The sequence below is a fragment of the Oncorhynchus kisutch genome, linkage group LG24 (assembly GCF_002021735.2).
Source record: "Oncorhynchus kisutch isolate 150728-3 linkage group LG24, Okis_V2, whole genome shotgun sequence".
Taxonomy (NCBI): domain Eukaryota; kingdom Metazoa; phylum Chordata; class Actinopteri; order Salmoniformes; family Salmonidae; genus Oncorhynchus; species Oncorhynchus kisutch.
In genome coordinates, this window is record NC_034197.2 from 25029452 (window position 1) to 25173630 (window position 144179).

At 41.7% G+C, this 144179-nt stretch overlaps 4 protein-coding genes across 12 annotated transcripts in view; 2 read left to right on the top strand and 2 right to left on the bottom strand.

Annotated features, from left to right (window-relative positions):
- Positions 1-8165, bottom strand: part of LOC109869436 (nuclear receptor coactivator 3) — a 114157-nt gene extending 105992 nt beyond the window's left edge. For both annotated transcript variants that reach the window (XM_020459599.2, XM_031804447.1), the window contains exon 1: positions 8037-8165. The gene's annotated coding sequence lies outside the window, so the exon portion shown is untranslated. The remainder of the gene's footprint in view (positions 1-8036) is intronic.
- Positions 8166-35900: 27735 nt separating this feature from the next.
- Positions 35901-55167, bottom strand: LOC109869118 (translocating chain-associated membrane protein 1-like 1). 6 transcript variants are annotated; one of them, XM_020458996.2, is made up of 12 exons: positions 54816-55161; positions 53640-53700; positions 52930-53048; positions 52477-52593; positions 52310-52368; positions 51588-51711; positions 51281-51351; positions 42140-42244; positions 41739-41882; positions 41423-41583; positions 41211-41323; positions 39250-39299 (listed from the first exon to the last, which is right to left on the bottom strand). In XM_020458996.2, the coding sequence occupies exons 1-11, from the start codon at positions 54933-54935 to the stop codon at positions 41250-41252; spliced, it is 1155 nt and encodes a 384-aa protein (XP_020314585.1). In that variant the 5' UTR covers positions 54936-55161; the 3' UTR covers positions 39250-39299; positions 41211-41249. The 6 variants fall into 6 exon arrangements, with proteins under 6 accessions (XP_031660308.1, XP_020314588.1, XP_020314587.1 ...); XM_031804448.1 differs by having other exon boundaries at positions 35901-41323; positions 55112-55167; XM_020458999.2 differs by having other exon boundaries at positions 35901-41320; positions 51588-51672.
- Positions 55168-55577: 410 nt separating this feature from the next.
- Positions 55578-93302, top strand: LOC109868987 (protein kinase C-binding protein 1). Of its 2 annotated transcripts, none has more exons than XM_020458785.2 (21): positions 55578-55708; positions 58935-59162; positions 66048-66118; positions 66756-66916; positions 69315-69536; positions 70031-70144; positions 70261-70353; positions 74799-74886; positions 74977-75032; positions 75134-75211; positions 75455-75570; positions 75734-76212; positions 76355-76483; positions 78246-78395; positions 78735-79262; positions 79420-79887; positions 80018-80178; positions 80341-80421; positions 80521-80599; positions 81662-81901; positions 91681-93302. In XM_020458785.2, exons 2-21 carry the CDS (start codon positions 59149-59151, stop codon positions 91860-91862), a joined length of 3510 nt encoding a protein of 1169 aa, XP_020314374.1. In that variant the 5' UTR covers positions 55578-55708; positions 58935-59148; the 3' UTR covers positions 91863-93302. The 2 variants fall into 2 exon arrangements, with proteins under 2 accessions (XP_020314374.1, XP_020314377.1); XM_020458788.2 differs by having other exon boundaries at positions 69393-69536; positions 91681-92890.
- A 23366-nt stretch (positions 93303-116668) lies between these two features.
- Positions 116669-144179, top strand: part of LOC109869757 (death-inducer obliterator 1) — a 40932-nt gene continuing 13421 nt past the window's right edge. Inside the window, exons 1-6 of one of the 2 annotated variants that reach the window (XM_031804098.1) lie at positions 116669-116795; positions 126668-126729; positions 126872-127892; positions 128086-128311; positions 128485-128724; positions 128952-129138. In XM_031804098.1, the coding sequence (XP_031659958.1) occupies positions 126675-126729; positions 126872-127892; positions 128086-128311; positions 128485-128724; positions 128952-129138 (1729 nt within the window). In that variant the 5' untranslated portion in view covers positions 116669-116795; positions 126668-126674. Of the gene's footprint in view, positions 116801-126667; positions 126730-126871; positions 127893-128085; positions 128312-128484; positions 128725-128951; positions 129139-144179 lie in introns of both variants that reach the window. The other variant, XM_020460019.2, reaches the window with a different exon arrangement.

Genomic DNA, 144179 nt, shown 5'->3' on the forward strand with positions numbered 1-144179 from the left:
AATAAAGTTCAGAATCGTCCCTTTCTCTTCCTTTTTTAAGCTGTGAAATACATTTTTTAAATCCATTTAGCTCATAAAATTACTTCACCAATCAGTGTGGATAGAGCAGGCAAGGTAGTTGTTTACATGCGTGATGGACAGACAAGTGTAGGCTAAGGCACAAGATGCAACTGAAATTTTGCAGGTGGGGAGAGAGCAAGACAGGGTTGAAGAGGAGGCTTGAAGCGCAGGGCAACTTGTTATGACATGCATTATATGAATTAGGTCCACAGAATTATACCAAGGAGGAGCGGCTTCTATGGAGGAACTTTGAATGTCCTTTGAGCTTGCAAGCTAATAGGAAAGGGAAACGGGGGATAGCTAGTCAATTGTATAACTGAATGCATTCAACTGAAATGTGTCTTCCGTATTTAACCCAACCCCTCCGAATCCGAGGTGCGGGGGCTGCCATAATAGACATCCATACCCGGGGAACAGTGGGTTAACTGCCTTGGTCAAGCTTGTGTGTGCTGAGTGGCACCAGAATTACAAACACATCTTACCTTCTTGCAGTTAATAAATCCAAAGTGAAAAGTGATAACTTGGCCTATAGTATCCTTAACTAGCATTGAAAAAGTTAATCCATTCTTCTCTAGCTACTTAAAAATCTATCTCCCTTTCTTCTGAATCAAGCTTGTAACATCAGTAGAGTAGCCTATTATTTGGAGGGGGAGGTAGCCTAAACACGCACAGGCAAAGACACTGGAATACCTTTCTGAGTGACAGAATGAGGGCTTTGCATATGCACTTTGTTGTGGGACTACAACATTTCACATGGAATGTAAAATAACGTTATTAAACGGTTCCAATGCTTTTAAAATAATGTTTCTGTTCCAGAACACTATGGATCACTTTCATTCCAGGTTCTGTTTCTGTTCCTTGAAATATGTATTTATTTTCCAGTTTTCGGTTCTGCACACTGAACTGGTTCCAACGCCTGATTAGAAAAACAATAGAAATACAATCATGTTAAAGGCCCCTGCCAACTATTATATTTAGTTTCGCAAAAATGATTTGCCTTCTGTAAGTCCATTTTTTTTGCCTATTTTCGTTATTCTGTTAGCAAAAACCCACATACAGTTGAAGTCGGAAGTTTACATACACTTGGTTGGAGTTGGAGTCATTAAAGCTCGTTTTTCAACCACACCACAAATGTCTTGTTTACAAACTATAGTTTTGGCAAGTCGGTTAGAACATCTACTTTGTGCATGACACAAGTAATTTTTCCAAAAAATGTTTACAGACAGATTATTTAACTTGTAATTCACTGTATCACAATTCCAGTGGGTCAGAAGTTTACATACACTAAGTTGACTGTGCCTTCAAATAGCTTGGAAAATTCCAGAAAATGATGTCATGGCTTCAGACGCTTCTGATAGACTAATTTACACAATTTGAGTCAATTAGTCAATGTATTTCAAGGCCTACCTTCAAACTCTGTGCCTCTTTGCTTGACATCATGGGAAAATCAAAAGAAATCAGCCAAGACCTCAGAAAAAATGTGTAGACCTCCACAAGTCTGGTTCATCCTTGGGAGCAAACAAGTATAAACAAGTATAAACACCATGGGACCACGCAGCCTTCATATCGCTCAGGAAGGAGACGCATTCTGTCAACTGGAGATGAACGTACTTTGGTGTGAAAAATGCAAATCAATCCCAGAACAACAGCAAAGGACCTTGTGAAGATGCTGGAGGAAACAGGTACAAAAGTATCTATATCCACAGTAAAACGAGTCCTATATCGAGATAACCTGAAAGGCCGCTCAGCAAGGAAGAAGCCACTGCTCCAAAACCGCCATAAAAAAGCCAGACTACGGTTTGCAACTGCACATGGGTACAAAGATCGTACTTTTTGGAGAAATGTCCTCTGGTCTGATGAAACAAAAATAGAACTGTTTGGCCATAATGACCATCGTTGTGTTTGGAGGAAAAAGGGGAGGCTTGCAAGCCGAAGAACACCATCCCAACAGTGAAGCACGGGGGTGGCAGCATCATGTTGTGGGGGTGCTTTGCTGCAGGAAGGACTGGTGCACTTCACAAAATAAATGGCATCATGAGGAAGTAAAATTATGTGGATATATTGAAGCAACATCTCAATACATCAGTCAGGAAGTTAAAGCTTGGTTGCAAATGGATCTTTCAAATGGACAATGACCCCAAGCATACTTCCAAAGTTGTGGCAACATGGCTTAAGGACAACAAAGTCACGGTGTTGGAGTGGCCATCACAAAGCCCTGACCTCAATCCTATCGAAAATGTTTGGGCAGAACTGAAAAAGCATGTGCGAGCAAGGAGGCCTACAAACCTGACTCAGTTACTCCAGCTCTGTCAGGAGGAATGGGCCAAAATTCACCTTACTTATTGTGGGAAGCTTGTGGAAGGCTACCTGAAACGTTTTACCAAAGTTAAACAATTTAAAGGCAATGTTACCAAATACTAATTGAGTGTATGTAAACTTCCGACCCACTGGGAATGTGATGAAAGAAATAAAAGCTGAAATAAATAATTCTCTCTACTATTATTCTGATTTCCCATTCTTAAAATAAAGTGGTGATCCTAACTGACCTAAGACAGGGGATTTTTACTCTGATTAAATGTCAGGAATTGTGAAAAACTGAGTTTAAATGTTTTTGGCTAAGGTGTATGTAAACTTCCGATTTCAACTTTAAGGGAGAATTATGAAAGTTCACAGAAGTAACACGTACAGGTAGCCCTGTCAATTAGTGAGTGTTTTTACTGCTAACAATTTTGTTTATTAATTATTAAGTGATTATAATGTGTCACTCTGTTAACAATGACACAATGGGAAATCATTGTAGTCACATAACAGAGTTGCAGTAGAGCACAGCACAGTAACTCAGTACAGTAGAGCACACTATAATATGCAGTGCCTTAGGAAAGTATTCAGACCTCTTGACTTTTTCCATGTTTGGTTACGATACAGCCTTATTCTAAAATTCATTAAATAGTTTTCCCCCCTCATCAATCTACACACAGTACCCCACAAAGCAAAAACAGCTTTATGTCATTTATAAAAAAATTAAAACAGAAATTTTAAATGTACATAAGTATTAACACCCTTTACTCAGTACTTTGTTGAAGCACCTTTGGCAGCGATTACAGCGTCAAGTCTTCTTGGGTATGACAATACAAGCTTGGGACACCTGTATTTGGAGAGTATCTCCGATTCTTCTTTACAGATCCTCTAAAGTTCTGTCAGGTTGGAGGGGGAGCATTGTTGCAGAGCTATTTTCAGGACCCTCCAGAGATGTTCCATCAAGTTTAAGTCTAAGCTCTGGCTGGGCCACTCAAGGACATTCAGAGACTTGTCCCGAAGACACTCCTGTGTTGTCTTGGCTGTGTCCTTAGGGTCGTTGTCCTGTTGGAAGGTGGACCTTTGCCCCAGTCTGAGGTCCTGAGAGCGCTGGTTTTCATCAAGGATCTCTCAGTTCTTTGATCCATTCAGCTTTCCCTCGAACCTAACAAGTCTCCCAGTCTTTGGTGCTGAAAAACATCCCCACACCATGATGCTGCCACCACCATGCTTCCCCGTAAGGATGGTGGCACGTTTCCTCCAGACGTTCCCCCAGGCCAAAGAGTTCAATCTTGGTTTCATCAGAACAGTGAATGTTTTGGCAAACTCCAAGCGGGCTGTCATATGCCTTTTACTGAGGAGTGGCTTCTGTCTGGCCACTCTACCATAAAGGCCTGATTGGTGGAGTGCTGCAGAGATGGTTGTCCTGGAAGGTTCTCCCATCTCCACAGAGGAACTCTAGAGCTCTGTTAGAGTGACCATCTGGTTCATGGTCCCCTCCCTGACCAAGGCCCTTCTTTCCCGATTGCTCAGTTTGGCCGGGTGGCCAGCTCTAGGAAGAGTCTTGGTGGTTCCAAACTTCTTCCATTTAAGAATGATGGAGGCCACTGTGTTCTTGGGGACCTTCAGTGCTGCATAAATGTTTTGGTACCCTTCCCCAAATCTGTGTTGACACAATCCTGTCTCGGAGCTCTACAGACATTTCCTTCTACCTCATGCCTTGGTTTTTGATCTGACATGCACTGTCAACTGTGGTACCTTATATAGACAGGTGTGTGCCTTTCCAAATCATGTCCAATCAATTGAATTTACCACAGGTGGACTCAAATCAAGTTGTACAAACATCTCAAGGATGATCAATGGAAACACGAAGAGTCTGAATACTTATTTAAGTAAGGTATATCTGTTTATAATTGCTTAGGATAAAACATTTTTTAAATCTATTTTAGAATAAGGCTGTAACGTAACAAAATGTGGAAAAAGTCTAGCGGTCTGAATACTTTCTGAAGGCACTGTACTCTACTGTACTGTACCCTTCTATACATTAGTTTACTGTAAATGTCTTTACTGTACTGTCCTCTACTGTACTGTACTAAACTCTACTAAACTGTACTGTCCTGTGCAATGTTCTACTTTGCTGTACTGTCCAAACTTGTGAAACATAGACGTCTATGATTGGGTCAGATTTGGTCGGGTCTGGACAAACCAAATTTGGTCTTGTTTGGGGGCAGAGCTCATTAGAATAATTGCTAGTCTATAATAACACCCAAACATGCACCTAGCTACCTTTGTGTACATATTTAGGATACATCACCATGAAGGGAATGACACTCATAATTATGCATTTCTGTATAGTACAGATGAAGGACCCAAGATGTCATTTTATTACCGGGTGTTGATCCACTTCAAAATCTAGGTGTCATATCATAGCTGACACCCCATTCTTTCTGCAAACATCTTTGAACCTTAATGTTTTTGGAAAACATGGTCACAAAAAAAGATTTTTACTGTCATTCCAAACTTTGCATCTGCACTGTTCCTAAAGTAAATATGTTTTAGTAAAATGTTCTGTGGCAATTGTTAAAGGTAGACTTCTAAACATGGTTTGTTGAACTTTGCAATCAATGGTTTTTGCTTAGCATACATTTTAATGTGAAAAAGTGAGTCTCAGCGTTACTATTTTTAGGTGGTGGCCTAGCAAACTATCTGCTTCAGTTTTCGAAATGATCGATCTCTGTCAAAGGAGGAGCTGATTTTTACATAGTGTACATTTATTTCTTCTGAACACATTTCCGTTTCTTGGGAATGTTAATTTTTGCTAATATTTTCTAAATACTTACTTTTATGTTTGCTAACTGAACAGGCAACACCGCCGAGTTCTAAACTGTAAACCAATCAAAAGTGTCACGCCCTGACCTTGGATATCTCTGTTTTCTATATATTTTGGTTAGGTCAGGGTGTGTCTAGGGTGGGTACTCTAGGTTTTTGTATGTCTAGGGTTTTTTGTATGTCTAGGGTTTTTGTATGTCTATGTTGGTCTGATATGGTTCCCAATCAGAGACAGCTGTTTATCGTTGTCTCTGATTGGGGATCATATTTAGGCAGCCCTTTTTCCCATTTTCTGGTGTGGGATCTTGTCTAGAGTTAGGTGCCTGTGTGCACACTAGTAGCTTCACGTTGCGTTTGGTTGTTTTGTTTTGCTGAGTTTCAGTTCATAAAAAACTTGTGGAACTCTATTCACGCTGCGCCTTGGTCTCACTCATGCGACGATGGTGACAAAAAGTTGGGTACTATCCATGGTACTATCTCTGATGATCACGTCCGCCAATCCCGTTATCTGTATCTAAGGTAGTAGACAGCTGGCGACAAACTGTTATCGGGTGATGCATTGTTTGTATATTTGTAATGAACTATTCAGTTATAAAAACATCATACCATCAACGCAAGCTGTAAAATGACTCCCAACTTAAAACACAGCAACCTTAGTAATGTAGCTAGCTTGCTAGTTAGCTAGTTGCAACAAGAAGATCTGTTGCTACTGTAGCTAGCAGGAGCAGATAACTTTATCACTAGCTAGCATGTCATTCCGGGACAAGGAGCATTTTAACTATCAGTTTTTTCCAAGTAATAATTGAAGACTACAAAAATCAATAGGACAAGTAGTGTAAATCTAATACAGTCATCAACGGCAAGACCCACTAATTCAATTCTGACAAATAACAAATGCTACATTATCCCTGTCAATAGTAGGATGAGTGCAGAGCAGCCAGCCTCAGACTGTCAGGATGTTCATTTTCTAGCTCACAAACTACATTCCTTTGTTGTGATGATTTATTTGATTAATCCTTGTCTCTTTTGTCTTACATCTATTCAATTATCCTGTGTCCTGCTCCCAGAGATCAACCAAGTGCTATTCACCAAGCATGGGCTGATTCACTCACCTGTGAGGAGAACCTTCCTACCGCAGTTTGAACAAACCCTGCTGTCACTATTTAAATATTGGACCCACATATACATGTGCCTTTGTCTTTTCTTTGTGGGTTTTGTCTTTTCTTTGTGGGTTTTGTCAGTGTTGTGCATTTTAGAATTGAAGAACAACTACAGATACACATGCTTGTTTGAGCATATCAAAGATTACATTAGTAGAATTAGTATAACGGGACAAACAGATTGTTTTATTATTGTAACCTGCAGTTGGGGAAATTCTACAGGCCCCATCAGGAACCCAGGCTTTTACCATAGATGGTGGAGTCCTCGTCTCTGGACCACACAAGCTTTAGATTACATTCTACTAAGGTCCTTGTCTCTCTCTCTACATCGGTCAGCTACTTTGGTGACTAGGGTGGGATCCTATGGGGCCTGGGCCCACAAATGTCGCTTGAAGGAAAGGGGAAATACTGAAGCATGTGTTGATGACAGTTCTACAGTCTCTTGGCATAGATGGTTAGCTCTCATTTCTGGACTGCAACATTGTAAGATTGTGCCCTCCACGGCACTTGATATACGTTGATTGGTAGGCTACACTATATTTAAATACTTAAAATACTGTGAGACACCTTTGCTATTTGTCTCTGTACTCAATAAATGGTGAAACATTATTTGTGAGTGTTCTTTGATCGAATGTATATGCATGAAACCTACATTATGGAAAACATGTATCACACTCAGTCATAGTTAGTAGAATAATGATTTTGGCACGTCAACATTTAGAAGGTTAGTAGGAAAGTTAATAACGTAAACCACCTAAATATACTTACATTCACTGAACATTTAGTAGTTAAAACTCACCAACATTCATTTCCCAACTGATTTTTCTATAATCCTACAGGCTCTTTATCATTCGCCATAACTTATATTCCAATGCAACTATGGTATTATTGGGTAGCTGGTATATGAGAAGTCATCTGGTTTAAAAATCAAGAATTGAAGATGCCAACATATTTTATAGTCATCATACGTTTTACTGTCATATACATCAAAAATCTGCTCCTCCCTCGGCGGGGATCAGTCAACTTCACTCTTTTGAGCTTCGGCCCACCACCTATTTATTGTGGAATTGTCCCTATATCATTCAGTGATAGGACAATATTAAAATTTGAGCTGGTCATTTATATTTACATTTGGGCTGGTTAGACTTTACCCCTTCACTGCCGGGCGACATGAACTTACAGAATGAAAGCAACATGTCCTAAAGCAGGCTAGCCTAAGAATCCGAAATATATAGAATGTATTATGTGCTGTCTGCGCAATGGTTACCAACACACGTTTTAAAACATTGTCTTAGTAAGTAAAAAAAAAAAAACCTTCCCTCAAAGTTCTAGGTCCAAACGAATGGGCACTTTATTTTAAATTCCTCAGCTATGACAAATACATTCAACCCCACTAACATGTCAGAAACCATTTATATAGCGCGCTATATCTACACCAAAATCCATGACCTTGGCTTGGAGCGTCCCTATAAAACAACAAACACTTTTGCTGTCAAAGTAAACGGGCATGCACGGTGCCCGTACACCGTAGCGTATATTATTGTGTTACGACGAGTATATAGAGTCCTACTACACATCAGTGGAAAACGATGTCGGGGCACTTCCGTCCAACCAAACGAGGAACAATGCCGTCGTGCGTAAAACCGAGCTTTATTAAAAGGAACAAGTAAAGGGAAAATGTAGTAAACTCACCAAATAGATATATCTCTGTGAGCGCACCAATTGCTTCTTCCTTTCCCTATTAACTCTCCGCCATCTTCAGCACTGTGTTTGTTTAAATGGGAAACACTCTCGAAGAGAATGAAGCCAGCTTGTGCTGAGCGTTGGGGTTGCTGGGGAAAGTAGTTATTCACGTCGAACGTTGTTATTTTAGGTAGGGCAGACCTCCCGGATACGGACTACAACTACATGTATGCCCCAAGAGGAGCTATTGGGTTCTAGTGTAGACGGCTGAACAGCGACGATATTAGAACAGAATAATGCCACGGTGTTTATTTTTAGTTATAAACTCGGTGATTAGCAGACAGCCGTGGTATATCAGACCGTATACCACTGGTATGACACATTCATTATTTGTACTGCTCTAATTACGTTGGTAACTAGTTTATAATAGCAATAAAGCACCTCAGGGGTTTGTAGTATATGGCCAAAACACCACGGCTTAGGGCTGTGTCCAGGCACTCCGCGATGCGTCGTGCTTATGAACAGCCCTTAGCGGTGGTATATTAGACATACCCCCCTGCCTTATTGCTTAATTAACCTGAGGAACATTGAATTGTGTGCAAATGCCTGTAATACTTAATAGGCTGATCAGCTATCATCTGATTTAACATGGTAATGATGGTTTACAGAAGGTGTGTGGCTTGGACAACTTAACATTTACAGTATTCTAGTGTAGGCAGGCTATTTGGTATTCAAATATTATCTCAGTATGTGTATATTAGCCAGATATAGATGGTGATAAGAAATACATTTATACAAATTGTATTTTTTGCATTTTCATGAAATTCTAGATTTAATCAACTGAATTAACAAGGTCCCATATTCAAACAAACCCCTTTATCCGGGACTGCGAGTTTGATTGAACTGCGTATAAATTAGATAATGTTTTGCTTTGTTATAAATAATGTATAGTCCTAAGCCTTATTGTGACATAACTCTAAAATGCTAGCCCTAATGATATGTTCTGTACCTGGAGAGGGCTGTGTGGTTTGGTTCTGTATCTGTAGAACAGTGGGACCTCCAGAACTGTATATCTTATAGATGAGGCCCATATGTGGGCTCCATTTGGTGGAGCTGGCAGGTTCAGTGTGGACCGTTGGCGTCACAGCCTAATGGCCTGGGGACTAGGGCAGATTCGTCCCAGAACCAGTACCCTTGCCAAGAAGAGACGAGGTAAGATAGCACCAATCCGTCACCATGGTGATACCAGGCAGGCAGGGAAGTAGGCACACACACACACTCTGGCAGAGCAGACAGTAGGGTTTCAGCTGTGTCAGGGAGGGGTAGAGGTGGAGGGAGGGAGAGAGAGAGAGGAAGAAAGTGAGAATCAGATAGAGAGTGTAAAGACAGATCGAGCGACAGAAAGGCTGGAAGACACAGGTAAAGAGGGACAACAGATGTATATATATAATGATTGTGAGAGCAGCGGTAGAAACATAGCTGAAATACAGTTGACAGGGAAAAGAGAAGATGAGGAAAAAAGAGAGCGAGGGCAAGAGAAAGAGAGGAAGCGATGGTGAGTAATGTGAATCTGCAGAGTAAGTGAAGATGAGGAGGGAGAGAGTGATAGAAAACATTAGGTAGAGCCAGTCAGAGAATTACCCAGAGAGAGAAAGAGAGAGCGAGTGCTGAAGGAAAGAGAGAGGCGACAGAGGGGGGAAGGGGAAGGAATGAGGAGGAGGAGAACAGGACATTGCAATTAGCCTGGCCTGAGCAAAATCCACCCAAGTCAAGGAACACAACCAGAGGAAAAGAAAGAAGGATATGACTTGAGTTACAACTGTGCTTGGATTATGTGTCCTTTCAAAACGTTTTTTGGGGGGGGGGGCGGGGGCATGTGACACTGCAGAAGTTATATAAAGTTAGGGTGAGAAAATGTGTAAAATTGTAGCTCTAGTAGGAGCAACAGGCTGGCAGGCAGCACATTTCTGAACATGTCTCAAACAGCCTTGACAAACAAGACACACACTATTTATACCGCTGGAGAAAAGCCTTCTGATATGACATTAGTTTTTGAAAGCAGTGTCAGCACAAACAGACTGGAACTTGACAGCATTGATGATTATGATTTGCTGCAAAAGTGCTGCAAGAATATCCTGAATCTTAAGTTGTTTTTCTTTTGATTTAACTTTTTCTTTAGATTTAAACTGTATATGTGATTGTATCAATACTGGTGCGAAGTTATTTGATGACCCATCAAGCCTAATAGTGTCTTTGATAGGATTTGCATTGATAGTTGTCTGTTTATGTATGTAACTGTGTATGTGTCCTTAAATTCTTCTCTTCCCCCTCCCCCATCACCACACAATGCATAGAGCCAAACCACTATCACTGCTTTTGTCCATACTCCCCATTAAAGAAGGAGGGGGAAAGGAGAGAGAGGAGGAGGGTGAAAAGAAACGAGAGGTGAAAAATGAGTAATCTGTCATGAAGAACATAATGTGTGAGAGAGGTTGAAAAATATCTCCTTTCTCCAAACACACACCCACACACACACACACACACACACACACATGGTTCTGTATCACACAGATGTAGAGCAGAATAAGCCAAAGAGCAGTAATTGGCTAGAGATTGATGATGTGATGTCTAACGAATGTGACTGAGACAGAATCTAAAAAAGTTTTCACTACTGCGGTGACAGTAAGAGTGAGGGAGGGAGAGTGAGACGGAAAGGAGCTGTTTAACATTCCAAACGGGTAGAGAGAATTCAGGAGCAGCAGAGCAGCCATCGGCACACAGGTATAATGCAAAGGCCTCAGAGGGAGAGAGAGAGGGGGAGGCAGAGAGAGAGAAAGAGAATGAGAGGGGGAGTGCAGAGGAGAGGGATGGGTTTGGAAATGTCCACTTGCACATAGGTGTAGTGCAGGGAAAAGACGGGGAGGGGGTAGAGAGTAATGGGAGATTGGTAGAGAGAGGGACAGGTAGAGGCAGAGAGAGAGAGCATGGGGGTGAATAGAGAAGCTCGCCGGCACTCAGGTGTATCAAACAGCATTTTGAAGGAGGGAGTGAGATAAGGGGAGAGAGGGGAGATGAGTAAAGACACAAAAGGGAGATGAAAAGAGATACACGAAAAGGGGATAGGATAGATAGGTGGAAAAAAGCACAGACGCCTTAAATGAAAAAAAGAGAGAGACTGACAGCAGAGACAAAAAGATGGCTGGAAGCATAGATAATATAAGGAATGCTGACCACCTCTATGCTTAATAATGGCCATCTCTTTATAGCCTCAGCTACCATCTCACTCCTGCAGCCACCTCTTACTACAGCCACCTCTCACTGCAGCCTGTGGAGTTCCTGTCAGCACAACCACCCAATGCCAAATCAATAGGACATGATAATATACTGTAGGTTAGAGGAGATAAACCAGCTGAATGTTGCTCTCAGACCATCCTCAGAAAAAGCTTCTAGAGACTCTTATGTGGTTGTCCTCTGTGAAAACATACTTAACTAAGGTATGTGAGCAATGTTCCCTCTAAGTTGTGCGCGGGCGCGCTGCTCCCCAGGGACTGCAATGCAGAAAAAATATCAGCCAGTGCAGAGAAGCACGAGATTGAACTTCACTCAACTTTCTAGTTTTCCCCTTTAGTTAACACTACCAACGTTTCCCTCTACTGTGGGATATGCCACTATTAGCCACTTTCAATTCAACATACTGTCGTGTCTTTGGCTATGCCGGATTAAGTGATATGACATTCTCTGTAATTAATATTATCTGATTGAGCTAATCATGTAAATGCAATTAACTAGAGAGTCGGGGCACCACGAAATAATATTTATAGAGCTGTTATCTTCCGAATAAACTCTTAAAGACCTAGTAATATTTTACATCAATAGCAGTCAATATTAATCGTCACCTTAATTCAGTCTCATCTGAAAGTTGTAAATTCTTGGTTATCTTCACGGACCCTGGCTAACAAGTTGAATCAGCAATACAAAATTGGGTTTAATTATTTATTTACTAAATACCTAACTAATCACACAGAATTACATATTCACAGAATGACTCATACCTTGGTTACAAATTACGTCATAAAGGAGAACGTCCCTAGCGGGCGGAACAGATATGACAGCTGGTTACACAAAAGAAAAGGGTCTGGGTTTGAGTGAAAGAGCGGGAAGACTGAGGAACAAAGGGAGAAGCTGTGCGCCCATTTGGAAAAGGAAAATGCAATAAATATTTACTCTGAGCTGCGCTTCGGTAGGTTGGTGGTAGATGGTAGGTCTTGTTGCCCAACCGAGTCCTTTGAAGAATGTCTCTGGTGGTAAATTGTATACGTTGTAGTAACGTCGTTGTGTGGTAGACGGGATACTCTGTCTGTTTTTTCCTAGCCCACGTTTGGAGCTGCTGTTGCTAACTCAACGGCTAGGAGGTATCACTTCTGTAGTGAATAAGAGTTCAAAGTTCATACCATTCGCAACCTAAATTCACACTGAGGTTGGCTTAGTTCTGTAGTTGACATGTTAGTCCTTTTAACACAGAGGCTGCAGACCTCACGTACATGGAACAGGTTACATTTTCATCAAGGCTTTATAGAGTGGAGCGAGAAGGGTGTGTTTGAAAAGTTTTATAACCCATGTCTCTTCACAGGGACGGGCCACTGACTGAGCAGAGCCCTAACCTTATGAAAACCCAAAGCTCTCATTTGGAAGCTAAAGTTACATTTAGTCTCTTCACCAATCATTTTATATTCAAACATTTAAATTGAACAACAATTCCATGTTAGTCTGATAACTCTGATGTGTAGACTTTCCACTGTAGAGTTAATGTCATCCTATCATTGATGAGAATGTCTCAGATGACAACCGAACTGACATCATATTCATTAAGTACCACCGCATATGTTCAATTGGTCGGATTACCAGAATATAGTTAATTTCCCCCCACCTTCTGATGTTCCCAGAATCTCTATGTTAACCAAGGTGTTTTCAAATGTCACATCAGTAGGGTAGAGAGGGAAAAAAGGGGGGAAGAGGTATTTAGGACTGTCATAAACCTACCCCCAGGCCAACGTCATGACAATACCGAAACAAAACAAACTATGCAAAATAATTTATTTTAGGCAGAATGCACCTGTCACGACTCCGACCGAAGGTGGCTCCCCTTCCCGTCCGGGTGGCGCTCGGCGGTCGTCGTCGTCAGCCTACTAGCTGCCACTGATTCTTTTCTCCCCCTCCTTATGTGTTTATTGAGCACACCTGTTTTGAGTTGGTTATAATTAGTGAGGCTTTATTAGTCAGCCGGCCCGCCTGGTTCTTTGTGCGGGATTGATTGTTGTAACCCTGGTGTTTGCATTAGATGTACATGTTCGTGTATTTAGTGCTAGACTGTTTTTGTTTCCCTGTGTCTGGGGCATTTGGTATACGTTGTATTTGGTTTAAGCACCCGTAAGTGGGGTGACCATAGTTCACCGTGTGTGCATTCAAAAAAATCACTTTATTGAACTCTGCTTTCCTGCGCCTGATTTCACCCTCATGACACCCAGGACCTTACAGCACCGGACTCGGTTTACAGCATGAGTGATTAGAGTAGATGTGCTTGTTTTGAGATCAAAGCCAGTGTTTCATGTAGCCATGTGTTCAAATTTGTTCATATTCTTTGCTATTAACAGAGTTATTAGCCAAGTTATAGCTCATTTCTAGTCACCAATATGGAGTGGTTGCTTCCTACAAGAGCACAAAACATGTGCATTTCTAGCCATCATTGAAAAGTGAGTCAGGTAAGGAGCATTTTTTCTGTCTTAACGTGGCAGTGTGGTATTTTGAGACAGCTTTAAATAAGCTAAGTAGCCAATAGGCAGAGCGTAGCATCCTTTTTCTGATTCTCTATAATAATGGTATGGGAATAATAATGAACTTTCTTTTGTGAAGTTGCATAAAACAACACATTTTCAGTCACCTTGTCTGAAGGAAGTGGATGAACAGGTTAATGTCAAGCCCTCATGGAAGGTACAGTACCAGTCAAAAGTTGGGGACACCTAATCATTCAAGGGTTTTTCTTTATTTTACTATTGTACTATTTTCTACGTTGTAGAATAATAGTGAAGACATCAAAACTATGAAATAAGGAGTAATGTATCAATATGGAACAATGTATCAACCAAAAAAAGTGTTAAACAAATCAAAATATATTCTACATTTGAGATTCTTCAAAGTAGCCGTCATTTGTCTTGATGATAGCTTTACCTTGATGATAGCTTTGCATTATCTCAACCAGCTTCACCTGGGATGCTTTTCCAAGAGTCTTAAAGGAGTTTCCATATATGCTGAGCACTTGTTGGCTGCTTTTCCTTCACTCTGCAGTCCAACTCATCTCAAACCATCTCAATTGGTTTGAGGTTGGGTGATTGTTGAGGCCAGCTCATCTGATGCAGCACTCCATGACTCTCCTTCTTGGTCAAATAGCCCTTACACATCCTGGAGGTGTGTTTTGGATCATTGTCCTGTTAAGCACAAACCAGATTGGATGGCGTATTTTTATTTTATTTGATTTCACCTTTATTTAGCCAGGTAGTTGAGAACAAGTTCTCATTTGCAACTGCGACCTGGACAAGATAAAGCAAAGCAGTTCGACATACACCAAAACAGAGTTACACATGGAATAACAAACATACAATCAATAATACAGTAGAAAAATCTATATAAAATCTGTATCACTCCTTCATTCATTGAATCAGATGGCTCATTCATTACAAAGCCCACTGATATTGCAAACTACTTTAATTACTTTTTCATTGGCAATATAAGCAAACTTAGGGATGACATGCCAGCAACAAATGCTGCCACTACACATCCAAGTATATCGGACCAAATTATGAAAGACAAGAATTGTACTTTTGAATTCCGTAAACTCAGTGTGGAAGAGGTGAATATATATATTGTTGTCTATCAGCAATGACAAGCCACCAGGGTCTGACAATCTGGATGGAAAATGACTGAGGATAATAGCAGACGATATTGCCACATCTTCTATTTAAGCCTACTAGAGAGCGTGTGCCCTCGGGCCTGGACGGAAGCTAAAGTCATTCCACTACCCAAGAATAGTAAAGCCCCCTTTACTGGCTCAAATAGCCGACCAATCAGCCTGTTACCAACCTTTAGTAAACTTCTGGAAAAAATTGTGTTTGACCAGATACAAGTAAACAGATTGACAACAGCATTTCAGCATGCTTATAGGGAAGGACACTCAACAAGCACAGCACTTACACAAATGACTGATGATTGGCTGAGAGAAATTGATGATAAAATTATTGTGGGGCTGTCTTGTTAGACTTCAGTAATGCTTTAGACAATATCGATCATAGTCTGCTGCTGGAAAAACATATGTGTTATGGCTTTACAGCCCCTGCTATAATGTGGATAAGGAGTTACTTGTCTAACAGAACATTGAGGGTTTTCTTTAATGGAAGCCTCTCAAATATAATCCAGTTAGAATCAGGAATTCCCCAGGGTAGCTGTTTAGGGCCCTTGTATTTTTCAATTTTTATTAATGACATGCCACTGACTTTGAGTAAAGCCAGAGTGTCTATGTCTGCGGATGACTCAACACTATACACATCAGCTACTACAGTGACTGAAATGACTGCAACACTCAACAAAGAGCTGCAGTTAGTTTCAGAGTGGGTGGCAAGGAATAAGTTAGCCCTAAATATTTCTAAAACTTAAAGCATTGTACTTAGAATAAAACACTCACTAAACCCTAAACCTCAACTAAAGCTTGTAATAAATAATGTGGAAATTGAGATGACTAGACTGCTTGGAGTAACTGTCATGGTCAAAACATATTGATGCAGTAGTAGCTAAAATGGGGAGAAGTCTGTCTATAAAAAAGTGATGTTCTACCTATCAACAAGACAGGTCCTACAGGCCCTAGTTTTGTCGCAACTTGACTACTGTTCAGTCGTGTGGTCAGGTGCCACAAAAAAGGACTTAGGAAAATTGCAATTGGCTCAGAACAGGGCAGCACTGCTGACCATTGGATGTACACAGAGAGCTAATATTAATAATATGCATGTCAATCTCTCCTGGCTGAAAATGGAGAAGAGATTGACTTCATCACTAGTTTTATTTATGAGAGGTTGAATGCACCGAGCTGTTTGTCTAAACGACTGGAACACAGCTCAGACACCCATGCATACCCCACTAGACATGCCACAAGAGGTCTCTTCACAGTCCCCAAGTCTAGAACAGACTATGGGAAGCACACAGTACTAAATAGAGCCCTGACTACGTGGAACTCTATTCCATATCAAGTAACTGATGCAAGCAGTAAAATGACATTTAAAAACAGATTAAAAAAGCACCTTATGAAGCAGCGGGGACTGTGAAGCAGCACAAACATTGGCACAGACAGAAATAATGTCACAGACAGAAATCTGTGAATGTATTGTAATATTTTAAAAATTGTATAAACTGCCTTAATTATGCTGGACCCCAGGAAGAGTAGCTGCTGCTTTGGCAATGTCTTACAAAGACACAGTGGTTCAAACCAAAATTCTCAAATTTGGACTCATCAGACCAAAGGACAGATTTCCATTGTCCGTGTTTCTTGGCCCAAGCAAGTCTCTTCTTCTTATTGATGTCCTTTAGTAGTGGTTTCTTTGCAGCAATTCAACCATGAAGGCTTGATTCACACAGTCTCCTCTGAACAGTTGATGTTGACATGTGTCTGTTACTTGAACTCTGTGAAGCATTTATTTGGCCTGCAATTTCTGAGGCTGGTAACTCTAATGAACCGATCCTTGGGGATCTTCAATGCTGCAGACATTTTTTGCCTCCCTTCCCCAGATCTGTGCCTCGACACAATCCTGTCTCAGACCTCTACGGACAATTCGTTCGACCTCATAGCTTGGTTTTTGCTCTGACATGCACTGTCAACTTTGGGACCTTATGTGTGCCTTTCCAAATCATGTCCAATTAATTGAATTTACCACAGGTGGACTCCAATCAAGTTGTAGAAACATCTCAAGAATGATCTTGGTTTTTGTTCTGACATGCACTGTAGACTGTGAGACCTTGTAGAAACATCTCAAGGATGATCAATGGAAACAGGATTCACTTGAGCTCAATTTTGAGTCTCATAGCAAAGGGTCTGAATACTTGCAGTGGGGAGAACAAGTATTTGAAACACTTCCGATTTTGCAGGTTTTCCTACTTACAAAGTATGTAGAGGTTTGTAATATTTATCATAGGTACACTTCAACTGTGAGAGACGGAATCTAAAACAAAAATCCAGAGAATCACATTATATGAATTTTAAGTAATTAATTTGCATTTTATTGCATGACATAAGTATTTGATCACCGACCAACCAGTAAGAATTCTGGCTCTCACAGACCTGTTAGTTTTTCTTTAAGAAGCCCTCCTGTTCTCCACTCATTATCTGTATTAACTGTACCTATTTGAACTCCTTACCTGTATAAAAGATACCTGTCCACACACTCAACCAAACAGACTCCAACCTCTCCACAATGGCCAAGACCAGAGAGCTGTGTAAGGACATCAGGGATAAAATTTTAGACCTGCACAAGGCTGGCATGGGCTACAGGACAATAGGCAAGCAGCTTGGTGAGAAGGCAACAACTGTTGGCACAATTATAAAAAAATTGAAGAAGTTCAAGATGACGGTCAATTACCCTCGGTCTGGGGCTCCATGCAAGATCTCACCTCGTGGGGCATCAATGATCATAAGGAAGGTGAGGGACCAGCCCAGAACTACATGGCGGGACCTGGTCAATGACCTGAAGAGAGCTGGGACCACAGTCTCAAAGAAAACCATTAGAAACACACTACACCGTCATGGATTAAAACCCTGCAGCGCAAGCAAGGTCCCCCTGCTCAAGCCAGCGCATGTCCAGGCCCGTCTGAAGTTTGCCAATGACCATCTGGATGATCCAGAGGAGGAATGAGAGAAGGTCATGTGGTCTGATGAGACAAAAATAGAGCTTTTTGGTCTAAACTCCACTCGCTGTGTTTGGAAGAAGAAGAAGGATGAGTACAACCCCAAGAACACCATCCCAACGGTGAAGCATGGAGGTGGAAACATCATTCTTTGTGGATGCTTTTCTGTAAAGGAGACAGGACGACTCCACCGTATTGAGGGGAGGATGGATGGGGCCATGTATCGTGAGATCTTGGCCAACAACCTCCTTCCCGTAAGTGCATTGAAGATGGGCCGTGGCTGGGTCTTCCAGCATGACAACGACCCGAAACACACAGCCAGGGCAACTAAGGAGTCGCTCCGTAAGAAGCATCTCAAGGTCCTGGAGTGGCCTAGCCAGTCTCCAGACCTGAACCCAATAGAAAGTCTTTTGGAGGGAGCTGAAAGTCCGTATTGCCCAGCGACAGCTAGGAACAAAAATATTGAATCCATTTCAGCAGTAGAACATAACAGAATTTGGAAAAAGGGAAGGGGTCTGAATACTTTCCAAATGCACTGTATATTACTCCCACACTTGATTGTATTGGATATTTGAAATATTTACCTGAATTCCTTCCACCCCACTAAATGTGTCACTACTGGAATATGGTGAAAAAGTTACAATAAAGGAAGAACCATGCACAGTGATCATTTTGAGCCCTTTCCTGCAGTCAAATGACCTAGTGGCCTCATGGGTGGAATGTTATTAATCTTTTCATAATTTCATCATTAATAAACATTATTTTAAAAAGGAAGCTGAAAATCTGGTGTTTCTATGTCAACCGGTTTTGTTATATTTCAGTCTTCTGTGATGTATATAAAGTGTATGTCACATCTGCACCCGCTCTCCCCATCCCCCGGCACTTGAGGGAGCCAGGTTGCCCTGCATCACGAACTACGATCATCCATTACGCACACCTGCCTTCCCTCGTCATGTGAATCAGCGATATTGGACTCACCTGGACTCACTAATCACCTGTTATTACCTCCCCTATATTTGTCAGTTCCCCAGCTCTGCATTAGTTGTATTTTGTTTGTATTACTAGTTTGCTGACGCTGTTCCTGTCTCGTTCTATGTCCGTTCTTTATTAAGTGTTTGACTCCCCGTACGTGCTTCGTCTCTCCAGCGTCATCTCATGTGACAGTGTATATCTGACATTCTACAGGTGTCTTCTTTTTTTAAGCCCACTGTGAGACAGTGCTTAATTTGTAAATCGGGAAGTGCCTGAGCAAAATGTAAGTGGGAGAGGGTGGTGACTTGGGAGCTCTGAGGTACCTGAACGTGTGAGAAACAAAATCACCTCTATAGTAAAGCATTCCATGTATATCATTACATTTGCGTAGTGGCATAGAGCAGTAGACTGCCCTACAAAGCAAAAGAGCAGTAAATGCACATTTGGTCAAACATTTGTTAATTACATTTTTGATACATTAGATACATGCTTTGTCATGTGGACAAATATCTTGCCTCCATTGCGTTGTGTTATGGATCAAATGTGAAGTCATGTTTTCAGTAACTGCAAAAAGTTACAGTGAAACCAAGGAGCAGTCACTGCCATCACTCACGTCAGTTACTGCCTTTTACGTTGGTTTCACAAAGTTTTGGACTGCAGTGTCTATGGGTTACCTTAGTATTATTGACTGTTCTTTGCTGATACAAGCCTCAAATATGAAACTGACAGCCATGTACAAAAATATTTATGATCATAAGTTTGTGTAAAAGAAAATCATCATGGAAACATTTTCCAGTGGGTGTACCAAGCAAGAAGGCAGGAAATTAAAGTCCTAAAAATGCTTTCCAGTTTCACTGACTCACCCAATGATGCGCCGCTTACTCGCTGGTGATGGCCGATGCGCTCGTGCCAAAAGCATCTCTCTCTTTTGTTTTACTTTGTAAAACAATTAGCCTACTTGGAAGTTGATCAAATATTTCAGTAGCCTACAGCAGAAAGATTAGATTCTTCTCTTTTCAGCAGGACCAACAGTGGGCTCCAAAATTATTGGCACCCCTGACTGGCAATGCACAAACAATACTTTAAAAAAAATTGAAACAATATAATTATAGAGATGAACTCAAAATACCAACATGTGAAAAATAGTGTACTTTATTAATGTTTCAATGGAACCCACCAAAATCATTTATTGATTTAATTAAAAATCAATGTCCTCCAAGTCAAGGTCTCACAATTAATGGTAACCTTAAATATTATTGTAAAGAACATCTACCAAAATTAAACCAGGAATTATATTCCACTTATTTAAGTATATCTAAGTGTTAAGGAACTATATTGAGCCATTACATCACTAGGGTATAAAAATGAGGTAACATGCATGCAATATCCCTTTGTCATCCAACACCATGAAGAAAAGAAAAGAACTGGCAGTTCAAAAGAGACAGATGGTCGTAAACCTTCATAAATCTGCTAATGGCTAAAAGAAGATCCACAAACGATTGAATATATGACTGAGCACTGTCATCGCAATTATTTAAAAATGCAAAAGATATGGAACAGTTGAAATCCTCACGAGTAGAGGACGCAAATGCATGTTGCCCCCCAGGATAGGGAGGAGGATCGTGAGAGAAGCAACAAAATTCCCAAGAATCACTGTGAAAGAATTGCAGGACTTGGTGGAGTCTTGGGGTCACCATGTTTAAAAAGCACCATCAGACGCCACCTCCACAACCACAGACTCTTTGGAAGGATTGCCAGAAGAAAGACCTTAATGACCCCAAGACACAGACGCAAGCGCTTGGAGTTTGCCAAACGTCATTTAAATTAGGATTGGAAGACGGTGCTCTGGTCAGATGAGACCAAAATTGAACGTTTTGGTCAGAAACAGCATCGGCATGTTTGGCGTCGAAACAGAGATGCATACAAGGAAAGGCACCTCATACCCATGGTGATATATGGTGGTGGGTCAGTGATGTTTTGGGGCTGTTTTAATTCCAGAGTTCCAGAGGCACCGGTTAAGTATCAGGCAATTTTGGCTGACAATCTGGTGGCCTCTGCCAGACGGCTGGGACTTGGCCGTATGTGGATTTTCCAACAAGACAATGACCCAAAACAGACCTCAAGATCCGCACAGAAATGGTTCTGTGACAACAAAATCAATGTTCTGCCGTGGCCATCTCAGTCGCCGGTCCTCAATCCAATTGAAAACCTGTGGGCTGAGTTGAAGAGGGCAGTTGATAAGCGCAAACCCAAGAATGTGAAGGACCTTGAAAGGATCTGGAGGAATGGTCCAAAATCCCTCCAAATGTGTTCCTTAACCTTGTCAAACATTACAGGAAAAGACCATGCTGTCACATCCTGACCTTAGTGCCTTTTTTATGTCTCTATTTTAGTTTGGTCAGGGCATGAGTTGGGGTGGGCATTCTATGTTGTTCTATGTTTTTGTATTTCTGTGTGTGGTCTGGTATGGTTCCCAATCAGAGGCAGCTGTTTATCATTGTCTCTGATTGAGAACCATACTTAGGCAGCCTGTTTTCCCACTATGGGTTGTGGGTAGTTGTTTCCTGTTTTGTGTTGCTGCACCTTACAGGACTGTTTCGTTTTCGTTTCACTCTCTTTGTTATTTTGTTTAGTGTTTCTGTTCCAAATAAATATAACATGAACACTTACCACGCTGCGCATTGGTCCGATCCTTCATACTCCCCGTCAGAAGAGGAGGAAAACCGTTACACATGCTGTTATCCCTGCCAGAGGTGGTGGCACTAAGTACTAAATGAGGAGTGCCAATAATTATGAAACCTTGATTTTGGTGAAATGTATTTTGTATTAAATAGTTGTATGATTTTGGTGAGTTCCATTGAAACATTAATAAAGTACGGTATTTCTCACATGTTGGTATTTTGAGTTTCTCTATAATTATATGGTTTCTATTTTTTTAAGTATTGTTTGTGCATTGCCAATCAGGGGTGCCAGTAATATTGGAGCCCACCGTATTTGCTTTTCAACCTGTTTTCCAGCTATTTATTTTGAAGTATTGTGAAAGGGCCTATTTTGTCTGCATGCTGTTTGTTCACTGACAGATTTGTCACGTGTTCCTGACTGTAGGCTATGCCTTGTTACTGGACATTTTTTTTTTTAAAGAAGCTGTTGATCCTCTGTAACTAATTATATACTTTTTCATGGTGTACTAGGCTATTCTGAATTATTTCATTTCATTCTGAATAGACAGCAGTAACTCTATAACTTTGGCAAATGTATTTCAATTTATCAGGGGGGCTGCAGCTCCTCCAGGATAAGAGGCAAGACCAATATTTATACCAGGATATTGGTCCCAAGATCCAGACCCAGTGAGTTGAGATCATGACAAGTTAAAACTTGAATTAATGTGGTGATCTCAAGACCAAGACCGCTAGATCAACAGTCCATGGGACATTTCTTGAATTGTAAGAAACACAAGTAAACGTGAGTACAGTACAGTACAGTAGAGCACAGTAAAGTAGAATACAGTAGATTACTGTAGAGTAGGGTAAAGTACAGTATAGTATAGTAGAGCACAGTACAGTAGAGTACAGTAGAGTAGGGAACAGTATAGTAGAGCACAGTACAGTAGTGTACAGTAGAGTAGAGCACAGTACAGTAGAGTACAGTACAGTAGAGCACAGTACAGTAAAGTACAGTACAATACATTACGGTACAGTACAGTACATTATAGCACATTATAGATGTCTATGTTTTGGCCAAGTAGATGTCAATGTTTGTGTTCTTGGAGGTTTGGAGCCTCCCTGCTGGCTATGCATCTCAATACTCTTTTTCGTGAAGTGTGCTCTTGTCCGCTACCCACATGGTGGTTCTCGGTAGCTCAGTTGGTAGAGCATGTGGAATGAAACTTTAAGATGGAGATAGCCTCAATGGCGCTGCCCGTGCTGTCACAGATGCCACAATGGCACAGATTCAAAGATGAGATCTCTGTATATCTCTATGGTGTCAATTGTTTCGGTTGTGACCGTTTCGGTTTGGACAATTTTATAATTATTTTGGACACGTACACAGGTAAAGAATCCCCATAGCTAACATATGGCTGGCTATTTTTCATTTGGACATACAGTATGTACATCCCAGCAAACATTTCCAGTGGGTCAGAAGATTACATACACTCAATTAGTATTTGGTAGCATTGCTTTTAAATTGTTGAACCTTTTTGGGATAGGGGGCAGCATTTTCACTTTTGGATGAATAGTGTGCCCAGACTGAACTGCCTCCTACTCTGTCCCAGATGCTAATATATGCATAGTATTGGATAGAAAACACTCTGACATTTCTTAAACTGTTTGAATCATGTCTGTGAGTATAACAGAACTCATATGGCAGGCAAAAACCTGAGAAGAAATCCAAACAGGAAGTGAGAAATCGATATTCAAAAGAGTGCCTATTGAAATCCCAGTGAGATATGAATGAGGATGCACTTCCTAGGGCTTCCACTAGATGTCACCGTCTTTAGAAACTGGTTTGAGGATTCTACTATAAAGGAGGGGCTCATAATAGGTCTTTGAGTGAGTGGTCTGGCAGAGAGCCTCGGTCTCATGACGCACGCTCCCGACAGCGTTTGCTCTCGTTCCAATGCTTTTCTTCAGACAATGAAATTCTCCGGTTGGAACCTTATTGATGATTTATGTTAAAAACATCCTAAAGATTGATTGCATACATCATTTGACTTGTTTCTACGGACTGTAACGGAACTTTTCAAGTTTTTGTCTGGAGGAAGTGTTCACGCATCATGAAGATGGATTACTGGGCTGAACACGCTAACAACAAGTGGCTAAATGATGGGCTTTATGGAACTTTATGGAACAAATCAGTCATTTATTGTCGAACTAGGATTCCTGGGAGTGCCTTCTGATGAAGATCATCAAAGGTAAGTGAATATTTAGTGTTTTTTCTAGTTTCTGTTGACACCAAAATGGCGGATATTCCTCTGGCTGTTTTGGGTTCTGAGCGCCGTTCTCAGATTATGCTTTTTCTGTAAAGTTTTTTTGAAATCTGACACATCGATTGAATAGAGGATAAGTCTATTTTTAATTCTGTGAATAACACTTACATCTTTTATCAATGTTTATTATGAGTATTTCTGAAAAATCACAGGATGTTTTGGAATCAAAACAATACTGCACGTAACGCCCAATGTAAACTGAGATTGTTTTATATAAATATGCACATTATCGAACAAAACATACATGTATTGTGTAACATGATGTCCTATGAGTGTCATCTCATGTTTATCCTTCATTTGCTGTATTGGACTTGTTAATGTGTGAAAGTTACATATTTCTAAAGAATATTTTTGAATTTCGCACACTGCCTTTTCCCAGCCCTAGAAAGATTATCTTGGGTCAAACGTTTCAGGTAGCCTTCCACAAGCTTCCCACAGTAAATTGGGTGAATTTTGGCCCATTCCTCCTGACAGTGCTGGTGTAACTGAGTCAGGTTTGTAGGATCCTTGCTCGCACACGCTTTTTCAGTTCTGCCCACACATTTTCTATAGGATTGAGGTCATGGCTTTGTGATGGCCACTCCAATACCTTGACTTTGTTGTCCTTAAGCCATGTTGCCACAACTTTGGAAGTATGCTTGGGGTCATTGTCCATTTGGAAGACCCATTTGCGACCAAAGCTTTACTTCCTGACTGATGTCTTGAGATTTTGCTTCAATATATCCACACTATTTTGTGAACTGCACCAGTCCCTCCTGCAGCAAAGCACCCCAACAACATGATGCTGCCACCCCTGTGCTTCACGGTTGGGATGTTGTTCTTCGGCTTGCAAGTGTCATGACATTGCTCTCTTTGGACACCGTGAGCACCATCTCTCTCTGTCTCCTACAACCAGGCTGCTGTGGTCAGAGAGGTCAGAAATTCCTGGAGGAGATTATCTACTCATGGCCACAGTATATAGAGAGAGTGAGTTTCATAGAACAAAGGAATTTCTTCCACCTCACAGAACTGGAGAACCGAACGACATTTATGTTCTGGGGAAGGTATAAAAGATTGGTGAAGAATCCAGCTACGAACTGGTCCGTTTGGTACAATTTTGTGAAACTAATGGGAGACAATACCGCCACATTACCATAACGCTGTTTATACAATAGCCTCAGTTATGAGGTTTATATCTCATTGTTGTATAAGATGAATGAGTGAGGATGATACTTTTTGTGAAATTGTGTAATGTGATTTTGGACTGTTTAATGAAGGAAACTCCAATTCCCTTTGGAGTTTAACTAAATCAGAGGACCGCCCATGAGCACAGTTATGGTCTGGCGTCATGGGACAGGCCCTTTTCTGCTCTTCCGAAAAAAAAACCCACCCGGGTTTTCTATCACCAGACCAGCTTACCTCGATAACGAGAGTGGAGACCGAGAGGAGACCGAGCTTACCTCAATTACGAGATGGCTAAAGGTTGCAGACCAGCTTACCACGAGAGGGCTGAGGTTTGAGAAGAGACCATAAACCTGAGTATAAGCTAAGGTTTGAGTAGAGGGTTGAATCTTTTAACCCCGTTCCGCTAGCGGAACCCCTCGCCAACAGCCAATGAAATTGCAGGGCGCCAAATACAAATCAACAGAAATTCTAACCACGACAGAGAGAGAGTTCGGACAAATTCCAACAGAAACAAACTTTTCAACAGAGATCCCGACGACACACTGAGCGTAAATATATATATTGATTGCAATTATTCCCGAATGAGTGAGCGTTCATGAGCAAAGGATTAGCATTTCAATTGTTATAATTATCACTCTGTCTAACAAGCCGACATGCCAGTTTAGACCACTAGGGCACATCCCCCTATCATTTCGTTGTAACCATATCTACTTTGTTTGTTTGTGTTATGCATTTCTGTAGCAAATAAATGATTTTAAGACAGCTGATGTATGGATGACTCATAGTGAATACGGGGTTTGTGCAGATAACCAACAATTTACAACGTTTGGAATGAGTCTAACGTGAGGTAAATAATAATTCACTAATTCAAAGACCAATTGACCAGATATTAAAATATCTGAAAGTTATATTAGGAAAATTATTACTTTGTAATCTGAATATTTTCCTTGGTTCCCCGACTTCCTAGTTAATTACAGTTACATGATTAATCAGTTTAATCGCATAATAATAATTACAGAGAGTTATTTGATAAATAAGTATTCTGTTTAATGATGCCAAAGAGACGATACAAGCCTCCCCCTTTTTCCTCCAAACATAATGATGGTCGTTATGGCCAAACAGTTCTATTTTTGTTTCACATTTTTGTTTAAGCCTTTCAGGTTATGTCAATATAGGACACGTTTTACTGTGGATATAGATACTTTTGTACCTGTTTCCTCCAGCATCTTCACAAGGTCCTTTGCTGTTGTTCTGGGATAGATTTTCACTTTCGCACTAAAGTACGTTCATCTCTAGGAGACAGAATGCATCTCCTTCCTGAGAGGTATGACGGCGACGTGGTCCCATGGTGTTTATACTTGCGTGTTGAATGTGGTTCCTTCAGGCGTTTGGAAATTGCTCCCAAGGATGAACCAGACTTGTGGAGGTCTACAATTTCTTTTCTGAGGTCTTGGCCTTGAAATACATCCACAGGTACACCTCCAATTGACTCAAATGATGTAAATTAGCCTATCAGAAGCTTCTAAAGCCATGACATAATATTCTGGAATTGTCCAAGCTGTTTAAAGGCAGAGTCAACTTAGTGTATGTAAACCTCAGACCCAAAACTATGGTTTGTTAACAATAATTTTGTGGAGTGGTTGAAAAACAAGTTTTAATGACACCTACCTAAGTGTACTTCCAACTTCAACAGTAGGTGTATGAACAATTACTTTGTACAATATTAATTAAACAATATGTTTGCCTTGGATTGAATTAGAACACATCATGATGTAAATAAATGTTGTTTTGGGTGGGAGTTAGATTTGCACCACTTCTGTAGAATCACCCATATAAGGAGAAAACGATCCAAACAGTACACATACATGCGTCTCAGGAGTGAGACTGATCTAAACAAACACATGCAGCTGGCCACCTCCCTGTTGTGTGTGTCGTGTGTGTTTGCTTGTGTGTGTAAATATTCACTGTGCCAGATGCACAGCTTGTTGGAGCCCAGCTGCACAGACATGATCAAAATGATCAAACACGCACAGGCACAGACACATGCACAGACACATGCACAGACACATGCACAGACACATGCACACACACACACACACGCGCACACACACACACACACACACACACACACACACACACACACACACACACACACACACACACACCACACACCACACACACACACACACACACACACACACACACACACACACACACACACACACACATACACACACACACACCAAACGGATTTGTTGCGGATATAAATAATTGTTGCGGGTAAAAAAAATCTGTGTGTGATAACATAATACACACAAAATGTACTTTTTTGCGTATGTTTTCATGTACCGAATAAAATTCTAAAGTTAAATGTGTTTCCAATGCATTTTCAACTCTACCGATAGTTTTGTGACAAAACCTGTCGAGTTAAATAGCAAATGTGCCTACTCTGGTCTTGGCACATGTGCACTAGCCAACAGCTCACAGACACAGTGTGGGTAGGCTAGTCTACATGATGAGATTATTATGGATAAGATCGAGAAAAATATTATTTGCCAAACGGCAGTCAAGCATCGATAATCAAGTCACCAGAATCAGACCCCTGACATGTATTAGAAAGGAGCATCAAGATCACTGTGCACTTATTGGAAAGGAGCATCGAGTTCACCCTGTGAAGTTAATCATAAATTATTTCATCTGTAGCCTAATAAACTGCATGAGTCGTAGTGGGAGGACTTCACACCATATCATCGCATGATTCAGTTTACTTCGATATGATGGTTATTATATCAATATTTGTGCTAAAGGCATTTTCACTGCCATTTCTCGCATAATTCATTTTACCGACACAAAAAGATCCTACCATGTCTAACGAACAATGCAAATAGTCCGGGTAGCCATTTGATTAGCTGTTCAGGTGTCTCATGGCTTGGGGATAAAAGCTGATAAGAAGCCTTATGGACCTAGTCTTGGCGGTCCGGTACCGTTTGCCGTGTGGTAGCAAAAAGAACAGTCTATGACTGTGGTGGCTGGAGTCTTCGACAATTTTTAGGGCCTTCCCCTGACATAGGGGGATGCAACCAGTCAGGATGCTCTCGATGGTGCAGCTGTAGGACTTTTTGAGGATCTGAGGACCCATGCCAAATCATTTCAGTGTCCTGAGGGGGAATAAGCGTTGTCTTGCCCTCTTCACGACTGTTTTGGTGTGTTTGGACCATGATAGTTCGTTGGTGATGTGGACACCAAGGAACTTGAAGCTCTCAACCTGCTCCACTGCAGCCCCATCTATGATAATCTCCTTTGTCTTGATCGCATTGATGGAGAGGTTGTTATCCTGGCACCACACTGCCAGGTCTCTGACCTCCTCCCTATAGGCTGTCTCATCGTTGTCGGTTATCAGGCCTACCACTGTTGTGAAGTCTGCAAACTTAATGATGGTGTTGGAGTCGTGCTTGGCCATCCAGTCATGGGTGAACAGGGAGTATAGGAGCGGACTGAGCACGCACCTCTGAGGGGCCACTGTGTTGAGGATCAGCGTGGCAGATGTGTTGTTGCATACCCTTACCACCTCGTGGTGGCCCGTCAGGAAGTCCAGGATCCAGTTGCAGAGGGAGGTGTTTAGTCCCAGGTTTCTTAGCTTAGTGATGAGCTTTGAGGGCACTGTGGTGTTGAACGCTGAGCTGTATTCTCACATAGGTGTTCCTTTTGTCCAGGTGTAAAAGGGCAGTGTTGAGTGCAATAGAGATTGCATCATCTGTGGATCTGTTGGGGCGACATGCAAAACGAAGTGGGTCTAAGGTTTCTGGGATAATGGTGTTGATGTGAGCCATGACCAGCCTTTCAAAGCACTTCATGGCTACAGGCGTGAGTGCTACAGTTCGGTAGTCATTTAGGCAGGTTTACCTTAGTGTTCTTGGGCCCAGGCACTATGGTGGTCTGCTTGAAAAATGTTGGTATTACAGACTCGGTCAGGGACAGTTTGAACATGTCAGTGAAGATTCTTGCCAGTTGGTCAGCGCATGCTCGGAGTCCTGGCAATCCGTCTGGCCCTGCAGCCTTGTGAATGTTGAAATGTTTAAAACTGTGGATGGAAATGTGGTTAGTGTCTGATATAGATGCGTAAATCAAGTGCTTTTGTCCTCCCAATATTCACTTAGATTTTTGTTGTGTCTTCAAAGTAAGTAGGTGGAAGAATCCCAGCTGTCGAAGAATCCACTACATCTGCTCCTCTTCCTCACTGGTTTGTTTGAGTGACACTTCATAGTCAGTGAGGTGTTTGTCAGAATTCTCCTCAAAGAGCTGTGGGCCAACGTTCAGACTAGACACCATCAAACAACAACAGCTGTCCTACATGGATCCAGGTGGACCACAATGAATGTCTGCTAACATTGTGTTTCTGCAATCAGGCTCATGCAGCTCTGGAGTATCTGTGTCCTAGATTCAGAGCACTGCCATGCTCCCTCCCTCCCTCCCTCCTCCTCCTCCTCCCCCTCTCTTCCTCTCTTCCCTCACCTCTGACCATCTTTCAGTCCCTCCCCTTGTCTCTTCACACCCTCATCCCTTTTCCTTTAGTCTGGTTGGTTAAATATTCCATACCTCTCTCCTTCTCCCTCCTCCCAGTTACTCTATCCCACCTTTCTGTTGTCCTCTCCTTCTCTCCTCCCTCATTGTCTCACTCTCTCCGATTGGCTTGGACACTGACACTGATTCACCACATCCTCCTCCACACTGCACAATGGAGCCTGAATCAGCACTATCGCTGCGTGTGTGTGTGTGTGTGTGAGAGAGAGAGAGACAGAGACAGAGGATAATTAAGAAGGAGGCTGAGAAAGACAGTGAGGGAGAGAGAGTAAGGGAGAGAGAGAGGGAGAGAGAAGGCAGTTGTTGGCTGCCAACAGTATCATAAGTCAGAGATTTATGGCAGAAACAGATGACAAATTCCGCACTTTGAGTCCACCAGCCTGTCTGTCTCCTGCTGCCAGAGTCACCTCACCCCCACACATACAGTGCATTTGGAAATTATTCAGGCCCCTTAACTTTTTCCACCTTTTGTTATGTTACAGCCTTATTCTGAAATTGATTAAATAAAACATTTTCCTAATCAATCTACACACAATACCCCATAAAAAAAGTGAACATTTTAGAAATGTTTGCAAATGTATTAAAAATAAAAAACAGAAATACCTTATTTACACAAGTATTCAGACCCTTTGCTATGAGACTAGAAATCGAGCTCAGGTTCATACTGTTTCCAATGATTATCCTTGAGATTTTTCTACAACATGATTGGAGTCCACCTGTGGTAAATTCAATCGATTGGACATGATTTGGAAAGGCACAAACCTGTCTATATAAGGTCCCAAAGTTGACAGTGCATGTCAGAGCAAAAACCAAGACAAGAGGTCGAAGGAATTGTCCGTAGAGTTCTGAGACAGGGTTGTGTCGAGGCACAGATCTGGGGAAGGGTAGCAAAAAAAAATCTGCAGCATTGAAGATCCCCAAGAACACAGTGGCCTCCATCATTCTAAATGGAAGAAGTTTGGAACCACCAAGACTCTTCCTAGAGCTGGCTGCCCGGTCAAACTCAGCGATCGGGGGATAAGGGCCTTGTTCAGAGAGTTGACCAATGGTCACTCTGACAGAGCTCTAGTATTCCTCTGTGCAGATGGGAGAACCTTCCAGAAGGACAACAATCTCTGCAGCACTCCACCAATCAGGCCTTTATGGTAGAGTGGCCAAACTTCAGCCACTCTCGGTAAAATGCACATGACAGCCTGCTTGGAGTTTGCCAAAAGGCACCTAAAGACTCTCAGACCATGAGAAACAAGATTTTCTGGTCTGATGAAACCAATATTGACCTCTTTGGCCTCAATGCCAAGTGTCACGTCTGGAGGAAACCACAGCATCATGCTGTGAGGATGTTTTTCAGCGGCAGGGACTGGGAGGCACGAGGCAAAGATGAACGGAGCAAAGTACAGAGAGATCAGACCGAGGCGAAGGTTCACCTTCCAACAGGAGAACAACCCCAAGGACACAGCCAAAACAACACAGGAGTGGCTTTGGGACAATGTCCTTCAGTGGCCCAGCCAGAGCCCGGACTTGAACCCGATCGATCGAACATCTCTGGAGAGACCTGAAAATAGCTGTGCATCAATGCTCCCCATCCAACCTGACAGAGCTTGAGATCTGCAGAGAAGAATGGGAAAAACTCCCCAAATACAGGTTTGACAAGCTTGTAGCGTCATACCCAAGAAGACTCAATGCTGTACTCGCTACCAAAGGTGCTTCAACAAAGTACTGAGTAAAGGGTCTGCATGCTTATGTAAATGTTATATTTCTTATTTTTTTAAATAAATTAGCAAACATTTCTAAAAACCTTTTTGGTTTTGTCATTATGGGGTATTGTGTGTAGATTGACAAGGGGAAAAAAACTATTTAATCCATTTTAGAATAAGACTGTAACGCAACAAAATGTGGAAAAAGTCAAGGAGTCTGAATACTTTCCGAAGGCACTGTATACATGCAAACACACACACACTCAGAGGAGAGGAGGCACTCTAAATCGAACACCCTTTCCACCATCTACCCTCTCCTTCCTTCACACCGCCTCTTTCTCACCCTCTCCTTTAATCTGTCTGCCCTCACTGGCCCCTTTCCTCACTTTCTATCTCTTCTACTCTGTTCTTCCGCAGATGTTTCTTCCTCTCCCACTCTCTGTCCTTCATCATTATCCACCTGCATACTCTCCCTGTCTGGCCTCGTCTCTTTATCCTTCCTGCTCAGCTCTCCCACCAGCAGCCTTGGTGTCACCATCACAACTCTGGATACTGTGATAGTTCAATGGCATCTCCTGTAGCGCTGCAATTCTTGTATAAAATCCATAGGAGACAGATTCTGCCTTGCCAGATGGGGACAGAGGAGGGTCTTACTCAATAAATCACGCAGGCACGCATGCACGCAGGCATGCAAACACACATACACATGCGCACAAACAGAATTTACAAAATTGATGCTCCAGCCCTGCTAATCTTTGGCTATTTTTCTGCGAGTCTAGGATTACTTGTGTTATTAAATACAGAATTCCAAATGAGCCTTGTTAAATAAGAAAGTACTCCCCTTTTAATGAAGCTAATTTATATGGAAATTACACATAATACGCACAATTCAGAAAAAGATTGATCCTCATTGGATGATAGGGAGGAATTAGAGGAAAAGAGCATGAGAGTGATTACTCCTGTCTTTTTAGGGCTGTAATGTTCAGGCAGAAAATGTTTTGAGGTATACACAGGCATAAAGGCATGCAGATAGACACAGACAAACACTCTCACACACACACACACACACCAGGTTTGGGGGCCATGCTAAGAGCTGTTATACTTCAGTCTGGCGTGTTTGACGGAGAGTGTATGTGTGAACTGGTGTCCTCCTGACGACCCTGCAGAGCTCCAGTCTGATTGTCTGGTTCCCACTGATCCATCATGCTGTCTGATCACTGAGAAAATCCCCTTCACTCTGAAACAAAGCACCATACTGAGACGATTTAAAACTGAGGTAGAGGTGTGTTTCTGCTCTCTCTCCTTCCCACTCCTTTCTCCTCTCTCTTTTCCCCTCCCTCTTTCCATTTCTGCCCTGCACAGATGTGTAGTGTTGGTTTAACTCTACTCAGATAGCCTCTATGTCTGTCTGAGAGTGTGTGTGCTTCTGTGTGTGTGTGCTTCTGCATTTCTGTGGTTGACTGTGTGCGAGTGCGTATGCTACTGTGTGTATGTGGTTGACTGTGTATATGTCTCTCTCTCTTTGAGTGGTGATTTATTAATGCAGGTCTAGCTGCCTGCAGATATCCCCTCGCAGATTGCTTCGGCCTCTCAGGTGAGAAACTCATCATTGCCCTCTGGTGGGCTAAAGGGTGTAGAAGACATCCAGTCAATGGTAGAAGAAGATGCTTATTGCAGTCCTGTTTTTTCACATTGTCTTGAGGATTGTACCATTCCTCTTTTTTACTTTAAGATGGAAAGACTTTAAATATCTGAGGGAAATGAGGGAGGATTCTAGGAGAGGAAACAAGGATCTGAGGAAGCACACGCTTGTTTCACAAGTGAGTGCATCATCACACACCAACCTGTTGCCATTATACACACTCACAAGCGTACACACACTGAAGACTTCATATGGATCCTCAATGAAAAATTGTTAAGCGCAAAGGACCCAAGCTAGTTAGCTTGAATAAATAAAACCAAATGTATTAATTGAAATACAGGCCATAATTCCTTAGTTGTGCTTAAATTTGAATGTGTCTCTCGTGTTCTGTGTTTGTGTGTGTGGCATCCACTCATACATATCCTGGCCCCAAATCCTCCAAATCCAAAGTTTAATCTGAGTTTAGTCAACAGCTTTATTTGTAAGTGCACATTCCAGAACAGAGCAACAACAGATATGATAAAGGCTGGTGTTTCTTTAACTCTCAACTCAGTTGTTACAAATTGAGAGCTATAAGTCATGTACGCACATAAATGATTCCTGCAGCTGCCTACTGTACATCCTCCCCACCCCAGAGCTATAGCTCCTTCTCCACGGCAGGGTAGCCTAGTGGTTCGAGCGTTGGACTAGTAACCGGATGGTTGCAAGTTCAAACCCCCGAGCTGACAAGGTACAAATCTGTCGTTCTGCCCCTGAACAGGCAGTTAACCCACTGTTCCCAGGCCGTCATTGAAAATAAGAATGTGTTCTTAACTGACTTGCCTGGTTAAATAAAGGTAAAAAAAATAAAAAATAAAAAACTGCTGCAGTTCCTAACACAGCCACTAATTTCACTGCTGCTTGTTATGACCTGTGGGCATTTTTGGTGGTCTGCATCAGGCCCCATCACCAACCCTGCAATCCCTTCTACAGCCCCTCCTACTACTACACCACACAGCTTTACATGTGATTGCCCCCACAACTATAGGCCCAGCAACAGCTCCTACTGCTGCCCATACAAATAATGGCACCACCCACTTATTCATTTCTGCCAGGACCTCAAGGCAGTTGATGGCCATCATTCAGATGTCGAAGTGGGAGACTTCAATGTCTGCTTAATTATGATCACCTTCCTGATGATAAGCTCCTTTGCCTTTCTCAACATTTTATTGGTATAGCACCCTCCTCCGTTCCCCTCCACCATCCTCTCTACCTTTTCTAGCAGCCCTTTCACCTGCTCTCGGTTGGCGAGGTCTTGGTGAGGTCCTTGTTGTTGAAGACATGGTATCTGTTCTGGCACCTCTTCAGCAGAGCCTTGAGTGCCTTTGGGGACTCGATTGTATTCTTCTATCTGCATGCCATCCAGAATCTCCTTGTGGTGAAAAGAACCAACCCGTAGTTCTGCTCCGCTTTCTCCCTAAAAATCGTAGTAATTTGCCCCACAACCATCTCATCCTCTTCAGTGAAGTGGCCGTGCGGGATGACTACAAGGAAGGCATGGGGGCCAGGGACACACATCTGGCAATCTCAGTGTGGAGGTCATCTGGAGCAACAATGACTACAAGGAAGGCATGGGGGCCAGGGACACACATCTGGCAATCTCAGTGTGGAGGTCATCTGGAGCAACAATGACTACAAGGAAGGCATGGGGGCCAGGGACACACATCTGGCAATCTCAGTGTGGAGGTCATCTGGAGCAACAAAAAAATACATGTCAAATGGTAATATTGGAAGCAACACCTGACACAAACCAGAAGGTAGGGCTAGTTTAATAGGTTTTCTTCAATGGTTAAGTTATGACAATTTTTCCCCAATGGAATTATGGATTCAGTCAAAGTCCTGTGCCAATATTGAAACAAAGGAAATATATGTAGTTATACCTACTTGAAATGACATATTTGTCTGATTTAAATGTCCTTAACTATTAGCTATTGGTTAACCATTCTCTGCTTTTGCAAACTATTTTGTGGCTTTTTGTTCCATCAATGATGCAATGAGTAGAGCCTGTAAAGGATTGTTACAATAACTAACAGTTACAATACACACATTTAACACTATTTTCAAGATACAGAAACATTTAGGCCAAAGTAGCTTTGAATCTTGATTGAACCTTTAAAAGCAGTAATGCAATATAGTTTCACTGTTTAAAGTGTAGCCCATCCAGATGGTCAGCTTTAGACTTCATAGATCGTTTTTAAGTCATTCACATAATGAAAACAAATGGCTTATATTCATATATATTTTTCTAGTGTTCTCTGCTCACCATTTACAAATCATCAGTTACTTGCCCTCAAATAAGGTTGTTACATTAGAGCTACCTATTCTTTAAGAACATACATGTAAAACATGAACAACGAGAACCATTGCCAAAATAATGTTGCATTTGGTTGCATAGGACAATATATTACAAAGTGCAGACAGGCATGCATACTTACTTTATCCAAATTATGATGAGCAGTAGTATTTTTAAAAATATGGACCTAAGGAAATCCTTAGGTCCGAAGACGACCTCGAAACTTGAACCTCGTCTGCAATCCTCATAAATAAACAGAAAAATAAGTTAGGGATTCATGAAGTAGAATGTGATGGTAGGCCTACTTTCATCTGAAATTGAACATAAGAAATCAGTGGGAAGGCAGTCATAGCCATATCAACATCAGTTAAATGTTTTGCATAAACCCCTGCTGTATGACTGACTATACATTTCCTCTGATATCTTTCGTGTGGGATCATCATTCTAACACTGTCAAGACTGGAATTACACAGTTCTCTCTCACATTATCTTCAGTTTCAACAGAAATAGAAACAATTCAACTCCGACCTTTAAGCAACAAATCACACTGAAGGTGACAGCATCACTCAGGATAGTCAACAAAGGCTTTATTCAAACATTAAATAAAAAAATACTACCAAATAAACAAAAAATCACAAGGTTTCGGATAAATACATACGGTCCAGAGCATATCAGAGACGACACATTTAAAAAAGGATTATACAACATTTAGACGCAAGCAGCAAAATAACCCAACAAAACAATCTGAAATAATGTAGTGTTTTCTCTGTTCCTGGCTGTTATGAAGCATGTATGCATCTCATCATCTCAAATGCATTAATGGTAGTTGCCACTCAAAAGGTTAATATGAAACTAAAACTATTAGCATGGGTCTTTGCATTGTGTGGATAAATTGCCACCTTACCAGAGATCAAATGGTCATTGCAGTCAAGAGCTAGGTTAGACACATCAGTGCTACAACCCAAAATGCTGACAGTATAGACCGTGGCATCCATTGGTGTCATGCTTCACTATGCTGAATATTTCAATAGTGTGCGTGGTGGTACGAGTGAGAAGACAACTCAGAGGGGAATATCATGTCTCCTAACCTGGATGAAGGACGCTCATGTTACTCAGCTCTTGCATCATGACGAACTATGATATCAAATCAATCAGTAAAGGAATGGATGAAGGGCAAATGCTCAAGTTAAATACTAGGACCGGGACGATACTAATACCGCAATACTCGTTAGTATCGTGGCAAGGAAACAAAGCAGGTTTAACTTCTTTAAGAAAACAGCCCTAATGTTAGAAACAAACCTCATTATGTTGTCACATTTATTTTCCAAGCTATAGCACACAATGTGTCATACAGCAGGTTTTTAAAAGACCAAAGACTTGATCAGCTTCGTGTTTTCATTATTGCCATGGAAAAAAAAAACATTGAGATACTGGTATCATTCCGGCCCAATTAAATACCCCTGCAGGACACACCTTAGAACAATAAAACACAAAGAAACATAACAGGATCCTTGCTGATCAAACATGGCTATCTAATTACATGGATAGCAGATCATTTTATAGTATTCTACTGTAATTACTGCAGAAGACACAATTTCAGTATAGTGCTTTCAGAGCATTGTCCTATGGCAGAGTGGTTCTTATTTACTCTAATTCAATACAGGGCCAAATCTATGAAATAGAGTATAAGATGGTGAAACTATGAAATAGGACTAGTTCTCTCACACTGAAATGTGCACCCTGACTTAAAGGGGAGCAAGCTTGGTCTTTTGATGTATAAAAACAACTCATACCAATAAGGATGCAAAATACTATTCATATATATTTCTGTGTGTGTGGTGAATATTAGTGAACTTTAACAGTTTTTTTCAACTATAAAAATAGCTAAAAAAATCTGACAGTTATTTAGTACAGAGTAGCGTTAAATTCATATAGATTATTTTATTTTAAATATCAGATACATTAAAGTAAAAGGCTGGTATAAAAGTAATCTGCTCCTCCTTTCCTCCTAAGACATTGCCATGTAACAGACTCAAAACAGAACACCAGTCCTCCACACTTTCAACTTCCGCTTTAGATAGAGCAGCATGAGAACTAAACTCAAGTCATCCATTTCCTGCCGAAGCAATACTACTACTCAACCTACCAAACAAGCAGCCTGGTCCCAGATCAGTATATGCTTCAGCCAAATATAATGCTAGTCAGAGAAGTTGGCAAATCACAAACAGATCTGAGCTCAGGCTAGGAATGGTAACTCGTCCCATTTGTGACAACAGCATTTGGTCTCTACAGGACATAACATAAGTGTCCAATTGCAATGTCCAAATCACTGGACTGGTAGAGCAAGAAGGCCCCTTCAGCCCAAATGTGGCAAACAGAAGTCACAGAATCTATTTCACACAGGACAGGGGTTAAGGAAGGGTCAGGGGTTGTAAGCAAACATCCAATAAGACTTTATATAAAATATAACTCAGTTACCACTCACGGTCTTCATTACAAAAGCCTTTTTTTGTAAATGAACAAAAAGGTGAAATGAAAACAAGGTAAAGGATTTAAAAGGAAACAAGGGGAGTTAAACTGTCTGTCAAACTCCATGAAGCCACAAGGGCAACAACTTTTTTTTAAAGTGAAAATGCAAAGACACTAAAAGCATGAATCATGCAGAGCCTTCACTTCCTCACGGGCACACACAGTAGACATAACCACAGGTAGAACTAGACACGGGCATGCACGCACACACACACACACACACGTCCCATCTGAGAATTAGTCTCTTATAGCCAGAACTTGGGCAACGGCACATTCAAAGATTGCGGAAGTAAGCCGTCTGGCAAGAGACTATCTATCTGAGAATGGGATGTACAGTATAATAAGTGGGTGACTATGGAGGCAGCTGCCTGCCAACATACACCACAGGCAGCCGGTGACACCTTAATTGGGGAGGACGGGCTCATAGTAATGGCTGGAACGGATTGATGGAATGGATTAATGGAATGGTATTGAACACACCAAATACATATTTTCCATGTGTTTGATACCATTCCATTCTAGCCATTATTATGAGCCATCCTCCCCTCAGCCTCCTGTGCCATACACCCAGATATAAAAAAGGCAAAAAAAGAAAACCCGAGGAGAACTCCATGGCTCACGCCACTGACATTTTAAGGACACTTAAAAGGAGGATTGTATCGTTTGGGTTGAGACTGAAAGCGTTTCGCTTTGTACCTCGTCTATGTTGGTTATAGAGTTGCCAAAGCATGATAAAAATTTTAAAAAAGATACGACTGAAATAAATAACTCAACACTTCCAGTGGATGTGAAAAAAAGGCCACTGAATGCTTCTGAGATGCAAACTCAACGGCTCGTCAAAACCTAACCATGACCCTTTAGGCTTAACTCTATAACTTGAGGCATTAATTATTGGCATTGTTCAGTAATGAATATAATCTTAACGGAGATTGAAATCCTGAACCGAAACACAAAAAACCTCACCTGAACTCCTGCACAAATCCTCCACATATAGTATCAGTCAAAAAAGTTGGACACCTACTCATTCAAGGGTTTTTCTTTATTTGTACTATTTTCTACATTGTACAATAATAGTGAAGACCTCAAAACTATGAAATAACATAAATGGAATCATGTAATAACCAAAGAAATATATAAATATATTTTATATTTGAGATTCTTCAAAGTGGCCACCCTTTGCCTTGGCAGGTTTGCACACTCTTGGCATTCTCTCAACCACCTTCACCTGGAATGCTTTTCCATGTCTTGAAGGAGTTACCACATACTCATTGGCTGCTTCTCCTTCACTCCGCGGTCCAACTCATCCCAAACCATCTCATTTGGGTTGAGGTCAGATGATTGTGGAGGCCAGTTCATCTGATGCAGCACTCCATCACTCTCCTTCTTGGTCAAATAGCCCTTACGCAGCCTGGAGGTGTGTTGGGTCATTGTCCTGTTGAAAAACAAATGATAGTCCCACTAAGCGCAAACTAAATGGGATGGCGTCTCGCTGCACAATGCTGTGGTAGCCATGCTGGTTAAGTGTGACTTGAATTCTAAATAAATCAAAGACAGTGTGACCAGCAAAGCACTCCCACATGATCACACCTCCTCCTCCATGCTTCACACACCTACTCTGCATCTCACAAAGACACAGCGGTTGGAACCAAAAATCTCAAATTTAGACTCATCAGACCAAAGAACAGATTTTCACCGGTCAAATGTCCATTGCTCGTGTTTCTTGGCCCAAGCAAGTCTCTTCTTCTTATTGCCTTCCTTGAGTAGTGGTTTCTTTGCAGCAATAAAACCATGAAGGCCTGATTCACACAGTCTCCTCTGAACAGTTGGTGTTGAGATGTGTCTGTTACTTGAACTCTGTGAAGCATTTATTTGGTCTGCAATTTCTGAAGCTGGTAACTCTAATGAACATCCTCTGCAGCAGAGGTAACTCTGGGTCTTCCATTCCTGTGGTGGTCCTCAAGAGAGACAGTTTTATCATAGTGCTTAATGGTTTCTGCAACTGCACTTGAATAAACTTTAAAAGTTCTTGACATTTTCCAGATTGATTGACCTTCACATCTTAAAGTAATGACGGACTTTCGTTTCTCTTTACTTATTTGAGCTGTTCTTGCCATTATATGGACTTCGTCTTTTAACAAATAGGGCTATCTTCTGTATACCACCACTACCATGTCAAAACACAACTGACTGGCTCAAACGTATTAAGGAAATAAATTCCACAAATTAACAAGGCACATCTGTTAATTGAAATGCATTCCAGGTGACTACCTCTTGAAGCTGGTTGAGAGAATGCCAAGAGTGAGCAAAACTATCATCAAGGCAAAGGGTGGCTACTTTGAAGAATCTAAAATATATTTTGATTGGTTTCAACACTTTTTTGGTTACTACATGATTCCATGTGTGTTATTTCATGGTTTTGATGTCTTCACTATTATTCTACAATGCAGAAAATAGTAAAAATAAAGAAAACCATGAAATGAGTAGGTGTATCCAAACTTTTGACTGGGACTGTACATCAACGCATCATTTTCTCAAGAGATCTAGTTCTGTCTGCATGGATAAAGAAAGTATCTCCAGTAATGGAGTTTTGGATAAAGGCCAGTTGAGTCAGAATATGGCTGATAGAGAGTTGGTCAATCTGTGAGATGGGGCTACTCAATGACTAACTACTAACAGTGCCTCAATTCCATAATAGCACAGATTTCATACGGCAAAAGCAAGTAACAATATAGGCATCAAATGGACACCGTTAGGTCCAACGTTTCACACACTTCTTGATTTACATGTTATGTTGAGAACATGAATCGTGACATGCACTCTTGCTGTAAAAATTGAACAGTGCATGTTTGACTTCCTCAGAAATCCAGTTGGAAAGTTTGATTGACTAGGGCCCTGAAGCTGGATGCAAGCCCAACAGATAATTCCTCTCCAAAAATGACTTTTTGACCAATTATCTATCCAGTTACTTCCCACTTCCTCTCTCTCAAGCAACATCATTTGAGTAGGAGAGATTTAGCAGACACACCTTGCCTAAAAGGCCAGCCCAGAGTGGCTTAGGGCCAAACCCCATGTTTTCGTTCAGCAGTGGGGCAGCTGGTGGGGCACACACAGGTAGCAGATTCATACTTCAAAACATTTAACCAGTTGACCCTGCCCTGCTTACATCCCCATCCACAGAAATAACAACTGAACACAAACATGAGGTCATCAAAACAAACAAAAACATGACTATTAAAACATAGGTTCTAACATAAAAGAGACAGTTAAGGTTCTTTTTGGGAATAGATTAAAAAAAAGTAAGTGATGAAAAGACAAAATGTCACATTGAGAATAGCCCCCTCACTTCTCCTTAGCTCCATCCCTCCATTCTCTCCCTCCAACTCTATGAGGCTTTGGCTTTTCTCGCACGGGGTGAGGCCTTGTCATCGGACTTCACCACACCGTTGGCAGAACCTACTAACAAAACAAACAAGAACAACATGTCAGAAACATATCTGCATCACAGAGTTGTAATGGCTGGAGGTGGGTGATCCAAGGGGGCGGCAGCGGACTCACCCCGGGCCAGGTCCTTCTTGTGGGGCTTGCTCTTTGGGCTGAAAGCCTTCTTCTTGGAGGCCTGGCTCTGGCTGTGCTCCCTCCACTTCTTCAACTGGAAGTTGATGAACTTCCACATCATCCAGGCCTGGGTCAGGCAAATGGCAGCCAGGCACGTCATCCTGAGAGGCAAGGGGGGAAACATTATGAAGACCAGCCATGAGCAATGACAGGCATTTTACTTTCTTTGATAGATGAAAAGTTCAAACTTGCTCTCAAGGGACAAATCAGAGGGGGTAACAGGGCAAATTAAGCAATCTTAAGAAACATGACTTGCCTAATGGTAAGCACATTGAAGTTGCCTTTTGCCAGTGAGAAACCCTGGTTCTCTGCGCGGGGCAGTCCGAAGCCAAAAGTCAGTACGGAGAGGGTGAGGGTAAGGAGGCGAGCGATGATGAAAAGTAGCGCCCACAGAGTGAAACTGGAAAAGAAAAGAGAATCTGAGTAGGTCACCATGGCAACAACGGTGACATCTTCCATGGGCTGACGTAAGACACTATCGGTTATTCAAATCAATCAGTTTAGTCCGATAAGGGAGGAAAAGCTCCCATTGTATCAAACAAGTGACTTGCTGAAGGTGACAATAATAACCAAATTAAATTCCAAACCTACTTCTCCCCTCCTTGTATTGACTGGTATGAAAATGGAGGTGGTGTCCAGCATACAACTCATACATACCCCTTCTGCTTGTTCTCGTCACTGAAGTAGAAGAGGCGTGAGGCGTGGAACAGGAGCTCCACCAGGTAGTGAGGTACCAGCAGCACCAGGCCCAGCCGGTGGAGGCTGAACACAGGAAGTCCGCAAACACCAGGGGAAACAGATAACAAACCTTAATCAGATGACATTTTCTGTCGAGGGATTAACCGTACTGAACAACTCAATAAAATTAAATATTATTCACATTTGCAGGAGGAAGCATCTTTAAAAGTTGTCCAGAAGATAGAAGCGATGATTTATGCATATCTACCATAAAAGGGCCTATAATTGATCCATGCAATGCAATTATGAGTGGCACTACTTCCAATATTGTTGTTTAGTATGTTTGGGCAAAATGGTACTGTTACAGTCTAATGCTATGTAAATGCTTGAATTGAATAGTACTATATGTACTGTATCAACTGGTAATTTTCCATAGCTGTCCAGTACCCTCTTCACACACTGCACAAAGGAGGGATTTGCTGCTGACTCCTTATCGATCGGGCACTAGAGGCCCAGCTCAAGGCCAAATTCGTCTTCTAACCGAAAAGAACTCATCACTCCCCTCAGTCATGTAGGCTGTGAGAACTGGTTAGAATATGTTCTTGTTTGTACAATGCTTTAAGGAAGTGGAGCCAAGTCCCCCTAATCTCTCATGTAAGCTTGCTTTCCCCAAAGAGAGGCAATCATCTCTTTGAGTAGAATAAGTATATAATGACGGTGTGATTCTGTAACTTGAGTTCTTCTCCAGTTCATCCTGAGAGTGATCTCTCTTGCAATTGATTGAATAAACTCCTATTGCTGATTAGTTCTGCCTGATTCCTGAATGAGTTTTCCCCTCAACAAGTAGGTGTCCTCCCATCGATTAGAAATATTAAGGTTGTTTTTTTTGGGTAAGACCACCACCACGAGGGCTATTCGAGAGAGGATACGGAACGGACACAAGGAAAAGGGATTCAGCCCACAACTTCAGCAGGGGAAAAGGAAACATCATAACACTGAAGCCATTTGCAAAAAAACTTGAATTACCTCCTTTCTTCCCTATCCTGTCAGTCATGCCCAGTGATCAGAAAGAGGTATGTGGAGCACTAGGATGAAATTAAAGCACCAGTGGTCTTGAAGGAGAGGAGCTGAGTAACAGAAGGCCATTAAAATAGTATTGGGTCAAGGAGGTTCAGATGCCAGCTAAAACAGTTCGAGGTACTTCTGCTGATTATACTACTTTGATAGGATATCACTACTACCGTGATAACTTCTGAACTTTTCCAGTCACTTTCACACAACAAATGAGTTTGTCAGACTTGACCTGTATGTTGGAAGATTAAAAAGGTTGCCTGTATGGGAGGTATTTTGAGGACAAAGCAAATACATTCATACAGGTTTACTAACCCCACCCATCACCTCAGACACCAAACTCTCTCTGGGGAAACAGTGCATTCGGAAAGTAGTCAGACCCCTTCACCTTTTGTTACGTTAGACTTATTCTAAAATTAATTAAATACATTTTTCATCATTAACCTACACACAATACCCCATAAGGACAAGGTGAAAACAGGTTTAGAAATTTCTGCAAATTTATAAAAAAAGAAATACCTTATTTACATAAGTATTCAGAGCCTTTGCTATGAGACTCGAAATTGAGCTCAGGCACATCCTGTTTCCATTGATCTTCCTTGAGATGTTTCTACAACTTGATTGGAGTCCACCTGTGGTAAATTCAATTGATCGGAGATTATTTGGAAAGGCACACCTGTCAATAGTTGACAGTGCATGTCAGAGCAAAAACAGGAGGTTGAAGGAATTGTCCTTAGAGCTCCGAGACTGGATTGTGTCGAGGCACAGCTCTAAGGAAGGGTACCAAAAAATGTCTGCAGTATTGAAGGTCTCCAAGAACAAAGTAGCATACATCACTCTTAAATGGAAGAAGTTTGGAACTACCAAGACTCTTCCTAGAGCTCGCCGCCCGGCCAAACGGAACAATCGGGGAAGAAGGGCCTTGGTCAGGGAGGTGACCAAGAACCCAATGGTCACTCTGACCGAACTCCAGAGTTCCTCTGTGGAGATGTGAGAAACTTCCAGAAGTACAACCATCTCTGCAGCACTCCACCAATCAGGCCTTTATGGTAGAGTGGCCAGACGGATGCCACTCCTCAGTAAAAGGCACATGACAGCCCGCTTGGAGTTTGCCAAAAGGCACCAAAATAACTCAGACCATGAGAAACAAGATTCTCCGGACTCATGAAACCAAGACGGAACTCTTTGCCCTGAATGCCAAGCATCATGTCTGGAGGAAACCTGGCACCATCCCTATGGTGAAGCATGGTGGTGGCAGCATCATGCTGTGGGGGTGTTTTTCAGCGATAGGGACAGGATCGAGGGAAAGATGAACGGAGCAAAGTACAGAGAGATCCTTGATGAAAACCTACTGGGGCGAAAGACAATGACCCTAAGCACACAGCCAAGACAACATAGGAGAGGATTTTTGGACAAGTCTCTGAATGTTCTTGAGTGGCACAGCCAGAGTCCGGACTTAAATCCGATCAAACATCTCTGGAGAGACCTGAAAATAGCTGTGCAACGACACTCCCCATCCAACCTGACAGAGACTGAGATAATCTTCAGAGAATAATGAACAGAACTCCCCAGATACAGGTGTAGCCAAGCTTGTAGCATCATACCTAACAAGACTCAAGGCTGTAATTTCTGCCAAAAGTGTTTCAACAAAGTACTGAGTAAAGGGTCTGAATACTTATGTAAATGTAATATCTGTTTCTTATTTTTATTAATTAGCAAAAGTCTAAACCTGTTTTTGCTTCATCAATAGTCATCGCCAGTTTACCTGCTGTTGTTGTGTAAGCTGATTAGCTGTTGTTGTCTCACCTGTTGTTTTAGCTAGCTCTCCCAATCAACACCTGCGATTACTTTATGCCTTGCTGTATGTCTCTCTCAAATGTCAATATGCCTTGTATACTGTTGTTCAGGTTAGTTATCATTGTTTTAGTTTACAATGGAGCCCCTAGTTCCACTCTTCATACCTCTGATACCTCCTTTGTCCCACCTCCCACTCATGCAGTGACCTTACCCATTATAACCAGCATGTTGTATCCAGAGATACAACCTCTCTTATCGTCATCCAGTGCCTGGGCTTACCTCCGCTGTACCCGCACCCCACCATACCCCTGTCTGCACATTATGACATTATGCCCTGAATATATTCTACCACGCCCAGAAATCTGCTCCTTTTATTTTTTGTCTCCAACACTCTAGGCGACCAGTTTTGATAGCCTTTAGCTGCAGCCTCATCCTACTCCTCCTCTGTTCCTCGGGTGATGTGGAGGTAAACCCAGGCCCTGCATGTCCCCAGGCACCCTCATTTGTTGACTTCTGTGATCGAAAAAGCCTTGGTTTCATGCATGTCAACATCAGAAGCCTCCTCCCTAAGTTTGTTTTACTCACTGCTTTAGCACACTCTGCCAACCCTGATGTCCTTGCCGTGTCTGAATCCTGGCTTAGGAAGGCCACCAAAAATTCTGAGATTTCCATACCCAACTATAACATTTTTCATCAAGATAGGCAGTTCTAAGTGGGAGGAGTTGCATTCTACTGCAGAGATAGCCTGTAAAGTAATGTCATACTTTCCAGTTCCATACCCAAACAGTTTGAAATTCTAATTTAAAAAAATGTATCTCTCCAGAAATAAGTCTCTCACTGTTGCCGTCTGCTATCGACCCCCCTCCGCTCCCAGCTGTGCCCTGGACACCATTTGTGAATTGATCGCCCCCCCCCCCCCCCCCCATCTAGCTTCAAAGTTCCTTCTGTTAGGTGACCTAAACTGGGATATGCTTAACACACCGGCAGTCCTACAATCTAAGCTAGATGCCCTCAATCTCACACAAATCATCAAGGAACCCACCAGGAACAACCCTAAATCCGTAAACATGGGCACCCTCATAGACATTATCCTGACCAACTTGCCCTCCAAATACACCTCTGCTGTCTTCAATCAGGATCTCAGCCGCATTGCCTGTATCCGCTACGGGTCCACGGTCAAACGACCACCCCTCATCACTGTCAAATGCTCCAAAAAACACTACTGCGAGCAGGCCTTTCTAATCGACATGGCCTGGGTATACTGGAAGGATATTGACCTCATCCCGTCAGTTGAGGATGCCTGGTCATTCTTTAAAAGTAACTTCCTCACCATCTTAGATAAGCATGCTCTGCTCAAAAAAACTAAGAACAGATATAGCCCTTGGTTCACTCCAGACCTGACTGCCCTCGACCAGCACAAAAACATTCTGTGGCGGACTGCAATATCATCGAATAGTCCACGCGATATGCAACTGTTCAGGGAAGTCAGGAACCAATACACGCAGTCAGTCAGGAAAGCAAAGGCCAGCTTTTTCAAGCAGAAATTTGCATCCTGTAGTTCTAACTCCAAAACGTTCTGGGACACAGTAAAGTCCATGGAGAACAAGAGCACCTCCTCCCAGCTGCCCACTGCACAAATCTGTGATAATCGAAAACTTCCAAACACTTTTCAACGGCTGGCCATGCCTTCCTCCTGGCTACTCCAACCTCGGCCAAAGAGCTCTCCCCTAAGCCTCCCCAGCTTCTCCTTTACCTAAATAGCAGATGTTCTGAAAGAGCTGCAAAACCTGGACCCATACAAATCAGCTGGGCTTGACAATCTGGACCCTCTATTTCTGAAACTATCTGCCGCCATTGTCGCTACCCCTATTACCAGCCTGTTCAACCTCTCTTTCGTATCGTCTGAGATCCCCAAGGATTGGAAAGCTGCCGCGGTCATCCCCCTCTTCAAAGGGGGTGACACCCTGGACCCAAACTGTTACAGACCTATATCCATCCTGCCCTGTCTATCTAAAGTCTTCGAAAGCCAAGTTAACAAACAGATCACTGACCATCTCGAATCCCACCGTACCTTCTCCGCTGTGCAATCCGGATTCCGAGCCGGTCACGGGTGCACCACAGCCACGCTCAAGGTACTAAACAATATCATAACCACCATCGATAAAAGACAGTACTGTGCAGCCGTCGTTGTCGACCTGTCCAAGGCTTTCGACTCTGTCAATCACCATATTCTTATCGGCAGAGTCAGTAGCCTCGGTTTTTCTAATGACTGCCTTGCCTGGTTCACCAACTACTTTGCAGACAGAGTTCAGTGTGTCAATTCGGAGGGCATGTTGTCCGGTCCTCTGGCAGTCTCTATGGGGGTACCACAGGGTTCAATTCTCAGGGCGACTCTTTTCTCTGTATATATCAATGATGTTGCTCTTGCTGCGGGCGATTCCCTGATCCACCTCTACGCAGACGACACCATTCTGTATACTTCTGGCCCTTCCTTGGACACTGTGCTATCTAACCTCCAAACGAGCTTCAATGCCATACAACACTCCTTCCGTGGCCTCCAACTGCTCTTAAACGCTAGTAAAACCAAATGCATGCTTTCAACCGTTCGCTGCCTGCACCCGCACGCCCGACTAGCATCACCACCCTAGATGGTTCCGACCTAGAATATGTGGACATCTATAAGTACCTAGGTGTCTGGCTAGACTAAACTCTCCTTCCAGACTCATATCAAACATCTCCAATCCAAAATCAAATCTAGTCGGCTTTCTATTTCGCAACAAAGCCTCCTTCACTCACGCTGCCAAACTTACTATCCTTACCGATCCTCGGCGATGTCATCTACAAAATAGCTTGCAATACTCTACTCCGCAAACTAGATGCAGTTTATCACAGTGCCATCCGTTTTGTTACTAAAGCACCTTATACCACCCACCACTGCGACCTGTATGCTCTAGTCGGCTGGCCCTCGCTACATATTCGTCGCCAGACCCACTGGCTCCAGGTCATCTACAAGTCCATGCTAGGTAAAGCTCCGGCTTATCTCAGTTCACTGGTCACGATGGCAACACCCACCCGTAGTACGCGCTCCAGCAGGTGTATCTCACTGATCATCCCTAAAGCCAACACCTCATTTGGCCGCCTTTCCTTCCAGTTCTCTGCTGCCTGTGACTGGAACGAATTGCAAAAATCGCTGAAGTTGGAGACTTTTATTTCCCTCACCAACTTTAAACATCTGCTATCTGAGCAGCTAACCGATCGCTGCAGCTGTACATAGTCCGTCTGTAAATAGCCCACCCAATTTACCTACCTCAACCCCATACTGTTTTTATTTACTTTTCTGCTCTTTTGCACACCAGTATCTCTACTTGCACATGAACATCTGATCATTTATCACTCCAGTGTTAATCTGCTAAATTGTAATTATTCGCTCCTATGGCCTATTTATTGCCTACCTCCTCATGCTTTTTGCACATAATGTATATAGACTTTTTTTCCTACTGTGTTATTGACTTGTTTACTCCATGTGTAACTGTGTTGTCTGTTCACACTGCTATGCTTTATCTTGGCCAGGTCGGCAGTTGTAAATGAGAACTTGTTCTCAACTAGCCTACCTGGTTAAATAAAGGTTAAATAAAAAATTAAATTAAAATAAATCATTATGGGGTATTGTGTGCAGATTGAGAAAAAACACACACATTTAATCTATTTTAGAATAAGTCTGTAACCAAATAAAATGTGGAAAATGTCAATTGGAAGGAATACTTTTCAAAGGTACTGTATTTTCAGTACCAGTCAAAAGTTTGGACACACCTACTCATTCAAGGGTTCTTATTTATTTTTTACTATGTTCTACATTGTATAATAATAGTGAAGACATTAAAACTATGACATAAAACATGGAATCATGAAGTAACCAAAAAAAAGTGTTAAACAAATCAAAATAGTCAAAGTAGCCAAGCTTTGCCTTAATGACAGCTTTACACACTCTGCATTTTCTCAACTAGCTTCATGAGGTAGTCACCTAGAATGAATTTCAATTAACAGGTGTGCCTTGTTAAATGTCAGTTTGTGGAATTTCTTTCCTTCTTTATGCGTTTGAGCCAATCAGTTTTGTTGTGACAAGGTAAGGGTGGTATACAGAAGATAATATGGATTTGGTCTTACCAAATAGGGCTATGGCAAGAACGGCTCAAATAAGCAAAGAGAAACGACATGAAGGTCAGTCAATCTGAAAAATGTCAAGAACTGTGAAAGTTTCTTCAAGTGCAGCCACAAAAACCATTAAGCACTATGATGAATCTGGCTCTCATGAGGACCACCACAGGAAAGGAAGACCCAGTTACCTCTTCAGCAGAGGATAAGTTCATTAGAGTTAACTGCACCTCAGAAATTGCAGCCTAAATAAAATGTTTCACAGATTTCAAGTAACCGACACATCAACAACAACTGTTCAGAGGAGACTGTGAATAAGGCCTTCATGGTCAAATTGCTGCAAAGAAACCACTATTAAAGGACACCAATAAGAAGAAGAGACTCGCTTGGGGCAAGAAACACGAGCAATGGATATTTGACTGGTGGAAATCTGTCTTTGGTCCGAGGAGCCTAAATTTGAGGTTTTTGGCTCCAACCAACGTCTTTGTGAGACACAGAGTAGGTGAACGGATGATCTCCGCATGAGAGTTTCCCACCGTGAAGCATGGAGCTGGTGTGATGGTGTGGGAGTGCTTTGCTGGTGACACTGTCTGATTTATTTAGAATTCAAGGCACACTTATGGCACACAGCATGGCTAACACAGCATTCTGCAGTGACACTGCATCCCATCTGGTTTGCACTTAGTGGGACTATGATTTGTTTTTTAACAAGACAATGACCCAACCCACCTCCAGGCTGCATAAGGGCTATTTGACCAAGAAGGAGAGTGATGGAGTGCTGCATCAGATGACCTGGCCTCCACAATCACTCGACCTCAACCCAAATGAGAAGGTATGGGATGAGTTGGACCGCAGAGTGAAGGAAAAGCAGCCAACAAGTGCTCAGCATATGTGGGAACTCCTTCAAGACTGTTGGAAAAGCATTCCAGGTGAATCTGGTTGAGAGAATGCAAAGAGTGTACAAAGCTGTCATCAAGGCAAAGGGTGGCTTTTTTGGTTACTACATGATTCCATGTGTGTTATTTCATAGTTTTGATGTCTTCACTATTATTCTACAATGTAGAAAATAGTCAAACTAAAGAAAACCCCTTGAATGAGTAGGTGTTCTAAAACTTTTGACTGTGTATGTTTATGTTAGCTATGACATGCTGTGGCTGTGGTTTGTGTGTCTTAATGCCTATTGGTCCACATATTTCATTATAGTGATTGTGTTTCCCATACTCTGTTTATAGATGTCTTGTGTATTTTATGTATTGATGCAGGGCTCATCCATAAAAGTATTGATGCAGGGCTCAACCCCTGCTAAAATAAAAGTCACATAAAATAAGTAATAGTAAACTTGAGTTCTGATTTATTTATTTTTATAAATCCTCAATAGTGGTAGAGGTGAACACTGGGGAGCCAACACTCAAGTCCTCTATCCCCCACTCACTCAAATGTAGGAACTGGTTCCTCCAGTCTGACCCCTGCTGCCGTCTCTGGCTCCACACCCACCCCCACCCAGCCATATAGACGTGTGAAGAGGCCAGCTCAGAAATGGAGGAGGGCCAGTGCACTACGGGCAACTACCACTGAGGGAGAGGAGGTTGGCAAACTGTGCTAGAGGATGATGTGGAGTCACTTCCACCATCATGTCGGCCTAAAAGGCAGCCAGGACCTCAGCTGAACATGACTGGAAAGTACAGCCCCCTTCATCTTTGTGTGTAAACTTATTTTCTCTATATTTATCAACTTGAAAATGTATCAACTGACCAATTCGGCCACATTTGGACAAACTCGTGAGGGACACCTGTGAGACTTCATACAACATATTATGTAGCTCTCTCCTTCTTGAATAATTCAGTCTGTTGCATTCATTTCACATCTCCACATTCAAAGTGTTTCCTTTCAAATAGTACCAAGAATATGCATATCCTTGCTTCAGATCCTGAGCTACAGAAAGTTAGATTTGGGTATGTAATTTTAGGTGGAAATTGAGATGAAGGTTCCTATCCCAAAGAGGTTTTAAAGTGCATAAGTAAGGAAGTGCTGAACGGTAGCTCCATCCATACAGCCTTTATCTTCTTATCTAACCACTTCCCTGAGATGACGCACACTCACTTTAAGATGTAGGCACCGGTGATGTGGAAGACGTAAAGACAAATGTAATAGAGCTGGCGGGGAATATCCTCCTGAAACACACAAGCAGGAAAGAGCCTTTATTCATGACTGCTGTATCAGTGTAGGGGTGTGCCACAGCAGTTTCAGTGCCACATGACTTTTACAGTCACAAATGGGTTTGTAAGAGGAGAATAAAGAATATGAACCATGTATTGCAACAATGGGGAATTACAGAATCACAAGATGTATTAAATGACAGATGTGTCATCTTTAGGACCTAACCCAAGGTGTGATCATGCACCCTTACCTTTCTCACTTTCTGGAAGTACAGCTCAGGAAGGGCATGGAGCCAGTATGCGATTTGGCAAATGTAAAAGAACTTCACCTGAAAGCTGCAGAGAGGGCAGGTTACAGGCAGGCAGAGATCCGGTCTATCTATGCAGGGAGCGAGTGGATATGATGGGACATGAACGCTTGATCATGATAACAGATTCTGTTACATGCATTTACAAACATAATTTTAAAAGATAGATGAAAGTCCATCAATAAGAAAAATGTATGTAACCTGGGAGAAAATATTCAGTTCACAATTTATGTATTCCTGTTTAATCTATTTCCCCTAATAAAATGGATTTAAATAACACCTCTTTACACAATGAGAAATGAGGAGACAGATGGAAAAGACAGACACTTAGCACTGTGTGTCTAGCTTGAATAAAACATCACATTTGGAATAAATATTTTAGGGGAACCTGATGTCTAAAATTGATTTGATGAGACAGCCGGACAGTGTACTCCCATGCGCAATACTAAGGCTGCAATGCACCCTGGGTCACTAAGGCCTTTCCACTGTGCCAACTCAAATCTGAGCTGTCACAGAACACTTGTGGGGAATTATTGTGTTCTAGAACGCTTGGTAACTCCCCAAAAGGTTGTGATGAAAACAGTACTAACCCTGTCCCTCTGACATGTTGAAATAATAAATGAGTGACCCGAAGGCGTAAAATGTATGTATAAATCCTTACTTACACCATGTGGGTGTGTGGGTAGCCCTCCCATAAGAAAGTAGGATTTGTCGCAAATTCCTCCTAAAAGATAAGAGACAGCATGAGCCAAATAACAAATTCCACAGGATGGACTGCTTGTCTTCACATAATATTTCAAGGCTCCTGGCAGCATTTCATTGGTCTTCTTACCGCCGTTAAGATGCTGCAGCCCCAGATGAAGGACAATAAGTAGAAGGCAGCAAGCTGTCCCGATTCATTGAACTTGCTATGTTTGGTTTTCGACAGGTGCAACCGCCTATTCATTTTCTGAAATCAGAGAAAATAGGACATGAGACATGCATACCGACGAAGCGAAACGTGTCTGTTATCATTTGTTGTGGGCTGTGTAAGAGAAGGAAGTGGCCGTGGAGGATAATATTTGACTGCCTAAGAGGGTGAGAAGGATAAGACTGCTAAGCGACACAAGGCCAGACCTTAAGTTATGATCACACTTGGGCTTGAAAAAAGGGGGAAAGACACGCACGAGCACACACAGTGACTATGTGTTCTGTAGATTAACTACCTATACAGATATCCTCCTTTCTCTCTGTCACACACACACACACACACACACAACAGGGGTCTGTGTGCAGAGACACTCACATCGAGAATGTATTCCTGTATTAAGGCGTGGAGTATGACAGCAATGAGCAGGTAGAAGAACACAGTGGCTATGTCTTTAGGACCGTACTGGTACAGGTTCACTTGCTCAGCCCTCTCATCTGATAACATACAGATGAACAAAAAAAAAAACTTGGTCAATGGCTTCAAATACAAGGTACTGGATACATGTAAAAACTAAATACTGTAAAATTATATTACATTTTTGAAATAAATACAAATAAATATTTCAGCAGCATACCACCCTGCTTCCCACTGCTGGCTTGGCTCTGAAGCTAAACAGGGTTGGCCCTGGTCAGTCCCAGGATGGGAGACCAGATGCTGGGCCAGTAGGAGGCACTCTTTCCTCTAGTCTAAAAAATATATATATACATACCCCAATGTGCCAGGGCAGTGATTGGGGACATTACCCTGTGCAGGGTGCCATCAATTGGATGATATGTTTAATGGGTGTCCTGACACTAAAGATCCCATGGCACTTATTGTAAGAGCAGAGGTGTTAACCCTGGTATCCTGGTTAAATTCCCAATCTGGCCCTCATACCATCATGGCCACCAAATCATCCCCAGCTTCCAATTGGCTCCTTCATCCCCCTCCTCTCCCTTGTAACTATTCCCCATGTCATTGCTGTAAATTAGAATGTGTCAACTTACTTGGTAAAATAACTACAAATAAAAATGATGTAGACTTACCAAGACTTTGAGTCACATTGTATTGAATGGTGATGAACATTATGGCAAACTTTGCTGTGACCTGCAATAAACGGAAGATATCAAATAGGTAAGGTATTGTCAAGGTATTGTTCTTTCTGATAATGCAGATGCATAGGAGTCAATCACAATAAAATGTTTTCGATTATTGTGGATAGCCAGATTAATATAATGGTTCGATTAAAACCGATACATGCGTTGCAAGAAGAACGATTTCCCTAATAATCCTATTTACATGAATACATCTGAAACCAGGCTACCTGATGGCACTCTGATCACTGCTGAAAATCGCCAATCAAAATAAACGTTCTACCACAGCGAATATGTGATTTTTGGGAAACAAATGTTGTTCTGATTTCAAACATATGACGTGTGTATGTGAAAACTACTTCTAACACGCATACAGTTGTTCCTAACATACTTCACTCGTGCTAGAGGGAGGCTCGCTCGGCTGGTGCTAGCACATGCGCAGACCAAATACACCGCTGGAACGCCATTAGGGTGTTTACATGATTTAATCATTCGAAAGATTGCCCAGAAAACAAGGGGTTTTAATTGGCGTATGTTTACTTCGATTTTGACATTCATAGGATTAAGATAAACAGAGTACGGCGTTTACATGACTATTGCATAATCTGCCTACTGCCATAATCAGTTTAATATCGGATTATTAGTGTGTATGATTGTAAACGTACTCAATGAGACTGACAAATTGGATGGGGAATTGGCTAGATAGCCAATATGCGATCGTGTTTCATTTTCAGAACAAGTTGCCTAGCAGGCTAACTTAGATAGCAAGTTCAGTTAAAAGCAACAAGCACTCAATTAATTACGTTTTTGCAGACTTGAATGGGAGTTGAGTAATGTAAACAATCCCCATCGTTTACTGTCACATGCATGGATGTGATAGCAAACTGGCTAGCGCTATCTATCCATTTGGTAATATTAGATAGCTAGCTAGTTGGTGTGACATGCTAGTTGACCAGCAACTATTTAGCACAGTGTGCCTCCTGTCTTCCTTGGCAATCGGTGTGACATATGAGAAGGGATACGCTTGCGCCCAGTCCCCTTTGAGTCTTGCTGACGTTGTCATCACAGTTCAGACGAGGCGTTTTCTTATATAGTGTGCAGCATACATTCCAGGGTTTAACACCGTACCTCGAACATCAGGCCGAGGAGAATTATCATAGCCACACATGAAACCATATCCGCGTGATTCTGGATCACGAACTCGTGGCTCAGCACCGGCGGGCTCTTGTTCTTCTTTCGGAAACCCATGGCTGACCGATACAGCTCTCCCTACCTGCCGCTATTCAGTCACTCGCAGCCCCCGCTTGCATTCAGATGCAAACTGTCCTATTTTGTTCCCGCCACTACTACCAGTTCACGGTGTAAATTGCCGTTCATGTGTTAACTAGCTTAGAAACGATAAAAATGTACACAACACCACGCACTTCTTTACTGGTCAGTCAAACGTCCCCTCCCAGTTCGGTTCCTAACACTCAAAAACCGCCCATTGACGTAGATAGGAAAAACCCGCCTCATTTAACTCATGGTTGACACTATGCTGAACAAATCACGTGCAAGGGAATTGGTGGAGGGGGTGTCGGTTTCATGTCAAGTCAATTAGGGGATTCGATTAATCTGGCACAGGGTGAAAGTTGATTCCATTCGTTTTGGACCCGGGCTGCCTCCCGGGCGTGAGCCAGGTGCCCCGTTCAAAGCCCACGGCGAAGTCTGCTCCACACAAAAGTGACGCAGTTAAGCACGAGGAGTAAAGAGTAGGATTCTGTATTTTCTCATGCAAAATGTATTGCTTTTGATAAAAACGCTTTATCTGCCTTCCTAATGAAAACTAGTTTGAAAATATATGTTATGGAAAAGATGTTTATGTTTCTGCAGGATGCATGTCACGGACCATGCACCGGTGCCCCGAAGTTCAGCGTAATCGAATCCGCCCAATCAATGTTGAGGGAAAGAAGGGATACCTCCAAGCCATCTTTCATTCCGTCCAGTCAGATTCTATTTTACATACTTATCTTCATTATCGGGTACGTATTGATTGTTTTACGTGAAATACCATTTATTCCGTTAGTTTTAGCAAAATAAATCGTGTAAAATAGGAAATATTTCTCAATGTGAATCAGGAAACGGTTGTTATTATTAACGTCAGCAGCTAGTTAGCTAGCTAACGTTAGCTAGTTACTGTAGCCAACAAAGCCCACTACGCAAAGGAAGTAGCTAGTGGTGATGGTGAACCCGTTTGATATAGCTACGTAGTTACACATTAAGTCTGTTAAGTATATGGAATTGTACAGCCAAAAGGAACCAACCTTGGTAACTAGGTACACATTAGTGTAATCCTACTGTCAATGGTGGTTTAATCTTTCACCATGGCTTGTCACTCATTCAGCCACTCCTGACCCCAGCCTTCACATTCAATATTAACACAATTATATGTATTTTAGTATAGGCTGTCAAACCATATTGATATGAGCTGTTATGGTATAATTTGTCTCTGCCATATCATTTGTACAAATGCCAGGATTTATAAATATGTCAATTTCTGTATCAATATGTCCTTTTTGTAAGTGGAGTACTGAGTAGCTACAGTCATGGATTACATTTTCTGTACTTAACTTTTTAAACCTAGCTAACTGTTAATTGTTCCGGAAACATTACACAATGGTCAAGGTACCAGGAGTACGAGCTGATTGAAAACCAATCAATATAGACCTAGTCCTTTCGACAACATTTGTCATACAAAATTGTCAAACAAATGCTTCACAGTAACCCAGCCAAGATCCCTAACAGAGCAAGCGGTAAAAAGGCACAACGTGAATAACCAATAACCCTCTGGCCAAACAGTTGTCCTTTTAGGCAAGACACCGCACAAATAGTTCAGAGGAGCGTATGTCCATCTATCTAGGCTAGACAGTTGTCACATTAGCATAGTTGGGTCCGACAAATATGTCAGATAAGTATTCATATAGAGGCAGGCGTGAAGAGTCACCAGTGGAAATGGTGAACCTGTGAGGGCCAGGGGCGTCTGAATCTGTCTGACGTTATTCTCATTTTAGTCACTAGAGGACAGCATTGCACGTGCTTGGATTGTTTTATGAAACCAATGACTTCTGTGTTCTTTCGGCCCCAATTCTCCACCAAGCACACATGTCCTGTGCTCACAACAACATATCCTTTCAAAAGGGAAAGGGGGATACCTAGTCAGTTGTACAACTGAATGCCTTCAACTGAAATGTGTCTTCCACATTTAACCCAACTCCTCTGAATCAGAGAGGTGTGGGGGGCTGCCTTAATCGACATCCAGGTTATCGGCGCCCGGGGAACAGTAACTGACTTGCTCAGGGGCAGAACGACAGATTTTTACCTTGTCAGCTCGAGGATTCCATCCTTTCGGTTACTGGCCCAACACTCTAACCACTAGGCTACCTGTCGGAAAGGCTATAATGATATAGCCTAATGGCTTTGCTATTCACATATCTGCACCAGTGGTAAGGAATAGTGGCAGATGGTGAAGGCACAGTGAAGAGTAGTAGAAGTTACAAGCACAGAGTGTTAGGGCTCAGACACACCAATAGCGTTTGCTGGCCGAGAATATTTAGCACCTCTGAACGAAATTTGAGAACCGAGTGCGCACCGATTTTACATTTGGAATTGTGTGAAAAATGTTGACAGACGAAACAGAAGAATGCTAGATCCACATTCAATGTGTGCGAGCCTTAGTTACCATTGCTTGTAACCTCTGTGTTGGGAGTGTGGCCTGGTGAGCTATTTAAAACATACTCCAATTGACAAACTGGCCTGTCTGAGAGTTAACAATAACAGACAGGTTCTGTTACCCAGGTACATTGAATTATTGATGATTTCACAGAGCACATGATTCAAGCGGTAGGTTCCTTGGAACACACGTACATGCACATACTGTCATTTGTTCTGGTCTGCATTGTCTGGCATTACAAAATGTCTCCCCTTTTCCTAACTTTTCTTTAATGTAATAAGTGCTACTTCCAACCTCAATTGTAAGACCAGAAATTAGCCTATATGTTATGGATTAGGCCTTATAAATACTCCAGAACATTAACCATCCACAGAGTAGAATGTTAAACAGCCCTACAACAAACATAACACTGTACCCCAAAATTTGCGATTACGGGTAGTGTTTATAACGGGTCGTGAACTAGATTCAGCCGATAGCTGAATTTTGTCGGAGTGGATGGTCGGGCCGGAACATAATTAAAGTAATTTGTACACTTCAAACTGACCACAAGTCAGCCAAAAAATAGATTGTTATTTTCAAATACAATCATTTCATGCCGTGATTACATTGAGACACAATCACGCCAAATTTTTTAAATAAATTGGAATACTTGGGAACAGATTTCCTAAATGACCTTTTTTGGGGGGCTGGTGATTTTAGTCTTTTTTTAAAACTGAAAACAACCCCCAAACTACTCTGGGGAGCCCCCAAAAAATCACTAATGAGCCTGTTGCTGACCCCTGGTATATAACACTATGTAACCTATTGTATGTATTTATTTTTCAAATCTTTTTTTGCAAAGTATTGGCTGTTTTTTTGTGTGTGTATTTTTACTTGTATGTTTCTCTTTTAGAGAAACTGTACTTTCAAGTAATGCTGTTTGGCCTGATGATTTATTAATTATAAAAATATTATTTTTGTAAAATGTTTTAATGTATCTCTTAGTAGATAAAATGAGTCCCATCTTGTTGTAGTATACATAATAGCTATTTCTATTTTGGAACAAGACAATAAATAGCCTTTCTTTTGAATTTATTCACATTTATTTCAGAATAATTGTAACTTGTTTCCTTTTATGTTAATCCTACTTTTTTTATATGATCTGGATTTACCATTCAGTTTTTCTTTTAATTCCACTTATATTATAGGAAACATTCCCTGGTCTATATTTTAAATTGTGTGCAATTTCTCCAGGCCTTGGTTGTAGTTTTGGTGAAGAACGAGCCTATGTGCCCTCTCTCCTCTGAAGACGGTTGAGAAGAAGGGAGGGGTTTAGACAAAGGCCTTCTCTACAAAAATGGAGGTTACAACAGAGCAGCCCTGCTGTCTGTTTTTCATTTAGTAGATGCTGCCATTTCTACTATATAATCTGTGAAAATAACATAACTTGCACCAGATGCAACCTTAGGAAACAGTATTACATTGTTGTGTGTGTGTTATTTTGTGATTTGGGCCTAGCTCTCTCTCTTTTTTTATCTCCATGTCTCTCCTGCACTCAGAGCTGCTCCTGCTTGCGCTGAACAAAGATAATTACTCAGGAAACCCTTCGGCCAATCGGATGCGGTCTTACATCCCGCCTGTGACAAAGGGGCCAGTCAGGGCCTGGCTACCATCAGACAGGCCTGATCGCCTTGCCTGAAGAACGGAGCCTTCCCCGGCTGAGAGTGTCCTCCATGTTTTATAAGTGTTGCCATAACAGTGTGTCAGGCAGCCATGCATCCACAGAGGTAAGCCCTGTCTATTTATCTCAACTCTAATTACAACATTCCTTCCTCCTCCTCTGTTGTGTGAATGTTGCTGTGCAAATCTGGATGTGAATACCTGAAAATCACAGATTGCTTTCCCAAAGGAGTGGGGTGGGGGGGGGCTTTGGGGGCAGGGGAGTCCTTGCAAGGCCCCTGTACCACAGAGAGCTTGGGTGGGGGTTGGGTTAGGACTCTCGCCTCTGCGCTCTCTGTCTATCTCTGTGTGTGTGTTTGTGTGTGGCAGGCAGGCTCACATGTGTTCCCCAGACATCCAGGCTGCCATGCAGTGGACTGTAGAGTGGACCATGGCAAATCCTTGGTTTCCTTGTCTTTTTTTATAATGCAAAAGAGAGTAAGCTACAAATGGGCAATCTCTTATTTATCTCCCCTCTGCTATGCCAGCCTTGTGTGTCATGGCACACAAGGCTGGGGGATGGGTGGCTGAGGAGGACTAGTGGGGTGGCGGGATTGGGGGGGGGGTGTTATGTTTCTTTTGTTGTTGTGATTTAGTGTGTCATGCCAGGCCAGGGAGAATGGTCGTGGGGGAAACACATGTGCCTGTTAGACTGACCGGGGCGGGGGGTCTCCAGACACTGATAGCTAACTCAACACTGGTTTCTTACAGTAAGTAGTGTTTTGGGGGACAAAATTAATACTTTCATAATTAATATCTGCAGATTTTCCCGAGTGGCGCAGTGATCTAAGGCACTGCATCTCAGTGCTAGAGGCGTCACTACAGACCCTGGATTTATTCCAGGCTATATCACAACTGGCCGTGATTGGATGGCGCACAATTGGCCCAGCGTCGTCCGGGTTAGGGTTTGGCCGGGGTAGGTCGTCATTGTAAATAAGAATTTGTTCTTAACTGACTTGTCTAGTTAAATTTAAAAAATGTAATACGAAAATATGAAATAATTCTTCACCAATTGAAAATTAATTTCCAGTCTCACCCTCATCAGAACTGAGTCCTCAGAGTTCATTCAGTGTTCCGAAACCAAAAATGGAGGGTCTGAGGGAAATTGGTACATTTCATTCTTCCTCCACACATTAGTAGCCCTGTGTAGTCTAGTTGTTTTGAAGCTCATGGAATATGGGGTCTCAATTTACGGCCAAAGTCCTCCAGTTTACAGGCCAGTGCTACATTGACTCTGTAGCACTCATCCTTGTAAAGCTGCTTCTTCTGCTCTGTGCCTCAAACAGTGGCCATTTTGTGTTAGAAACTGATTGTCCCTCTGGGTAATGCTCTACTCATGTCATGACAAATCAAACTGCCACCCAGAGAAACACTATTTTTAGTGATTGTTGATTGTGTATATCTTCTTTGTGTGATGGTTTGTTTGACTTCAGCTCAACTCATACTTGTCTGCATTTGTGTGCTTGTGTTCTACCCCCCCTTGCACCGCTCGGGCCTCTCACCTATTTATAGCTGTAGAGACAAAAACACCATTGATCTGCTGCTTCATTTAAATGCCTGGTTTGACGTTTCTGAAATACTTGTGTTAAGATAATCATATCCCCTATTGTAAGTAGGTTATAGAAACTGCATATCTGGCTCTCAATTCACAAGAATCCTTTTTGGTAGCAATTTATAGTACTGTTTCCACTGGTGTTTAATAGGACATTATTTTATGGTTCTTAATTCAAATAAGGAATCACAATTAATAACTAGCCCCTTCCCTACCTGTTTCCAAATAGTTCCTAAAAGTAAATGTTTGCATGAATCAGAAAGTCATTCATAGGTTCTAATTATGTAATCAGTTACCATGGCATGGCAGATCTTTAAATCCACATTTTACTTTGATATGCCTACAATACTAGAAAAATTAATGTATTTCCATTTACAATTATGAGCTAACTTTGGTGTCAAATCTATATTAGAATTTCTACATCCTCACTATCAACCACCTTGGTTTGGCTCTATACAAAGCATGTTCTAATTACAGTATGTGAATGGCACATCAACCACCATTACGTTAGCTTCCTCTTTTACTGTGGTTAATGAAAGGATGGGGGATGGGTGGCGCAGCGGTCTTAAGGCACTCCATCTCAGTGCAAGAGGCGTCACTACAGTCCCTGGTTTGAATCCAGGCTGTATCACATCCGGCCCTGATTGGGAGTCCCATAGGGCGGCGCACAATTGGCCCAGCTTCGGCCAGGGTAGGCCATCATTGTAAATAAGAATTGCTCTTAACTGACTTGCCAAGTTAAATAATAAAAAAAGGTAAAACATTTCAGTATACTCATGGACAAAGCCAAAAGTGATCCAACACCCCCGGAAAAAAAAGAAATGGACAATTTTGAACAATCATTAGGTGAGCTTGGAGATGTGTATAAATTCACGTTGAGCTCCATTAGCGTTATGTTAGTGGTAGGCCTAATGTTAGTAATCTGGTGACAGGTTATCTTTAGGCAGTCCTCTGGGGTTGCTGGGGTTAGCTGAGGCAGCATTGCTCGTAAATTGGACACCAGGCTATTATATGGTCTGCAAGTGATTTACTGCCTCCTAACCACAAAGAACAACTCAAAAACCCTCTTCTAAAACCTCTACCCATTCGCTCGGTTGCAATCAAAACAGACTGACAACCTTTTAAACCGAGGTGAAATTACACAGTTTTAATGCATAGGGAATCTGCATTGCAGCAGAAAATGTGTTTTAAGGAAGAAAGAAGCCTGCGCACAGCGAGTCGTGTGGCATACCACAGCCGACCAATCCGGTCCCGCCCTGCAGACCCTCCAGCCAATTACAGCAGCAGTTGAGGTTAAAGATTGACAATCGCAGTGAGAGCGGCAGCACAGAGCGTGCAGGGGCCTTCTGGAAAATTCTACAGCCATCTTTGTTTCATCTCCTCCAGCCCAGTGTAAAAATCAGGCTGAAGGATTTTTCTTACATATACTGTGGTATAAGACAAGGTATGCTACTAAGTGTGAATTATCTCTGATGAAGAACATGTTTTTTGGTTTTAAAAAATTTACAAAAATTAATCGTGTATAATGAATCTAATCTTTTTGCAGTGATTATAGTATGAAATGCTGGCAAAAGCATAGAACCTATTTCTGCAAGACTGTGCCTAAAACTAGTGGTTTCATATGGTCTTGAGTGAATGGTAAATTTAATCTTGACGGTGTTGTTTGTGCGTTATGTCCCTCAGAGTCAGTCTTCTCTCTGGAGGTCAGGGGCTGCAGGGTGGCAAGGGCGCCAGGTTGTTTCTCCATCAACAATACTGATCCTGATTCAAGGACACCAACACAAAGCATTCAATGAAACAACCCTGCTTTCATGGCACCAATTACAGAGCAGGAACCCAGACCCTCTCTCTGTACTAGACACAACTGTGTTGCATGAGACGGAGGGATAGGTCCTAAGTTTGCCAGATGTCTTTATTCTTATAGTCAAACAATTTATCTTTCTCTCAGTCTCTTTCATATTATTATGCCTAATTATTATTCAACAGCAGTGGGCACAGTAAAAGTGAAACTGAATATGGGGGTTACATTGGATAACTGATTTCCAATTAGCTGGATTTCTTCTCTCTCTCTCGCCTGTCTCGTCGGTCTCCCTCCTGTTGTACTCGGCAGTGACGGTGGTTTGGCTTAACTGTGTTTTGGTGTTTGGATGTTGAGCTGTAATCTCCACGGATCTCCTGTTCCTCGTGTGTGTGCCTGTGACTGGAGCCTCGGTCGGCATGGGGGAGAGGAGGGAGAGGAGTCTGCTGTGGCCTGCATTTTCTGTGACGAGAGAACCCTGCTCTGCCTCTGCTTGCCTGTCTCTGAGGAGCCAGTGGAATCTCAAGGCACAGATTCAATGTGTGTGTCTTTTTTCTTCTTCTTCATCTATCAGCCATTAATCTTTTGTGGTGTTTGCTAATGTTATCCTGAATTTTGGTCTTCTGGAATATTCATAGATACTGAAGATTTTTTTGCTATCTGTTCTCATGTGATTCTGCCAGGTTTCAGGAATTCTGCTCCTGGTCTGAAATGCCCTCTGGAAGAACAGGACGACTAAACGATCTGCTTAGCTAGACGCTACAGGATCAGGTGGTTCTTGTGTCACTCTGGCTGCTCGGTGGGCCTATTTTTGAGTGAATAACGAGTGTGAACCTTGGCTTACTGCTGGGTTGCATGATTAAAGTGCTCAGTCCTCTTACAGTGCTCTCGCTGGTAGGACACGTAGCACAGAGAGTTGGCTAACATTTGCTCTCTTTCATGTGGGCCTCGTTCGTTTTTTTGTTCTGTGCCTGGAACAGGAAGGCCCTGAAGGGCAGCATGTCTAAACAAGACGAGACTCATATGCTGGATACTTTTAGAGTTTTCTTCCATTTGTATCTTCTTGATCTTCTCTCGTTATCCAGATTGCATTATGGGTGATTTCATGCCTCAAGTCTTTTTGATAATGGCGATTATGCCTAGTGATTTATTGATTGAGACTTCTCATGTGAATGTGGTGACAGGGTTGTTAAGCATTACCTTAGGTTTATGAATGCTCAGTGTCATGGACTTGGTTTGATGAGCAGGACGTCAAGGTTTACAGTGCATGTTAATGAGGGTGGCTTTATTGGCTTAGTAGATTTAGTTAATGGCCTCTCACAGTGGTAGTCATGCTTGGATGCATCAATGGCTGCCCTCAGCTCTGGCTCTGGAGCATTGTGCCTCTCCTTTTTCTACTCTGTCCTTTTTGTCTTCCAGATCAATGACCATGATGGATGTGGGTTCTGAAGAATATATCAACTCTAATCTTATCCAAATCTTTGTCTCAAATGTTCCTCTGAGAACATCTATAACATTCCCACTTGTACACTTCTTGAAAACAAAAATTATTCTAGATCTAGTGCTGAATATTAGCCTGTTAGGCTACCTGTACCTAGACGTTCTCCTATCAGGAGCCACCAGGGTATTGGGTCTGGTTCAGAGTGGGACCTGTGTTGGATCCTGAGGATTATTTTCGGACAATGAATACGACTACATCCTTGGAACGAGGCCCTCAGTGGCCCTGACAAAGGAGGGGCTGAACTCTCAAAGAACCCCATTCATCACCAAGGACCCCCTCCCCTTTCTTCTCCTCATTTTTCTTCCTGAGAGGGAATTAGAGGAGAGCAAAACCAAATACACAAAAAGCTCCAGGCTTTGATTTGTCCGTTTCTGTAAATGGAAGAGGCTATAGTTTACATTTTTGCACAATATTGTTTGTTATTGATATGATTTGCTGTGGAAATCTTATTTTGGCTGTTAAGAACAGGCTAGTTAACATACCTATGTAACAGGTAAAAACCTGTAGCTAGCTAGTCAGACCAAGGTTGACTCCGTAGAGCTTACTGAAGTGATCTGGTGTAGTGGGTTTCTATACTGAACAAAAATATAGACTCAACATGTAAAGTGTTGGTTCAATGTTTCATGAGCCGAAATAAAAGATCCCAGAACTTTAAAAGGCCACTCTAAAATATGCAGTTTTGTCACACAACACAATGCCACAGATGTCTCAAGTTTTGAGGGAGCGTGCAATTGGCATGCTGACTGCAGGAATGTCCACCAGAACTGTTGCCATAGAATTTCATGTTATTTTCTATACCATTAGCCGTCTCTGTCATTTTTGAGAATTTGGCAGTACGTCCAACCGACTTCACAATCACAGACCACGTGTAACCACGCCAGCCCATGACATCCACATCCGGCTTCTTTACCTGCGGGATCGTCTGAGACCAGCCACCCGGACAGCTGATGAAACTGAGTATTTCTGTATGTCATAAAGCCCTTTTGTGGGGAAAAACTCATTCTGATTGGCTGGGCTTGGCTCCCCAGTTGGTGGGCCTGGCTCCCAAGTGAGTGGGCCTATGCCCTCCCAGTCCCACGCAAAGGGCCCCTGACCAGTCGTCAAATCTATAGATTAGGGCCTAAAGAATGTATTAAATTGGCTGAGTTCCTTATATCAACTGTAACTCAGTAAAATCGTTGAAATTGTGGCGTTTATTTTTGTTCAGTATAGGAATAGCCAGTTGTGAGAGCTGGGGTTTGGGTGGCTACCAAAAATCACCATCTTTTTACACTCTCATCCATGACTGTCTGAGGCAATCTTCTGTGAGTCACCGTCCATTTTGAAGGTGAAAACCCTTTTGTGACGTAGCCTACGCATTTGTTGAAGTGTTTTTGTAATCATTAAACCCCAAAATGTGTTTACGGCGTTGCTCTTTTGAATGAGCTTGCATTCTACAGAAAGATCTTCTTTGGTGTAGGTAGGTGGGCAAATGGGGACGCAAACAAACTCGTCAATGCATGGCCCTCATCAGGACTGAAGCCCTTGTCTCTCCATTGTGTCCTGGAGGACAGGAGCACACAGCCTACTCGGTTGGATGGCCTTATTTGTTGTGCTGGAGCACAAGTGTTGCGTTTTATTGCAACTCTTGTGCAAGCTGAATAAAGAGGACCTGTTGCCATGGAGATTCTCTCCAGTGGCACCCCATGGAACACAAACTCCCAACGTCTAAAGTTTATCTGACTGTGATTACCAATGATTATAGACATGCATAGGAATACATGATTACCCTGAAAAAAAATGTGGTTGTTATTTAGCAGACTTATCAAGAGCGACTTACAATTCGTGATCATGAATGATCTTAAAGGCCATGGATCTGAGGTCGAAGTCAATTCTGTGCCACATCGATTGCGCCTTAGATTTGGTAACAATAGTAACCTATTGATGTTTCTCAATAAAGCTGATGTGGTAACCACAATGGAAACCTGCTGAAACTCTGGTGACTTTGTCCCCTGGGATCCTGCCCTAGGTGGTGTTCCACTTGTTTACTGTGTGACATGATTTGTTTTGTGAACACTGTTTGTGACTGACTCTCTCTCCTCCTTTCATTCTGTGCTGTGCAGTCTGGCTGAGGACGAGGTACAGACGGAGTCGGATGTGGTAGAGGGGATGGATGTGGCACTGCGATCCAAAGGTAAGAACAAGGCCCTGCATGCTAAGACCAATGTTGTATTTTGAGAAGACCGCATATTCTAGTATTCTTCTGCTAGTGTGTATCTTACCGTTAAACATACTTGTTGTTTGATGTGGATCTCATAGAGCTACACAGAGCAACCATTGTGCCATTCAGTTAAAATCGTAGCACCACTACCTCTGAGGTTGTTGCACGGGTTCAGCCTCACCATCACGTGCTGAGGATGTTAGCCTAAGTCACCATTTAGGAGGCATCCTTCACACATGATCACTATCACAGGGCCCAACCACACTGACTTAACATATGAAATTTGTTGCCAGATTGGGAAACCAAGCAGTAGGGTTTGGTGACCAAAATCCCTTATCTGGTTGGATTCAGTATTCCTGGGCAACCACCATATTAAGTCGCTCAATGAAGGGGTTCTGCTAACAAAAAGAATGCTTGAGGATTTACTCTGCCTTTGACCTTCAATAACCCCCCATCTGAGTGTCATTGTGTAGAGTGGCCTGGGAGTGCCTCTGTCGCTCTAGCCTTTCATGCCAGGGATCTTGTCTCTGTCCTTCTAAGATTCCTATAAGCTGCTACTCTCTGTGTTGTATGTATGGTTACCTGGTGTCCCCTCTGCTCCTGCCACTAGTGTCTGACCCCGGGTCAGCAGAGCGGGTGCTGGCGACTCAGAAGAGGAAGGTGTCCAGCCCAACCCACTCCTCCAACGGCCACTACCCCTCAGACACCTCCCCCAGCCCCTTGAAGAAGAAGAAGAAACCTGGAGCCGTCCACAGCAACAACAAAGACCAGGTGGGGTGGAGGTGTAGTTTGTGACTGTGTGTGTGTGCACCTGTGCATGACCGATTGTGCACCTGTGCATGACTGATTGTGCTTCCAGGTTTAAATGAAAGACACTGCTTCATGTTCTGTGGTCGGATGCATTTGTTCATATCCCAAAAATGTCTACCGTGTATTGATGATTGACTATTAAGATTATTTATCTGTCTGCTGATTAATCATGATAACTGTTTATAGAGTAGAATACATTAAAATTACTTTTCTAAACTGCCTTTTTTGGAAAGAGTAGATATGCCTGCCAAATGTGTTTGTTTGTGTTGTGAATGCTTTGTTTTACATGTATGACATGATTCAACCCCAAGCCAAAACTTTTGAATTCAGTTCCACTGACAATGAACATGTCACACATTCTGAACAGTCACATACAGTGGGGCAAAAAAGTATTTAGTCAGCCACCAATTGTGCAAGTTCTCCCACTTAAAAATACGAGAGAGGCCTGTAATTTTCATCATAGGTACACTTTAACTATGACAGACAAAATGAGAAAAAAAATCCAGAAAATCACATTGTAGGATTTTTAATGAATTTATTTGCAAATTATGGTGGAAATAAGTATTCGGTCACCTACAAACAAGCAAGATTTCTGGCTCTCACAGACCTGTAACTTCTTCTTTAAGAGGCTCCTCTGTCCACTCGTTACCTGTATTAATGGCACCTGTTTGAACTTGTTATCAGTATAAAAGACACCTGTCCACAACCTCAAACAGTCACACTCCAAACTCCACTATGGCCAAGACCAAAGAGCTGTCAAAGGACACCAGAAACAAAATTGTAGACCTGCACCAGGCTGGGAAGACTGAATCTGCAATAAGTAAGCAGCTTGGTTTGAAGAAATCAACTGTTGGAGCAATTATTATGAAATGGAAGACATACAAGACCACTGATAATCTCCCTCGATCTGGGGCTCCACGCAAGATCTCACCCCGTGGGGTCAAAATGATCACAAGAACGGTGAGCAAAAATCCCAGAACCACACGGGGGGACCTAGTGAATGACCTGCAGAGAGCTGGGACCAAAGTAACAAAGCCTACCATCAGTAACAGTGCCAGACGTGTCCCCTTGCTTCAACCAGTACATGTCCAGGTCCGTCTGAAGTTTGCTAGAGAGCATTTGGATGATCCAGAAGAAGATCGGGAGCATGTCATATGGTCAGATGAAACCACAATACAACTTTTTGGTAAAAACTCAACTCGTCGTGTTTGGAGGACAAAGAATGCTGAGTTGCATCCAAAGAACACCATACCTACTGTGAAGCATGGGGGTGGAAACATCTTGCTTTGGGGCTGTTTTTCTGCAAAGGGACCAGGACTACTGATCCATGTACAGGACAGAATGGATGGGGCCATGTATTGTGAGATTTTGAGTAAAAACCTCCTTCCATCAGCAAGGGCATTGAAGATGAAACGTGGCTGGGTCTTTCAGCATGACAATGATCCCAAACACACCGCCCGGGCAACGAAGGAGTGGCTTCGTAAGAAGCATTTCAAGGTCCTGGAGTGGCCTAGCCAGTCTCCAGATCTCAACCCCATAGAAAATCTTTGGAGGGAGTTGAAAGTCCGTGTTGCCCAGCAACAGCCCCAAAACATCACTGCTCTAGAGGAGATCTGCATGGAGGAATGGGCCAAAATACCAGAAACAGTGTGTGAAAACCTTGTGAAGACTTACAGAAAACGTTTGACCTCTGTTATATACCCTTTGTTGGCAATGACAAAGTATTGATATAAACTTTTGTTATTGACCAAATACTTATTTCCCACCATAATTTGCTAATAAATTCATTAAAAATCCTACGATGTGATTTTCTGGATTTTCTTTTCTAATTTTGTCTGTCATAGTTGAAGTGTACCTATGATGAAAATTACAGGCCTCTCTCATCTTTTTAAGTGGGAGAAGTTGCACAATTGGTGGCTGACAAAATACTTTTTTGCCCCACTGTAGATATGTGCTGACTAGTATTGTGTCTTGTTCACTGATTGGCTGATGTGGGTTGATGTGTGTTGTCAAGCATGATACCCAACACAAAACTGGTTATTGGTCCACCAGGGAAAGTCATCAATGAAATTGCACATTGCAAGTCTGACAACTTAAAAAGATGACAATAACACAAACTTCCGGTTTAGATCAAGAACAAAGACATTACTATCGTATAGGCCTACATTGATATTGACTAGACCAACTAAACTGTCTTGTGTTTGGTGCCTGCCTTATTTTGCCTTACATGTTGCTTATTACCCTGCCTTACTTGCCACTTTGTGATTATCTGTGTGTTTCTGTTGCACTGCACCTTTTGTGTTTTGTTTTCTGCGTGTGTTTTGAAACCCGCCCCCTGTTTCTCTTGCCTGCATTTCAGTCAGAACTAAGACATGGTCCCTTTTACTATGTGAAGCAGTCATCACTCACCACAGACCCTGTTGATGTTGTCCCGCAGGACAGCAGGAATGACTTCTACTGCTGGCTGTGCCACCGCGAGGGCCAGGTGCTCTGCTGTGAGCTCTGCCCGAGGGTGTACCACGCCAAGTGCCTCAAACTGCCAGCAGAGCCCGAGGGTGACTGGTTCTGTCCAGAGTGTGAGGTACTCACTCACGTGTGTGCCGTGCGTGTGGGTGTGTAGGTGTATATACGTGTGAAAGCGGTATGGGAGTGTTCCAGGCACATTCTCGCTTAACCACTAGCTTAATGTCCGCTTGCTCTTTGGGGTGTCAGGTGATGGGGTTGGAGGCATGCTTGGGGTCAATTCCAATTGGACTCTGCATTCCAGTAAAAAAATAAATAAACATAATATCCTATAATAATGGTACTACATGTGGTACTTCCTAATTATTGAATTTAAATGGAATGGACCCCAGGCCTGTTTAGATGGGGCTAACATAAAGTGGGCAGGATCTTTATCGTCCCTCTCTAGATGGATGTTGCCTCCTATGAGGACTAGTACCACAGTCTCCTATAGATTATGACATACTGTAGATGCATAGTTAATAGCCAGCCCAGCGACCTACTGTGAGTGGTTGTGTGTACCCAGCTACTATTTGTCAATGGTACATTGTCCTGACTTCGTCATTTTTCTAGAAAATCACAGTAGCAGAGTGCATAGAGACACAGAGCAAGGCCATGACTATGCTAACGATAGACCAGCTGTCCTACCTGCTGAAGTTTGCCCTCCAGAAGATGAAACAGCCGGGGGTAAGTTAGTGAAAGTCTCTCTCATGCCCTCTAGGTGCCCACTGTGGGCTAGAGATGGGTCTATCGCTTCTGTTGTTTATGAGAGTTGAACTAATACTTATTTCTTCTGTGGGCAGACTGAGCCCTTCTGGAAGCCTGTGGCTCTGGAGCAGCACCCTGACTATGCTGAGTACATATACCACCCAATGGACCTCGCAACACTAGAGAAGGTACCATTACATTCACATTTCAGTAATTTAGCAGACGTTTATCAATTCCCTACTTGGAGCCCTCTAATAACAAGGCAATGATGAGCTTTTTGAGTCTATAAATCGTGGTCTACAGATAATAACAGAGCCTTCAGAAAGTATTCACAAGCCTTCATTTTTTCCACATTTTGTTGTGTTGCCTGAATTTTAAATTGATTACGTTTAGATTTTGTCACTGGCCTACCCAAAATAACCCATAATGTCAAAGTGGAATTATGTTTTAAGAAATGTTTACTAATTAATAAAAAATGAAAAGCTAATATGTTTTGAGTAAGTTTTCCACCCATTTGTTATGGCAAGCCTAAATACACTGAACAAAAATATAAACGCAACCATTTCAGTTCATATCAATCAATTGAAATAAATAAGTTAGGCCCATATCTATGGGTTTCACATGACTGGGAATACAGATATGCATATGTTGGTCACAGATACCTAAAAAAAAGAATAGGTAGGAGCGTTGATCAGAAAACCAGTCCGTATCTGGTGTAACCACCATTTGCCTCATGCAGTGCATATAATTGATCTGGCTGTTGATTGTGGCCTGTGGAATGGCTGTGTGAAGTTGCTGGATATTGGCGGGAACTGGAACACGCTGTCGATCCAGAGCATCCCAAGCCTGCTCAATGGATGACATGTCTGGTGAGTATGCAGGCCATGGGACATTTTCAGCTTCCAGGAATTAAGCTTCCAGATCCTTGTGACATGGGACGGTGGATGAATAGCATGACAGTGGGCCTCAGGATCTCGTCACAGCATCTCGGTACATTCAAATTGCCATCTATAAAATGCAATTATGTTCATTGTCCGTAGCTTATGCCTGCCCATACCATAACCCCACCAGCACCATGGGGCACTCGCTGTCTGCCATCTGCCCGGTACAGTTGAAACCTGGATTCTTCCATGAAGAGCACACTTTTTTTCAGCGTGCCAGTGGCCATCGAAGGTGAGCTTTTGCCCACTGAAGTTGGTTACTACGTCAAACTGCAGTCAGGTCAAGACCCTGGTGAGGACGACAAGCAGATGAGCTTCCCTGAGACGGTTTCTGACAGTTTGTGTAGAGATTCTTTGGTTGTGCAAACCTACAGTTTCATCAGCTGTCCAGGTGGACGTACTGCCAAATTCTCTAAAACAACGTTGGAGGTGGCTTATGGTAGAGAAATTAACAGAATTATCTGCCAACCGCCCTGGTGGACATTCCTGCAGTCAGCATGCCAATTGCACACTCCCTCAAAACCTGAGAAATCTGTGGCATTGTGTTTGACAAGACTGCACATTTTAGAGTGGACTTTTATTATCCCCCAGCACAGGGTGCACCTGTGTAATGATCATGCTGTTTAATCATCTTTTTTTATATGCCACACCTGTCAGGTGGATGGATTAGCTTGACAAAGGAGAAATGCTCACTAACGGGGATGTAAACAGAGAAATAAGCTATTTGTGCATATTGAAAAGTTCTGGGATCTTTTATTTCAGCTCATGAAACATGGGACCAACACTTTACATGTTGCATTTATGTTTTTGTTCAGGATATGTTCAGGAGTAAAAATTGTAAACAAGTTGCATGGACTTACTCTGTGTGCAATAACAGTTTTTAACAAGATATTTTAATGACTATCTCATCTCTGTACCCCACACATACAATTATCTGTAAGGTCCCTCGGTCAAGCGGTGTATTTCACAACACAGATTCAACCACAAAGACCAGGGAGGTTTTCCAATGCCTTGCAAGGAAGGGCACCACCGATTTGGTAGATGGGTAAAAATAAAGCAGATCGAATATCTCTTTGAGCATGGTGAAGTTATTAATTACACTTTGGATGGCATATCAATACACCCAGTCACTACAAAGATACCAGAGTCCTTCCTAACTCAGTTGCTGGAGAGGAAGGAAACTGCTCAGAGATTTCACCATGAGACCAATGGTGATTTTAAAACGGTTACGGTATGGCTGGGTGATATGGCCTGAAACAAAAAAAAAACTATATCTACATTTAAAAAGATATTTTCTCTAAATAAGCTTTGTTGTACAATTAAAGGTCAAATACATTGCATTTAAAACAGTCAAAAATAAGCTAATGAATTCAGAGCTTGTGAAATTATACCTAGACTGAATATATGCCTTCCACAACTATAAATCAAATCAAATTGTATTGGTCACATACACGTTTTAGCAGATTGTTATTGCAGGTGTACCGAAATGCTTGTGTTTTTAGCTCCGACAGTGCAGTAATATCTAACAAGTAATGTCTAACAATTTCACAACAAAAATTGTTGTGAAAGACGCACTAATAGTTTAATTACTTTATCAAAATAGTTGAACCTACTGTTTTTCTTATGATCACTGATCTGGCTTTCAGGTGTGTCTATAAAATGTATTTTTTGTTACATTTAACCAGAACCATGCATAATGCACATTCACTAACAATGTAGCAGGTATTATAGTCAATTAACACCAATCTCATAAATAATCTCTCAAGCACAAGCCCAAGTGAGAAGTCAGCTAATATTTATATTTTAAGTTTAGCCAACTTGGATCAAAGATATAATTTCACAAGCTCTGAATTCAACTAACAAGGCAAAATAGTTGAATTGTTATGAACACACCCTTCTGTCCATCTCCAACTGTTTGAACAGCATGCTAGTCTGTCCAATTTGTTCAGATGCTGAAATCAAGTGGCTTACCTTATTTCTCAGAATGAGTTGCCAATTCCTTATATAATTGTTTTATGCTTATTGCAGATTTATAAAACAGTCATCCAAATAGCTAGTATAACAATATTTGACAAAAATGCTGCTAGCGATACGTGGTACCATAATGCGGGCGAGACAAACTGAGCATACTTTTTCTACAATGAATGTTCATTGGTACATCTGTTTTAGTAGTGTTGGCTCTTGCTTGAAATGTGAGGAGTTGACACAAACAGGGTATGGTTCAAAAGATGAACTTCTCTATTACAGTAAAATAATGTCTCAATATGTTTCAGTGTCCATATGACCGATTCTGTTGGATCGAAACTCAAATGCAAATGGCGAGTTAAAACCGTTTTGTCAGAGAGGTAGAAGTGATCTCTCATCTTTGTTGTTATGGTAGGGGGAGTGGCTTGGGAGAAAGAGACGAACCGAGAGGTCACTCTTGCCAAAATCTGTCAAAATAAGCCCAAAGTGTTTCTAACACAAAGCCAAATATACACTGGAGTTGCTTAGAAAGACAACATTGAATGTTCTTGATTGGCCTAGTTACAGTTTTTTTTATTTGATTTATTTCACCTTTATTTAACCAGGTAGGCTAGTTGAGAACAAGTTCTCATTTTTACAACTGCGACCTGGCCAAGATAAAGCATAGCAGTGTGAACAGACAACAACAACAGAGTTACACATGGAGTAAACAATAAACAAGTCAATAACACAGAAAAAAAAGAGTCTATATACATTGTGTGCAAAAGGCATGAGGAGGTAGGTGAATAACTACAATTTTGCAGATTAACACTGGAGTGATAAATGATCAGATGGTCATGTGCAGGTAGCGATACTGGTGTGCAAAAGAGCAGAAAAGTAAATAAATAAAAACAGTATGGGGATGACGTAGGTAAATTGGGTGGGCTATTTACCGATGGACTATGTACAGCTGCAGCGATGGGTTAGCTGCTCAGATAGCATATTTTTTTACTTAAATCGGCTTGAAAATCTATGGCAAGACTTAAATTGTTGTTTAGAAATGAACAACAACAACTTTGACAAGAGTTTGAATAATCTTAAAAATGTCTAAAAACATGTTTTCACTTTGTCATTATGAGGTATTGTGTGTAGATTTTAATTAACATAGCGTTGTTTAAATATTCCCCATGTAATGTTAATGGGGCGCTAACATAGCTGCCATAGAATTTTGTCATATAAATGCATCATTATGCAGAAACATTAAAGTGTCAATCAGCAGTTAAAACAATAAAGCTTACTCACCACCATTGTTTTGGTAAAAAGCAGGGGGGATGGGGCTGGAGAAATGTAACCACTTTCAAATTCAAAGACAGAGCTATGGCTACAAGGACTGACCATCCATGATATCAAAATGATAGTTTTAACCATGTTTTTTGGCTATATAGTGTTTGTTTACATTTACTTTGTTTACAAATATTGGTGTAAACAAGTTTATATTTTGGGTTCTGATGGGGAACGACAGTTGAACTTAGCTCATGATCCATTTATAAATGATGTTCTTCAAGAATCAATAGGTACATAATAGTATTAAGTCCAAAAATGGATGTAGCAATTGCTGATCGCCACTTTTAATGGCCCAACCATTGAGATCCTATTAAATTATTCTAAATCCTAGTTCAATGGGCCCAACTCTCTAAATACATGGCTCTGGTGTAATCAAATCATATTTTTCTCTGCTATATTGGTAGAATATGAAAAAGAAAATGTATGGCTGCACAGAATCCTTTTTGGCTGACATGAAATGGATCTTACACAACTGCATCATCTACAATGGAGGTAGGTCAAAAACACATGTTTAAGACAGTTTCCTCACTTGCAACATGCTTTGGAAATAAAACTTGGCTCTTACAAACATGTTTGTTCCAGGAAATCACAAACTAACAGCAACAGCAAAGGTTGTTGTGAAGATCTGTGAACATGAAGTGAGTATCATTTTTACATGATGACTGAAATGCCATTCAGTTGTGTGTTTTGTTTTCTCCTTGCTAAATGTATTTCAGTAATGTGGAAAATGCTGTTTCAGGTGAATGAAATTGAGGTCTGTCCGGAGTGCTACCTGTCCTCGTGCCAAAAGAGGGACAACTGGTTTTGCGAGCCATGTGTAAGACAAATGTTTCCTCATCTTCTTTAGCATTTTATGGATATAAATGTAAATGTTTGTCCTGTGACTTAAGGTCACAATTCGGTTTGTCCTGAAGACAAATGTAGATTAGCCTAAATGTAATGTTTAAAATCTCAAAAATACTCTTTACCACACAGGTAAAGTCTTTGTGAATCCTATTCCTCTGTTTGTGTTTATGTTGTTTTATCTAACCGTGACCCCCGGTCTGTCCCCCCCTCTCAGGGTCACCCACACCCCCTGGTATGGGCAAAGTTGAAGGGCTTCCCCTTCTGGCCAGCCAAAGCACTACGGGAGAAGGATGGACAGGTGGACGCACGCTTCTTCGGACAGCATGACCGGTGAGCCTTGCTATTTAATGAAAGTGGCGGATGGAAGGGACTTTTCATAGTAATTACTGAAGTACTGTTTGCATTCGTATGGTATTGGACTCCTCTGAAGGTAATCATAGGTCTCTCTGCTTATCCTACTCCTAACTTGTCTCCCTGTGTTTTTTCTCTGCAGGGCGTGGGTTCCCATTAACAATTGCTACCTCATTTCCAAGGAGATTCCCTTCTCTGTGAAGAAGACCAAGAGCATCTTCAACAGTGCCATGCAGGAGATGGAGGTCTATGTGGAGAACATCCGCAAGAAGTTTGGGGTGTTCAACTACGCCCCCTTCCGCACCCCCTATACGCCCAACAACCAGCTTCAGATGCTGCTGGACCCAGCCAACCCCGAGGCAGGGACCGTGAAGACGGAGAAACCTGACAAGATGCGCTTCAACTTCGACATGACCGCATCTCCCAAGATGCTCTTGGGCAAGAGCTCTCTGTCGAGCGGGATGGGACGGAGGATCTCTCTCACGGACATGCCTCGCTCTCCCATGAGCACCAACTCGTCTGTACACACAGGATCTGACGTGGAGCAGGATGGGATGGAGAGAGGGCCTAGGAACCCCCCATTCCACTACAGCGCTGGGGAGGATTCTATGGACTATACCGGTAATTAACATGCTCCTGAATCATACAACTATATAGCGCATCATATAACTAACTAACACCGTATAGTCACATTCAAAACACAGGTTAGGATCAAGACTCAAACCATTTGTGGAGGTTAAAGTGTTATGCGTTATTGCCTCAGCATCCCCTGCCTCAGTGAAGATGGGCTATGCAGGCAGCATGACGGGCAGCCCCAAGCCCTTCTCCCCTGGTCTGATACCCAAACAGGAGAGGGCCCCAGGCACAGGCAGCATCCTCAATCTCAACCTGGGTGAGTCCCATCTAACTCCACCCCCTTATGTAGCACCTTGTCTTGTGCAGTCTGTTTGGTTTAGGGCAGGGTTGGGTAAACTACGGCCCGGTGGGAGGTTTGAGTATAGATTTTTAACATTTTATTTTGGGTTATAATTAGTAAATTATTATTTGGAGTAAAAATAAATAAATAATAAAAAACACACTCCGCACCTGAATGTCTAAAACTATATAGTATGTACAAATTATTATATATTTTCAAATTACTGCCCATTTTCTGGCCCGCAAATTGATTTTTACATTTAAAAAAAAAATCCCGATGTGGCCCTTGAGCCAAAATGTTTTCCCACCCCTGGGTTAGGGGTTATGTTTTGGTTTTGGTTGAGTTTTAGTGTCAGGGTTCATAAGGTCATGAAAAGTCATGGAATTTTTAAATGATGTTTTCCAGGCCTGGAATGTTTTAGGAAAATGATCAAATCCAAAAAGTTTTTGAAAAGTCATGGAAATTAATGAAATAATTTCTGTTAATGTAAATCATTTAGGCACAGTTTTTTAAAACATATTTTACATAAAATAAACATATCAGACCTGGATCGGAATATTACACTTCAGTGCATATGTGTGTGTGCGCAAGCGTCACCTGCATGTGTGTGAGTGTGCCTTGCTCAAGGAGAGAGACAGTCGGACATTACATTCCCTCTATGATTGCAGCAGTAGGTAGGCCTAGCCTATAAAATATGATAGAGAACAGACTAATTGGGTAGCCAATTCAAAACATATATTGTAGCCTGGCCAGTTAACTAGAGAGAGAAGTGTTTAGTTGTTATTAGTTATGTCCCAGAAAACTTTCCACCTACACTTGCGAATAAGGCCATAAAAAGTGTCATACAGATTATTCATTTAAATTATTATTTTTGACGAAACTAACAATTAACTTTGTCATTGTATTAGTTGGGATTCTTTTTAATCTCGATGAATCGAGTCATGTTAATCAAAATAATAATGTGTAAATTGTGATCAGTAGTTTTATGAACTGGTTTTGTAGATACTTCCAGTTGATTTGGGCATCCGATGTATGAGACATTGCAAGTCAATAGATACTAATCAGCCTGCAACGTAAACACTTCTAAGCTAGCTAAGAGAAACATGACTAAACTAGAAAAGGTGAATTTCCTGAAGAAAATTTGTGGGCTTGTTTCAGCTGAATAAAAATATTAGTAACCGACCATACAGTTAGCCATTTGATCTTTGGTATATTGAATGAGCACATTATTGTATAAAGGTATAAAACATATTTGGTTGCAATGTTTTACATCAAGGGTGGTCAACCATCCTCCAGGAGAACTACTGGGTGTGCAGGCTTTTGTTCCAGTCCCCCTCTAACAAAACACATTTTAGAAATGAGCTGCTCAACCGGGCCTTGATAAATGAACATTTATGTGTATGATCCAGTACCTCTCCAGACTGAGGGAAAGGGGGATATCTAGTCAGTTGCACAACTTAATGCATTCAACCGAAAATCTGTCTTCCGCATTTAACCCAACACCTTGGATTGACCCCATGTGTATTATGCCTAATAGGTATTCTACTTGGTGGGGGGGGGGGTTAAGTGCCTTGCACAACAACATGGGTACATGGGATCAGAGAGCAGCTTCCCAGTGTCGGTACTACATTTATGTACATAGAGATGCCACAAATTGTTGGTCATGGAAATTTGGTTAAAAGTAATGAATTTCGATCTGTCAAAATGTTTATGAAACCTATAGTGTTGTTTGTCACAGATCGTGTGAAGGCTGAGATGGACCTGAAGGAGCTCAGTGAGACAGTACAGCATCAACAACAACAACAGGGGTCATCACTCCTCCTCACCACCCCCAAGAGACCCATGAGGAGCCTGGACAAGACCATCGAGAGCTGCAAGGCCCAACTAGGTACACACATACACTCACACACTTTCACACACCATTCATGAATTGTGTCTAGAGCAGGGATTGGCAACTCTAGTCCACGGGGCCGGAGTGGTGTCACCCTTTTCCCCATCCCTAGCAAACACAGCTGATTTAAACTAATTGCATTCTAAGCTGAAGATCTTAATTATTGGAGTCAGATGTGTTAGCTGGGGCAAAAGTGTGACACCAATCAGGTCCCAGAGGACTGGAGTTGCACATCCCTAGTCTAGAGGAACAAATTTGAAGACTTATAAATGATACGCTCATGTTCATCATGTATTAATTCTATGATTTATATGTTGTTTCTTTATCCCTGTGCAGGCATTGATGAGATCTCTGAGGACGTATATAAGGGCGTGGAACACAGTGACTCTGAGGATTCTGAAAAGTCAGACTCCAGCAACAGCGAGTACCTTAGCGATGAGGATCACAGACCGAAGAGCGCCGCCCATGACAACAAGGACAAAGCAGAGAGGGAGTCTAGAAAGAGGCCCAAGGCAAGCACACCGGTAGAGGACAAGGGGGCAGTCACAGGGACCAGGGATAAAAAAAACTCTGAAGCCCTGCTCAAAGACAGACATGGCAGCAATGGTCCAGAGAGAGATTCCCGGGAGAAGCCCATGACTCCCCAGACTCAGCCCCCCACAGACAGGCCCAAGGCCCTAGAGGTGGGTAGGGCAGGCGCACCCCGGACCCTTGCTGGCCCAGACCAGGACTCCGACTCAGAGAGGGAGCTGGTGATTGACCTGGGGGATGAGCAGGGGGGCAGAGACCGTAAGAGAGCCAGGAGGGAGCCAGGGGCTGTAGCCCCTAAGCCTACGAAGGAGCCCCCTGGCACCAAGCTGGAAGGTGAGGGCTCATTTCAAGTCTTGTTTATTTTGTTTTGTGTACTCTAGTTGCTTCGTATGATAATTTTTTGAGAGACTGAGGTCTAAAGGCTCATCAGATGGGAGGAAAATACAGTTTCTGTCTTTATTTAATCAATGTTTTTTTTCTCTCTGACCAGGTAAAGTCCCCACCGTAGGGACCCCCCCTCTAGCCTCCGCCACCTTGTCCAACCCCAAAGACCCCAGTCAGCCCCTCATCAACCCCACACTCAACCTGTCCTCTAGCCAGCCCAACACGGCCTTCACCACCACCCCCCCTGCAGCTCCCACCCTAGCCACCACCCTCTCCTCCACAGCTGCCTCAGCCCAGTCGGCAGCGAAGAAACAGCGCCCCCTGCTGCCCAAAGAGACAGCTCAGGCAGTGCAGAGGGCAGTGGTGTGGAACCCCGCCAACAAGTTCCAGACATCCTCCCAGAAGTGGCCCATGCAGCAGGAGGAGCAGCCGGCTGGGCCAAACCAGACACAGGTTCCTGTTCCTGTCCAGGCTCCGACGCAGGCACAGACACGCAGCCCACAGCAGGTCCAGTCACAGCAGCAGTTGCAAGCATCCTCCAGTACACGTTATCAGACCAGACAGGCAGCAAAAGGTACATAGAAACCCAGTCCACTAAACACAACTCCCCAACATCTGTAAACGCATACACAATTATCTCATATTAGTTCATATGAGCTGTATTGTAGTTTTCTTTCATTCTTCTTTTCTTCTGTGGTTTGCAGCCGTGCAGCCTAAAGATGGTCCCCAGACCTCAACCTCATCAGTTACCTTGGTCACCTCTGGTGCCTCCTCCACCTCTTCCTCCTCTTACCTGGCAGGAGACTTCCAGATCCCCACAGCTTCAGCAGATGTGGCAGCTGACATCGCAAAGTACACCAGCAAAGTGAGTTAGCCTGATGCTATATGTCTAAACAGAATAAATAGATGGAAACTTTACAGGGGAAAGTTTATTGATTCACAGATTATATTTGTGTTATATTGATATGGAAAGTTACCTGACTGTGATCAATCTGTGAATTGTTATAATCTCACCTGATCTCTTCAGATGATGGACACGATTAAAGGGACGATGACAGAAATCTACAACGACCTTTCCAAAAGCACTTCAGGAAACACAATCGCAGAGGTGAGTGCTGCTGAAGAGACTTTTGGTTGAGTCTGTAACATAAGTAAACTTCTCTCCTGTCTCACTGCATTGTGATAACTGTTGAATATTTTTGCCCAGATCCGGCGGCTAAGAATAGAGATAGAGAAGCTTCAGTGGCTACATCAGCAAGAGCTGTCGGAGATGAAACACAATCTTGGTTTGTTATACTTGCCCTTTCCTCAAAAATATAATCATCTTTTAGGTTGGTATCAATGTGAGTGTACAAAATAATAAGAACACCTTCCTACTATTGAGTTGCACCCCCCCTTTGCCACCAGAACAGCCTCAATTCGTCAGGGCTTGGACTCTACAAGGTGTCTAAAGCGTTCCACAAAGATGCTGGCACATGTTGATGCCATTGCAAATTAGCTGATGGCCTTTGTGTGGTGGACCATTCTTGATACATACAGGAAACTGTTGAACGTGAAAGACCCAGCAGCGTTGCAGTTCTTTACACAAACCGGTGCGCCTGGCACCTACCACCATACCCCATTCAAAGGCACTTAAATATTTTGTCTTGCCCATTCACCCTCTGAATGGCACACATTCACAATCCATGTCTCAATTATCTCAATGCTTAAAAACCCTCCCCTTCATCTATACTGATTTGAAGTGGATTTAATAAGTGACATCAATAAGGGATCATAGCTTTCACCTAGATTCATCTGGTCAGTCTATGTCATGGAAAGAGGGATCCCTAGTCAGTTGTCCAACTCAAATGTATCTTCTGCATTTAACCCAACACCTCTGAATCATAGAGGTGCGGGGGGCTGCCATAATCGACATCCACGTCTTCGGTGCCCGGGGAACAGTGGGTTAACTGCCTTTCTCAGGGGCAGAACGACAGATTTTTACCTTGTCAGCTTGGGGATTCGATCTAGGAACCTTCCGCTTACTGGCCCAAGGCTCTAACCACTAACCACCTGCCATTCCTAATGTTTCGTACATGTATGTTTGTCTTTGTCAGCCAATTCATGTGTATGAGATTGACTAATGTGTTATCTTATCTATGTGTTTCTAACATTTTAATAATGCAAGTGTGTGCATTATAGCTGTGTTTCTAATATACTCATTCAATGCATGTGTTGTAGGAAGTTTATAAAACACATGCATAGTACACATTTTTATCCATGTGTTACATTCATATTCATTCATTATATTTGATATCAAGTGAATTCTATTCATAGATTTTCTAAATGTGTCATGTCATGTCCTGTAGAGCTGACTATGGCAGAGATGAGGCAGAGTCTGGAGCAGGAGAGGGAGCGTCTGGTGGCGGAGGTGAAGAAGCAGCTGGAGGTGGAGAAACTGCAGGCAGTGGATGAGACCAAGAAGAAGCAGTGGTGTGCGAACTGCAGGAAGGAGGCCATCTTCTACTGCTGCTGGAACACCAGCTACTGTGACTACCCCTGCCAGCAAGCCCACTGGCCAGAACACATGAAGTCCTGCACACAGTCAGGTAAAATAATAATTGAGTTATTACACACACAAAATATGTAATTTGCACCAAAAATGTCCTATGCTCCAACATTTCTGAAAAACCCCACTCCAGGGGTTTCTTCTTCTTATAAAGGGGCTTAGTTGATCTCTCCAAAGAGCTGAGAATTCTTTTTGCAGTTTTAAAGCTAATTTCCTGCAGTTCTACATATGTTGGCATGGAGCTGAGAAGAAATTGTGCAGTTTTCAAGCTAGTTTCTTGCAATTCTATGCATTTTTACATGGATAATGCAGTGTTATTTTGCTCAAACATGATAACTAAATGAATACTAAACTCAGCAAAAAAAGAAACGTCCTCTCACTGTCAACTGCGTTTATTTTCAGCAAACTTAACATACAGTGGGGTAAAAAAGTATTTAGTCAGCCACCAATTGTGCAAGTTCTCCCACTTAAAAAGAGGAGAGAGCCCTGTAATTTTCATCATAGGTACACTTCAACTATGACAGACAAAATGAGGAAAAAAATCCAGAAAATCACATTGTAGGATTTTTAATGAATTTATTTGCAAATTATGGTGGAAAATAAGTATTTGGGTCAATAACAAAAGTTTATATCAATACTTTGTTATATACCCTTTGTTGGCAATGACAGAGGTCAAACGTTTTCTGTAAGTCTTCACAAGGTTTTCACACACTGTTGCTGGTATTTTGGCTCATTCCTCCATGCAGATCTCCTTTAGAGCAATGATGTTTTGGGGCTGTTGCTGGGCAACACAGACTTTCAACTCCCTCCAAAGATTTTCTATGGGGTTGAGATCTGGAGACTGGCTAGGCCACTCCAGGACCTTGAAATGCTTCTTACGAAGCCACTCCTTGGCTGGGCGGTGTGTTTGGGATCATTGTCATGCTGAAAGACCCAGCCACGTTTCATCTTCAATGCCCTTGCTGATGGAAGGTTTTCACTCAAAATCTCACGATACATGACCCCATTCATTCTTTCCTTTACACGGATCAGTCGTCCTGGTCCCTTTGCAGAAAAACAGCCCCAAAGCATGATGTTTCCACCCCCATGCTTCACAGTAGGTATGGTGTTCTTTGGATGCAACTCAGCATTCTTTGTCCTCCAAACACGATGAGTTGAGTTTTTACCAAAAAGTTGTATTTTGGTTTCATCTGACCATATGACATGCTCTCAATCTTCTTCTGGATCATCCAAATGCTCTCTAGCAAACTTCAGACGGGCCTGGACATGTACTGGCTTAAGCAGGGGGACACGTCTGGCACTGCATTTTGACCCCACGGGGTGAGATCTTGCGTGGAGTCCCAGATCGAGGGAGATTATCAGTGGTCTTGTATGTCTTCCATTTCCTAATAATTGCTCCCACAATTGATTTCTTCAAATCAAGCTGCTTACCTATTGCAGATTCAGTCTTCCCAGCCTGGTGCAGGTCTACAATTTTGTTTCTGGTGTCCTTTGACAGCTCTTTGGTCTTGGCCATAGTGGAGTTTGGGAGTGTGACTGTTTGAGGTTGTGGACAGGTGTCTTTTATACTGATAATAAGTTCAAACTGGTGTCATTAATACAGGTAACGAGTGGAGGACAGAGGAGCCTCTAACCTTTTGTGACTAGGGGGCAGTATTTTCATTTTTGGAAAAATAACGTACCCAAAATAAACAGGATATTTTGTTAGGACAAGATGCTAGAATATGAATATAATTGACAGCTTAGGATAGAAAACACTCTAAAGTTTCCAAAACTGTAAAAATATTGTCTGTGAGTATAACAGAACTGATATTGCAGGCGAAAGCCTGAGAAAAATCCAATCCGGAAGTGCCTCGTGTTTTGAAAGCTCTGCGTTCCAATGCGTCCCTATTGAGCAGTGAATGGGCTATCAACCTGATTACTTTTTCTACGTATTCCCCAAGGTGTCTACAGCATTGTGACGTAGTTTTACGCATTTATGTTGAAGAATACCCGTAAGCGGCTACATTGTGTAAGTGGTCACCTGATGACTCTCAGAGTGACTCTCGCGTAAAATAAAGAGGTAGCCATTATTCCAATCGGACCTACTGAAAAACCAATTGTCCCGGTGGATATATTATCGAATAGATATTTGAAAAACACCTTGAGGATTGATTATAAACAACGTTTGCCATGTTTCTGTCGATTTATTATGGAGCTAATTTTGAATATTTTTCGGCGTTTTCGTGACCGTAATTTCCGGTCTATTTCTTAGCAAAACGTGGAGAACAAACGGAGCTATTTCGCCTACAAAATATTTTTTGAAAAAATGAACATTGGCCATTTAACTGGGAGTCTCGTGAGTGAAAACATCCGAAGCTCATCAAAGGTAAACGATTTAATTTGATTGCTTTTCTGATTTCCGTGACCAAGTTACCTGCTGCTAGCTGGACAAAATGCTATGCTAGGCTATCGATAAACTTATAAGCATATTTTAAAAATCTGAGATGACAGGGTGATTAACAAAAGGCTAATCTGTTTCTCAATATATTTCACTTGTGATTTTCATGAATAGGAATATTTTATAGGAATATTTATGTCCGTTGTGTTATGCTAATTAGTGTCAGTCGATGATTACACTCCCGCATGCGGGATGGGGAGTCACTAGAGGTCTTAAAGAAGAAGGTCTGTGAAAGCCAGAAATCTTGCTTGTTTGTAGGTGACCAAATACTTATTTTCCACCATAAGTTGCAAATAAATTCATTAAAAGTCCTACAATGTGATTTTCTCGATTTTTTTTTTTTTTCCCCCTCATTTTGTCTGTCATAGTTGAAGTGTACCTATGATGAAAATTACAGGCCTCTCTCATCTTTTTAAGTGGGAGAACTTGCACAATTGGTGGCTGACTAAATACTTTTTTGCCCCACTGTATGTAAGTAAATATTTGCATTAACATAAGATTCAACAACTGAGATTTAAACTGAACAAGTTCCACAGACATGTGACTAACAGAAATTGAATAATGTGTCCCTGAACAAAGGTGGGAGGGGTCAAAATCAAAAGTAACAGTCAGTATCTGGTGTGGCCACCAGCTGCATTAACTTATTGGTGACATTGGTTTGGTTTTCCTCCTGTATTGAACACAGATCATCCCGTCTTCAATTATTTACGTTAAAAAATACCTCAAGTTGTATTACAAAAGTAATTTGAAATGTTTTGGCAAAGTTTACAAGTAAATGTTGAGATATTTTGTAGTCACGTTGCGCAGGTTGGAACCGGATCAAACGCGCCAAATAAATGGACATTTTGGATATATATCGACGGAATTAATCGAACAAAAGGATCATGTTTATGGGACATATTGGATTGCCAACAAAAGAAGCTCGTCAAAGGTAAGGCATGAATTATATTTTTATTTCTGCGTTCTGTGTCGCGCCTGCAGGGTTGTGTCATGACGTTGCCCTCTTTGGGTACATCAAGCACCATCCCCCGCTCTCTGCTCCTACAACCAGACTGCTGTGGTCAGAGAGAGGTCATAAATTCCTGAGGAGAGGATCTCCTCATGGCCACACAGTATAACGACAGAGTGAACTTAGTGATAGAGAACAAAGGAATGTCTTCCACCTCACAGAACTTGAGGTCCGAACAACATTTATGTTCCGTGTAAGGTATAAAAGATCGGTGAAGGATCCAGCTATGAACTGGTCCGTTTGTTACATTTTGGTGAGGCTCATGGGAGACGATGCGGCCACATTACCATAACGCTGTTTATATAATAGCCTCATATATGAGGTTCACATCTAATTGTTGTATAAGATGATTGAGTGAGGATAATACTGTTTGTAAAATTGTGTAATGTGATGTTGGACTGTTTAATGAAGGAAACTCCCAATTCCCTTTTGAGTTGAACTAAATCAGAGAACCACCCAGTTAGGGTTAGGCATCCTGGGACAGCCCCTTTTCTGCAATTCCGAATAAAACCCCAACTTTAAGAAGTTCTCAGTAGACCATGTTTTCCTCCATTACGAAAGGACAAAGGTTGTAGACCATTGCTGAATCTTTTAACCATGCCACGTGGTTAAACTCTTAGACTATCGATACCGACAGAATAAGAACAAGTCTTTGATATTAAATACTAGTCTGCAGCTAGGAATTCGGTATCATTGAACGCGAAGAACGACAACCGCCGAAACATCCATTCTACAACAACATGAATGAATGTCGCTCTGAACTATACCCTCTAACCACGACAGAGAATAGAGAACACGAAAACTCTCCAACAGAAACTAACTTTTCAACACTTTTCAACACACTGAGCGTAAATATATATATATTGATTGCAATTGTTCCCGAATGAGTGAGCATTTCAATTGTTATAATTATTAACTCTGTAGTGACTTCTCAGTCGACCCCAACTTACCTTTTGTGTAACAAGCCGCCATGCCAGTTTAGCCCACTAGGGCACATTCCCCTATCATTTCTTGTAACCATATTTACTTTGTTTGTTTGTGTGTGCACCTCTGTGATTGTTTAGTTAGTTAATAAATAAATGATTTAAGACAATTGATGTATGGATGACTCGTGGTGAAGACTGCGTTCGTGCAGATAACCAACCATTTGCGACGTTTGGAATGAGCCTAACGTGAGGCAAAATAAATAATTCATTAATCAGAAGACTATTGACCAGATATGAAAATATCTGAAAGGTTATATTAGGAAATTATAATTTTGTAATCTGAATATTTACCTTGGTGCCCCGACTTCCTAGTTAATTACAGTTACATGATTAATCAGTTTGATCGCGTAATACTAATTACAGAGGATCTTTGATAAAAACTAAGTCTTCAATTTAATGATTTTAAAGACACGACAGTTGAAATACGCTCTCTTTGTTCACGGAGGTGCTATCGTCAGATAATAGCATTGTTTGCTTTTGCCGAAAAGCCTTTTTGAAATATGACATGTTGGCTGGATTCACAACAAGTGTAGCTTTAATTTGCTATCTTGCATGTGTGATTTAATGAAAGTTAGATTTTTATAGTAATTTATTTGAATTTGGCTCTGCATTTTCCCTGGCTTTTGGCCAGGTGGGACGCTAGCGTCCCATATATCCAGGAGAGGTTAAGTACTGTAGTGCATCTCCTCCTCATATTTGCCAGTTCTTGCTGTGAGATGTTACCCCCACTCTTCCACCAAGGTACCTGCAAGTTCCCAGACATTTCTGGGGGAAATGGCCCTAGCCCTCAACCTTCGATCCAACAGGTCCTAGACGTGCTCAATGGGATTGAGATCCGGACTCTTCGCTGGCCGTGGCAGAACACTGACATTCCTGTCTTGCAGGAAATCACGCACAGAACGAGCAGTATGACTGGTGGCATTGTCATGCTGGAGAGTCATGTCAGGATGAGCCTGCAGGAAGAGTACCATATGAGAGAGAAGGATGTCTTCCCTGCAACCCACAGCGTTGAGATTGCCTGCAATGACAACAAGCTCAGTCCGATGATGCTGTTACAAACCGCCCCAGACCATGACGGACCCTCCACCTCCAAATCGATCCCGCTCCAGAGTACAGGCCTCTGTGTAATGCTCATTCCTTCGACGATAAACGCGAATCCGACCACCACACCTGGTGATGCCAGTCCTGTCTGGTCCAGCACAGGCCTACAAGCCCTCAGTCCAGCCTCTCTCAGCACTGATGGAGGGATTGTGCGTTCCTGGTGTAACTCGGTCAGTTGTTGTTGCCATCCTGTACCTGTCCTGCAGGTGTGATGTTCAGATGTAACGATCCCTGTAGCGCTGTTTTAGGCGTCTCATAGTACGGACATTGCAATTTATTGCCCAGGCCACATCTGCAGTCCTCATGCCTCCTTGCAGCATGCCTCAGGCACATTCACGCAGATGAGCAGGGACCCTGGACATCTTTCTTTTGGTGTTTTTCAGAGACAGTAGAACGGCCTCTTTAGTGTTTATGGTTCATTGAACAAGCATGTGAAACAGTGTTTAAACCTTTTACAATGAAGATCTGTGAAGTTATTTGGATTTTTACGAATTGTCTTTGAAAGACAGGGTCCTAAAAAAGGGACGTTTCTTTTTTTGCTGAATTTATTAAATTCATTGTTTTGGGAATTTAATTCTGCCTGACTGTCTAGTTTTTATTTAGGTGATTGTCAGTCGAGAAAGATGCACGATATATCAGTTAACATATTGTAATTGGACGATATTAGCTAAAAATAGCAACATCAGTATCGGCCGATGTTTAGTTTAACGGCCGATTTGCAAAACCGATGTCAAAGCTGACGTGCATACCTATATAATGAAGGTACATGATGTAATGATGCCACGTAAAAATGTTGCGCTATACGTGCAACACCACATTCCTAAACAAGCTCACAATGTCTGCTGTGTGGATCAAGCAGTCATTTGAAAGAGTAATAACATTTCAGCAATACAACTCAAAGGCGAAATCCATTAAAGCCAAGATAATGAAATTCATTGCCCTTGTCAATCAACTGTTTTCTGTCGTGGGTGATGTTGGCTTTTGCCTACTGGTTGAGCACCGGTTAACACTACCAAGTGTGCTATTTTTCAGATGTTGCCCTGCCGAAGTTACACAGTAATCGTGTCACTGCTATTAGCTTCACGACACCCAAACGGAGTTCCATAGTATGTATATTTGTGTGTCAAAAATATACAGTAGCACTGTCAAAGCTGTACAACAAAGTCAGCAAACACCGGCCATGAACGATGTGTTTACAATACCGCGTTGGTAATAAAGCATAGTTCGACCTCAACTTCTGGGGTAGCTAGCTTTAGCTTGGTACCTAGCTAGCACCAATACAACCAGCCTGAAAACAATGACCAGTAGAAACTGCAGTCATTTTCATTATTCTTAGCAATGATTTAGGAATCCTTGTGAGTAAGTATTTGCTGGGTTGTCACTTGTTGTTTGCCTATTGAAATTTAACTTCAGTTCATGAAAATAAATAGCTAGCCAGCTACTGAACCCTGGTGCCCAAAGCTAACGTTATAAGCAGCCAGCTAGCTTAATCTGGCTAGAGAGGCTCGACCGGACCGGGTGGTGTGTTGTGAAGCTAGCCACAATAAGGATTAGGCACAATAGTGGAATTTGCGGTTTGCCTTCAAAATAGAGGTATGTCATTGACAGTGAAGCAAATAAATACAAATAGTAGAAATATGCCTTTTATTTTGAATTCTAACTGCGAAGTCCACTATTGTGGCTAATCCTTATTGTGACTAGCTTCACATAGATGGGTCCGACCACCATTAATCAAATATGAACTGTCTTATAAATTAGGGTAATTTTAGATGATGACACCGAACTATAGCTACTGAAACAGATTGTCGTTTTGCTATGTTTTTGGGGAAGAACATTTTTCGTATTCATTTTTAATTTTTTAAATATTTTTTAAATATTTTTTATTAACAACAAATCAATACATAAAGCACATGAGAGAACACAAGCATACATAGATTACAAACAATGGACAATCGCGCTAGGGGGTACAATATCACATTACAATTACACAAGGGCCTTAAGGGACATGCATATACTTACAATTCTAACAGCTTTTTTGTTAGTAGAGCATTTAACCGTCTTAAAATACAGTTCAATTTATTTTTGTAGGGTACGAAAGTGTGGTTTTCTGTTTGTAAATTTACATTTGTGTATATGAAATTTGGCCAAAAGAATAATGAATTTAATTACATAAAAATGATTCCGCTTATTTCTATTGTATGTAAAGAATCCAAATAGTACATCTCTCCACAATAGTGTAAAATCTTCATAAATGTGTTCAATTATAAACCTACTGATGTCTTGCCACAGTTTTCTTACATGCATACAATGCCAAAAAAGATGCACAACTGTTTCTGGGTGGTCATTACAAAAGGAGCAATTTGAGTTGATGTTTTCCTTAAACTTCTTCATATAGTGGTTGGCAGGATAATATTTATGAATAATTTTTAAGGAAACTTCCTTAATTTTGTTAACAAGTAGGTATGTGTGTGGCAACATCCAAACTTTTTTCCAACAGATATTATCAATAAATCCATTCCAATAAGGCATGACATAAGGTATAGATACAACATCCTGCTGAAACAAGGATCGTATCGCTCTGTTGTTGAATGGACCAAAAGAGAAACAAATCTTTCCTACTGATGAGTCAACAGGGTCAATAGAAGGTAGGCTCTGAGGGTCAGGTCTTGACATGTTCCTGAATAACATAGCAACACCTGAGGGAATGGCATCTAAAACAATTGCAAAATCTTTAGGTGTTACAGGGACCTTGTAAAGTGATAAGAATTCTTTATAATTGAGTAAAAGACCCTCTGCATTTACCAGTTGGCTCACCAATAGGATATTATTTCTGAACCAATATTCTAAAAACAGAGAGGTATTTTTATACAATATATCCCGATTATTCCATATATAATATCTGTGTGGAGAAAAATTGTGTTTATAAATTAAGGACCATGACAAGAAAACCTGCCGATGAAAAGCAGAAAGTTTCACTGGAACTTTGTCAATATTATAATTGCAAAACAACATGAAGTTAAGGCCACCAAAAGTAGAGAAGACATGATGAGGAATAAAATTCCAGATAGAAGTGGGTCTTCTTAGGAATTGTTTTATCCAATTGATCGTGAAAGTATTATTTAAAGTAGTAAAATTGAGAAAATTCAGTCCACCATTCTCATAAGTGTTCATTACAACAGTTTTCCTAATGTAATGGGTACGGTTTCTCCAAAGAAAGTTGAAAAGCATCTGGTCTATCTCCTTGCTTATTTTACGGTCAAGATATAAAGATAGAGCACCATATGTTAGTCTAGATTTTTCGTATTCATAAGCTTTTTTTTAATGACCAACATGCATCATAGCATACGTATTGATGAATCCTTGTGACATATGAAATATGAGTCAGTGTAATCAATGTGTAATAACTACGTAAAAAATGCATTAAATTATTATGTGACGTGCAGTCATATTCAGGTCCTGTTTGGTCAATAAACTTATTTGACACATCAAATAGTGTTAAATAGTGTATTTGTTTTGACACGCAAAGACCCAAACGGTGTTTCATATAAATCCTGGTTGAGAATGAAACGACTGAACAAATGAACAACTTAACAACACAGCAAGTAAGTGAAAAAAAAGAGGTTTTGATGATGTTTTACTGGTAATGGGGACATACGTAAATGCCAACAAAATAACTTTTTGGTCAGTGTGTGTGTGTGCAACCTTTATTTAACTAGGCAAGTCAGTTAATTTAAGAACAAATTATTATTTACAATGACGTCCTACCCCGGCCAAACCCGGACGACGCTGGGCCAATTGTGTGCCGCCCTATGGGACTCCCAATCACGGCCGGATGTCATACAGCCTGGATTCTAACCAGGGACTGTAGTGACGCCTCTTGCACTGAGATGCAGTGCCTTAGATCGCTGCATCCATGTGTGTGTTTTTAAGTATTTAACTGTACTAGAATGCTTTAAAGGCCGCTAAAAATGTTATCGCTATCGTTTTTTTTGGCAAGGAAAATATTGGATATCGGTATTGGCCAAAAATGTTATATCGGTGCATCACTAATTGTTAGTTCTCAAAGATGATTATAGTCACAAATATATAGATTCATTTTTTTTTATTTTAAAAAATATATACAATTTTGGACTTACGTGACCCGAATAAACTCATGCGGCCCACCCAAGGATTACAATGGCAGAAAAGTCCCTGCTCTCGCACAAAAAAAACCATACACCATGTCTTTCTCTGTATTTTATTATCTAAACTTGTATCATGTCCTCCTCCCTCTGTTCTGACAGCAACAGCTTCTCAACAGGAACCAGAGGTGGAGTCAACCTCTGACCCCTCAGCCAAACCACCAGGTCCCTCTTCCAGCGACCAGCCCCCCTCTGGTACAGCATCTGCCCCCACAGACAAAGGCTCCTCTCCTACCTGCAGCATGGACAAGTGCAAGGACAGGGCCTCTGTTACTGTGCCCTAACCACTACACTGCACTCACACATTTTTACTCTACAATCCTACATTCTGTTAAATGTATGGACCTGTCGGAAAGGGACTAGAGGATATGTACAATAGACCAAATCTCTCTGCGACCAACTAATCTGGGAATGTCGACGGAATCTCAGTATGACCACAGAGGCAATTAAACCACCAAACACCCTCAACCTCTCCTAGTCAGGCTCAGGGCTTTTAAATGCCATGGACACTCTTTGCATGAAGGCCTGCTCCTCTGTGATTAAGCTGACTTGTCCCGTCTCGATTTGTTCAATGTCTGCTTTGTGATCTGATATTTCAAGCCATCTTTCATCCTCCTCAAAGTCTGTGCCCTAGACTGAAGGAGTTACTTACCTTGTCCTTGTGACTGTATTTCATCTGGATGTAATACATTTTCATTACCTCTCTCCTCCTTTCATCCCCATTTGATGTCCCTCTTACCACCTACCTTAACGATATAGGTATCTACAGGAGAGCCCATCAAAAGATCAGACATCAAAGTTTTCTGTATTCTGACAGCACTCTTAAAGGAAAACTCCACCCAAAAACTATCTTTTGGTATTTGTTTCATTAGCCCATGGTTTATATAGTCCCAAAATGAATTGCATGTCAGCAATCAAGTTTAAGATATGTAAATGTTAAAATACAGAAATACAGCCAGTATGATGCTGCATATTGCATCATTTGGGTGGAATTTTCCTTTAGACAATCTTAAACTGTGATGCTGCTCTTTAAAATATACCCCAAGTCTTTATGGTTATTTGCCAACGGAAGTGAAACGGCACATTATTGTGCCAGCCATTTTTGGGACACCCAATAGATTTAAAATATAAATTCTACATTGTCAATACAGTTTAAAATATTTCATAATTTAGTAAATTGTCATGAAGTTATCAATCTCTCCCCCTGTGTGTGCATTATCGGTTCATACTCATATTATATAGTAACTCAGTGTTTACATAGAATTTAACCAACTGTGATGTATAAAAAAAAATAAAAAAATGGCTAAAACTGTACAATGTTTTTGTAAGAAGACACATGGACAATATTTATAGTGCTTACAACAAGCATATGAGGTTCTCTTTTTTATAGCACTGTTTGTGAATGTTCCAAATGTCTTGAAACAGCTCGACTCTGGAAAACAGTTGTATTTGAAAATGCATTATAAGACTTCCTATGAATGTCACTAGGACCCTCTGTTCAGACTCTGTCAGATCTATTTCTCGCATCTACCTTCGTTGTTGTGGTTACTTCGAACTATGATAAAGCGTGTTGGAGGGTAAAGGAAACTACAAAAGTTATTATTATACTGAGCATGTTTATTTGTCCCCTTTTTTGTCTCACGTGCTCTTGTTTACATATTGTACATACAGTAAATGGATTGTTAATGTCTTAAAGAAAACAATTAAAACAGGTCTGACCAACCTGTCTTGTGAAAGTGCTTTCTTGGAATAAGTGGGCTTTATTGCCACCTGCTGTCCTACTGGTAACAATGTTTAATGGTTTAGCTAAGTAGCATTTGTTGGTGTGCTCAAATTTAAAACTAGGCTATACAGCGTTTGTTTTCAATTTTATTGTTTACAAACATTGGAGTAAAACAAGCTTATATTTTGGGTTCTGATGGTGGTACGACAATTGAATTTAGCTCATGAGGCATTTATAAGTTATTTTGATGTGTGTGTGTGTGTGTACAGTGGGGCAAAAAAAGTATTTAGTCAGCCACCAATTGTGCAAGTTCTCCCACTTAAAAAGATGAGAGGCCTGTAATTTTCATCATAGGTACACTTCAACTATGACAGAATTAATTTGCAAAATATGGTGGAAAATAAGTATTTGGTCACCTACAAATAAGCAAGATTTCTGGCTCTCACAGACCTGTAACTTCTTCTTTAAGAGGCTCCTCTGTCCACTCGTTACCTGTATTAATGGCACCTGTTTGAACTTGTTATCAGTATGAAAGACACCTGTCCACAACCTCAAACAGTCACACTCCAAACTCCACTATGGCCAAGACCAAAGAGCTGTCAAAGGACACCAGAAACAAAATTGTAGACCTGCACCAGGCTGGGAAGACTGAATCTGCAATAGGTAAGCAGCTTGGTTTGAAGAAATCAACTGTGGGAGCAATTATTAGGAAATGGAAGACATACAAGACCACTGATAATCTCCCTCGATCTGGGGCTCCACGCAAGATCTCACCCCCGTCGGGTCAAAATGATCACAAGAACGGTGAGCAAAAATCCCAGAACCACACGGGGGGAACTAGTGAATGACCTGCAGAGAGCTGGGACCAAAGTAACAAAGCCTACCATCAGTAACACACTACTCCGCCAGGGACTTAAATCCTGCAGTGCCAGACGTGTCCCCCTGCTTAAGCCAGTACATGTCCTGGCCCGTCTGAAGTTTGCTAGAGAGCATTTGGATGATCCAGAAGAAGATTGGGAGAATGTCATATGGTCAGATGAAACCAAAATATAACATTTTGGTAAAAACTCAACTCGTTGTGTTTGGAGGACAAAGAATGCTGAGTTGCATCCAAAGAACACCATACCTACTGTGAAGCATGGTGGTGGAAACATCATGCTTTGGGGGTGTTTTTCTGCAAAGGGACCAGGACGACTGATCCGTGTAAAGGAAAGAATGAATGGGGCCATGTATCGTGAGATTTTGAGTGAAAACCTCCTTCCATCAGCAAGGGCATTGAAGATGAAACGTGGCTGGGTCTTTCAGCATGACAATGATCCACACACCGCCCGGGCAACGAAGGAGTGGCTTCGTAAGAAGCATTTCAAGGTCCTGGAGTGGCCTAGCCAGTCTCCAGATCTCAACCCCATAGAAAATCTTTGGAGGGAGTTGTAAGTCCGTGTTGCCCAGCAACAGCCCCAAAACATCATTGCTCTAAAGGAGATCTGCATGGAGGAATGGGCCAAAATACCAGCAACAGTGTGTGAAAACCTTGTGAAGACTTACAGAAAACGTTTGACCTCTGTAATTGCCAACAAAGGGTATATAACAAAGTATTGAGATAAACTTTTGTTATTGACCAAATATTTATTTTCCACCATATTTTGCAAATAAATTCATAAAAAATCCTACAATGGGATTTTCTGGGATTTTCTTTTTCTTATTTTGTCTGTCATAGTTGAAGTGTACCTATGATGAAAATCACAGGCCTCATCTTTTTAAGTGGGAGAACTTGCACAATTGGTGGCTGACTAAATACTTTTTTGCCCCACTATGTATGTATATATATGCATATGTGTGTGTATATATAAATTATTAAGTCCACAAAGGTTAGGTAGGAGGACTACTTATTGGTAGGCTATTGTTTGAGCACAGAAGGCAGCTTTTGTGGTTACTTGAATTTTTGTAGCTATACTTCCAAAAGGCTTTATGTAGAAGCACCTTTCACCATAAAGACGACTCATCATGCATATAACCCGTTTGGCATGGACATTGCCACTGAGGGCTTCCATCATTTGAAAGTAGTCAACTGGGTGGAGATTCCTTTGAATTGGGAGAAAATCAGCCAATGAAGAAGAAAATGTACTTCTTTAAAATGGAGATCACCTCAGAGTGGTGAGGAGGAATCTTCCATGTCAGGAAGCAACCTTACCATTTTTGGTATTCAGGTTTCACTCAAACGTTGTAAGCTTTGTTTTACTATTGACAGTTATAGCTGAGTTCGGGGATGGTTTTTAAAATTTCTCCACTTAAATATAAGTAATCGGATTTATTTGTTTCAGTCTCTGAATTATTGGTGTAGTGTTAGCTGGTCTTGGACTGACTGGTCTTGGAACTGTGACAACGGGCAGCCTCACCCCGCTTGGCTCTGTGGGATATGTAGTGATTTTGCCAACACTGCCAGTACACAGCAGTGGAGGTCGGTCGGTAACGTTTAAGATGAGGGAGGACAATTTTTTATTTATGAGCATGGCCTTATTTCTATTACAGCACATTGGATGACTGTTGGATGGCTGTCATTCATATTCCATTCACCCAGCTCAATGTAACATCGTTAGGTTTAGGCTACTACATGATATTCAAATTTTCCCTATACCCATCATGAGGTTGCTACAACCTAGCCTATGATGTGGGTGCACAGGTCGAAATATATTTTTGAGTAATCAAGGTGACAAACAGTGACACATTCAAAACCGCCTTGCACACTCTTGCCTGCATCTAGCTGATCTGGGGTGTAATCATTAGTCCAACAGTTGCAAACGAGAGTTTCTATTGGACAAATTCAGGTATGTTTATCCCCATTTTGTTCTGTTTGCTTCCATTTTTAGAAGAAAAAAAACAGAATCGTCAGAATGAATACACCCCTGATCACATGCAAACACAGTTCACTTTCATAGCAGCCACATATAAACAGCATGATCAATTTGCTCGTTGTATTTATTTTATTTATTTATTTTACCTTTATTTAACCAGGTAGGCAAGTTGAGAACAAGTTCTCATTTACAATTGCGACCTGGCCAAGATAAAGCAAAGCAGTTCGACAGATACAACGACACAGAGTTACACATGGAGTAAAACAAACATAAAGTCAATATACAATGTGAGCAAATGAGGTGAGAAGGGAGGTAAAGGCAAAAAAGGCCATGGTGGCGAAGTAAATACAATATAGCAAGTAAAACACTGGAATGGTAGTTTTGCAATGGAAGAATGTGCAAAGTAGAAATAAAAATAATGGGATGCAAAGGAGCAAAATAAATAAATAAATTAAATACAGTTGGGAAAGAGGTAGTTGTTTGGGCTAAATTATAGGTGGGCTATGTACAGGTGCAGTAATCTGTGAGCTGCTCTGACAGTTGGTGCTTAAAGCTAGTGAGGGAGATAAGTGTTTCCAGTTTCAGAGATTTTTGTAGTTCGTTCCAGTCATTGGCAGCAGAGAACTGGAAGGAGAGGCGGCCAAAGAAAGAATTGGTTTTGGGGGTGACTAGAGAGATATACCTGCTGGAGCGTGTGCTACAGGTGGGAGATGCTATGGTGACCAGCGAGCTGAGATAAGGGGGGACTTTACCTAGCAGGGTCTTGTAGATGACATGGAGCCAGTGGGTTTGGCGACGAGTATGAAGCGAGGGCCAGCCAACGAGAGCGTACAGGTCGCAATGGTGGGTAGTATATGGGGCTTTGGTGACAAAACGGATTGCACTGTGATAGATGGCATCCAATTTGTTGAGTAGGGTATTGGAGGCTATTTTGCAAATGACATCGCCAAAGTCGAGGATTGGTAGGATGGTCAGTTTTACAAGGGTATGTTTGGCAGCATGAGTGAAGAATGCTTTGTTGCGAAATAGGAAGCCAATTCTAGATCTAACTTTGGATTGGAGATGTTTGATATGGGTCTGGAAGGAGAGTTTACAGTCTAACCAGACACCTAAGTATTTGTAGTTGTCCACGTATTCTAAGTCAGAGCCGTCCAGAGTAGTGATGTTGGACAGGCGGGTAGGTGCAGGTAGCGATCGGTTGAAGAGCATGCATTTAGTTTTACTTGTATTTAAGAGCAATTGGAGGCCACGGAAGGAGAGTTGTATGGCATTGAAGCTTGCCTGGAGGGTTGTTAACACAGTGTCCAAAGAAGGGCCGGAAGTATACAGAATGGTGTCGTCTGCGTAGAGGTGGATCAGAGACTCACCAGCAGCAAGAGCGACCTCATTGATGTATACAGAGAAGACAGTCGGTCCAAGAATTGAACCCTGTGGCACCCCCATAGAGACTGCCAATATAATTGTATAATTCCTTCTCACATCTATACGCTCTCCTCTCACCTTTTCCCTTCGCTTGTCGACTTCAGTGCACAACACATCTGCTGTATGTGACAAAAAAAACTTTCCAAGCCAAACCTTTATATCATAACGCTAACCGCTACACAAAGCCTACATCGTTGTCACCATATTACCTAACATTATAGTCAACATAGCTACTAGAACCAATGCATTAGTAAACTCGCCACAATCATGCAGTCAGTTTAGCAGTTACACCGGCAGGCCCCGGTAGCAATACATTTATAAAAGCGTACCTTGACTTGAAATAATTCCAGTGTTGGATAGCCATAGCCAGCTAGCTAACATAGCATTCCTCTGTTTGAGCCAGGTGTTTGAGTAGGCTAAACTAGCTAGCTGCATTTTAAAATAAAATAATTGGTTAAAAACTGTTAAACTATTGTCTCTCTCTTTGTCAACTACTCACCACATTGTATGCACTGCAGTGCTAGCTAGCTCTAGCTTCTGCTTTCAGTACTATTCATTCTCTGATCCTTTGATTGCATGGACAATATGTCAGTTCATGCTGCAAGAGCTCTGATTGGTTGGAGGACATCCTCCGGAAGTTGTCATAATTACTGTTTAAGTCTATGGAAGGGTGTGAGAACCATGTGCGTCGTAGGTTTTGTATTGAAGTCAATGTACCCAGAGGAGGACGGAAACTAGATGTCCCCTGGCTACACCATGGCCACGACCCTACAGAGTGCTGTTGAGGCTACTCTAGACTATATTTTTTCAACGGACTGTCTTATCTGTTGATTAAATTAAACTTGATTAATATAATGAGTAATCCAGGAATGTCACGAGTTAATTGACACATGAAAACGTTTGAAAATAGCAACTCTATAGAGCACAATGACTACAATGAATGGCTAAATTACTTCCGGACACGCAGAGCTCCTCCTCCTCCTCACTGCTCTATGGCGCTGACCATGGTATCACAGACCCTATAATGGCAGATACAAAGATGAGTCCTAGCTCTATGCCACAAATAGAACAATAAGACCGATATTTCACTGGATGTATAAATATGAAGCATTTGCTTGACGTTTCCATTCACTACCAAATATGGTAGTGAGAGTAAGCTCAGTGGCCTGCAGTGGGAGAAGATGGAAGGAGATCGATTTTCTCCTACATTCTGCACATTTTCTCATCGATGAAACATTTGATCTCAATACAGTTTTCTGATCCCAAAACTAGAATGTGTTATGAACAGAGTGGACTAAGTTTTGTAGCCTTTAGCCTTTGCCAAAATTGTAAAAAATTGCGTTGTTTAGAAGGAGTGAAAAGGCGAATTGAGTTATTGCACACGCGCACTTCACAGAGTAGGCGTTCCCTAACGAAAATATGCCGATATATGCTATAGCACTGGGCGATCTCGCTATCTCTTGCTTGGTTCTTCCCACCTCCTTGCTCGTTCTGGCCACTATGACTCATCTGTTCCCATTGGAAACGACAGGCTATGGTCTATCTTGGTATAGTTTAAAAAATCTTTGTCCATGCCTTTCACACACCATTGACCTCGCGAGCATTGTGCGTACTTCTCGCGCGACTTCTTTCCATCTCAAGAGCTGGAGCTTGATTGAGCGCTCATGAAGAGAGGAAGAGGCGAAACAAGAGGGATAACTGCCCAAAAGCTGTCTTCTCCAGCAGGTAGCGTTTTTTCCGCTCACCAAGCGAATACTTTTTGTATGGAGGTCAATGAGACAGTGTCGAATTTGGTTAACAAAAAATTTAATGGCTTATTTGCTACGTGTGGATTATTTGATCGAGTAGAAGTTTCGTAATGATTAGGTTGTTACGAATGTACTGATATAAGTAGGACACATGACATACCGGCAACTTTGAGAAAAAACGTGCCTGGTCGTCACTAGTTACCACAGCCACAAAGTCATAAACCCTGTAGAAGTCTTCAACGTATCTTCTGAAAATGTGATTTTAAACCTAACCCAAACCGTAACCACAATGCTAACCTTATTCCTAACCCAGACCTTAAATTAAACCAAAAGGCACATTTTTGTTATGATGAATGTTGATTATTTTGACTTTGTGGCTGTTGTAACTAGTGGAAACCATTATGCCTGTCTGTTCTCTCATTGGCTAGAATGGTCTGACAGATTTGCCTCTTCCCGTCTACCTTGTATTTTTGAATAAATGTATTTTCATTGATAATAACAACTCGTTCATAACCAAGTGGGAAGGTGGTATTTACCACATATGACAGGAAACAATTCAGTTGAACGGCCCTTCAACTGGTAAATTACTCGTTTTTTGTGAGAAAATAAAATTATGCATTGCTCGAACATTGTCCAAAACAATATACAAATATCAAACATAACAAAATACCCCCCAAAAATACAATAAATCCAGAGAGACACAAAAAAAATACATTTTGATACATTTTGACATTTTCAGATATAGTAAGTTTCTAATTTTGTTAGAAAGACGTTTTCATTTCAAGTTAAAGCATACTGTTCGCTAGCTAGCTAACGTTAGCTGGCTGTCTCGCTAGTTAATGTTACGTGTATGATCTGTGTAGTAATATTATTTGTATCTCAGAGCCATTTGCATTGCTAGTTATAGCCTAATATTAGCTAGCTTGCTAACATTGAACCTGGTTGGCTAGCTAACCTGAAGATTCATGCAGGGTAGTAACATTATGAGTTGGGATTAAATAAAATCACATTTTATTTGTCACATACACGTGTTTAGCAGATGATATTGCGGGTGTAGCGAAATGCTTGTGTGAAGTTCCTTGAGGGCCGTCATAGTATCGGCTTGAGGGGGGATATAACCGACGAGAATTCTCTTGGGAGATAATACGGTCGGCATTAGATTGTGAGGTATTCTAGTTCTGGTTGAGTTGAGGAGTTGAGTTTCTGTATGTTATTACAATTACACCATGAGTCGTTAATCATGAAACATACACCCCCCCCCCTCCCCCATTCTTCTTCCTGGAGAGATTTTTATTCCTGTCGACACAAAAGACTGAGAATCCAGATGGCTGGTCCAACTCCGACAGTATATGCCGGGAGAGCCATGTTTCCATGAAACAGTGTATCTTTACAATCCCTGATGTCTCTCTGGTAATACTGGTGAGTTACCGCCGTTCTGATACCCAATAGTTCTTCCCGGCTGTATGTAATAACACATAACATTTTGTGGGCTAACAATGTGGTTCAAATTAGGTTATAACGTTAGGCCAATGAGACAGTGTCCATGTTCTAAAATTCTCTGGTAGAATGCCTTGCTTTTATTTTGTCACAACAGTCACAACCGTAAGCTATTTTCTGTAATTGGCTCGCCATTAACTTGTAAATAATGATCTTGTTGTGAGTTTATTTTTCCGGAATAATGAAGACAAATGAGCTAAAGTGAAGACGTTGTCAGCTATATAATATTGTCATTATTTGAACTGGCTAGCCAGCTAACTTAACATTAGCTAGCTGGCTAACAAGCTAGAAGCGAACTGAAACATTGTTTAGAAAGTTGCTTTTAGTTACCTGGTTTGCTAGATTGACATAAACTAAAATCATTTTTAAATGGGTGGGTTTATTGGTGTTGAAATACACTAGTTATGCTATTTTGGACCACCAGTGTTGCCGATGTCATGCAGGCAATAGTTTTTGTGATTATACTTTTTCATAACGACAACGACAACTTTAATGTCTGACGACAATAGAATGTTTATGATGTCACTGCGACAACTCTCAATAGACGTAGTATAAACCAGCCTTTAGACTTGAAAGCTTTGGTTGTTTAGTACATGGGCTCACATGTGAATCCTTAAAGAAATGGGTGGGGATAAGGCTTAAGAGGGTGTAAAAGATGCTGAATGGGTGTAGACAAAGAATAGCTCTTCAGTAGGTTTACCAAAACATTTAAGTGCCATTTTCTCAAAAGTTATTAAACTTTCAAAGCAGAATTACTTTCCCATTGTTGTGGTGTATGATATACCATTTTCTAGCTCTGTTGCGTCTCTAATTTTATCCAATGTAAAAAACACTGTTTCAAATGTTGCTGCATAAGACCAAATCGAGCCGGTCGGTCACAAATACTGTAGACACTTCTTTGATAATTAGCTTTTTCTTTCATTTAGAGATGTTATGTAATATTGTATTGAAACATTTTTTCCCTCCCCCATGAAATTAATTTTATGGATGAACATTTTTCCCAATAAAATAATCAAATTCACCATTTATTGGCAGCCACTACCAAAGATGTTAATGCTTATAGGTTTACCCATCTTATCACTAATATATATTTTCCTATCAGTCCAAAATATTTCACTATGCAAACAATCACAAAAGCTGCATTCATTTTCAACATTAATTACATATTTAGAAATAAGACTATTACAAGGATAACATCTGTGAAGGATCTTGAAAGAGACTTTTCCTACTTTATTAGTTAACAAATATTTATGTTAATTAGTCCACCCATGCTGTCATTTCACATAAAATGATGATGCCCATTGGAAACTTGCAGCAGGGGTAAACTTCCTGTTTGTAATTTCTCTGACTAAATTGTTCTTAAATGTCTAATATATTGATGCCATTCATTTCTACACAACTTAGTGCATATAATGAAAAGCTTGATCGATCCTTCAGTAAAGTAAAGATTCCATTGGGAATAGCTTTCTTTAAAATGTCATATTCCTTACACAACATAACAAAGCTATATTTGGCTAATAATTCATTGTACATATTAAGATTACCATTATCATTTATAAGTTGACTAACCAAAGATGTTATTGGAAAACTAAAAATGGAAAAAAGGTTTTATTTCTATATCTAATATCACCGTTATTCCAAGTAAAACATTTATATGGAGAGAAGTTGTGCTTGTATATCAAGGACCAGCACATTAGAGCTTGTTTTTGAAATGTTGCAAATTTAACAGGAATTTTAACAACAGCATAAGGGCATTGGAGTAAAAAAAAGAAACCCCACAATTCCCTGGAAAATAAACAGTAGTTTTTTTTAGATACTTCTTCATCCAGTTCACTTTTGTAGTCTGATTAAACAGTGTAAAATCTAAAACATTTACACCACCATCACAAATCTTGTTGGTAATAACATTCTTTCTGATCTTTTGTGGCTTATTTTTCCAAATTAAATGGAATAATAATTTGTCGAGAGTGGTACACGTAAACTTGGGAATCTCTAAAGATATAACAAGATAAGAAGTTTGAATAAACCCTCTGCCTTTAACAGGAGAACTCTACCCTGAAGAGATACATCTCTTGCCAACCATAAATAAAATGTATTTTCTATAGATTTAATTAAGGGATTGACATTAATATCTTTAATTTCATTAGTATTTCGGGTAGTTTTGAGTAGGTTACAACATCGTTGACAGAAATGTCAGGACTCACTGTGTCTTTAAGTGCTAAAAGTGCTTTAAGTGGTAAAATTTCACATTTTGAAATATTCAAAACCACTTGAGAGAATTGCTCTAGTGTATGTAGGGTTACTGGAACCTGATTTTCATTTCTCAAAAACAGGGTTGTATCGTCAGCTAACTGGGAAGTCAGAAGATTACATACACCTTAGCCAAATACTTTTAAACTCAGTTTTTCACAATTCCTGACATTTAATCCAAGTAAATATTCTCTGTCTATGGGCAATTAAGGATCACTACTTTATTTTAAGAATGTGAAATGTCAGAATAATAGTAAAGAGAATGATTTATTTCAGCTTTTATTTCTTTCATCACATTCCCACTGGGTCAGAAGTTTACATACACTCCATTAGTATTTGGTAGCATTGCCTTTAAATTGTTTAACTTTGGTCAAACGTTTTGGGTAGCCTTCCACAAGCTTCCCACAATAAGTTGGGTGAATTTTGGCCCATTCCAGGTCAGGTTTGTAGACCTCCTTGCTTGCACACACTTTTTCAGTTCTGCCCACACATTTTCTATAGGATTGAGGTCAGGGCATTGTGATGGCCACTACAATACCTTGACTTTGGAAGTATGCTTGGGGTCATTGTCCATTTGGAAGATCCATTTGCGACCAAGTTTTAACTTCCTGACTGATGTCTTGAGATGTTGCTTCAATATATCCACATAATTTTCCTGCCTCATGATGCCATTTATTTTGTGAAGTGCACCAGTCCTTCTTTCAGCAAAGCACCCCACAACATGATGCTGCCACCCCCGTGCTTCACGGTTTGGATGGTGTTCTTCGGCTTACAAGCCTCCCCATTTTTCCTCCAAATGTAACGATGGTCATTATGGCCAAACAGTTCTAGTTTTGTTTCATCAGACCAGAGGACATTTCTCCAAAACGTATGATCTTTGTCCCCATATGCAGTTGCAAACCGTAGTCTGGCTTTTTTTAATTACGGTTTTGGAGCAGTCGCTTCTTCCTTGCTGAGCGGCCATTCAGGTTATGTCGATACAGGACTCCCTTTACTGTGGATATAGATATATTTGTACCCGTTTCCTCCAGCATCTTCACAAGGTCCTATGCTGTTGTTCTGGGATTGATTTGCACTTTTCACCCCCACCTACATGTATAAATTACTTAAACTAACCTGTACCCCCGCACACTGACTCGGTACCGGTGCCCCTTGTATATAGCCTCGTTATTATTGTTATTCTTATTGTGCTACTTTTTTGTCTACTTGGTAAATATGTTCTTATCTATTCTAGAACTACACTGTTGTTTTAAGGACTCGTAAGTAAACATTTCATGGTAAAGTCTACACTTGTTGTATTCGGGACATGTGACAATTAAAGTTTAATTTGATTTGATTTTAATTCACCCCCCTGAGACAATACATGCTAGAAACACCTTTGGCAGCTATAAAAGCTTTGTCTTTTGGGGTAAGTCCAAGAGCTTTGCACATCTGGATTGTACAGTATTTGACCATTATTATTTTTTTAATTGTTCAAGCTCTGTCATGTTGTTTGTTGATCATTGCTAGAAAGCAATTTTAAAGTCTTGCTATAGATTTTCAAGCCGTGTCAAAACTGCAACTAGGCCACTAAAGAACATTCAAAGTCATCTTGGTAGGCAACTCCAGTGTAGATTTGGCCTTGTGATGTAGGTCATTGTCCTGCTGAAAGGTGAATTTGTCTCCCAGTGTCTGTTGGAAAGAAGATTAAACCAGTTTTTCCTGTAGTATTTTGTCTGTGATGTCTCCTTCTTTTTATCCTAAAAAACTCCCTAGTCCTTGCCGATGACAAGCATACACATAACATGATGCAGCCACTACCATGCCTGAAAATATGAAGAGTGGTACTCAGTGATGTTGTCACACCTGCTTCCACTCCCCCTTTCTGGCGTTCGAGGCTGTCAAGCTGCCCTTCATTACGCATATTTGTCACCATCATTACACGCATCAGCGCTCATTGGACTCTCCTGGACTCCTTGTTGTTGATTGTCCCCTCTATACCTGTCTGATCCTCAGTTTTGTTCCTTGTGTCAGCATTATTGTTGTAATGTTGTTTTGTTCCCCCCGTCCAGACGCTGTTCTTGTTTAGTTTGATGTCCGTTCTCCATTAAATGTTCACTCCCTGTACTTCAAATTTAATTTGTCACATGCACCAAATACAACAGGTGTATTACAGTGAAATGCTCACTTACAAGCCCTTAAGCAACAATACAGTTTTAAGAAAAATACCTAAAAAGGTAAGAAATAAAAGTGGAACCAGGGGTGCCTCAGCTGGCTCATAGGGCTTCCACGCCTTAGCTGGTTCGAGAGGTTTCCTTGCTTCGGTTGGCTCGGCAGGCTCCCATCCCATGTCATGCCTCAGCTGGCTCGTTGGGCTCCCACGCCTCAGCCGACCCGTAGGGCTCTCACTCCTCAGCCGGCCCGTCGGGCTCTCACGCCTCAGCCGGCTCGTCGGGCTTATATACCTCAGCCGGCTCGACGGGGTTATATACCTCAGCCGGCTTGTCCAGCGCCCATGCCTTGGCCGGCCCTAGATGGTGAGGTACTGTCACGCCTGTTCCCACTCCCCCTATCTGGTGCTTGAGGGCCCTTCATTACACACACATATCACCATAATTACACGCATCAGCACTCATTGGACTCACCTGGACTCCTTTATGTTGTTGACCTCCCCCTCCATATCTGTCATGCCTCGGCCGGCCCGTCAGGCTTGCTCCGGTGGGACGCCGGGTGGCGCCCCTAGATGGTGAGGTACTGTCACGCCTGCTCCCGCTCCCCCTATCTGGCGCTAGAGGGCCGTTCATTACGCACACATGTCACCATAATTACACGCATCAGCGATCATTGGACTCACCTGGACTCCTTTACGTTGTTGACCGCCTCCTCTATATCTGTCTGTTCCTCAGCTTTGTTCCCCGTGTCAGCATTATTGTCGTAAGGTAATTTTGTTCCCCCTGTCCAGACGCTGTTCTTGTTTTGTTTGATGTCCGTTTTCCATTAAATGTTCACTCCCTGTACTTGCTTCTCGTCTCCAGCATCGGTCCTCACAGATGTGTTGTGCTGGATTTACCCCCAACATAGTGATTTGTGTTCAGGACAAAAAGTTAATTTCTTTGCCACATTTTTTACAGTATTACTTAAGTGCCTTGTTACAAAGAGGTTGCATGTTTTGGAGTATTTATATTATGTACAGGTGTCATCTTTTCAAATTGTGATTAAGGTTAATATTGTAAGGTATCTACAATGTTGTTGATCCATTCTCAGTTTTCTCATATCACAACCATTCAACTCTGTAACTGTTTTAAAATCACCTTTGGCCTCATGGTGAAATCCCTGAGCAATTTCCTTCCTCTCCGGCTAGTGAGTTAGGAAGGACGCCTGTATCTTTGTAGTGACTGGCTGTATTGATTCACCATCCAAAGTCTAATTAATAACTTCACCATGCTCAAAGGGATATTAAGGTTTATTTTTTAAATTATATATATTTTTTACACCTACCTTCTTTACGAGGCCTTGAAAAACCTCTCTCATCTTTGTGGTTGAATCTGTGCTTGAAATTCCCTCCTCAATTGATGGGTCTTACAGATAATTGTGTGTGGTCTACAGAGATGTGGTCATTGTTAAAAAATCATGTTAACTACTATTATTGAACACAGAATGGACTCAAGACATTTCAACAACAACACAAATTCACTTTGACCATGATGGGGTATTGTATGTAGATCAGTGACACAAAATCAAAATTGTATACATTTTAAATTCAGGCTGTAACAACAACATGTGGAAAAAGTAAAGGGTTGTTAATACTGTCTTAACATAAATCTTCATTAATGTTCCAGCTGGAGAATTCCTTTGTCTGTAGAAATGCAATGGAACAGAGCTCGCTCTCATGTGAACGAGCGTGGTCAGCTCATGGCACTCTGCCAGAGCCCTGACTCATTCCCCTCTCATTCGGCCCCACTTCACAGTAGAAGCATCAAACAAGGTTCTAAAGACTGTTGACATCTAGTGGAAGCCATAGGAAGTGCAATATGACCAATATCCCACTGTGTATTCGATAGGCCAAGAGTTGAAAAACTACAAACCTCAGATTTCCCACTTCCTGGTTGGATTTGTTCTCAGGTTTTTGCCTGCCATATGAGTTCTGTTATACTCACAGACATCATTCAAACAGTTTATAAACTTTAGAGTGTTTTCTATCCAAATATACTAATAATATGCATATCTTAGCTTCTGAGACTGAGTAGAAGGCAATTTACTCTGGGCACCTTATTCATCCAAGCTACTCAATACTGCCCCCAGCCATAAGATGTTAAGGCACTGCATGGACACCTCATCATCAGCCCATTTTATAGGTAAATTGCAGGGTAATGTAAAAGTTGTATATTTTAAAGATACAATACGTAATATGGTGCACGCCATAATTGGGTTTTAATCCAGAGGCCAGACAAGTTATCTGGGTCTTGTTTTAGTAACAGTGAAATCAGACCTTCTTGCTGAGTACCTGACAGACTAGTTAAAGCAACCTAAAAATTGAGCTTTGAGTACATCAAAAAAAGAGTTGATATACTGTACCTTTACCGGTATACCATGAAGCCTTGGAGTTTTTCCAGACTGAAAGGATTTAATAGCCTCAAAGTTATTTCTCTGTAATTTGGCCTTCGCACTGATCTTTTTAGGGATTTGTTAACTCATTCATTTATTTATTAGGAAATAAAATCCTTACTGTAATCATCATTCAGTGGGAGAGACTGAAAAGAAAACATCTGCTTAAAATATTTAGCTTCCTCTTTTTTTTAAATAAGTTGGAGAGTCCTGAATGACTGTCTTTAGTAGTGAGTTTCTACCCATTATTTTTGGTGGCTTTCCTGTGTTGAAGATTATTAAGGAAAAATGTGATGCATTTTTCGACATACTCCATCTAGTTTGCTTTATTTTTGTAATTTATTACATTAGATTGTTCTTAAATATGGTCGGTCCTCCAGTTCTTTTTGCTTTTCCTCTAGCTTGTTTTGTGCCTCTATAGTACCGTTTTTATTGCAATCTACCTGTACCTGTGGACAGCTTGGAAAGACGGCAACCGGGGCAGGGAGGGTTGGCAAACAAAACCACTTCCTCCGTGCGGAGGAGACGCAAACTAAACTACAGAGGGCTAATGATGCATTGAAATGGACAACTGAATATGACCATGGAATATGTGTGTTTGGAAAGGTCTGCAAGAATGCCAGAGGCCTTACAATTAATACATTCTAGATTAAATGTCTAGAGGAGGTAGTAGCGACAAAACACACAGGTAGCGAACCTGGTGAGACGCAGGAGGAGCCAGGCCCAGAGTCACACCAAAGAGCCCGGAGCCTCCATGTGTCGCAACAAGACCCTCCTGGAAGACCATCGGAGAAGGTTTGAATCAAATGGCCGCAAACCTGCAAGACAACAGTGTGGCAACAGTTTGACGAGGATGCAGACAAGGTGCGGGAAGCAACAGAAAAGGAAGGTGCAGACAGGAGGCTACAAAGTATGATGACAATCTTTGTCAGCCTATCAGAGGAAAGGTTTGGCGCAGTGGAGCAGAGGCCTGTGAGAACACTGTACACCATGAACTAGAGAGCTGTGAAAATCCACAAGATCAGGCAGGAACTGAATATCCTCAAGAAACAGCACAAGGAGGCCAGTGAGGAGCAACGGCCACCCTTGGCAGAGCTACGGAGCATCTTGAGAAAGAAGATATTGACTATGCGTAGGGCTGAATGGCATAGAAGACGGTGGAAAGAAAGAGCCAACTGCCTTTATAGCCAATCCCTTTGGTTTCACAAAGCAGCTACTAGGACAGAAGCACAGTGGGAACTTGGTTTGTTCCAAAGAGGAGATTGACTAGCACATCCAGAGCACATACAGTGACCCCGACAAGGAGCAGGAGATGGGGCAGTGCAATATCTTGATACACCCACTAGTACCAGTCACAGAGTTCGACAACAGGGAGCTATTTCTGAAAGAAGTACAGGACGTCAAAATATTTTTCCAGCGTTTCAGGTTTCATACATTCACATATAAAGATGAAATATTCACTTACTTTTTGAAAATCTTCCTCTGATTTGTCATCCAAAGGGTCCCAGCTATAACATGTAGTGTCGTTTTGTTAGATAAAATCCTTATTTATATCCCAAAAAGTCAAGTTTAGTTGGTGCCATTGATTTGAGTAATCCACTCGTTCAACTTGCAGAGAAAGGAATCCGAAAATCTACCCCTAAACTTTGTTTCAACAAGTCAAAATACATTTCTATTTACTCCTCAGATACCCTAAAATGTAATCAAACTATAATATTTATTTCTGAAAGAATATGTATGTTCAATAGGAACCCGATTTTAGCAAGTGCATCTTGTCTTCATGCCGCGCGCAAAAACACGGATTTCCAAAACGGTTATTTCTTATTCGTTTTTGACGTTACAAGCCTGAAAACCTTGAACATAGACTGCTGACACCCTGTTGAACCATAGGAATTACATCCAGGGAGCTAATTTACAATATGACCTTTGTCTTGCATTTCTAAGAGGATGGTCTCTCTCCCCAAAAAAATTCTGGTTGGTTTTCCTTTGGATTTTCTCCCACCATATCTATTGTGTTATATTCTCCTACATTTTTAAAACACTTCTACAAACTTCAAAGTGTTTTCTTTCCAATGGTACCAATTATATGCATATCCTGGCTTCAGGGCCTGAGCTACAGGCAGTTTACTTTGGGCACGTCATTCAGGCAGAAATTGAGAAAAAAGGGGCCTAGCCCTAATTAAGAAACAATTGTCCTCCAGTAGACTTTAATCAAAATGTCCAATATCCCCGGCCAAGTGGAAATTGTGTAAGAGTTATGTGAGGACCAATTAGATGATGGTCCGATCACATTCTGTCTCCTATTAATACTTTCTTTAACCTTTGGTGCCAGAGAGAAAGAGACAAGAATGCAATTTTTTTTGTCTCCACATATATGCTATCCGCTAGTTCTAATGTGTCCATGATATTTGTAAACTCCTTACGGGCACGAGGATGATAGTTTGTAGTGTGATTTCCTTCACGGTTCATTGAGGTACTTAACACTGTTATAGCCTCCCATCATAATGATTTGATCGTTTGTTGCCTGTAAGTTCAATAGATTGGTATGAATATTTTGGAAGAAGTTTGGATCATCCTGATTTGGACCATATAGATTAATGAACCAAATCTTCTTCTTCTATGATATCATGGTGGTCCGCAAACAATAATTTAAGTGCATGCTGCCACTTACTGTGCTGGATTGTACGATCAATCATGATCTGGCCAATTCTGTACTGCCATGAAAATATAATAAAAACCAAATAAATCCCTACTAACTTCTACCCCCCATCCCAAAACCCCTCCCCACTCCCTTACTCCATCTATATATTGCTGAAACACTCCACCCTTAGGATTGCTTAGCATATCAACAACCATTTCAACAGTAATATCTGTTACGCCCAATATCTCTTTTGCCATCTCCACAATAACCTTCACCCTGGCATTTCTACTTTTATTCATGATCAAAGTGTCCTGGCACAGTCCCCGCAGCCGGACAACTTTCTCACGGTTTCTGGAAGGAAATGCTGTAGGAACGCTCAACCGGTGTCGCTCATTCAGCCGACAGAAACTTTCAACCGGTTTTCCCCATTAAGCAGCGGGTCGGAGTCAGAGGCCGATTCTTCTCTGGTCTCTACTCCTCCCGTTACGGGGTCTGAGACGCCGAAGCTTCCCACCATTAGCTCTGACAAATTGAAAACTCTAGTCATTGGCGACTCCATTACCCGCAGTATTAGACTTAAAGCGAATCATCCAGCGATCATACACTGTTTACCCGGGGGCAGGGCTACCGACGTTAAGGCTAATCTGAAGATGGTGCTGGCTAAAGCTAAAACTGGCGAGTGTAGAGAGTATAGAGATATTGTTATCCACGTCGGCACCAACGATGTTAGGATGAAACAGTCAGAAATCACCAAGCGCAACATAGCTTCTGCGTGCATATCAGCTAGAAAGATGTGTCGGCATCAAGTAATTGTCTCTGGCCCCCTCCCAGTTAGGGGGAGTGATGAGCTCTACAGCAGAGTCTCACAACTCAATCGCTGGTTGAAAACTGTTTTCTGCCCCTCCCAAAAGTTAGAATTTGTAGATAATTGGCCCTCTTTCTGGGACTCACCCACAAACAGGACCAAGCCTGACCTGCTGAGGAGTGACGGACTCCATCCTAGCTGGAGGGGTGCTCTCATCTTATCTACCAACATAGACAGGGCTCTAACTCCTCTAGCTCCACAACGAAATAGGGTGCAGGCCAGGCAGCAGGCTGTTAGCCAGCCTGCCAGCATAGTGGAGTCTGCCACTAGCACAGTCAGTGTAGTCAGCTCAGCTATCACCATTGAGACAGTGTCTGTGCCTCGACCTAGGTTGGGCAAAACTAAACATGGCGGTGTTCGCCTTAGCAATCTCACTAGGATAAAGACCACCTCCATTCCTGTCATTACTGAAAGAGATCATGATACCTCACATCTCAAAATAGGGCTACTTAATGTTAGATCCCTTACTTCAAAGGCAATTATAGTCAATGAACTAATCACTGATCATAATCTTGATGTGATTGGCCTGACTGAAACATGGCTTAAGCCTGATGAATTTACTGTTTTAAATGAGGCCTCACCTCCTGGCTACACTAGTGACCATATCCCCCGTGCACCCCGCAAAGGCGGAGGTATTGCTAACATTTACGACAGCAAATTTCAATTTACAAAAAAAAAAATGACATTTTCGTCTTTTGAGCTTCTAGTCATGAAATCTATGCAGCCTACTCAATCACTTTTTATAGCTACTGTTTACAGGCCTCCTGGGCCATATACAGCGTTTCTCACTGAGTTCCCTGAATTCCTATCGGACCTTGTAGTCATAGCAGATAATATTCTAATCTTTGGTGACTTTAATATTCACATGGAAAAGTCCACAGACCCACTCCAAAAGGCTTTCGGAGCCATCATCGACTCAGTGGGTTTTGTCCAACATGTCTCTGGACCCACTCACTGTCACAGTCATACGCTGGACCTAGTTTTGTCCCATGGAATAAATGTGGTGGATCTTAATGTTTTTCCTCATAATCCTGGACTATCGGACCACCATTTTATTACGTTTGCAATTGCAACAAATAATCTGCTTAGACCCCAACCAAGGAACATCAAAAGTCGTGCTATAAATTCACAGACAACACAAAGATTCCTTGATGCCCTTCCAGACTCCCTCTGCCTACCCAAGGACGCCAGAGGACAAAAATCAGTTAACCACCTAACTGAGGATCTCAATTTAACCTTGCGCAATACCCTAGATGCAGTTGCACCCCTAAAAACTAAAAAAATGTCTCATAAGAAACTAGCTCCCTGGTACACAGAAAATACCCGAGCTCTGAAGCAAGCTTCCAGAAAATTGGAACGGAAATGGCGCCACACCAAACTGGAAGTCTTCCGACTAGCTTGGAAGGACGTTACCGTGCAGTACCGTAGAGCCCTTACTGCTGCTCGATCATCCTATTTTTCTAACTTAATTGAGGAAAATAAGAACAATCCGAAATTCCTTTTTAATACTGTCGCAAAGCTAACTAAAAAGCAGCATTCCCCAAGAGAGGATGACTTTCACTTTAGCAGTGATAAATTCATGAACTTCTTTGAGGAAAAGATTATGATTATTAGAAAGCAAATTACGGACTCCTCTTTAAACCTGCGTATTCCTCCAAACCTCAGTTGTCCTGAGTCTGCACAACTCTGCCAGGACCTAGGATCAAGAGAGACGCTCAAGTGTTTTAGTACTATATCTCTTGACACAATGATGAAAATAATCATGGCCTCTAAACCTTCAAGCTGCATACTGGACCCTATTCCAACTAAACTACTGAAAGAGCTGCTTCCTGTGCTTGGCCCTCCTATGTTGAACATAATAAACGGCTCTCTATGCACTGGATGTGTACCAAACTCACTAAAAGTGGCAGTAATAAAGCCTCTCTTGAAAAAGCCAAACCTTGACCCAGAAAATATAAAAAACTATCGGCCTATATCGAATCTTCCATTCCTCTCAAAAATTTTAGAGAAGGCTGTTGCGCAGCAACTCACTGCCTTCCTGAAGACAAACAATGTATACGAAATGCTTCAGTCTGGTTTTAGACCCCATAATAGCACTGAGACGGCACTTGTGAAGGTGGTAAATGACATTTTAATGGCATCGGACCGAGGCTCTGCATCTGTCCTCGTGCTCCTAGACCTTAGTGCTGCTTTTGATACCATCGATCACCACATTCTTTTGGAGAGATTGGAAACCCAAATTGGTCTACACGGACATGTTCTGGCCTGGTTTAGATCTTATCTGTCGGAAAGATATCAGTTTGTCTCTGTGAATGGTTTGTCCTCTGACAAATCAACTGTAAATTTCGGTGTTCCTCAAGGTTCCGTTTTAGGACCATTATTGTTTTCACTATATATTTTACCTCTTGGGGATGTTATTCGAAAACATAATGTAAACTTTCACTGCTATGTGGATGACACACAGCTGTACATTTCAATGAAACATGGTGAAGCCCCAAAATTGCCCTCGCTAGAAGCATGTGTTTCAGACATAAGGAAGTGGATGGCTGCAAACTTTCTACTATTAAACTCGGACAAAACAGAGATGCTTGTTCTAGGTCCCAAGAAACAAAGAGATCTTCTGTTGAATCTGACAATTAATCTTAATGGTTGTACAGTCGTCTCAAATAAAACTGTGAAGGACCTCGGCGTTACTCTGGACCCTGATCTCTCTTTTGAAGAACATATCAAGACCATTTCGAGGACAGCTTTTTTCCATCTACGTAACATTGCAAAAATCAGAAACTTTCTGTCCAAAAATGATGCAGAAAAATTAATCCATGCTTTTGTCACTTCTAGGTTAGACTACTGCAATGCTCTATTTTCCGGCTACCCGGATAAAGCACTAAATAAACTTCAGTTAGTGCTAAATACGGCTGCTAGAATCCTGACTAGAACCAAAAAATTTGATCATATTACTCCAGTGCTAGCCTCTCTACACTGGCTTCCTGTCAAAGCAAGGGCTGATTTCAAGGTTTTACTGCTAACCTACAAAGCATTACATGGGCTTGCTCCTACCTATCTCTCTGATTTGGTCCTGCCATACATACCTACACGTACGCTACGGTCACAAGACGCAGGCCTCCTAATTGTCCCTAGAATTTCTAAGCAAACAGCTGGAGGCAGGGCTTTCTCCTATAGAGCTCAATTTTTATGGAACAGTCTGCCTACCCATGTCAGAGACGCAAACTCGGTCTCAACCTTTAAGTCTTTACTGAAGACTCATCTCTTCAGTGGGTCATATGATTGAGTGTAGTCTGGCCCAGGAGTGGGAAGGTGAACGGAAAGGCTCTGGAGCAACGAACCGCCCTTGCTGTCTCTGCCTGGCCGGTTCCCCTCTTTCCACTGGGATTCTCTGCCTCTAACCCTATTACGGGGGCTGAGTCACTGGCTTGCTGGGGCTCTCTCATGCCGTCCCTGGAGGGGGTGCGTCACCTGAATGGGTTGATTCACTGTTGTGGTCATCCTGTCTGGGTTGGCGCCCCCCCCTTGGGTTGTGCCGTGGCGGAGATCTTTGTGGGCTATACTCAGCCTTGTCTCAGGATGGTAAGTTGGTGGTTGAAGATATCCCTCTAGTGGTGTGGGGGCTGTGCTTTGGCAAAGTGGGTGGGGTTATATCCTTCCTGTTTGGCCCTGTCCGGGGGTGTCCTCGGATGGGGCCACAGTGTCTCCTGACCCCTCCTGTCTCAGCCTCCAGTATTTATGCTGCAGTAGTTTATGTGTCGGGGGGCTGGGGTCAGTTTGTTATATCTGGAGTACTTCTCCTGTCCTATTCGGTGTCCTGTGTGAATCTAAGTGTGCGTTCTCTAATTCTCTCCTTCTCTCTTTCTTTCTCTCTCTCGGAGGACCTGAGCCCTAGGACCATGCCCCAGGACTACCTGACATGATGACTCCTTGCTGTCCCCAGTCCACCTGGCCATGCTGCTGCTCCAGTTTCAACTTCCACCTGACTGTGCTGCTGCTCCAGTTTCAACTGTTCTGCCTTATTATTATTCGACCATGCCGGTCATTTATGAACATTTGAACATCTTGGCCATGTTCTGTTATAATCTCCACCCGGCACAGCCAGAAGAGGACTGGCCACCCCACATAGCCTGGTTCCTCTCTAGGTTTCTTCCTAGTTATTGGCCTTTCTAGGGAGTTTTTCCTAGCCACCGTGCTTCTACACCTGCATTGCTTGCTGTTTGGGGTTTTAGGCTGGGTTTCTGTACAGCACTTTGAGATATCAGCTGATGTACGAAGGGCTATATAAATAAATTTGATTTGATTTGATTTGATTTAACACTGCACATTCATGAGTGCAATATTTTCTACTGGTCAACCTTTTGGCTTCAATCACTCTTCCTCTCTTCACATTTTCTTCAATGTTATCTATGGACATAGATATGGGAACCCCAGTGATGACTCCCCGCAATCTAGCATAAGTACCAGGGACAAGGCTTTTAATCTTCTTCCCATTAAGCTTTTCCATTTTCAGATTCTTCTCATGATGAGCCTGGCTACAAAGGAAACAATATTAACAATCTACCATTTCCAATGAACCAAGCTAATTTGACTTCATCTACCTCTTTCTCTGCGGCATTAGTTGGTCAGATTTGGTGTAAATGAGGCCCTGTTGTCTCATCAAACACTATCACCACTTTCCACTGCAACACATTATTACTTTTGCTTCATTGGCCCTCTTTATGCTTTCTCTACTAGATGCTCTACGGCTTTCTGTATAATGATCTCTCTTCTTTCTATGTCTTTCCACTATCATTCCGGTCCTTGACCCTCATCTTCCCGCTCCATACCATCAGAACTGACACCCATATTGTTGGCATTCCAGCACAACTGTTGCTTCACCAACTTTTTCTCAATTTCCTCCACTTCGTCCGCACTACTCTCCCCATTTCCGAAACATTAAATGTCTTCAATATGCAAAAATATCACAAAAAAGCCTCAATCTCTTTTCCTCCAGGCCTTTCAGCCATAAGCCAAATCATCTTCCTTGCGGATCTTTCCTGACAGTTTACACATTCAGATCAAAATCATTGTTAATTAGTATCATTACCTTTTTTGAGTTCCTTTGTCCATGATAGAAAATTATTTCACCACCCCAGTCTTTTTTTCACGCAACTTCATCTTTAGATGTAGAGTGAGTTTCCTGTAACAGTAGATGTTACATTCCTTCTCCACTTTAAACTGATTGCCTTTTCTTATAATCTGCTAAGACATTACACTTATAACTGGCTATACTTATTTCACCCCTAGCTGTACTTTTAGTTTATGGTTGACACAGCGTATTTGCCATTAGCCAATCATGTTTCTCATGTGAATGCATTCAACTTGTATTTACAACTTCACAACTGGTTATTATCACCATCCCACTTGGTTATGAACGCAGCATAAATTTCGATTTGGATGACCATTGAAAACATTTTTACAAATCGTTGCTCGTTTTTCCCGCGGTCCCAGTTGTCTTGAACGCACTGAGGTCGTAGGTCGGAGATTTCGTAGTTCCAAGTTGTCGTGAACGCAACAACACAGTGGAGGAGAAGACAAAATGGAAGGCTGTGTAGACGTTTTCCTACGACAGAACACAACTGGATAACCAGTAAGGTAGCTAGCTATTGTTTAAACAAAAATATCGTAAGATTTATTAATACAATTATATTTTACAACAACAGTTAGTTAGACGCAAGCTAGCCAAATTAAATGACATTAAAACATTGTCACGCGGTAAGGCTCCTTGACCCTGTGAATAGCATAGGCCAGTTAACTAGCTAACGCCAGGTAGGCTTGCTAGCTAGTATGTTATTTTAATTTCATTTTGTATCAATAATGTTTGGTAGTTATACTGCTAGATATAATATCACTACACACGCCGCTTGGCTAGCAAGCTAGGTTGCTAACGTTAGTGCAAACATTCCACGAACTGTAGTTAACTAACGTTAGCTTGTTAGCTAGCTTGCTAGGTGGGGGGAGGGTGCCTAGTCTAGTTTTTTAAAACGGCATACTTTTGTTTTAGTCACTAGATAAAGCGTTAGCTAGCTACATGCCTACATTGATGGTTTCATTCAGTGGCAGTAATGTAATATTTCAGTGGTGGACTTCATTAATCTTTATTTTTGCGGTGTCAGTGTTACAACTCAACTTCTAAAATTAACTGTATGTATAATTTACAAGCCTCTGTAGTAAACAGCAAGTCCTGCTTGAAATTCACATTTTCTATGGGATGAATGAGGGAGGAATACTTGATCAGAAATGGTCTTTGTTTGATGTTATGGACATGGGGGGGGATGCACGGTTTTTGAACACCCAAGTGATGTCTCTTTCTAGTCATGACATGACATAATGCTCATAGTCTTGTCTACGAGCTAGATGCATCTTTTTTTATTATTCTTGTCTGATTCTGAATTCAAACTTGGCTTGTGTATAACTCTGGTACAGGGCGTTAGTGCGGCCCAGCCAGTGAACCAGAATGATTAATTATATTTTTATGGGCTCAGGTAGGCCCAGTGTTAGCAAGAGTCCTGTAGTGAGCTACTGTCAGTTATTTACATCAGGTGATGTGATTTCACAGGCAGTTATTTAAAGATGGTAGCTATTTATTTATTTAAATTTAAGGACCCCTTTAGATATTCAGTATCAGTCAAAAGTTTGGACACAGCTACTCAAGGGTTTTACTTAATGGTTTACTGTTTCCTACATTGGTGAATAATAGTGAACACATCAAAACTATGAAATAACACAAAAATGCAATGATGTAGTAATGATAAAAGTAGCCACAATTTGCCTTGATGCCAGCTTTGCGCAGTCTTGGCATTCTCTCAACCAGCTTCACCTGGAATGCGTTTCCAACAGTCTTGAAGGAGTTCCCATATATGCTGAGCACTTGTTGACTGCTTTTCTTTCACTCTGGTCCAACTCATCCCAAACCATCTCAATTGGTTTGAGGTCGGGTGGTTGAGGAGGCCAGGTCAGCTCCATCACTCTTCTTGGTCAAATAGCCATTAAACAGCTTGGAGGTGTGTTGGGTCATTGTCCTGTTGAAAAACAAATGACAGTCCCACTAAGTGCAAACCAGATGGGATGGTGTATCGCTGCAGAATGCTGTGGTAGCCATGCTGGTTAAGTGTGCCATGAATTCTAAATAAATCACTGAGTGTCACCAGCAAAGCACCATCACACACCCCCTCCATGCTTCACAGTGGAAACGACACAAGCAGAGATAATCCGTTCACCTATTCTGCATCCACCTATTCTGGAACCAAAAATCTCAAATTTGAACTCATAAGACCAAAGGACAGATTTCCACTTGGGGTGCACAATATATCGGTGAACATATCAGAATCAGACGATATTAGCTAAAAATGTCAACATCGGTATTGGCCGATGTGCAAAATCGATGTCAAGCTGACGTGCATACCTATATAACGAAGGTACATGACGTAATGACAGCAAGTACAATTTTGCGCTATAGGTGCAACACAGCATTCCTAAACTAGCCCACAATGTCTGCTGTGTGGATCGAGTAGTCAACAAGTCACGCAGTCATTTGAGTAACAAGAGTAACAACATTTCAGCGAGACAACTCGAAGGCAGAATCCATCAAAGCCAAGATAATGGAATTCATTGCCCTTGAAAATCAACCGTTTTCTGTTGTGTGTGATGTTGTCTTTCTCAGACTGGTCGAGCACCGGTTAACACTACCAAGTGCGCTATTTTTCAGATGTTGCCCTACCGGAGTTACACAGTAATAGCGTCACTGCTATTAGCTTCATGACATACATACTATGGAACTCCGTATGTGTCTTTGCGTGTCAAAAAATATACAGTAGCACTGTCAAAAGTTGTACAACAAAGCATCATTTGTTCGACCGCAACTTCTGAGGTAGGTTGCTACCTAGCTAGCACCAATACAACCAGCCTGAAAACAATGACCAGTAGAAACTGCAGTCATTTTCATTATTCTTAGCAATGATTAAGGAGTCCTTGTAAGTATTAGCTAGGTTGCCACTTGTTTGCCTATTGAAATTGAACTTCACTTCATAAAAATAAATAGCTAGCTGTTTACAGCTTACAGACGGTAGGCAATTAAGGTCACAGTTATGAAAACTTAGGACACTAAAGAGGCCTTTCTACTGACTCTGAAAAAAACCAAAAGAAAGATGCCCAAGGTCCCTGTTCAACTGCGTGAACGTGGCTGAGGCATGAGAACTGCAGATGTGGCCAGGGCAATAAATTGCAATGTCCGTACTGTGAGATGCCTTAGATAGGGATACAGGGAGACAGAACAGACAGCTGATCGCCCTCGCAGTGGCAGACCACGTGTAACAACACCTGCAGAGGATCGGTACATCCGAACATCACACTTGCGGGACAGGTACAGGATGGCAACAACAACTGCCCGAGTTACACCAGGAACACACAATCCCTCTATTAGTGCTTAGACTGTCCGCAATAGGCCTAGAGAGGCTGGACTGAGGGCTTGTAGGCCTGTGCTAAGGCAGGTCCTCACCAGACATCACCAGCAACAACGTCGCCTATGGGCACAAACCCACCGTCGCTGGACCAGACAGGACTGGCAAAAAGTGCTCTTCATGGATGGGTAGCAGTTTTCTCTCACCCGGGGTGATGGTCGGATTCGTGTTTATCGTTGAAGGAATGAGCGTTACACCGAGGCCTGTACTCTGGAGCGGGATCGTTTTGGAGGTGGAGGGTCCGTCATGGTCTGGAGTGGTGTGTCACAGCATCATCGGACTGAGCTTGTAGTCATTGCAGGAAATCTCAACGCTGTGCGTTACAGGGAAGACCACCTCCCTCATGTGGTACCCTTCCTGCAGGCTCATCCTGACATGACCCTCCAGCATGACAATGCCATCAGCCATACTGCTTGTTCTGTGCGTTATTTCCTGCAAGACAGGAATGCCAGTGTTCTGCCATGGCCAGCGAAGAGTCCGGATCTCAATCCCATTGAGCACGTCTTTGACCTGTTGGATCGGAGGGAGGGCTAGGGCCATTCACCCCTTAAATGTACGGGAGCTTGCAGGTACCTTGGTGAAGAGTGGGGTAACATCTCACAGCAAGAACTGGTAAATCTGGTGCAGTCCATGAGGAGGAGATGCACTGCAGTACTTAATGCAGCTGGTGGCCACACCAGATACTGGCTTTGTTCAGGGACACATTATTCAATTTTTGTTAGTCACATGTCTGTGGAACTTGTTCAGTTTATGTCTCAGATGTTTAATCTTATGTTCATACAAATATTTACACTTTATTTTTGCTGAAAATAAACACAGTTGACATTGAGAGGACAATTTTTTTGGGCTGAGTTTAGTAATCTAGCGAACTCTAGCTACTGAAACAGATTGTCGTTTTGCTATGTTTTTGGGGAAGAACATTGTCCATGAGCTAGCTATTTTTTTCATGACCGGCACTGTAGTTTCGCCAGACAACTTTACCAGCATAGAACAAGTATCTATGAATCGTTGTGATTCATTGATCCTTGACACGTTAAGGTTTTTTGACATGTCAAATAGTATATATTTTGACACGCAAAGACCCAAACGGCGGTCCATAGAAATGCTGGTTGAGAAGTAAACAACTGAACAAATGAACAGCGAACCAGCATAGCAAGTAAGTGAATGATGGCTGATTTAATTATGGCCGATTTCAAGTTTTCTTAACGATCATTAATCGGCCATTTTGGATGACGATAATGGCCGATTACAAAACAATCCACAAGGAGATTGCATGGCAGGCTGACCACCTGTTACACGTGTGCAACATCAGAAGGACCTTGTGGCTGCAAGGAGCCAAGGTAAGTTGCTAGCTAGCATTAAACTTAACTTATTGAAAACCATCAATCTTCACAGAATCACGAGTTAACTACACATGGTTGATGTATTACTAGGTTAACTAGCTTGTCCTGCGTTGCATATAATCAAAGCAGTGCCTGTTAATTTACCATCGAATCACAGCCTACTTCAACTTCGCCAAACTGGTGATGATTTAACAAAAGCACATTCGCGAAAAAAGCACAATTGTTGCACAAATGTACCTAACCGTGAACACCAATGCCCTTCTTAAAATCAATACACAGAAGTATATATTTTTAAGCCTGCATATTTAGTTCAAATAAATCCATGTTAGCAGGCAGTATTATCTAGGAAATTTGTGTCACTTCTCTTGCGTTCAGTGCAAGCAGAGTCAGGGTATATGCAGCAGTTTGGGCCGCCTGGCTCTTTGCAAACTGTGAAGACCATTTCTTCCTAACAAAGACCGTAATTAATTTGCCAGAATTTAACATAATTATGACAACATTGAAGGTTGTGTAATGTAACAGCAATATCTAGACTTAGGGTTGCCACCCGTTCGATAAAATACGAAACAGTTCTGTATTACACTGAAAGAATAAACATAATTTTTTAAATGATAGTTTCTGGATTTGACCATATTAATGACCAAAGGCTCGAATTTCTGTGTTTATTTATTATATTATAATTAAGTCTATGATTTGATATTTGATAAAGCACTGTGAGCGGTGGTAGGGAGCAGCAGGCTGGTAAGCATTCAAACTGCACTTTACCGCGTTTGCAAGCAGCTCTTAGCAATGCTTGAAGCACAGCACTGTTTATGACTTCAAGCCTATCAACTCCTGAGATTAGGCTGGCAATACTAAAGTGCCTAAAACAACATCCAATAGTCAAAGGTATATGAAATAGAAATGGTGTAGAGAGAAATAGTCGACACATCCTATATTAACTACAGCCTAAAACTTCTTACTGGGAATATTGAAGATTCATGTTAAATTGAACCACCAGCTTTAATATATTCTCATGTTCTGAGCAAGAAACTTAAATGTTAGCTTTTTGCATGGCACATGTTGCACTTTTACTTTCTTCTCAACACTGTTTTTGCATTATTTAAACCAAATTGAACATGTTTCATTATTTATTTGAGAAAATTGATTTTAGTTATGTATTATGTTAAGTTAAAATAAGTATTCATTCAGTATTGTTGTAATTGTTATTATTACAAATATATATTTTTTTAAAGAAAAGAAGAGCACTTTTTTTGTCCTTCAATTATCGGAATCGGTGTTTAAAAATCATAATCGGTCGACCTCTAACTAGAATGCTTAACGTTTTTAAAATTGGTTATCGGTATCGTTTTTTTGTGTGAAGGGAAATATCAGGTATCGGACAAAATTGTCATATCGGTGCATCACTCATTTCCACCGGTCTAATGTACATTGCTTGTGTTTCTTGGCCCAAGCAAGTCTCTTATTATTGGTGTCCTTTTAATAGTGGTTTCTTTGCAGCAATGGACCATGAAGCCCTGATTCACGCAGTCTCCTATGAACAGTTGATGTTGAAATGTGTTTGTTACTCGAACTCTGTGAAGCATTTATTTGGGCTGCAATTTCTGCTGGTAACTAATGACCTTGTCCTCTGCAGCAGAGGTAACTCTGGGTCATCCTTTCCTGTGGCGGTCTTCATGAGAGACAGTTTCATCATAGCTTGCTTATTTGAGCTGTTCTTGCCATAATATGGACTTGGTCTTTGACCAAATAGGGCTGTCTTCTGTGTACCACCCCTACCTTGTAAATACACAACTGATTGTCTCAAATGCATTAAGATGTAAAGAAATTCCACAAAGACATTTCAACAAGGCACACCTGTTAATTGAAATGCATTCCAAGTGACTACCTCATGAAGCTGGTTGAGAGAATGCCAATAGTGTTCAAAGCTGGAATCAAGCCAAAGAGAGAGTCTAAAATCAAAAATATATTTTTGATTTGTTTAACACATTTTTGGTTACTACATGATTCCATATGTGTTATTTCATAGTTTTGATGGCTTCACTATTATTCTACAATGTACAAAATAGTAAAAAATAAAGAGAACATGAGTAGGTGTGTCAACTTTTGACTGGGACTGTGTATATTTTTTATTATTTGATAAAATATTGAGTTTAGCCTCCCGGGTGGCGCAGTGGTTAAGGGCTCTGTACTGCAGCGCCAGCTGTGCCACCAGAGACTCTGAGTTCGCGCCCAGGCTCTGTCGTAACCGGCCGCGACCGGGAGGTCCGTGGAGCGACGCACAATTGGCCTAGCGTCGTCCGGGTTAGGGAGAGTTTGGCCGGTAGGGATATACTTGTCTCATCGCGCACCAGTGACTCCTGTGGCGGGCCGGGCACAGTGTGCGCTAACCAAGGTTGCCATGTGCACGGTGTTTCCCCCGACACATTGGTGAGGCTGGCTTCCGGGTTGGATGCGTGCTGTGTTAAGAAGCAGTGCGGCTTGGTTAGGTTGTGTATCGGAGGACGCATGACTTTCAACCTTCGTCTCTCCTGAGCCCGTACGGGAGTTGTAGCGGTGAGACAAGATAGTAGCTACTAAAACAATTGGATACCACAAAATTGGGGAGAAAAAAAGGGCTAAAATTAAATAAAATACAAAAATAATAATATTGAGTTTGGCCTTTACTAATATAGCCCATAGAAAAGCATTGAATAACACATTCAGAAATGGCAAAACAGGCAGTCCTAAAAATAAATCGTAAGGCATTCGTGGTTTCTTTGCAGTAATTCGACCATGAAGGCCTGATTCACGCAAGTCTCCTATGAACAGTTTATGTTGAGATGTGTCTGTTACTTTGCCAAGGGTGGCTACTTCGGGGCTCCCGAGTGGCACTGCATCTCAGTCCAAGAGGCGTCACTACAGTCCCTTGTTCGAATCCAGGCTGTATCACATCCGGCCGTGATTGGGAATCCCATATGGCGGCACACAATTGGCCCAGTGTTGTCCAGGTTTTGCCAGGACAGGCCATCATTATAAATAAGAATTTGTTAACTGACTTCCCTAGTTAAATAAAAGTACAACACATTTTTTACATTAAAAAAAAAAGTCTTTCTTACAGTTGAAGTCAGAGGTTTACATACACCTTAGCCAAATACATTTAATTTTGACACCTAAGTAGTAGGTTACAACATCGTTTACAGAAATTCCAGGACTCACTAAATATTGGTAAAATTTCACATTTTGCAATATTCAAAACCAAACATGGACACTTGAGAGAATTGCTCTACTGTATGTAGGGTTACTGGAACCTGATTTTCATTTCTCAAAAACAGGGTTGTATCGTCAGCTAACTGGGAAATCTTCACCTCCTTATCACATACAATTGAAGTCGGAAGTTTACATACACCATAGCCAACTACATTTAAACTCAGTCTTTCACAATTCCTGACATTTAATCCTAGTAAATATTCCCTGTCTTAGGTCAGTTAGGATCACCACTTTATTTTAAGAATGTGAAATGTCAAAATAATAGTAGAGTGATTTATTTCAGCTTTTAGTTATTTCATCACATTCCCAGTGGGTCAGAAGTTTTCATACACTCAATTAGTATTTGGTAGCATTGCCTTTAAATTGTTTAACTTGGGTCAAATGTTGCGGGTAGCCTTCCACAGGCTTCCTACAATAAGTTGGGTGAATTTTGGCCCATTCTTCCTGACAGAGCTGGTGTAACTGAGTCAGGTTTGTAGGCTTCCTTGCTCGCACCCGCTTTTTCAGTTCTGCCCACACAAATGTTCTATAGGATTGAGGTCAGGGCTTTGTGATGGCCACTCCAATACCTTGACTTTGTTGTCCTTAAGCCATTTTGCCACAACTTTGGAAGTATGCTTGGGGTCATTTGTTCATTTGGAAGACCCATTTGCGACCAAGCTTTAACTTCCTGACTTATGTCTTGAGATGTTGCTTCAAAATATCCACATAATTTTCCTACCTCATGAAGCCATCTATTTTGTGAAATGTACCAGTCGCTCCTGGATCAAAGCACCCCCACAACATGATGCTGCCACCCCTGTGCTTCACGGTTGGGATAGTGTTCTTCGGCTTGCAAGCATCCCCCCTTTTCCTCCAAACATATGGCCAAACAGTTCTATTTTTGTTTCATCAGACCAGAAGACATTTCTCCAAAAAGTATGATCTTTGTCCCCATGTGTAGTTGCAAACTGTATTCTGGCGCTTTTGGCTTCTTCCTTGCTGAGTGGCCTTTCAGGTTATGTCGATATAGGACTCGTTTTACTGTGGGCATAGATACTTTTGTACCTGTTTCCTCCATCTTCACAAGGTCCTTTGCTGCTGTTCTGGGATTGATTTGCACTTTTCGCACCAAAGTACGTTCATCTCTAGGAGACAGAACGCGTCTCCTTCCTGAGCGTTATGACGGCTGCGTGGTCCCATGGTGTTTATACTTGCATACTATTGTTTGTACAGATGAACGTGGTACCTTCAGGCGTTTGGAAATTGCTTATAACCAGACTTGTGGAGGTCTACAATTCTTTTTTCTGAGGTCTTGGCTGATTTCTTTTGATTTTCCCATGATGTCGAGCAAAGAGGCACTGAGTTTGCAGGTAGGCCTTGAAATACGTCTACAGGTACACCTCCAATTGACACAAATCATTTCAATTCGCCTATTAGAAGCTTCAAAAGCCATGACATCATTTTCTGGATTTTTCCAAGCTGTTTAAAGGCACAGTCAACTTAGTGTATGTACATTTCTGACCCACTGAAATTGTGATACAGTTAATTATTTGTGAACTAATCTGTAAGCAATTGTTGGAAAAATTCCTTGTCATGCACAAAGTAGATGTCCTAACCGACTTGCCAAAACTATAATTTGTTAACAAAAAATTTGTGGAGTGGTTGAAAATCGAGTTTTAATGACTCCAACCTAAGTGTACGTAAACTTCCAACTTCAACTGTATATCTAGGAGATATAAGAAAGCTAAGGAAAATATGTACTCTTTGTGGGTGTGGCACTCTAACTACCTTTTCATACTTCCATTAATTGTTTTAAAACTGGTACTGGTTACAGTCAGACGAGTCCTGTGACACTTGTAGGTGTAAAGCAAAACGATGAACATCGTGCTCGTTGGAATCTCCCTTTTCCACAGTGGGATTCCGTTAGTTTGTATCCTATACAGTACGGACGCTACAAACAGATGTTGACACATCAATTACTAACTTCAGATGAGTCCCGTGATGTTTATAGAGCAAAACGGAGAACACCATCGTGAGAATCTATTTTCCATATTCATTTGTTGGCCAAACCGTTCTGACGCTACAGACGTCTTTTTGAGAATACCTATTTTCAGGATGTCTCATGGTCTGACAAACACCACTGTAGCTTGCCCACCTTCCACCGCAGATGCGGAAGGCCGACATCGGTGGATGTGTTGGATTGAGACGCAGCCCATGCAAGACTGATATGTCTAGCTTAAACTGACAGATTTTGATTGGGATGTTTTGTTACCTATACTGACGCACCCATGTGTCAATGGACTTAACGATTAATGCAAAGTGATGGACTGCTCTTCAAGTCTCTCGAAGTGTAAATGTGCTTCATTTCAATCAACAGCATTTCTGGTAGATTGGATAACATTTTGTATTTTTGTATCTTAATTTGACAGGTCTACCATGGAGGGCTTTATGGATATCAATGAGATCCATGACATCACTGGCACTGATACAGGTATTACCTTAACTATTTTCCTTCCCCTTTTAGTCTTAATGTAATGGACTGTGCATTAGCTGTCCAAATTATGTGATTGGATGGAGATGATGATACATTTTCTGTCATTGTTTTTCTATCCTTGCTGTTCTCCTTGGTGTAGAGGAGCACAGAATAGATGCAGAGCAGGTGGAGGGGGCCGAGAGGAGTGCTAGGCCGACCATCAGCGAGTTCAAAAAGACCTGGGGCTTCAGGCGGACCACGGTTGCCAGAAGAGAGTTTGTGGGATTGGATGAGCTTGAAGATCCAGAATCTCCACCCCTACCCACACGTCGAGGCAGAGGCCGCCCAGCCAAGACCTATTCAAGACGTGGACGAGGGGGGAGAAGAAGCGTCCCAGCCGACCTGGAGTACTCTGGAACGGCCTCCCCAATTCCAATGGACACAGAGCCTTCCTCAGATCCCCAAGAGCCCTGCCCAGGTGGCAGCCTAGATCCCACCTCTTGGCAGGACTTTGGATCTGCATTTGGCACTGCTTTTTCTCTACTTGGGGAGAAGGAGGAGGACTACATGCCCATGACTGCTCCTGCCCAAACTATGGCTGCCCCTGCCCCTAGCTATGGGGCTAGTAGGGTCGTGGAAGTTGCCTCCAGTATTGAGGAGGACAGTGATGAGCTGACCCTGAAGCAGCTCCAGGAGCGGCTGAGCACTAGGGGGAGAGGGGAGTCCAGGGGGAGGGGGGTCAGAGGGAGGGGGAGGGGAAGAGGGAGAGGTAGAGGTAGAGGACGTGGTAGAGGTAGGGGGCGTGGGAGGGGTAGGGGTGTAGAGCCAGAGTCGAGCACTGCGGATGAAGAGGAGGTTATTTTTGTAAATGAGTTGGAACCGCAGCAGGTGCATCAGCCTCAGGAGGAAAGGGAGAGGAGTCCTGAGAAGGTTGTGGTAGAGTCTCAAAGCCCTTCTCCTTCTCAACAGTCGAGCTCAGACTCTATGCCTCCTCTTGAGTCTGATCCAGAAACAACAGAAGAAAAGGCTAGCCAAAATGATAATGTAACAGAGGCAAAGGACGAGGTGGAAGAGGAGGAGAGGATCGAGGAAGAAAAGTCTGAGTATTCTAGCATATCGGACAGTGAGGGCTACAACCCCCATGCCCTTTACTGCATCTGTCGACAGAGGCACAACAAAAGGTATGTGTGTAGCATTGTCCTGGACGGTATTCATCTGTGAAAACAAACAAACAAGCCGTATGTTTTTGGTTTAGCAACTCTACGTCTCGGCTCTTTCCATCTGCCACTGTCTATTTCTAAATTGTCTGTGGTTGTTGATTTTAGTTGTTCTTAAGCTGACATTTTCTTATTGCTCTTCTGATTCCTTATCCAGGTTCATGATCTCCTGCGACAATTGTCTGGAGTGGTTCCATGGCGACTGCGTTGGCGTCAGCGAGATTCAAGGCCGAAAGCTTGAGAGGAGTGGACGAGACTGGATCTGCGCCACCTGCACCAACAAGTGCCAGAGCCAGCCAGACCCCCAGCAGAGCTCCCCTGACTGCCTGACACTGCCCTACTCGGGGGAGGAGGAGATTGTACATGAGGAGCAGGCCAGCGAGGTGAGAACAACAACAAAAAAACACTGATTCCTTTGCTAGCAAGCAAGGGAAAAAATTGTAGTTTGTGGTGTTATATGGCTTTCCTTGCTTTGTACGGCACAAACTTGACTACATTTTAACCATGGTGTTTATTTGCATGTTTGAGATGTGTGCTGACGTGAGTCTGGTCCTAGGAGGCTGTGGTGCAGGAGGTGACAGAGATGATTGCTGAGGCTGAGATGGAGTTGGACGGTTCCCTACCCCAGTGCATCGGCTCAGGGTGCAGTAAGCACGCCCTGCCCGACTCCGTTTACTGCGGCACAGACTGCATCCTGCGGCACGCGGCTGCCACTATGAAGACGCTCTCCAACTCCAAAGAGACTAAAACCAAGCAACGCCCACAGAGGAGAGCAGCAGCAAAACTTGGCCCTAAGGTAACCCGTGGTTCAAAATAGGTTATTTTGGTTAAGAGACTGCCTGGTTAAGATTTTTTTTTCTTCTTCTGCATGTTGTCCTTGTTTTGTTTTGGTGAAGAATGTATGTTGAGATTTTTACCTTTTGAGATGGATAAAGCTGACACCTGACACAATCACTCACAAAGTATGAGTACATTTAACCCCAAATAAGCTGATGTCGACCTCTCTGAATATTTTGACCTCAGGGTCAGAGGTCAGCTAGGATGCCCCAGAGGTTGTTGGCAGAGCGGCCCGAAGAGGAGGGTGAGGAAGAGGAGGCTGAAGAAGTTGAGGACAAGGAAGCTGACACATCTACATCTGCCTTATCCTGTGACCCTAGTCTCACTGCAGTACAGGCCACATCCATAGAATCACCTATGTTTTACAAGTCGAGTATGTATCACTCACAGCACATGCATATCCAACACATACAGAATACTTTCACTCAGTTGGCATTCATCAGACACTAGCTATAATGTTACCTATACCATCCACAATCTGTAGGTGTAGGGAGACAAGGTTATTTGCAGGGGTCATCAGCAATGGGTAAGTGTACACATTTTGGCAACTTTATAAAATGTTTTCCTTCAACTAGTTGAACAGGAAACGTTGAAAAATAATAGAAACCAAACCAATTAACAATCCAAATGAAATGTCCTCTGTTCCCAAATGGTAGAACGTTTATTATAGTCTGGTTGAGACGCTTCTACTTCAATACCATCATCTTTCTACAGTCAATATTTTAATAGTTGCCAATGTTTTGATTTGACAAATATTGAAACCGGTACGTTAGTTCACTGACAGCCTTACATGGCAACAACATAACTACAAGGTACAGGCTGAAATTAGGTGAGTCTGTCTTAAAAAAAATATATATTTGTTAGGAAATACAGTGGAAGTATGTTTTAAAAAAGAAAATAGGGTACACAAGTTGTTCAGATGAAAATCACTGTTTGATGGAAAGCGGGGGGAAAAAAATGGTTTTAGTTCTCAGAAAGAAAAAAAAACATGAAACAAAATGAATGCTCGGTCACTATGGTCCAAAAACAAGGGCTCCTGTCATCCAGTAGTGCCTGGTATAGGAAATAGTTTAGTTTAACAATGGATGAAAAACCGGTGACATAGCAATAGCACATTTTCTCCCTCTCAAAGATGGCAACCGAATGCAAGCTAGAGACCAGTTGAGCTTTTGGAGGAACTGGTTTGAATTCTTTGCAATGGTGTTTGAACTGTGACTCGGGGTGGAAAACTGAAGAGAATCATCCAGTCTTATAAGATTCATAGAGCAATGTTCACCAGTTAATAGCGAAGGCCAAGGTTTGCTTTGGGTAGTGTAAACCCTTGGCTAAAGTTCAAGCTTCCACTTCTCAACTATCACTGATTTTGGCTAGACACATCTGTACCATTGGCACATTGCAATGGTCTCTGTTTTTCCTACTCTCTTCTTCTGCGCTGTTCACAATATTGCTTTCACGTAACATGTGTTTTGATATCAGTGCTCATGGAGGAGGGGACGAGCGCCACGTTGCCAACTTGAAACTTTTTTTATAATGAAGAATTTAGAATTTGTAACTTAAACAAGGTGCAGTGTCATACCATACTTACACACACGGGACACCAAAACACACACATCCATATTGTACATTCAGACTCGGATCAGTGCTCATGGAGGAGAGGGGACTATTGAGATGCATCCCTTGTCCTTAGTCTTACTAGATTGCGCTCATCCTCTTGAGCTCCATTGCTTTAGCTATAAACCACTTCTACAGGGCTGTGCTGTTTTTAAAGGCCCAATGCAGCTGTTTTTATATCAATATCAAATCATTTCTGGTTAACAATTAAGTACGTTACTGTAATAGGTTCCCATTTAAAATGGTCAAAAATATAAATGCAACAATTTACAGTTCATATAAGGAAATCAGTCAATTGAAATACATTAATCAGGTACGAATCTGGATTTCACATGACTGGGAATATGCATATGTTGGTCAGAGATTACTTTTAAAAAGGTAGTGGCGTGCTTCAGAACTATTCGGTATCTGGTGTGACCCCCCATTTGCCTCCTGCAGCACGACACATCTCTTTCGCACAGAGTTAATCGGGCTGTTGATTGTATCCTTTGGAATGTTGTCCCACTTCTCTTCAATGGCTGTGTGAAGTTGCTGGATATTGGCAGGAACTGGAACACGCTGTCATACACGTCGATCCAGAGCATCCCAAGCATTATCAATGGGTGACATGTCTGGTGAGTATGCAGGCCATGGAAGAACTGGGACATTTTCAGCTTCCAGAAATTGTTTACAGAGCCTTACGTTATGGGGCCATGCATTATCATGCTGAAACATAAAGGTGATGACAACAATGGGCCCTCAGGATCTCGTCACGGTATCTCTGTGCATTCAATTTGCCATAGATAAAATGCAATTGTGTTCGTTGTACGTAGTTTCTGCCTGCCGCCCATACCATAACCCCACCGCCACCTTGGGGGACTCTGTTCACAACGTTGACATCAGCAAACCGCTCACCCACACGACGCAATACATGTAGTCTGCGGTTGTGAGGTCGGTTGGACGTACTGCCAAATTCTCTAAAACGACATTGGAGGCAGTTTATGGTAGACAAATGAATATTAAATTATCTTGCAACAGCTATGGTGGACGTTCCTGCAGTCCGCCTGCAAATTGCACACATGAGACCTCTTTGGTGTTGTGACTGCACATTTTAGAGTGGCCTTCTACTGTCCCCGGCAGGGTACACCTGTGTAATGATGTTTCATCAGCTTCTTGATATGCCACACCTGTCAGGTGGACGCACTATCTTGACAAAGGAGAAATGCTCACTAACAGGGATGTGAACAAACTTTGAGAGAAATAAGCATTTTCTGTGTATGGAAAATTTGTAGGATATTTTATTTCAGTTCATAAAACAACACTTTACATATTGTACTTACATTTTAGTTTAGTGTAGTTTTTTTGCACAACTTTCTCCAGCAATAATTTTACTAGGACGGTCTGGGAGTGGTCTGAGTGAGGAAGAGGAAAATAGAAAACGAGCTGTAGAGGTTTAGAACTCTCTTTATTGGTCTATTAACTAATTAACTGCATGGCGATGTTACTTTGGAAAGCCGAAACTCCCACCCATCCAAATCTGCTGATTTAGAAGGTCCTGTGTAGATAGTTATAAAAAAAAAAAAATTACAATCACGAAATAACACTGATACATTTTTATCACACTTTCACAGTATTAGTGACGTGTCATCAGCTGTTGTACAAAATAATACCAGACACAGGAAAACTGCATTTTGACTGCACTGGGCCTTTAAAACAATGCATCAGCTATTCATCAAAGGAAAGCAGGATCATATTCACCTGAGCCCCAGACACTGCACTATCTATCCAGACATGGGATTTGTTTTCAGAAGCATCTATTCATAAACGCTACATTTGTATCTTTGGATTTATGCATGTTTTTTTAAAGAAAGCTACCATAGTTGACAATATTTGCTACAAGTTGTCATGAAGTGCTTGACAGTAACCTAAGCAGAACCCCAGTGGCAAGAAAAATAAGCCTTGAGATGAACCAGACTGAGGGGAGGCCCATCCTCCTCTGGCTGTACCAGGTAGAAGTTACATACAAATACAATGTATGTTCAAAGAATACGAGCAAAGACAGACCGTTTTCTGTATCTGCAAGGCACACACAGTTATTTCTGTTTTGGCCAGATAGTTGTCCATAAAATACTTACAATACTCTAAAGTTTTTGGATATAGACTTTGACACAGCATGATGGGACAGACCAATATGTGGAGGCACCAACAGGTAGGGTGAAGCAGAAAGGGAGGGAATGTGGCAGTAGGGCAGCATCTGGACATGTTGGTGGAAAGCTGTCTATAATGGTAGTAATTGAGTACAGCAAAGGCAGTCCCAGCCAGTACCTTTTCCCATACCAGACCATTCACAACTGTTCACTGCTGTTTAATGTGGACCTGTGATTTCACTTGGATAGGTATAACGGTCTAGATTGATTCATACTTGAGCAAAGTTTTTCCCTCAAAGTGAGTTTGAACTTTCCAGTCTGCTAAAGAAATGTAGATTTTGGACATTGGTTATTGTCACTCGTGTCCAGAGGCAGGACTGGGTCCTCTGCCTTGCCCTCTGGTAATGCTGCCCCTTTATCCAAGCCACTTGGTATTCAAGAGTACCGATGTTCAGCAGTTAGGGTGCCAGTGACAATCAGTCCTATTCTCCACAATTTTTTGACTTACCAGAGACCTTGCAGCAACTGACATGATTGTACACATTTTATTTAGCTAGTGCATTTAACGAGGGGGGAAAAAATCATACTCGATTAATATTGCAATACATATAATTTGTTCATGAGGAAACACAAACTCAAATAATTCAAAATGGGATTTTTATTTTTGGGGGGCCCCGTGTGGTCTTTTTTAAAGGGGAACTGGAGCTCTGCACCCCTTTACATATACCCCCCCAATCTTTATTTCAGACAGGTGGCAAGTAGATGGGTTACAGGTTGGTAGAGGGGAGAACAGGAGGAAAGTGGTGGTTGCAGTGGAATTTGATCCCATGCTGTTCTGGGGGACTGCTGTTCCACACCACCAGCAGTTGGAACTTAAACTATTGTCAATTGCGGTGTCATATATACACACACACACACACACACATAAGCAAATGATGCACTAGTCAATCTTTGGCTCACTTTTAGGCTTATGTCTGGCCACACAAATCCTTACTGGACTGATGCTGGCTATACACTACACCTCTGACATTTCTACAGCTCTCACACACAAACCCCAACATGCACACAGACACGGGATACCAACAAACAGACATATTTTACACTCAGACCAGAGGGAGAGAGGATTCTATGCAAATAGGGACGGGGAGATTTGGAGAGCGGAGCAGTTTTTCAGCTGGAGCATGGAGCTGCTGAGAGGATGTTCAGATGCCATGCAGGATTTCTCCAAGGATCCTGACAAACAATGAATGCCAGATTCATAGATCCATTTCAATGAAGAAGACTGAAGTACACCGCTGGCCAATGCCACTGACATAATCAATACTGCAATGCCTGGCAGATCAGCAGGAGTTGTGAAATTATTCTTCTAATAATTTGGAACATGACCTGAATTATGCTATTAGGATATGAAATCACTCACAAAAGGATACACTTGCTCCTTTGCTCTACAGTTGGGTTACAGTTTTTGTATTTTGAGTTAATTCAATAACCTGCATCAGTGAACACTTGTTTGAATCCTGCACGTGAATGGGATTCAGTGAAATGCCATAGAAGTGTGCAAGGAGTACAGCAGTTGATTTAGTTATTGCACACATGGAACAATGACTACGGCTGTGTTATGTTCTTCAAACAGCCTAATTCTTCTTATTTTTCTCTAATTGGTATTTTGGCCAATCAGATCAGCTCTGAAAAAATATCAGAATAGTTACACATTTTAGTATCCTGGTCAAATATACAAGCATTATTCTGTACCATAGAAGGATCTTCCACAAAACAGAAATGCATTTTATGTACATCCTATTATTATTTTTGTTTTCCTGTGGTTCTGTTTTTATTTTTGACAATTAAAAGTCCTGAACACATCTGACACTAGAGGATTGCAACCTCAACGCTAATACCTTTAGAGTGTGACCATGTGTCTTACATCAGTTCTCACCATTCACATGGAAACATTTGACTTAGATGACCAGCTGAATTTATTTTATATTGATCTGATATGTTTCAGATTCACATACAAGTATTCACACCCTCTGGTATTTTGCAGAGGTGGACTGGGTCTATCGCACTACCTGAGATGAGTGACTATCACTACTATGGTCTGAGACACCTAGGCCAAATACTGTTTTTAGTCACAACCAAGATTTAGGTGGCAGTCAAATGACCTCTACCTCCTCAGTTTTTACAGATTTGAATGAACTATAGCAAGGCTAGGTGGAGACATCATCATTGCTTATTTTGCCCGTGTTACTCTACTTTCATGGGGGACATCCAGGTGGTGCACCTTTTCATTCCAGCCCAGCACTAACATACCTGTGCAGCATCATGGTCCCCATGATTAAGGAAAACTGTTATTCCTTTATTTTTGCAGATCTGAAGGAACTGGATAGGTGTAAGCAATATGTGTCTTCATCTCTGTTCAACAGTTATCTTCCGTTTTGGCTTTTCGTCTTGAGCCCCCAATTGTTAAACACAAGCACCCTCTACTGGCCAGATATTATAATCGTTAAAAAAAAAAAAAAAAAAATATTCAGTGTGACGTTCTCCTGAGAATGTATCATATTCCCGTACCCCTGAGAAAGTTTCGTAATAAATCCCCAATATTAATAGCACAGTGTCTAAACCCAGAAGTGCAACATCGCGAGACTTCCGGGAACACTTGCGAAACAGACAGACCAGTTCGGGGATTTAGAAGTCAATGAGAAACATTCTTCCTTTGTTGTTCATTTTCTTAATCTGAAGGCACAACCTAGATTAGAGCCAATGTCTTAAGTAGTTGAACATGTTATTACTCCAACCTCGTGAAAGTGACACGTTTTCGTCAAAAACAACTTTATATTAAGGAGTGCCATTGATTTGACATCCTGCACCTGTGCAGTTCAGCGCGAGACGAACGTTTGGCCCATGACGTGTTTCTATGCATGAGCTGTGCTTGCCAACGTCGACATAACATCGCCTACAAGTGTGATCGGGGATTTCTATTTGGAGAAGCAGTTTTAGCCTATCTTCATACTCTACTGTCTTTGATAATTTTACATTTGTTCATGTTTGGATAACGTTCTATTGTAGAAACGACTATATCAAATACTGTAAGCATTCTGGGTAAGATGTTATACAGTTGTTCAACTACACACATTTAATGCCCTGATCATAATTTGTTTATTTGCTCATGATGTTCTTTATATCCAAGTCACTTGATTGCTGCAAGGGTGCCGTTCCATTTACTTGCTGATGTGAATTGTTAAGACTCAAGCATAGAGCTTCACCTGATTGTAAAAGCAACAATCTAAAACAGATGCATTACAGAAGGATGTACTACTCCAAAGTGCACACTAACACACTTAAACCTCAATCTCACAAATGATCATATGACAGCAGTCTGATAAAGTACATAAATAGTAATCTGTAGTTTCTCCAATAGATCAACTTTTTGTATATAGTGTTGGTTGGGTTGGATGTGATCTTATAGTAGGATCAGAACAGGATCTGTGTAGAATAATTTAATCAAGCAAGTTTTGTAATATTGCGAGATGCAACCACTGAATGGAGATTCAGTAGGAAAGTGTGGATTTAACCATAAGTTCTGTGTTTATGGAGTGAGCCCATTAACACCTGTGCCATAACGTTCCAGGACCTTGTTTCCCAGAGCATTCGTAGCGTCAAGATCATATCTTTTAGTAGCCAAGGTCTTTCCCAGAGCCTTCGTTAGTATTGTTGCTCTTAAAAACCTTTGCACATCTACGGAGTGATCCTGACCACTCATAGAGCAGCCAAAGTGCATCTTTAGGCTTCTTTTCTGCCTTACCTCACAAGATAATCCTTCTAAAACAATGTAAGTGTTTTTGTGTGAATGGGCATGATCATACAATGTAAAAAAAAAAATGTATAGGATATAATGTCATATTTGAAATATGTATTTAACATTTTGTGAAGTTTGGTTTTATTTGATACAAAGCTGAATCTTATCGGTACAAATTGGAAACACCTGGAAGTCTATAAATGACAAGCCCTTGTCAGGTCATTGGAACAACAATAATACAGCATGGCTGCTATTCAGCGGATTGTTTATCCAACATAACCGGCGGCTCCGTCTGCGCAGTCGGTTGGTGTATATAAATCTGCATGTCTGTTGCATCCCCATCATTGGGAGTCTATCAGGCTCCCACAAGAGGTACTCAGACTGCTCTACCTTGTGTATAAATCAGCTGACCAACCAGCTAAGGCATAGCAGGGGAAGTAGTAGGGATGCCCCCCCCCCCCCGGCGAAATAATAACAGCATCGCCACCCCCAAACGTCTTCCTGAGGTGCAGCTTCTAACAGCCTTGTGCTTTTACTCAGTGTGGTGTTTCCTCCAGGGCTTTGGGGATGGACACAGAATATATATTTTTATGAAAAAACTAAATGTGTGTAGTAGAGGGTTAGTCACTGTATATTTGTGTGCTAAAAGGAAACGATCTGATACAGATATATTGTGGTGTGCAGTGTCCTAAAGCACTGTAGGAAAGAAGATGACCGTGGTTCAAATCTTAAAATGTATGAACATTACATGACAAATGGTTAGTTTATTTTCATACATAAAACCTAGTCTTCGAAATGTATAGGCCTAGCCTACTTTTCACATGAAATGTGGGCTATTAGTAGTGTTTGCTTATGATGCCAGCGCCATCGATTTCAGCTCCAGGGAACTGGACAGCTCCCCCAATGGGATCATGTGAAAAACTGAACCCGGCCCCAATGATTACAGGCTCTTACAGGTTCACACCCCCTGCTTATTTACGGAAACACTCTTGAAACGTTGGCTCGTAAATAACGATGCATTTAGTATGATCATGTAATGCTTAAGTTACAACGCAACTGGGAAACGAGGCCCAGACCTCTTAGCAGATGTCATTGTGCGCTCACATACAGGGAGGCTCTCTCCAGGAGTGTCCTGCACACACACACCCCAATGCAAACAGGGAAACACTTCTTCAAAGGCCCAGAGTAACAAAGGACAAATGTAATTTCAATGCTTCCATCAATAATGCTGGAAGCTGGAACAGCTAACGCAACACTTGAACCAGCAGAGGACAATTCAATTGCGCTACTGCCTGTGCCATAAAGTTCCAGACCTCATGGCAAGAGCCATTGTTTACTTTCCGAAGGCAGACTTCAATAAAAGGAATGATATAGGGGGCTACGGAGCTGAAGAAAAGAGAAATGAAAGTACCGTATGTTCCTCCATGACAGGGATCTACCATGCCAGTCCTTCAAGGGCTGAAGTTCTACTAGTTTTCATGTCTCCCTGGCACTTCACGGATCAGTCTGAATCATTGATTAGCCATTGACCACCTGATAATCCAGGTTTTTGGCTTGTTATGAAAAAGCAAATACGAAAACCAGCGTATACAGCATCCATCAATTATTAGTGTTGTGTACCTCCACTATAAGGAACAAATCTTCCATGCCCAGTGTCGGGTCTAATAGACTGGACATAACATAGTAAACGTAAATCCGGGACACTCAAATTAGTTTGATATGTTACATTTGGTATGGTTACATACAGTGCTCGACTTGGACAGAAATAAGTGCCTGTACTCATTTTGGGTGCCGATACTGTTTATATTTAGGATCAGGAGCTCCACAGTACTTTTGAGCTAATATTCTACAAGCGGTACAGGAGCTCAATCAGTAGAATGTTTGAGGTGCCGGTACTTGTCTCATGTGAGCTCCTGCCCAAGTCAAGCACTGGTTACATAAGAGAGGAGGTCACTTAAAGGCAAAAACTAAAGGAGAATGTCTGGAACTCTTGGAGGGATGCAAAACCATTCTGGGTTGAGATCTGGTGACAAACACACACACCCTTTAAACCCCCTATGCTCTTTTGAGACCCCTCTTTCAAAGTCACTGAGATCTCTTCTAGCCATGGTATCCAAAATAATGGGCAACTGGGCATTTTTACACATGACCCAGGGTTTCATTAGCCGGCTTTTGGTCAATATATATATTTTTTAAAGCAAATAAATAAAATTTGCACCACCCAATTGTCCAGGAGAAGAGAAAATCCCATTGCGAAATAATTAATTGATAGAAATACCAGTCGATGTAAATACATTTGACTGGTCATGGTTATCGGTCAAAGGTTAATTTCCATAGTTTAGTGGAATTAAATTGCTGCATGTACGTTTTATTAGTGATTTAGGCTCTTATTTATCACAGATACAGAGTCTTTGAGTATAAAATCTGTCAGATAGCGTGAGTTGCATCTCAAACAGGAAATTCATAGGCAATGGAAGGCAGGCTTCATCAGCGCATCACACACCACTTCGCAATGAGCTGGAGGCAGTATGCATTTTCAAAATAGATACTTCATTGTTTGAAATCTGAATGTTTTACTACATATTATGATGCGTGTCTTACATTGCTTCAAAGTAGGCCTTGCCAAAATCAGACCATATCTGTGGAGGCAATTATTTTATATCAACTTTCTTTCATTGTTCACTAGCCAAAGGCCCAATCCTAGTCATATTAACCCATGGTAATTGTTGCATATTAGATCTCCCCACTTTCAAAATTTCAAATGGATATTTTAATCTCTGTCACATGAAACCACTCACATCTGCGGTGCACTTTTGACAACAGTGTTTTCTCGCTAATTGCACTATGGAAAAAACATTCACACACAGCCTGCTGCATTGCTGCGCTCTAAACATTCTGATCTGTTACATCAGACTCATTGCTTTTTAATGTTTTGTTTATTTTACATAGCCTAGGCATACTGGTTGTATGAATTTGGAATCTGTCGTCCCACAACTGTCCCAGCGTCTGTTTGGAATGGGCTATTTCTTTCTCAACAAGCTGACCAATAGAATAGGTAAACGTTTCTACTATGGGGTGATAGTAGATTGCCATAGGCTAGTGATTTTGCTGTTCATTACCTGTCTTGCTGGCTGAGGAAAAGTACATTTTGGACAGTTATTCTAACATCTTCAAAGTGTGCATCAGAATTTGGTAAGAAGAACCACACATCGTTGTATCCTCAACTTGCATGTTTTGTTAATATGAATGACCATAATCTAAATGTGATTACTGTCATTCTGAGCACCATGAGTAGACGCCCTAATCAGGTTACGCGCCCAATGCATATCCGGTAAATTTCCTAATGGAAACCCTTACATGACCCTAAGCATGATGGGATGTTAATTGCTTAACTAACTCAGGAACCACACCTGTAGAAGCACCTGGTTTCAATATACACTATATATATATATATATATATATATATATATATATATATATATATATATATATATAAAAAAAAGTATGTGGACACCTCTTCAAATGAGTGGATTTTGATATTTCAGCCACACCCTTGCTGGCAGGTATATAAAATCGAGCACACTGCCATGCAATCTCCATAGACAAACATTGTCAATAGAATGGCCTTACTGAAGAGCTTAGTGACTTTCAAACTGGCACCGTCATAGGATGCCACCTTTCCAATAAGTCAGTTCGTCCTGCTAGAGCTTCCCCGGTCAACTATAAGTGCCATTATTGTGAAGTGGAAATGTCTAGGAGCAGCAACGGTTCAGCCGTGAAGTGGTAGGCCACACACGCTTACAGAACAGGAGTGCTGAAGCGCATAGCAAGTAAAAGATTGTCTGTCCTCCGTTGCAACACTCACTGCTGAGTTCCAAACTGTCTCTGGAAGCAACATCACCCCCACAACTGTTCGTTGGGAGCTTCTTGATATGGGTTTTCATGGCTGAGCAACAAGCCTAAGATCACCATGCGCAATGCCAAGCGTCGGCTGGAGTGGTGTAAAGCTCGCCGCAGTGGAAACACGTTCTCTGGAGTGATGGATCCATCTTCACCATATGGCAGTCTGAAGGTTGAATCTGGGTTTGGCGGATGCCAGGAAAACGGTACCTGCCCGAATGCATAGTGCCAACTGTAAAGTTTGGTGGAGGAGGAATAATGGTCTGGGGCAGTTTGTCATGGTTTGGGCTAGGCCCCATAGTTCCAGTGAAGGTAAATCTTAATGCTAAAGCATACAATGACATTCTAGATGATTCTGTGCTTCCAACCTTGTGGCAACCGTTTGGGTAAGGCCCTTTCCTGTTTCAGTATGACATTGCCCCCGTGCACAAAGCAAGGTTCATGCAGAAGTGGTTTGTCAAGATCGGTGTGGAAGAACATGACTGGTCTGCACAGAGCCCTAACCTCAACCCCATCGAACACCTTTGGGATGAATTGGAATGCTGACTGCGAGCCAGGTCTAATCGCCCAACATCAGTGCCCGACCTCACTAATGCTCTTGTGGCTGAATGGAACCAAGTCCCTGCAGCAATATTCTAACATCTAGTGGAAAGCCTTCTTCGAAGAGTAGAGGCTGTTATAGCAGCAAAGGGGGGACAAACTCTATATTAATGGCCATAATTTTGGAATGAGATGTTCGACGAGCAGGTGTCCACATACCTTTGGTCATGTAGTGTACTCTGTATCGTGTTTCCTTTATTTTGGCTTTATCCTTTATTTAATTTACTCAAGTGTAAACTTGAGTTCGGCCTACTTCAGCTTCACAACATTACAGAGCATTAGATGTAAATGTGGACAACACATCTGACACCTTTGCATATCCACATACTGAGACATTACACACTTTTTGTTATTATGCGTTAGCATATATTTATTATGGAGTGGAGACATTTTTTGTTTAGTTCAGAGCAGTGGAGCCTGGTGTGACTGGTTCATAATGTTAAGCACTTTAAAGCGCGACTGTCTTTAAAAAGCAACTAGCAAAAGCAAGTCCCTTTGAAAACGGCCTATGTGGCATCGATTCGAGTCAAACATTTATTCTAGTGTCCAAATTGACTACAAAGTGTAAATTGGATAATTTTGGTCATAAAGTCAGTCTCGTCTAAAACAGAGTTTGGAACAGCCGTGCTTCTCAATGGGTAAATGAAGGTTTGGTTTTGATGTCCGTTTGCCCACTAACATGGGGTGAACTGCTGCTGTGATTGCTCTCTATCGGATAGCACAGACAGTGAGACAGACCTGCCCAACAGCTCAGACTTTGTTAACATAAGGCAAGTCATCACGCATATTTGAACTTGAGAATGACTGCACCAAGCACCTTTGCGCAATTTTACATCTAACTATCTCAGATTCATTCTGGGGATTTTGAGGAAGTGAAATAAGCATCTGCATCTGCAGTGACTCGTGGGGGACAAACATAATTTACCAAAAGGGGAATCTGTCAGGAAACACACTTTCAAGACTGAAATCTCGTTTTTTCTCTAATGAGTAACCAAAAAACACACGTGCCAATCGGCGTGTTCATTGGCTCTTTAATGATGAACAAGCTTTTTCATAAGCCAGTAGTCATTTCATATTAGCAAGGGCATCATTTGGAGGAATTTACTTTGAGTGAAACATTAACTTATAGGTATGGGGAGGGACATTTTAAAGGTCCTGGACTGGTTTTCCCAAAAGCATTGTAGCACTAAGATGATCTTAATTCCATTTAAACTATACTGAACAAAAGTATAAACGCAATTTGTAAATTGTTGGTCCCATTTTTCATGAGTGGAAATAAAAAATCCCAGAAATGTTCCATACGCACAAAAAGCTTATTTCTCAATTTTGTGCAGAAATATGTTTATATCCCTGTTAGTGATAATTTCTCCTTTGCCAAGATAATCCATCCGCCTGACAGGTGTGACGAATCAGCATGATCATTACACAGGTGCACCTTGTGCTGGGGACAATTAAAGGTCACTCTAACATTTGCAGTTGTGTCACACAAAACAATGCCAGAGCTGTCTTGTTTTGAGGGAGCGCGCAATTAGCATGATGACTGCAGGAATGTCCACCAGAGCTGTTGCCAGAGAATTTAATGATAATTTCTCTAGAATAAGTTGCCTCCAAAATTGTTTTTGAGAATTTGGCAGTGCATCCAACTGGCCTCACAACCGCAGACCACGTGTAACCACGCCAGCCCAGGACCTCCACATCCGGCTTCTTCATCTGCGGGTTCGTGCCATCCCAGGCCCACCCATGGCTGCGCCCCTGCCCAGTCATGTGAAATCCATAGATTGGGTCCTAATTTATTTATTTCAATTGACTGATTTCCTTCTCTGAACTGTAACTCAGTACAATCTTTGAAATTGTTGCATGTTGCGTTTGTTTGTTCAGTATAAATGGACAAAAGATGACAGTGCAACGATGCTTTTGGGAAACCCAGCCCTGGTTATGTTACCGTGTGGTTGGGTGTTTAAATGCTAAAATGAACATTAACCTTCTTATGATGGTATAAAGGTCAGCCATTTTGATCAGGGAGTTGGTCATCCATGCTTTGTCAGTGCTGTGATTAGATATTGTGTAAAATAATGAATTTGAAGAATATATGTTTGTTAGCAAGCTAGCAGGCTAGTTTTAAAGGAATGATTCCATTATGATTCCATTCAAATTAGCTGCCAATATGCCAACATTCCATTCAAACAATGCAACTCGGACAAGTTATAAATGCAACAAGTACTGATTGTATCATATATCACTCAGCTTTCCAAGAACACAAAAATTTAGACATTTATGATCTGTTTACATATATTTTAGAGGCTATTTATATGGGGAAAAAATGTGTATAAAACCTGTATAAACTGTAGGCCTATTTATAATTATATTATAGTATTTTAGGGTCAATTTTATTACACAATTTCTGATCTCACATGCCTTACTTAAATTTTCCTGCATAAGTCAAATCAGGATTATGCCTCTACTGCCATTCGTTTTATTTAGACTGGTTTAGAATTCTCCCTGACCATTTTGGAACTTTGAGGGTTAATTAATTTAATAGGATATCTATGGGTTTCCTACTCTTTTTTTTTTTTTTTTTTTTTTTTTTAATGTGTATTTTTAGATAATTTGAGTCATAAATCACAGTACTACCCTGCTGTCATTGCACAGAAGAACAGAGGGGCCCTGGCTCCCCCAATATAGGTCTTCTTTACCACCTTTCTAGCGTGGAATGACATTGGTTCCATCTTGTCGGCCTCTTTTAGTCAGGTAGTTTTGACAGTTATTTTGATGTACTTCTATTACATTGCAGTACAAGTTAGATTTTCATTTATATGTTTAATGTTTTAGCACAGGAAATGTTAGTCCCACTACCAGTCAGTTTACATGACGGTTGATCTATCACTCAACTGCTTTAGGGTAAAAAATGGATACATGAATACAAGTGTATTATTGATATATCTTTATTGTCCATTAAACAACAAAGATGATTATATTTTGCTGTCACAATACCAGCACCCAACTGCCTGAGACACACACACAGACGAGAGGCTGAACCCGTCACAGGGTCAGCTGCAGAGCATTGCCTGTGGAGAGGGTGTGATGCCAGCAACCCCCTAGTTATTTGATGTAAATGTATTTGCATTGTAGTTGTTTCAAATCGTATTTCAGTGGGCTATGAACAGTCCGTTCTTACTTTTTTTTTAGCATAAATATTTTCGTTTTTTCGTGGGAATATATCCTGCCCTCTGCCGTTGCCTTACTGTTCTCAATCAAAAAACGTCAATTTAGCTGACAAGGAAGAAGAAAATTCACAATTTTCCTACCTGGGATTTTAGTAGCTGTAAAAGCAATGGCACAACATCACAAAGGGGGACACTTTTATAGTAATGAATTGAGGAA

What these genes read in the sequence shown, in the direction of transcription:
- LOC109869118 (XM_020458995.2), bottom strand. Translation starts at nt 54,935, where the DNA reads ATGGGTTTCCGAAAGAAGAACAAGAGCCCGCCGGTGCTGAGCCACGAG. An exon ending in TACAGGAATACATTCTCGAT is followed by an intron (nt 52,594 to 52,929) that starts GTGAGTGTCTCT and finishes CTCTGATTTCAG; the next exon opens with AAAATGAATAGGCGGTTGCA. An exon ending in ACCGGTGCCTACATCTTAAA is followed by an intron (nt 42,245 to 51,280) that starts GTGAGTGTGCGT and finishes TCCTGTGTTCAG; the next exon opens with CCTCCACCGGCTGGGCCTGG.
- LOC109868987 (XM_020458785.2), top strand. An exon ending in GGTTCTGTCCAGAGTGTGAG is followed by an intron (nt 69,537 to 70,030) that starts GTACTCACTCAC and finishes TCATTTTTCTAG; the next exon opens with AAAATCACAGTAGCAGAGTG. An exon ending in ACCTCGCAACACTAGAGAAG is followed by an intron (nt 70,354 to 74,798) that starts GTACCATTACAT and finishes CTATATTGGTAG; the next exon opens with AATATGAAAAAGAAAATGTA.